This window comes from Echeneis naucrates, chromosome 5 (genome assembly GCF_900963305.1).
Source record: "Echeneis naucrates chromosome 5, fEcheNa1.1, whole genome shotgun sequence".
NCBI lineage: Eukaryota > Metazoa > Chordata > Actinopteri > Carangiformes > Echeneidae > Echeneis > Echeneis naucrates.
The window spans coordinates 20,749,077-20,893,255 of NC_042515.1; the positions used below are offsets into that span (position 1 = coordinate 20,749,077).

At 40.4% G+C, this 144,179-nt stretch overlaps 6 protein-coding genes across 11 annotated transcripts; all 6 read right to left on the bottom strand.

The window, feature by feature from the left end:
* Window positions 1-2,969: 2,969 nt before the first annotated feature.
* arl8bb (ADP-ribosylation factor-like 8Bb) lies at window positions 2,970-8,923 on the bottom strand. 2 transcript variants are annotated; one of them, XM_029502837.1, is made up of 7 exons: window positions 8,736-8,923; window positions 7,304-7,384; window positions 7,034-7,107; window positions 6,699-6,792; window positions 6,123-6,190; window positions 5,749-5,819; window positions 2,970-4,836 (listed from the first exon to the last, which is right to left on the bottom strand). In XM_029502837.1, the coding sequence occupies exons 1-7, from the start codon at window positions 8,856-8,858 to the stop codon at window positions 4,787-4,789; spliced, it is 561 nt and encodes a 186-aa protein (XP_029358697.1). In that variant the 5' UTR covers window positions 8,859-8,923; the 3' UTR covers window positions 2,970-4,786. The 2 variants fall into 2 exon arrangements, with proteins under 2 accessions (XP_029358697.1, XP_029358698.1); XM_029502838.1 differs by having other exon boundaries at window positions 7,974-8,878.
* A 2,868-nt stretch (window positions 8,924-11,791) lies between these two features.
* Window positions 11,792-15,066, bottom strand: LOC115043776 (N-acylethanolamine-hydrolyzing acid amidase). The gene is made up of 11 exons (XM_029502470.1): window positions 14,731-15,066; window positions 14,185-14,349; window positions 13,957-14,080; window positions 13,598-13,688; window positions 13,407-13,492; window positions 13,155-13,327; window positions 13,003-13,065; window positions 12,853-12,919; window positions 12,721-12,749; window positions 12,398-12,467; window positions 11,792-12,268 (listed from the first exon to the last, which is right to left on the bottom strand). The coding sequence occupies exons 1-11, from the start codon at window positions 14,904-14,906 to the stop codon at window positions 12,248-12,250; spliced, it is 1,065 nt and encodes a 354-aa protein (XP_029358330.1). The 5' UTR covers window positions 14,907-15,066; the 3' UTR covers window positions 11,792-12,247.
* A 4,652-nt stretch (window positions 15,067-19,718) lies between these two features.
* Window positions 19,719-22,596, bottom strand: bhlhe40 (basic helix-loop-helix family, member e40). The gene is made up of 5 exons (XM_029501988.1): window positions 22,258-22,596; window positions 22,060-22,117; window positions 21,849-21,956; window positions 21,326-21,449; window positions 19,719-21,192 (listed from the first exon to the last, which is right to left on the bottom strand). The coding sequence occupies exons 1-5, from the start codon at window positions 22,332-22,334 to the stop codon at window positions 20,333-20,335; spliced, it is 1,227 nt and encodes a 408-aa protein (XP_029357848.1). The 5' UTR covers window positions 22,335-22,596; the 3' UTR covers window positions 19,719-20,332.
* Window positions 22,597-24,141: 1,545 nt separating this feature from the next.
* itpr1b (inositol 1,4,5-trisphosphate receptor, type 1b) lies at window positions 24,142-100,221 on the bottom strand. Of its 5 annotated transcripts, none has more exons than XM_029501392.1 (60): window positions 100,058-100,221; window positions 98,936-99,048; window positions 95,586-95,656; window positions 87,477-87,592; window positions 87,272-87,358; window positions 86,377-86,535; window positions 84,770-84,868; window positions 84,553-84,636; window positions 84,173-84,319; window positions 83,898-84,002; window positions 83,669-83,713; window positions 83,525-83,554; window positions 82,975-83,129; window positions 79,771-79,870; window positions 79,527-79,687; window positions 79,255-79,396; window positions 79,013-79,171; window positions 78,758-78,930; window positions 78,316-78,435; window positions 78,046-78,237; window positions 77,646-77,897; window positions 77,405-77,546; window positions 77,167-77,320; window positions 76,619-76,812; window positions 76,393-76,531; window positions 76,245-76,299; window positions 75,993-76,158; window positions 75,729-75,896; window positions 74,767-74,838; window positions 74,524-74,661; window positions 74,269-74,394; window positions 73,935-74,135; window positions 73,520-73,771; window positions 72,386-72,511; window positions 72,085-72,213; window positions 71,908-71,925; window positions 70,961-71,081; window positions 70,669-70,853; window positions 68,770-68,918; window positions 68,133-68,244; window positions 59,266-59,395; window positions 57,685-57,869; window positions 51,605-51,788; window positions 51,022-51,284; window positions 49,610-49,810; window positions 48,254-48,364; window positions 47,679-47,774; window positions 47,475-47,609; window positions 46,708-46,815; window positions 46,152-46,344; window positions 43,659-43,781; window positions 37,546-37,721; window positions 36,902-37,066; window positions 36,495-36,684; window positions 36,010-36,102; window positions 34,968-35,116; window positions 33,447-33,612; window positions 32,284-32,444; window positions 26,880-27,041; window positions 24,142-25,412 (listed from the first exon to the last, which is right to left on the bottom strand). In XM_029501392.1, the coding sequence occupies exons 2-60, from the start codon at window positions 99,025-99,027 to the stop codon at window positions 25,326-25,328; spliced, it is 8,214 nt and encodes a 2,737-aa protein (XP_029357252.1). In that variant the 5' UTR covers window positions 99,028-99,048; window positions 100,058-100,221; the 3' UTR covers window positions 24,142-25,325. The 5 variants fall into 5 exon arrangements, with proteins under 5 accessions (XP_029357252.1, XP_029357249.1, XP_029357251.1 ...); XM_029501389.1 differs by having other exon boundaries at window positions 46,113-46,344; XM_029501391.1 differs by lacking the exon at window positions 83,525-83,554 and having other exon boundaries at window positions 46,113-46,344.
* Window positions 100,222-105,969: 5,748 nt separating this feature from the next.
* Window positions 105,970-111,207, bottom strand: setmar (SET domain and mariner transposase fusion gene). The gene is made up of 2 exons (XM_029502580.1): window positions 111,073-111,207; window positions 105,970-109,183 (listed from the first exon to the last, which is right to left on the bottom strand). Exons 1-2 carry the CDS (start codon window positions 111,160-111,162, stop codon window positions 108,386-108,388), a joined length of 888 nt encoding a protein of 295 aa, XP_029358440.1. The 5' UTR covers window positions 111,163-111,207; the 3' UTR covers window positions 105,970-108,385.
* Window positions 111,208-124,521: 13,314 nt separating this feature from the next.
* On the bottom strand, window positions 124,522-136,421 carry lrrn1 (leucine rich repeat neuronal 1). Its single transcript, XM_029501780.1, has 2 exons — window positions 136,097-136,421; window positions 124,522-127,653 (listed from the first exon to the last, which is right to left on the bottom strand). Exon 2 carries the CDS (start codon window positions 127,508-127,510, stop codon window positions 125,357-125,359), a length of 2,154 nt encoding a protein of 717 aa, XP_029357640.1. The 5' UTR covers window positions 127,511-127,653; window positions 136,097-136,421; the 3' UTR covers window positions 124,522-125,356.
* Window positions 136,422-144,179: the final 7,758 nt, after the last annotated feature.

Below are 144,179 nucleotides of genomic sequence, written 5' to 3' on the forward strand. Positions count from 1 at the left end.
ATATTTGCGTGCTAACATTCACATGCTCAAAATAGATTAGTCTGTTCGCATGCAACCTTTCTAAGGCTAGAGGACCAAAGTCGTGACTGTGCTTCAACTGAAAGAGAAATTAACGTATGAATCTAATTAATTACAATCAAGGAGTTCATCAAAATGTTTAATTAAAAAGACAACAACGCCCCCCTCAAGAAATGTGGATATCTTCCACTCTGCACCAAACAATGACTCCACAAGCATGACTAAAGCAAAGTTTTATATTGTAATTTCTTGTTTAAAAGAAAAGAAATACAAGCATGTTATGAAATAAACAACATAACATGATGGGAGGAAATGTAATTTAGAAAAAAAGGTACAAATCAAATTTGAGCTAAATATCCCATTAGCTAAAACACGCTAACCAGTGCATGAGCTCATATAAATGTCAGTGAATGGTCGAGGGAAAACCAGAGCAGGAATGTCTGCAGAGCCTCATTAAGCTGAACCCTTACAGGGTGTGCATGCATGCAACCATGTGTGTTTTATAGGCCGTAGAGCAGTAAGTGATGGTGATATGCGCCACGCAGATCTGTATGAATCATGTGACATTCCATACATAGTGATTAGTGCCAAATTATGGTCCACACCGGGAGCCAAAAGAAGTGTTTGCAGATACCTGTCGTTTGTTGTAACTCCAAACCTCTAATCCCAAAACTATGATTTAACAGCTTTGGAGCAACTTATTTACGTCTCATAAAACACAGGCTTTAACATCCTGGGACAAATTACCCCAGAGTTAGTACAACTAAAGACGGTGGTGCTCTGATGTCATCGCTCTCTCACGAAAAAAGGAGTTACTGGCAAACAGCAGTCCATAAACAAGTGACTGGGCTGGCGCAAAATCATGTCTTTAATGTGAATGACTACATGCGCCATTCAAAGAGGAGCTGTCACTCTCTTGTAGTTGTTTTGAACTGCACAGATTTATTGAAGATAGCAAAATGGCAATTCCTTAAATTTAATTAATGATTCAACCACATCAGGTCGTATATTTAATATCCTGCTGCTTAAATCTCATACTGATGTGGGCGCTGTAAAACAGACCTTCGCCTTTACAGCCACATGTTCACAGCTTGGGGATTCAGTGAGATGCTTTATGGGTGTGCTGCAAAACTGCATATTGTAGAGATTATGCTTTTCGTGTTTAAATGCTGGACTAAACATAATATCAGATCTATCCTGAATGAGGAAGCACAGTATTTATTGATACTTTCGATGCACATGCTAAGTAGACCCAGATCCAGGGTCCAGTTGAGACCATATGTTAGTGGATTGCACAGACATTGAACATTTTCACACTGTAACGAAAGGACTTCTGTGATTTACAGAGACAACAGCGTGACCTTTTCCACAGGCTGTGTGAAAGAAACAGTTTATTAGGCTGCATAAACCAGGTGCAACATTTTTGCTTGTTAGAGCGCTGCCAGACAATGGAATGAAACTTAAGTGCCGACTTCTAACACTGAATTCAGAGTGAAACTGTCCAGAGCTGCAAAGTAAAAAGTGAACCAATCTGTGTCAGGCACAATCTGAAGTGGTTTTTGAGCATGAGGCAGGGAGGCCTTTTACAGACAGGGAGCTGGACTGGTGTTTCACTGTGTTCACTCAGCATAGGCTCAAACATGGACACTGTGAATGGAGAAATATCCACAACAGCAATTCTGTGTGATTCTGTTTGTATCATTAAAGCAGCTCAGTTGAAAGCTGATTCTAGACATCCATCAAGATTTTAGATCTGTTTTCTTTTTTTTTCTTTTTTTTTTTTTAATCAGGGCAGTTGACAGCGTTAAAGATATCTGAGGGTGAATTGTGTCAGGAGAAATATTCCATAAATCAATTTACAGCAGCTGCTTTAGCTGATGTATGGTTATGTATGGGATGGATAGAAGAGTTTGGACCCCTAGGAAATGCGAACAGTGGTTATGTGACAGGTGGGTGCTGAACATGTTGTATAACATCATGAGCGTATTGGTAATGGAGTGTAACTACATTAATAGTATGTCGCACTTTCAGGTCCTCTCAGTGACCTCTCTGCATAAATCCTTAAGGCAGATTTGTATCCAACAGTTAATCGCTTTGCAGTTATTGCAGTTGTAAACCACACACACTCAAGAACCCACGTGCACATGCATATAGGGCCGGTGTGGACAGACAGGCTACGGTCTCGGCTGCACCATGGAGTTCATCAGTTAACACCTATATCTGTCAACACGCTCCAACTACCTCCCTGACATACAATAAATGCCAGCAGCTGTTCATTAAACGCTATGTTTAAGAAATTAGATTAATTAAGGTGTTCCTGCTTTAACAGTACAGGATACCTTCACAATGGCTCTACGGCTCCAGCTGTGAGAAGTCAGTTTGCTTTATTACCCCCTAGTTTGCAGCTCCCTCTCTGCTAATGATAAAACAAGGGCAGAGTGTTGCGTTTCCCTGGAATATTCTGCCAAGAAACACAAAGATGTGTTAACCATCTACTGTGGGATTTGCATGCAACATATTAAATACGGCAATCTTCGCTACCAGAGAGGTAAAGTCTGTGTGAAATTACAAGAAACAAGTGTATTATGGGTGTAGTTGGGTGCCAGCAATAGGCTTTGATTTTGGATGGAGGTGTTTTGAGATTTTGAGCAAGAACTGCAGTGCAAAAAAGGCTGAAAATTGCATTCGTTTTTTTTTGTTTTTTTTTTTTTTTTTTAAATCAGGCGCATTTGCAAATCTCTCAAAAACCCACATTTACCACCATACACATATATGTAAAATTATATACGCATAAAAAGGAAATGTTAAAAGAGATATTGCACGTATAAGCCGAGAGCCCTCAGTGTGCTTTCAAAGCGCCCTTTCAGTTTCCTTGGAAAGGCCTTTGGCTCCACCTAGTGGTGAGACAGTAAGCTGACAGTCTACCAAGGAATTTCGATGCAGCACTTGAGATCCTTAAAAATAAAAACAAATTTATTAGCAATCACAGGGAAAGAGTGCATTACATCTACAGGAGCATTTATTGTAATAAAAATGCTTACTTCTTATTTACAAAGTCTGCAATTGAATGTGATTAAGTTCAGCACATGCACATACAAATTGCAAATAGGCTATATTATTACACAGGTAACAAAGCTTTCCCCAAATTACCCACTCAGTCACCCAATTACAGCCCCTCACTGCTGCTGTGGTCCCAACAATCGACATTTAGGATTACAACGATCACCAAAAGACACAGTACAACATGTGAGATAACAAAGAGTCTGCGATGGATATGTGGAACATTTTAGTGAAATGCAGGAGCCAAGTAGTCCCACTTGTAGTATTGTAGCAGAAGGGATAACATACCCCCATCTAGTGGCACACACAGACAGACACAAAAAAACCTGATCAAAATGCACTGGCCAAGCAAGGGACAGATTAATATACAGTGGTTGAACCTGGGAGAGATCATTGTCTTGTCCGCTGAAAGGAAACGACGAGTCAATCAGTGTGCTGATTTTGGGAGAGTGGCGTTGTCCTTGGGCTACTAAGACTTTCACAAAGACATTCGGGTGCAGAAAAGGGTGCGACGAGGCCTGGATGGCATCACACATCCAATACTTTCAACTACTAGCTCTCCATCATCTCAGTCAGCTTGACGGCCTACACTTGCTGTCCAACCCGAAGAGCAAAATAGAGATTAGGAAACCAACACTTGAGCACACTTGTGTTCAGACATAAAAAAAAGTCTCAACCTGAGAACAGCAAGCAAAAGTCAGCCCACATCTTGAGCTACATAAAATAGCATTCAATGTATAGCAAACAAAATGTAACATTTTCTTGTTCACCTCGCACCCCTGTCATCCATGACTTCATTCCTCATTTTGTCATTGTTAGACCAGTGCTGTCTTTTCTCAGACATCATAATGTGTTTATATGATTAGAAAACATAAAATGAGATTGTCTAGAGGTGGTGTTAAGTGTAATCAAAGGATTTAAACTTTTTTTTTGGTTTGTTTTTTTTGTTTGTTTATTTTTTTATGAAGGGTGAGAAGTTGCATTGTGTAATAACTGTCTGATTGGAACACTCGCTGAGCCAAAGGCACTTAAAAATCTGCTGACGTATCTTAGGATTTTTCCTTCAGACACAACAACCATTCACAGTCTTACCTTCTATTGATCTTTATGTTGTGTGTAAACTTGAATTTAAGTCATTTAATAAAATGGATGCTTCCATATGCCAGCAAATTAAATGCAGGCTACATTGCTGATGGGGTTTATCAGGAATTGAAGGCATTAGCGCAAGCAACCATCATCATTTGGCAAAAAACTACAATCACACGATGTCACGTAAACACCAAATGCTGACAGGCAACAAAAGCGGATGCTTGATTGTGGGATTTGAAGAGCTCTATCCTAGTTAGGGAACAGTACACTGGAATATCATTAGACTCCTGTGTCAAAAACAAAAGAGAGCCCCCATGATGTACACTGACAGAAGAGAGCATGTCTGTAATGATAGGCAGTAAGGCATGATGGGTATGGACAATCCACCTTCTAGCGCAGTACTGAGACAAGTTTTCAAGACTCCAGATAGTTGGGGGTGGCGGTAGTGCTGTACAGGGGCTACACATCTATGGTAGTGTACCGGGTGATGCAGGTGGTGATGGTAGTGAGCAGAGAGAGAGCTGGATTACTTCACAGAGGCAGTGGAAGGGATGACTGTCGAGGACCCATGACCATTAGACGGCTGAGGCCAGAGCTGCGACTGGGGAGGGTATCACTTTCAGCTTCTCCGCGACTTTGAATGCTGAATGAGCCACTGCAGTGTTATATCTGCAGGGAGGAAAGAGACATTTAAATGATTCCAGCAAGCAAATAAGATTTGACATGGAGTCATTTAAATTTTCATAAGAGGGCCGGATGGATTTACCAGTGAAGTTTCAAGTCCAATGTGAGTAATGTGAATTTTCTTTGCATCATAAATGTTTTATGGTCAGTACTTTTTTTTTTATTTTATTGTTATCATGTTCTGCTGTCCCTTCTTGAGCCATTACCTTAATGAGTTTTACTTTTTGAAATATATTTTACTGCTTTTATTACTGCTATACCTCATTGTTTTACTGTCTAAATGTGTACGGGCTAATTAGTAGCCCTCTGATAAATACGCTGACTTGCACTCTGAGATATAAATATGGTTTGATTGATTGGTTTAAGTGCTGGAAATTAATGTGCAAGAAGCAACATGACAGTTAACAGCTCAGCTCATCTCAGCTCTTGAGCATCAAGAAGTACTCCAGGTTCTTTATAAAATAAAATGAAAGAAGTAACAGTTTCTAGAAACTAAAGGTTTGCATTAGTTGGACTATATAAAAAGAAAACTATCAGGACTGATTCTTTAAATTCAGTCCAACAGGCATTTTACAAAAGTGATCAAACTGAAAAAGATACTTACAGGGAGGCTACTGTCCTAAGTCACAACTGTCTATTGGCTTTTTTTTTTATTCTCCTGTGCAGAAAGGTGCACAAGTTGACAGTAATATGAATAAGACTGATAAATCCAACTCGTCTGACTTATCTGACTGAAAAGTCGACCACACTCAATCCACCAGAGTGAAAGGGAAAGGGTAGCCAAGGGAGATTCTTTTTTATGCTAATTTAATTCAGACTTATCTAGACAGCTTTTAATCAGTTTCCTGTCTTATCTGGTGGTAACCTTGCTCTATGGCCCAACCCCAAGATGTTTACCTATGTTGTCCTTCTCTTTGCAGGAGACAGAATAGCAGCAGATCTCTCGATCCTGAATGGCAGATAGGTTCCTGCAGAAGGGAAGATGAAATCACAACTTCAGATATTAAGAAATAAATTGCTTGACTGATGCCTGTTATATCACAAACATATGCACACCAGCCACAATGTTTTAACCATATTGTGTAAGTTGATATTCATCGGAAAAAATAAAAATATTCCAGTCTTTGGATTGTCTCCTGTTGGTGCAAGATGGACAAACAAACCAGTGACAGGAAAGAACATATTAGATTTAGCTTAGCTTTCAGTTACAACTCATATCCTTATGTTGCTGCTGGATTACCAAAAGAAGCTAAATATTTGGAGTTCCTCACATTTTTTCAATGAGCTGCTTCTCGTCGAGTGCGTTGGGAATGTCTCGTTTGTTTCCCAGTACTAGAACCTGGAAGACGAGGAAAAATAATCTAATCAATATGCATTACAGCAATGCATCAGTGTTATCACACAGGGTGAGCAGACGACCTAAAAAGTTCTTAATTATTGCTGTAATGTACCATGCAGTTTTGCTGTATACACTCATACTGTATATATTCATGCTATTAATAGCTTGTCAGCCCTCTAAAGCACTACCCAACACAAATTAAAGGACAAAATAAACTGCCTGCATATGCGGTGTCAAGTCACAGCAGCTGGAGCCCTATTGATTCAGCGCATCAAACCCTGTCAAGTCAATTATGTGTCAGCTTAAGATATTGAAAACTCATTAAAAAGTTTTAAAAAGGGGTTGAAATGACTGCTGTGCATAATGTCATCAAGGCTGAATCACTGCAAGCTATTAGCTGTGGTGATTACAGTGACTACAGTCACCAGAGCAACAGCGATCAACTCCATAAACCAAAGAGAGTCTGAAATATGTCCCTTTAGTTAAAAAATTGCAAGTTGCCTCTTACGGGAATTCCTTGTAGCTGTGGTTTGTCTAAAAGGTTGTGCAGTTCATTTCTGGAAGCTTCTATCTTGTCTCGATCTGCCGCATCCACCATGTAACTGCAAAGAACATTGTCAATATATGTTTGGTGGCATTTAATCACCCATTCACTTCAAAATGATGGTGTGCCCAGATATAGATCAGAGAACAGCACAATGAAACTGAGCAATGAGAAAAAAAATGAATGATACTACTGAAATGAAGCCAAACATTAACATGGTGAATAGGCATTTTATTGCACGTTTATGTATCATTGCAATCAGATTTCCAGGCACAAAGATCATGTGCTGTTGAACTTACACAATTGCATTGACTCCTCTACAGTAGCGCTCCCACATGCTTCTAAAGCGGGGCTGTCCACCTATGTCCCATATCTAATGGACAAAAATACAGTCATAAGCAAAAAAAAGTGCCTGTGTAACACTTTATTCTCTTTACAAACGCAATCACTGCACCATTACTGCTCTTCAGTGCAGAGTTCACAGCTTTACACAGGCACTGGGCTGTTGGTAAATTGATCTGAGTGATCAGAGAGAGCATCCTGCTGGACAACTTTGGTTGTTAACTTACCTTTATTGTCACATTTCCTTTAGTGACCTTCCGCATGTTGAAACCAACTGTGGGGATCATGTCTTCGCTGAACTGGCCGGACTGGATGAGACAAACGTAGAGACAAACAGTATCATGTTGGTGAACACTGCATGTTACAATGTGAGGCAATGCCGCAAAGGAGGTCACTAACACAAACCAATTGTGTCAGCTGGATTGTCAGGGTTTCAGATTGTATTTATGTATTTATGTTTACATAGTTCGCTCTGATTCAGAAGTCACATGAAGAGCCTGAAGAGTGACTAACTTCTGTGCACAGGGTCACAATATTTAAAGAAATGATTTGATTACAACAGCAATATTAGCCGCTTGTAGCATGTGGCTTACTTTGAACACTTGCCCTTTTACTACATGACTCATGATGAGATGATACCATCCATGCATCAGCATACTATATGTTAGCTGCAAGTCAAGGTTTTTGTGGCCAGCCCAGGCTGAGGCTCAAAGGGCTAAGGGCAGTCGACATTTCTCCATAGCACGTGTCACTCAACTGAAGATTTTAAAGTTTACTGCTCTTAGGGGGAAAGAGAAATCTTAATACAATACAGAACTTCAGCAGCCTTGGCGGTGTGGCTTATGCACAGCCTGGGCCCAGTCAAAGAGACAGCATGAAGGAAGATGTGTATTTTACCTGACATGACCACTGCATTTATTATTGTGATGAATCCATGAAGGGGCAGCTCTACAGTACTCACACGAGGAGTACAGTGTGTGGCCTATCACCTAGAAACAGAAATAAACAAAGCTCCAGTCCATGCACCAGCAGGCCAAGGCTGTGGCAGGATGAGCAAGATGGACTGCTCCAGCAATGATGTGGCACAAAATATCAGTGTGGACGTGCACCAGTCCACCTGCTGGCCTCAGCTGTATCAGCTTTGCATACAGGAAGATCGTCAAAGACAGGCTTTGTTTCATGTGTTAAAGTCTATAAGGCTGATCTGTACAGGCGGCTGTGATGGCCCCAGGCCTCTCGGGCTTCTTTTACACACAAATGCGATGACGTAGGCGAGGCAGGCTGTTTACAAAATGTAGCCGCGGCTCACGTTGTCAACGCGGCCCCGATGTTGACACAGCAGCAGCGGCCGCTCGGAGCAGTCCACATGACCGATTTCACAAGCGGGGCGTGCAGTCATGGGGAGAACTCCGTCATTCGTAGCCCACCGAGCAGATGCTAGCCGACAGCTGCCCCCTCCCCGCCCTGCAGAGGCGCTGCCGTGCGCTTTTACTTGCAAAAAAAAAAAACAACAACAACAACAAAAACAAAATAAAACAAAAAAGACACAACTGCCCCGTCCTCGAGTGTGCGGAGGAGCGGACTGTACGTCCGTAAACCGTCCACCACCACCTCTCCCAGGTAGTAGCCGGGGCCCGCACCGGGTCGCTCGCCACTTACTGCAATCACGTTGACGAACGTGGTTTTCCCGGAGTACTGAAGTCCCACCAAAGTCAGCTCCATCTCCTCCTTCCAGAACAGGGACCTGAACCAGTCCAGAAGCCTGTTGATGAGGGCCAGCATCTTGGATGACACAGCAGTCGCTGTCGCTGCGGCCGTCTGGATGTGAACTTGTTAGCAGTCTACACAGGAAGTAGCTAGTTGCTTTGTCATATCATGTGACCCGCCGACAAGTGTTGCTGGTTCTGAGGCGTGCACGGGTTCGTCGGGAGCGCGCACGGCGACTGCAGAACTTGACTGGCACGAACATTAGATGTTTGATGGGTTCAGACAGGAACTGTGAATCATTATATATGTATAACACTGTAATAGCATTCATAATAGTATTTTTAATATTTCCCCAAGTTGCAGAGCTTGCTTTTACATTTTCACAAACACTTTTCAAAGGAATACTATTGATAGCCTGATTAGCGATTTATAATTTAAACTGTATGGAAACAGTTTGTTGTTGTCACAGTTAAATGTTTGAATAAGAATACTCAAATGCAGCTATCTGAGTAAGTCCAACTTTATGCGTTGAAATCAACGTCATCTGCCATATGCTTCCAAAATGATGCTTCTCAGTGAACGTTTCTCTGCATTTAGATGTTTATTAAGGAAAGACTGGACCAACATGACTAAGTCATGACTTTGTTGTATATTGGAGTTGCAAATGTTCTCATCATGCTCTCAACTCCATCTTGCCCTTTTTTATATATCTGATTATGAGAGGTTAATTAACCAAATTTCCAAGTTAACAGGTAGTTTCAATTGGCATTCACGTGACATAAACAATGCATGCTGATTGTTATGAGTTCAAGTGAAATATTAAAACCATGGGAGTCATTTAGGGGACGAAATAGATACTATATATAATGGCGACCTGTCTAGGGTGTACCCCCCTCGCCCAATGTGAGCTGGGATTGGCTCCAGTTGATCCTAGCCAACATACCCAGCAATGGCAGGATTGGGGCCAACTGGGAAGCGGTAAAATCCATGGTTCAAGACAACAAACACACTGTTAACTTACCTGACTGTCTGTCAATGCATCGGGTAATAACAGAAATGTTTTGGGGTTTTTTTTGCACATATGTTGTTTTGTACTGTTGACCTGCTGACCTGAGTAAGGTTTCTTTTCTGGTTCCAAGGTTTCTTCCCCTCTGCTATGACCTCAAGGAGGTTTTTAGGCAAAGCCTGTGCCACATCTGTCATTGCACATGCTCCCCTGAGCATCACCTCCCAATGGCTGTCTGCATTCCCTGTCAGCTCATGGCACACTCACCAAGAAGAAATGCATGGAAGAACCCCTGAGTGATGGGATTATATGAGGTGGCATACAGGGAACATTTTGAAATGAGTGGATTCTTAATGTTAAGGAGGTAATTCGAGACGTGAGGCCAGCTGCCCAGGAGTTTGCTGAAGGTGATCAAACAGCCCAGTGGATCTCTTGGATTGAGGTCCAAGAGGATGTTGTGAATTGGCCTACTCCCACCAGACAGGATTTACAACATTTCAACCTTCAGTCTCAAAGATGGAGTATGACATGTTAGTACAGCCAATAGCTGCTGCCTTTGTATTTGTGGCATGCTTCCTCTTGTGAAAATTAGCTTAGGAAATGAAGCTTTGTCTAAATTGGCCAGGTCCACAGTGCTAAGCATGCCAGGTGTAGGTGGAACACATTCTGCCCCCCTGTGGCAGGACTAAATGAGCCAGTGCATTGCTATCAGAATCAGAGGGGGGGGGACACATACATTAGCTCATGTATCCAGGCATGTGCTAGCCTGTCTATCCCCATGAGCAGTCAGAAAGAAAGTTTGAATTGAACAGAATTGGAGGATAAGTTCCAGATGACTTGTCACCTGTATGACTGCACCTGTGTGACAAGGCATTATGTTGAATAAATGGATATTACATGTTACTGCAAAGGAGAAAAAATATTTGGATAATGGAATACCTGATTAGAAGCAAAACTCAAATGCAACAGAAGGTTAATTAAAGTGCAATTGGATAAGGTAGACACATTCAGAAGGAAAATAAATGGTAATCAGCACTGTCGTATTAGAAGATTCTTTAAATGATAATTACTAACAGTAGATGTTGCACTTCAATACCATGATGAGATGAAGTGGCTGACGGAGGTGAATGGAACACAATAAAATGACTGGGAATACACAAGTGAGGCAGATGACCAGGAATGTGGAAACGCGGCAAAAGGCGTCGGCCACCGGGCAGGAAAACCAATAAGGTCTGTCCCTGAAGTGTTTGGATTTGTCTCACTGTAGACTACCTAAGCGTATGTAGTCTTGTAGTCACACTACTACGTACGTGTGAGCATAAAAATTGTGTTTTCTGTTCATGTAATGCTTTTTATTTTGCATTTGTTTATTTATTCATGCATTTAGTGTATGGATGACATGGTGGCCTTAACAATGTGTTATATCTGGCTCATTGGTGATCTGCAGTACTGGTGAAGGAAGAGGTAATTATCGAAGACTGCAGTTGCCTTAACCTTACAACCATCAGTTATTATGCCTGCTGTTGTGTGACACAGTACAAAACCAGTTATTGTTAAGGCAGTTTTCAGGACCTTCGGATGGCTAATAAGTATAAGTTTTGCCCCTAGAGGCTCATTAAAGCTCTATTAGCTTGATGATGAGAAAAACACAACAAATCTATAATCTGGACCTCCTGCTGAATGCTGCTGATGTCCCTTACCCTTCTTTAATTCTACTCTAATCCTCTTAAAAACTACATTAAACGCACAACAAAAGTTGTTCCCGTTGTTGATTCATGAAAGATTTTCAGTGTTCTTAACTGCCACATTGTGTCAAGTTGAATTATACAAAGTATATAAAAATGTACCATGACACAAAAGCTTGTATAGTTTTACAGTTATAGTTTGCAGAGAAGACTAATGAAATTTTATATTAAAAAAAAAAAATTATATAAAAACAGTTTGAAAACAGTTGTGCATTCCCAACTTCCAGCTGGTGTAAAGAAAATAATGATAACACAAGCACAACATCAAAACATTTTTAATCAGCCCCTTATCAATGATAAAATATCTGGAACAGTCAGAACGCCTCCCCTCACCTCTGCCGTTGTGTGACAAACATGCTTCTGTCACACTGTCAAAGGTGAGCTTTGGTCACTCAGTCACTCATATTTAAAAACTGAAGAATGTTTAAATTATAGGGAGAAACTTCCTCCTCTGGGCCCTGAGAATATTCGAAGTCTCTGTCCAGGCGATCACGATCATTTCGCAACTGGAAAGGTTAATGTACAATTTGCATGTAAAAAAAAATCACATTTATCTTTGATCTTTGATCTGTAGCAGAAAAGCATTGTCATCCCAAAAATGTATTAGTGCATTTCCCCTTTGTTGTATAAATTGCTTGTGATTATGAATCTGTGTGTAACCACGTTGGTTAATTCAGAGGCAGAGCAGCAAAAATCAGTGCTTGTTGGTCAGTTCAGTTGGTCTCAGAACAGCCCTTCAAAGAGAACAGAAAACACAAGAGAGAGTTTGTCATATTGTGCGTTTTCTTCTTTTTCTACAACTCTTCAGAGAAACTGGGAGCACAAGCAAACAAAAACATATATTTAAGATTCTTAGTAATTACCTCTGGTCTGACAACTGTGCTGTACTTCTCAGGAGTCGCTGCAGTCATTGTGGTCGTGTAAACAGTAATTCTGTAAGAGTGTCAAGGAAGTGGCCATTGGATAGGATCAAATATGATGCAATGCTAAAACCTCCACTTGAAATAAGATAGACACGTTCAAAATGTGAAACTTGCTACGTGCTGAAATCAGGTTTCAAACAGAGGCCTATTGAGATTGCTAAGAAGTAAGCAAACGGAACTATGCACACCACTTCCCCATCTCAGCAACAAGAACAGTCATGTGATCCCACAAATAAATTAGAGCACAATGAACTGATTCTTACCTATTACACACTGGATACAGCGACAAAACCTGGAGGACAACACTCTGTTACAAATCCACACATCAGCTCTGACTTTACAAATGTGTACTATCGATTTCCCCTAGTATCAGGTGCACTCTGGTTCATACTTGCCTGATAAAGTGAATTCATGTTTATGTGATCTTGGCCAGTAGCATTTAGAGCTTTGTTAGCTGCTTCTCTGAGAAATGACCACATGACAACAATGTAATAACAATAACAGCAACTAAACTGCTGATGCGTTCATGGTGTGAGATGACCGACCTTCGATGATCCCTGGCTGGAGGAGGAAGCCAGTGGTCAAAGTTTGTCTCCACTCTGAACCAACTGAAACAGGAACAAAAAACTTGTTCGTCGTGCAGTCAATCTCAACGCATGCCTTAAAAGATGCCAGACAGATCCTTTATCTTGGCTACCTTCCATTCACAGGATCCAGTGGCCAGATATCAGCCGGGCCCCCTCGGTCTCTGGTGATGACGACCCCCTCCCGTGGTCGCACCCCTCCCACGATGTAATACACCCCAGTGATGATGGGGATTTTAGACAAACGCATCACTGCATCTTGAAAGTCCTGTGCTTCCTCCAGTGTCTGCGTAAGTTACACACATTGAGTTTCAATTCCTTATTCTGTGAATTCCCTCATATTTTCATTTCCATGACACACCCACCTCCCGCACCAGCCAGCTGACCGGTGATCGCCGATAGAGGACAGCTGATACCACATTCTTCCACCAGTTCCACCAGTGTTCAGTGCCTGATGACAGCAAACACAAATGTCAACAAAAGAAGAAACAATAATAAAAGGGCTGCCTCTCTGGACAAACATTGAGAGGACAGTAGCGAGGGAGTGTGGCCTCACCTCGCTGATCACCAGAGATGGTAAACTTGTTAGAACTCTGTCCCGTCCACAGTCCAACATAGCCAGCGAAAGAGGTTCCACGGTAGGCTACCTGAAGGGGAGTTTCAACAAGACCTCAAATAACCCTGCAGCAACTCCCACTCACTCTCTCTGAACTAAATAAACAAAGTTCAGAGAGCGTGTGATGAGTGATGCAGGTTTAAGGCTCCTCGTCATTGGCTTCACCTCTTTCTACGTCCACTTTAATAACAGCAGTATAGCAGTAGTAAGGCTGAAAAAGGTTATTCTTAGCCTTAATATCATTTGAGGAAGCGAAGCTGACTTTTATTCAAATAGTAAAACAGTGAAATTTCCTGTACCTGTCCTTTCTTGAGAAAAATTATGTTGATAGTCAGATTCCTCAGAACAGGATGTGGATAATCAAGATTTCTGCCATGGTACACGTTCCCGTTTTTGTCCTGAGCTATGATGCTAGTGCAAAATCTAGAAATGCATAGTTTGTTTGCATGCATTAGTCGACTTTTCACATTGATCCTGCACAGTTGGAAGAACTGTGTGCGTGTGAGGAGATATTTAATCATACATACGCAGACACTTCATAGGCAAAGTTCAGCATGATGATATCTGCAATGCCCCCCCCCAAACTGGAGGCCATGCCACGGATCTCCCCTGCATAGGGCTGAGGAACGTACTTCTCCAGGGAGGCCACAACTGGTGCAACTGCATGATGCACCCATTTTGGAATAGTGGAGCTGACAGCAAGCAAAAATAAAAGCAGTCACTGTCATTAAAGTTATACTAGAAGATAATCAGTGCAGCAAAGTCCTTTCGTTGATAAGTAATTCAGCCACTCACTTAAAGATGCATGTGTTCATTATTTAGGATAGGTTTATTTGCCTTCTCAATTTTTATATCTCTGATGAAATCATTCCAACTTATCTCTTTGCACCACTAAGAGTGTCTCAGAAAGTGAAACTTTCTGAGACACTCAGCAAGAGAGTCAGCAATAAGGCTGACTCTCAGAAAGAGTCAGCCTTATTGCACTGTGGTGATTTTGTAGAAATAGAGACTTTGTGTGATCACCGGGAAGGTCTGGTTCAGTACACACACAAAAGCTTCTGCGTAAAACTCACTCAATGACCTCCGCTGCGGCTTTCTTCAGGTAGTCTCTGTCGAAGACCCGCAGCAGCGGCGCCCAGCGCAGCTCCGGAGCCTCGTCCAGGCTGATGTTGAGCGTCGGCGGGGAGAGCTCGGCCCGGGCCAGGAGCAGCTGCAGCAGCCCGACAAGCAGCACCGCTGAGCCCGACATTGAGGCGGAACAGTGACCGTCACACCGACGGAGCCGCGATCCGTCAGGCGCCGCAGTCACACTTCCGCTGCGGGACTTTCGGAGTAAAAGCCCGCTTATCGCCAAGTCGCTGTTGTTGTTGCTGTTGTTGAGTTGAAGCAGCCATACAAATGGAGGTGGCAGCAGTAGTTGGTCAACAACTGGAAGCCACTCATACTTTCACTTTGCTTTACAACGTTAAAAGCATGCAGGGTGACATAGAAAGGCACTGGCTGGAATCAAATGACTTTACATTTTTTTAAAAAAAAAGTAACAATTTGTTGTCTGGATATGACACTTGAGCTATTGAGTCCCTACCATGATAAGGCTTTATGCAAACATGGAGCCTCATCACGAGTTGGCTTTTGAAAAGGCCGTGAAATTAGTAAACAGAAAAAGCTTTGTGTCATTTCCTCTTTCAGTTTTCCTCAGTGCACCCTGACCTCAGCCCTCCTCAGTCTGTCCTCTGTGCTGTGGCACCAACAAATGTCACAATGTCACTGACACAAGTAACACCAAAACAGCACCATTATAATATAATTTTAACAGCGGACCCGACAGTATGAGGATATGTTTCTTTAGTCATGTCGTTGGGTTGAACTGCTGTGGTTTCCTCTGAGACAACAGGTCGATTACTGTCAGTGCACAGAAATCTGGAGTATCACCAACTTGTTTAGGCTTATATGTCAGTCACCCAGGGGACTGTGCTGTCAGGAACAACAGCCTCTGGTCGGGCCTTTCCAAACTGCTTCCAAAGGGAGGGGCCACTCCTCACGTGGGCCCAATGAAAAGGCAACAGCTGCAGCAGCCTGGGAAACTGAGGTGCCCTCCTGGTGTCAGACCTAGTCACAACCCCCAACATAACACTCAGCCCCCCCACACACGCTATCCTCACGCCTCCTTTATGTATATTGTATGTATATTTTAAATGTCATGTTGTATTTTATGTATATTTTATTTTATTTTTTATTTTTCTTTTACTACTGTAAGTCTTCTTTTGTTTTATATCAATAAATATAAAACAAGTGTGCTTGTTCATAAGTGCATTTCACTGAGGGTGTACCTGTACATCCACATGTGACAAATACAGACTCTTGAATATTGAATCTTGAGCTGGTGAGTGTCTGATGGCCATTTGGGCCCAGTTTAGCTTAGCCACATGAAGCCACCATCTTGCAGACCTTTGCGGAGACACACATTAGGGTTTGGAAAACAAGGTTAGTCAAATGAGAAGTAATACTGGGAAACTAGACCTGATGGTTCTGAGAAGCGGCCATGGGGCCTGCAAGCAGTGGTTTTTGATATACAGTAAATCAAAGGGGGCCAAGCGGTAACCACTGACTAATTTTTGAACACCCATTTTGAAGTCTTGAGTCTGTAAATTTGCCGTAGCCAACCTGGTTTACCAGAGGAAAGTGTTTACCGATAAGAAGATGCCTCTGAGGAGTGATGGGCGAATCTGTCAATCAATCACACAGCCGCCATAACATGCTTTGGTGTATAATTTCCTCTAAAGGGGGCCATCATTTAAAAAATTGTTATGTTGCATTTGAAAATCCTTAATTGTGATTAAATGAAATGCACGTTAAATGCACCACTTTTCATACCGATGTCTACACCTCTGGGCACCCTATGGTGGGAGGCAAAGTCTAAACCAAACAGGCCACGGTAGGATCTGATGTGGCTGATTGTTTTTAGGTGTTGAGACGGCCTTCTGCATTCGATTCTTCTGGCAGATTTGTGTCCTCATCTTGTCCTGTGTCTGGCTGGATCAAAGGATTTGGTGTTTTTGGATTTTTTTCTTAAAGGTCACCTGTTTCTTTGGTGAACGCTCACTACATGTTTTGAAATCAGCCTCTCAGCATTGACGATTCTCCCCACTGCCTCATTCACAGTGCACACACTGTTCCCAGCACCAGATGCCGTGGACGCCACATCCACACACACATTAGTTCAACAACATACCCTGACCACAATGACTTTGGTTACCAACTGTTTTAATAGGAATTCTATTTGCCAACTTCTCAATAACAAAATCATTCTACTGATGTTATCACATTTCCATGGTGTGCTCTTACTTGGAAGCCAGTTTGTATCTCATGAGAATTTTTTATTTTGCTTCCTCTTTTACTCTGTTATCACTGTATGCAGAACCATTATTACCACCTGAAGCTGCAACACTCAGACCAGACCAGATCATGCCACAGCAGAAGCTACTTTCAGTTAACATTGTAAACCAAGAAAATAAAATAAATCAATAAATTGATCTAAATTACAGTTATGTTCAGTTTAAAGCAAGTTTCCCTCTCCACTGTTGCCAAGAGCTTACCGATTGTGGGTGTCTAACCACACAGGCTTTTTGCTGGTTTCACATTCTTGCCTCTTGAGAAGGTTTCCAGACTCTTTTTCAGTATGCAGCAGCTGTGAACAGCTCATCAGTAATCATTGTGCTCATGCAGGATTTTAACCTACAGAAAGTTTTTTTTAGTAAGTTGGGGGCTGTAGAAACTTGTAAACTAAAAGTAAAAGTGCAGTAGCTTGGGGTTTGGGGTTAAGATTAAGGTTGGGGTTTTTTGTGTGAGTGTTTTTTTTTTTTTTTTTGCACATCTCACCAATACAAACAAATACAATACAAAAATGACCCAAAAGACATTACAGGAACTACAGAGCCGGTTTACCGTTTGATAAGTTCACCACTATCAAGCTCTCTCATATTACACACATATTATAAATCTGTTAATTCAGATAGTCATGGTGTGTTTTGCTTGAAATATTTTAACTGTCTTCTACGCTCTTCAAGATATGAATTACATTCTTAGACTTACAACTGTGGCCTCAACGCCAACGAGTCTTCTGAGCTACCGTCATATTTTGACTTTTAATTTCAATTTCTTTAAAAAGAAACCAGGAAAATATACGCCCCCATCATTCAGAATCATTCGTTTACTGAAACTAAATTGGTTAAATAAACGTCAGTAAGAAGGCATCAGGAAACACTTTTTGATTTCCCCTGCATAGATCATATGCATTCAAGTTACTTTCCCCCCAGTTTTCTTTTTTCTTTTTCTTGTTTCTGAACCCTTGGTTACTGCCGTGTTTACAAAAAAGAAGATGAAACTCCACGGACATATTTGGGAATATTGGTAGAGCAGCTTGAAATTGTTACTGGCATCTTCACAGTTGGTCTCCCTCAAGCCAACATCGTCTTGGTAGTGGTAAACCTTCCCAGCACCAGCAGTGTGAAAATGGCTGCTAAGCATAATACAAGTCCACAAGATGGTGCCAGCGCTGCATTTTCGCCCTTCAGGACTGTCGGCAGACATGTGAAAACTATATCTCAAGGTAGCCTGCTGGAAGTGTGTCATTGATCTGCAGATCAAATTACAAAATCCAGATTGTGATTACAAGAAAATTTCCACATTTCACAGGGACACATGGTGGGTGGTAGACAGTGCATGACGCATGCCTTTTTATTCTCACAACAGTGTTACCACCTGAGGAAACAGCACCCAACATGCAAAAGGTTAGAGGACACGCATCATTATCCATATTATCAAACTTGAAAGTAAATCAAAGACTTACAGTCCTTGCCTCCACAACCTCAAGTACTGTTTCCATTCACATTGATGTTCTCAAGTTGTCAAAAAAATGTTCTCCTCCAACCCAGCACACTGTCATACAGTGCACCAAGTGCATGGGGGAGAAGCTGCTAAACTACAGTGAAGTGGCATTCAGTGAATCTGTAGTTAATGGCTACCTTTTTAAAGAAAGGAAACCACCGCTCTGATGTTTCTAAATTAAGAGAGCAGTTTTCATTTCTGAATCCAACATACATGACTGCATTTGACTAAATCGTTCCCATGGGCGAAAAGTTGCACCGATAAAAACAAATAGAAGTAAATGTGTAAATGTGAACTTATGCCAGAGTTCACCACACACAATTCCTTAGAAATAGATTCGATTTTGAAACGTTTACAGGATGCAGTCTAAGACACACTATTGATTTACAGAGGCTCTGCTGCTTTATGGGTTATGTAAGTGTTATGTAAGTATGTGCTGCGATGAAAGGCTGTCAGGCTGTCTGGCTACAACACGTTTAAGCCATCAGGAAGTGAAAAACAAATTCCATGGGGCGAAAGCTTTATTAATATTTTAATATATATCAATAATACTTTATATACAAAATATGTACAACAACCATGTGTTACATTTCAAAATAAAAATCCCAAGTACCTCTTTCTATACAAAACTATTATTTTTGTTTCAACTTTACATTCACTCTCTTTGCCAATGACACAACGTTTAAAGCAAATACATTTAAACACCTGCCATCGTTGTGTCTGTGTTAAAAAAGGCAACAGCATGAGCTAAGATCAGGCCTTAACTTGACTGGGAATTTGTGGGCAAGACGCAAATCTGGCTGAGCACGATACTGTACACATTCTACTGGCATACAGCAGAAGACTATGTCAACCTTCCTCTGGTAGCAATGTAAATACATGCAGCGGGTCATGTATCAAAAATAGAGATGTATGAGAAGTATAAACAAAAAAGTATTACAAGACATTACTTCACAGGATCTCCATCTAGGTGCACAAACAGTCATGACTCACAATTCGTAAAAAGCACGCATGGCCACATCACTCAACAGATGTCAGTGACACACCTGGTACGACGACAACGCCCTGAATTCTGTGAACATCACAAACATTTGTGTTCATTTAGCTTCAAAGCAAATAAAGGGTGAAAGAAATAACATCTTATGATGCGTCTGGTTGACATGAGGCAAACATCTTTTTTTTTTTTTTTTTTTTTTTTTTTTTTCTTTTTTCCTGGTAACATTCTAGCCTAAACCATAATTTGCTGAGTTACAGGAGCGACAAACACTGAAGGTAGATCCTCCATTCACAGATCTACAGCAGGTAATAACAATTCAAGCAGCATCTACATGGGGATTTTGTTCAATCTTTACATTCATTAAAGATGGGTGAGTGTGCAAAAAAAGTAGGTCCAAATACATTTTTGAAGGGGGAAGGGTGGGGGGGGGGACCTTTTCCTTACATTCTGGGTTTATCGCTGACATTCAACAATAAGTATGGAGGACAAGAACAGTGTGAATTAAAAAAAAAAAAAGACCCATCACCCTGAAACTGATCATCTTCTCAGCCATCCAACAGGTACTATATGAGCCTTTGCCCGCAAAAAGTCCCGTGTCAATGTGTGAGGCAGACGATGCACTGAGGAGACTATTTGGGCTTCTTTGCTGGGGTCAGTGTTCTGACGGCCAAACAGCCGCTGTGGTTTGTGGGGACACCCCAGCATTTGTTTGTTTTAAGTCTTTTCAGTGGGCCAACCATTTAAACCCGTTCAACATTCAGAGGGCAAGTTTCCAACAGAAACATGTCTGTTTAGTCTTTGGTTTCCAAGTTTAAGGGGGGGGCGTGCTTTAAAGCTTTGTGGAGAGCGGGGGAGTCCATGGCGATGTGGTGGGGAACTGGAGACCCAGCCCGAGGAGACATCACCAGGGATGAGTGGAGCGTCTCGGGGGGTAAGCTCACAGCGGAGCCACTCAGGCCGGGGTACATGACTGGCATACCCCCGGGGTACCAGCACTTCTCCAGCATGGGCAGATATGCTGCTGCTGTTGCAGCCTGTGGCGGTATGAGGTAGAAGGGGAGGCAGAACGGGGGCTGGTTGGGCGAGAAGCTCATGTAGCTGCCGGGACCTCCTGGGCCATGAGCGGCAAGAATTTCTTCTTCCGTGGAATCAGACCTTGCCCGTTTGGCTTGAGGCTCGTCTCCCTCTCGCTTGATGGCGCTGGAAGAGTGCTCGGAAACGGAACGCTTGTGCTCCCCCTCCTTTGCGTGGATTTCTGACCACTGGGCTTTGGCTTCGCGCTTGTCGTGCTCTCCCCCATAGCCGCTGTCGGTGTCGGTGTCGCTGCCACTTTGCTCCCCTGCCCCGTGGGGGTAAGTCCTTTGGATGACAGGAACACAGTTCTTAGCGGGGCCCTCGGAGGCCCTCTGGGGCTGTCCAGTGTGTTTCTGAGGTTTTTCTGTGGCGTGAGGGATGGACTCTTCTGGGTGCGGGCTGCTTCTCTGCTGCAGAACCTCAGCTGCTACTTTATGGATGTGGGTGATGACGTTGGAAGGAGTCAGGTCCCTGCTGCTCTCCTGGCTGCTCAGATAGTGGAGGACTTCTTTTGCACACAAGTGAAATCCACAGCGGAACATCTCCTCGCCGTTCTCCACACCGTCTCCATTGTCACCTGTTGGCAAAAACGCAAAAAAACCTATGAAAACCCATTTTCCCCTCCACGCTGACAGCACAGTGTGTCCATGCCTCGCCTAAAACATCTGCTTGGGTTTCATGTCTACACTCCATCAAGACATCACACTTACCAATTTGCAGGTCCTTCTGCAGAGAGATAATTTTCTGCTGCTGCTGCTCCAGGAGAGCACTCAAGGCTTTCACATGCTTCAGAGTGAGTTCCAGCACAACGGCTTTCTCCAAATGACCCAGCGTCTAAAACAGGAAGACCTTGGATAAGCATGTTGATCTTTCTTATGTAACACATTCTGCAGCTGAACAGAGGACAAGCCGAGCACACCCGGGAAGTCATGCAATCTACACACGCACGGGCACACGCACGCACCTACCCCCCCAACCCACACACACACATACATTTCTCAAGGATTAATTCAAATGTGAAAACATTTTTGGAATACAATTTGGACAAAACTGTCAGCAAAAAAATATTTATGGTATTTGTCTGTGTACTTTGTCCTACTGAAATCCAAAACTTTTGAATTTTTTGAGACTCTTGAAAGTTAATCTGAAGTCTGGAGCAAACAGCAAAACCATGTGGCGTCTCGGATTCCCTGGCTGTTCACAGACATGCCATATGCAGGAGATAATACTCACAGTGAGCTTAAGATGCTCTGGCAGCAAATCCTTCAGCTGGGCGATGCATTCGTTGATTCTGTCACGTCTTTTCTTCTCGATCAGTCGGTGTGGCAACTTGTAGGTCTCCTGAAGAGAAAGTGGCAGTTCCAGGCGGTTTACTTAATACGGAGAAGTGCATGAATATTATGCAGTTTTTTTTTGTTTTTGTTTTTTTTTTTTTTTTCTTTACCTTGCTCTCATCCCGCTTCATGCCCCGTCTGGCTTTGTACACATAAATGGGAAAATTTCTTTGGAGAAAAGAGAAAAGAGGTTTTATTTTTTCAAACTTTCGTTAAGGTTCATTAAGACGTGAGTAATTTGGAAGGCTGGACTAAAGAGAATGGCATGAAAAAAAAGAGAGAAAAACTAAACTAAATCTTGCTTTTACCCCGTCATGTCAGCTATATCCAGAGCTGCGTGTTTTGGTACGCAGGGAGGCGGTTGCGCGCTGGTAATCCTCTCCATGTCGTCTCGGTATCAAACCCGAAATAAATAGCTAAATAAAAGAAGCCTTCAAATTGTCCCGAAAGCTGCCAGAGAAGAAGCCGCTGGAAGGTGAATGAGGAGACAAAGTAAGTCCTGTTCCCGGTGCGTGTGTCGCCGCGGTGTGCAGCGTCTGGGGAGGCTCCTCGGCCGGATCGGTGTGTGAGCGCTGGCTGGCTTTTGACTACGTGTTAAATAAACTCTGTGACTGCGGGCACGTCTCCCTGCGAGAGACAGACTCCGTCACATGAGCCTCACGTGTCGGACGGCGCTTTCAACTCCTCACCCTCCCCTCCCTCTGCGAGCGCACCCACTCACTCACTCACTCACGAACGCGCGCACGCCCCGCAGCTCGAGTACAACCCGCATGTGTAGTACTGTGTAGTACTCCCCGTCCCGTGTTCCACCATGCTCCTGTCTGCAGAGCGGCCAGAGAGGGCAACAGTTCCCCTCCGAGGTTGTCCAAACACAACAACAACAACCGAAAACCTGAGCCCGTGTGAGTGTGTGTGTCTGCTCCTTATTGCAGCAATAACAGAACAGGGAATCTCACCGTTTGTGCCTTTTCTTTCAAAATGACGCACAGAGAGACATTTAAAGCTTTCTAATATATATTTATAAAGGGGCCCATGTACACGCTGTGTGTAGCTTATGTAATAATAATAATAATCTACGGGCTTCATGACGTAACCGACATCAGTGTGATATAACATAATGGATGTGGACTTCAGGTGACATACCTTCTTCTTCTTCCCCTCTCTGCGGCCTGCCGTGGGTCACGTGATCACCGTCTCTGTGTCATTTCACTCAGTACCAGCCCGCCGAGGCGGCACGTGCCCCGGCTGTGGGATGACACAGTCACCGTGGCGGGACACGCCACGCGCCGTCTCTCATCCCGGCCGCCGTACTGACACCGTTTAGCCTGCTTGTACCCAACGTGACGTCACGTCGAGCCGCGCTCGTGGCCGGGACTGGTCCCTCTCGGTGACGTCATGCGTAACCCCCCCCGCCCAACACACACACACACACACACTGGGCGACCGGCCGCTCAGTTCCTCCCGCCGACGTCCCGGAGCGGCGGCAGAGGAAAGCCACTGCTGCTCCCACTGGGTGTCCTATCGCTTTAGAACTCATCCTTCTTTATTTCATTCATGCTCTTTTTGACCATGACAAAAATATAAAGTTATGTTGATTATGTCAACATGTTGGTAAACCAAATGCATACATAAAAATACATCCTGCATCCTGTATAAATATATAATGTATACAAATTAGATATTTCCTCAAAATTTCAAACAAAACCAAATCTAATGGGATTATCATCATTTTTACTATGAATAGGTTTCTGTATGAAATGAACTGCAGACATGCAGTTGGTTTCAGAGATGAAAGTTTACTGTTGACAGAGATCATTTCTCTGGAAACCATCGAGATAAATGCAGGGCATGGCTTACGTTCATTTCTGAACTGGAAAACACCAGTTAAAATTATTAGTGTATTTTATAGTGTGGAATAAAAAGTATGCTGTTTATGGAATCATTTATCAGTGTAACGGAGTCACTTTCAGTTCACACAGTGGACATAAGTATTTCTACAGCCAAGTATAACAATGTTATTTACTATCTTTATATATAAAAGTACATATTTTTTAGTTTTCATATGACAGATTTTTATTGACCATTTGTGGCACTGTGATTAAATAAGTAATGGTTCATTTTGTATTGAGAATTTAATAATTATCATAAAAAAAAAAACAAAACACACACACACACACCAAAGGATGTAAATGATTATTACATCAATTTTAATAAATAATTCTACTTTAATATACAAATTGACAGTGCTTTGATTTTTAAATTCATTTTAACTTTGATTTTGAGTAACATTTTTTCTCCATCTCGTTTTTCTATACAAAAGCAAAGCAGCAAACCTTATGTACAGACAGTAGTCAAAAAAAAAATTCTAACAGCTCTTCATGAAAGCCAACTAATTCAACTTAGTGAAAATGAGCAGAAAAGTAAGTGCCTCGGCGCAGGCAGTAAACATTTAACAGACTAAAAATGGGGACAACAGGCACAAGTGGAACATGTTTGCTGCAAAAAAGTCATCCAACTCCTGAGCAAATCATAAAAGCAGGAATGGTATTGAAACTATACAGTTATATCTGGCAGGTCAAACTCTAACTGTCATTTAGAGCTAAATTAAATAAGAGTTTATCATAAAATAAGTTGAGATATGACACCACTGGATTGACACAGGTGAAAGAAAACTATCTGCATATATTGTTCTCACACAATATTCTATTTCTATCAAGTGTGGTAGACACCCAAGAAGTATGCACATTTTCAACAAATAAAAGGAAACAGTAAAATTGAGAAGGTCCACTTATTCAGTATTTTTTCTATAGTTCAGTAAGTAAAGACAACAGAGAACTCTATTTTATCCAAATAAACAAAATATTGGCCCACGCTTTTAAGTAAGACATAACTGATGGAATATTTGCATATTTTATATATTGCACAATGTACAAAAGGACACATGTAATACTGTTCATTATGCCAGAAATATAAATAAAATGTAAAAAAAAAATAATAATAACAATAATAAAAAAAAAAAAACAAACAAAAAAAACAATGAAAAACAAATGGGACTAATTCTTCCTGTCCAGTCAGCTCCCTTTTATTTCAAGTTCAACCAGTAAAGGCAAAGTGTTGAAAAATCCAATTTATTTTTACATAGAAAACATTTGGCACAAATTCCAACTGAACTGAACAGAATGAGATGGGTGAACGTTAGTGTTTGGAGTAACGTGTGCATGGGATAGAGCTACACATCGTCTTATGACTACCTATTTTACAGTGTTTCCCTACCGTTATAAGTTAGACGCAGACTCAGCACAGTCTGCGTGGTGTGCAGCCTCTGAGCAGCTGCACAGTCTGTCCAGAAGCTCCTTCAGAGACTTGTTGGTTGACTTTATGCGGGCTGCTGGGGGTTGACGTTCATATGCTGAGGGTGCCCCAACAGGCCAATCCTCTGCTTCTGCTTCCTCTGTTCTGTCATCTGAAGACCACAAACCAGAGATTTATTTCAAAAATCATCCCACCTGCAGCTTGTGCGTTCTTCAGTTGCATATCCAGACAACCTCTCCCCACTAGCATCTTCTTAGATTAATTCTTTCACTTTACAAAAACCGATACACGCTTCGCAGACGCTGAACTTAGACAAACCCCTCTGAAATCCTGCCATCCTTTAAAACACTTACATTCGTGGGTCTTCTGACGAAAGCACACAAAACACACTACTAATACTGAAAGTCAGTCAAAAGAAATTTCTGCATTCAACCACATCTTATGAGTCATAACATAAATGTTAACCTTTGTAGCAACAGGAACAAGAACGGGTTGTCTGCAAAGAATTAGCATTAATTAATGTAATGTAAGGATTTGTACTTTGACACTGAAACACAACATTAAAAGTGAGATGACAAAAGTGGTCTTGTGATGAGTGTTCCAGGAGATATAATGCCGTCTACACTGTAGGAATGCGTAAGAGAAAATATCACTAAAACACATTAGCTTAACAGTTTAAACTCAGGGGCAAAATGCTGCCATTTTATACACAGTAGTTTTCTAATTTAGCCAATTTGTCCAGGAATGATACAAAACAGAAACGACTTGTAGTGAGATGCTGCTGCTTGTGCTTTGCTCTGAATGAAATGCTGAAATTTCTGGGAAAAGGGGCCGATTCAAATGAATGAAATTACACTTTTTACTTCTTTTTGCCACCACACCACCATTGCAGTTTTTTTCCCCAGTCGTAACCAAATTAAATTAAAGTCAAAGGAGGCAAAGCAAACGTTGATTCTGGAGTGAAATGTGAAATGCGCTGTACCCTTTTTAAGTTTCAGGAACATAATAATCCCCCCTGTATGCTGTCTGGGTCAAAATGTCTCGGTGACATTCACTTCCTCACAGATAGTTCTCATTTCGATTTTTACAAATGTGTTTACTAGAAACAGACCAGTTGTGCAATTTTTTGTATAAAACCGCTGTTAGATGCAACATTTTCTTACACAACTTAGTTGTACTGAACTGTGAGTTTAATCACTGCAGATGTGTGCTTATAAAATTAGCCATTTACTGAATGACTGGCCAGCCAAAATTTGCAGTTGTGTGTCCACAGAAATACTGAGGAATTTTTCCAGGAAATAAAGAACTCAATATATGGTTAAAAAAGGAAAACTTCAATCGTTGCTCACTAATTCGGTAGAGCCTAAAGGTAGGTTGTTGCTCAATGATGAGAATAAAATCAGGCTGTCAGCGTGTAGAACTGTGTTGTGAACTATGACTCATCACCTTTTGCATTTAGTAATCTCTGCACCTAAATGGCAATGAGTGACAAACAAGCAAGCCTCGAGCAAGGTCTGCCGTCCGCATCTACACAAAAACCTCTCTCGCTCCTCGTGGTATCTCCATGATTAAGTCAAAGTCTGTGTCTCTGTCAGAGTTCCGCATCAGTTCAACCAACCTGCTCTTTCAGCTCAGTCAGCTGGCCTGAGAGGTTGGAAACCAGTTTCATCGTGGACTCCAGTTTCTCCTGCAGATTTCTGATCTCATTCTGCTCCCCGTCTGCATCGCTGCTGACCAAGGACATGGCCCGCATCCGTGGAAACCAGTCCAAGTTGTGCTCCTAGTAAAAAGAGGTCAAAGTGGTTAGAGATCAGAGATCAAGTCATATTAAAATACAATCAAATTGATTGATATATATCTAACAACTGCTAAATCTGTTTTAGTTTACAAAAGACAAAGGATTTTTCCTTTGTCTAAAATTCCTCAAACTAGTCTCATTTTTATCTTGCTTCACATATTGAAACAGGAATGACACCAATTTTGCACAACTGCCAAGCCCCATTTGATCTGTGTTTTTCATCACAGGAATTGCTTTGTCTCTCTGCCTGTTTGCAGTGATTTGAAGCTGACTTTAAAAGCAGAATTAAACTAATCATGAGGGACTTTCCATATTAGAATCACATGGGGTGTGAGGGCATTCTTGAAATCACTTGCAACAGCCAGTTCACTTATTGGTTATATGTTTCCCTCGCGTCTCACCTTATTCTGCATGCGACAAACTTGGCAAACTTGCTAAAGTCTGTGAACTAAGGTGGAGGAGCGTTTTATCATTTGATCCAATGCACATCGCTGCATATGTAAAAGTAAGAGAAACACACAGCTCGAGAGCCACAAACTGTGACTCACAGGAGCAGCAGGACGTAGGAAACAGACTGAGGACTGTATGTCTGAAATATTAGCTGTGGGAGTTATTTCTCCTTGGAAGACATTACTTCAGGCATTTAAGAGACCTTTGACACGTGGCACATTGATGTCAGCAGCAAACCAAATAACAACTGAAAATGTAACTTTGATCAAATCTGTCATGATATGATTTAATGTCTCTAAAGCAATATACTGGTAATGCGCAAATATTTCAGTCATGAGACATTTGACATTCTTTGATCTGTTGTTGTTGTTGTTGTTTTTCCTTTTTTAATCAATCTTTTTGTGAAACAGTTCCAGCTGAGGTTTGATAAGTTCAAGTGTGGGAACACATTTTTCATGAGCGGTTGAAGGAGCTAAATTGCAATATCAGCTATTACAATAATTGCACTGTGACTATTTTTTATTAACTTTGAGATATGTGGGAGGTGATTATTAATTTCTATGTATTTTTCATTCAGATTCATTAAGATTCTCTAATAAAATATTTTTTGTAATTCTCTATATGAATGACACTTTTTCAGCAGTACGTGAGAGAAGAAAGAAAAATAAATAAATAAAAAAGGATTTACAGATCCTCTCTGATGAAAATCAAGTTTCTAGCCCTGTTAACTTTTTATGTCCATATAACATTTCCTATAAAATACATGACAAATAACATTTTGCAGTAAGATAATAAGCAGTTCACACCATGACTGTATATTTCCTTGCTGAAACTGAAGTGAACCAAAGCCTCTTAAAGATAGACAGGGTTTCATATAATCTAAGGAACCAGCCTCATTGAGTTTCAGGGGTAAACCAGAAGGCAAAATAAACCTGAACCTCTGAAAGTATAGAGAAGGTAAGTTTGCATCAATACAAGTACTAACACAGAAAGGCCCCCATGACTGGGAACCAAACTAGTGATCATCTTCTTGTGAGGCAACAGCACTAACCACTATGCCGTTGTGCTGCCCTAGTTAACTCGTGTTATCTAAAATACATTATTCATTCTTTAATTTGTTCATCTCCAACCGATTATCCGCTTCTGGGTCATGGGGGGTGCAGGAGCCAATCCCAGCACACACTGGGTGAGGGCGGGGTACATTCTGGACAGGTCACCAGTCCATCACAGGACCTAAAATACATTATGTTTAGATCATTTAAAACATGCATGTAGAGGGATATTACATTTTGTAATTATGCCTCTCTATCATCATTTTGATGAATACAAATACAAAAAGTTGTGCCATGAAATATTGCACTGCAAAATTTGGCCCAGACTTTTGCAAAAGCTTCCAGCAACGAGTTTGACTTAAAGTTTACTTTGCTTTCACCTTCTCTCCGGTTCATCCCAAACCAGCTCCCTGCGTTTCATTCTGGAGAGGGTGCTGCCACTGTTTAATTCTTTTCTTCTGCTTTTTTGGATTATCTTATCGTAGGGGGCAGCACAGAGGCATAGTGGTTAGCGCTGTTGACCCACAAAAAGAAGGTCATGGGTTTGGTTCCCATCCTGGGGCCTTTCTGTGTGCATGTTCTTCCCTTTGCTTGCATGAGTTTCCTCTGCGTACTGCAGTTTCCTCCTGGCCAAAGACATCATGCTTGGGTTAACTGGTGGCACTAAGTTGTCTGTAGGTTTGAGTGTGAGTGTGAGTGGTTGTTGGTCTCTGTGTGTTGACCCTGTGATGGACTGGTGACCTGTCCAGGATAACCCCGCCCTCACCCAGAGTGAGCCTGCGACCCAGAAATGGATAAGCGGTAAAAGCTGAAAAATCTTATCATAGGACCAACACTTGAACTGAACCAGAACTGTCCTAATTCTTCATCAGATTGTGTAGCAACACCATATCCCAACACTGCCTTTGTAACATCATTTAGGAACATACAGAAATTGCTTGAATAAACAGTTGGCTATATTCATTGAAGATAAGGTTTTTGTTTGTTTTTTTAAATCTTGAGCAGTTTACCGCTTATTGTAGTGCCATTTGAGGACTTGTGCTGCTGAAATTAAAAAAAAAAATTTGAAAACCAAGTTCCTCTGTAACTTGACTGGTATGTTCAATTCTTAACAAGCTAAACACAGATCTTATGCCACAGCCATGTGAATTCAGTGAGCACAACTGTCATGAGCATAGATGCATCATGAATGAAAAGGGAGGATGCTGCATAGCTGCTGAGGTCACTATATTAAAACAGAGCAGTGCCGACAAACTGGGCTGGAAAAGTCCCGAGGTTTCAGTGGTTGATTTGAAGACATATGGGCGAGTGAGGTGGCTGTTCAAACCACAAACCAGTCCTGGGTCAGACAGCAGCCTGAGGGGAATCACACAACACTAAGCTAATGAGCAGCACTCACTCATTCTGAAAGGAATAGAAGACTGTTGTGAGCAAGTTCCACTTCCTGAATGCAAAGAGACAGAAGCTATGTTTACCTACTTTACCTGTCCCTCCCCCAACACACATACATGCCATCTGAGCACAGCTTGAACCTCATTTAATGCACTTACCTTAATAGTCTTTGTATTCTCTGCAATATATGTTATGTGAAGTTTCTATACTTTTAATTTTCAAAACAAATCAGTTTTGTCATGACACTGTCTGTCTGTCAGCGCTGTTTCCCACAATCATACATAGTTTGTGAGAAGAAAAAAATTAACCGCATGTGACAGAGGTCATTTCCACATTTTTGCATTCTGCTTGTGGCCAACAACACACGTGTTTGTTTGACGACTTTATCAGCAGCAGCCCTGCTCTCTTTCCATCTGCTGTATTTACAAATGAAAGCACTTCCAGTAAACTGAGAAGCGCAGTCATGACTTAAGACTCTACATCACACTGGTTCAATGGAAATGACGGAAGTATATTTTTCATTATTAAAACCGCACGGGGCATGACAGAGAAACAGGATGCTGTGTGGTTAAAACAGCAACAGAAAACGTCACATTCATGAAACAAGCCACAGCCCCCCCTCAGTGTGCAAGCATGCAAATGAACCCCACCAAAAATATCGAACAATATCCGCCTGTGTCTGCTTGGATGTCTAAATTTTTTTGCTGAGATGTTTCAAATCAGGCGATGGAGCTGGGACATTTTAGAGTGTTGGACATAGTAGGAATCAGGGCAATGAGTGAGAGCATCATCCCTTTGTACCTTTGACGTGACACTTCACTCAGAGCCCTCCACCATTGACGTCAGTCCCAGTCATTGTCAGAGTAGTCTGACTTCTACACCCCCCTCTATCCTGTTGTTTCTTTCACGTTATTGCAGCATAAAGAAAAAAAGAAAGCCAGTATAAACAGCCTTTATAGTGACCTCAGCAGTTCTATGATAATTATAGACTGGATTCTGTCATGCATTTTGTGTTTTTGAAAATTAAGAAATAAATTAGTGTTCTATGTCACCTCTCTTTTAACATTTTAGCCATCATCTCGCTATATTATGATGAGCAGATGAAAAAAGAAAAAGAAAATGGAATTAAGAAAACATGGTGTTGAGAAAATATATTCCTTTCATTTATCATGATTCCAGCTTTGAACTTAAAGATAATCTCCATGAATGATGTAACAAATGAGAAGATTTCTGTGAACACTGCACCCTTTGTGGACAACTCAGACAAGCATCAAACACATGCATGTCAAGCCGAGGGCTAAGGTTGAGGATGACTGGGTCAGCTGATGGGTCACAGGTCTTTTGCACCCAGTGTGCCTTCTTTGCTCAGTCGGCCCATACAAAAGCTGGTCAGAATGCATCATTGAAAAACCTAATTTTGGCTCAGTAGGTTGCAAGGTTAATTGGACAGACAATAGCAGTTAATCCCGAATCAGGTGGTTCCTCACAAGACTGAGAGCAGCAGATCAGGGCAAAAGGCAGTGGAATGGGCTTGAATGGCATCTAATGAGAAACTCTGTCAGAAACTGACAGCAGCACAAGTGCGTCAGGGAAGCAACCACTTCACAAGAAGGGGCTTTCCTCTGGCAGTTTAAAAAAAAACAAAAAAAAAAAAACTCTTTCTAATTGCTCACAGGCTATGAGCGTGATTCAACCATCAAAACAATAATGTTTCTTTCTGGTATCTTTATTTTTAATTAGAAGTTTCCATGTCTGTTTTAATCAATTGCGACATACTGGGAAGAGCCAAAGTAGAAGTATGTGTGTCTGATGCTCTCATTAATATGAGACCCTGATGAGATATTACCATTTTTAATGATAATATAAACTTGCATTTTTGTGATAATGAGTATGAGCCCAGGTATAATTGAGCGCTAATTATGAGGTGATATGCAGGGTGAGATCAGAGTGTGTGTGTGTACGCGTTTTTGCATTCAGGTGTGTGTAATGATTAAAGCAAGTCATGGCTGCCTCAGAGGATTAACACATTTTATGCCAGTGGCAGACTCTGTTTGAATGTTAATTCCTCACTTTCAAAGCTGACTGATGTGATAATACTTTGGAAGGATTCAAGGTCACAGAGATATGGATTACATCATGCAGTCCTGGGACAGATGAGGTCAAAGCGAGAAGAAGAAAAAGAAAAAGATACTGTTTTTATTTGTTGCCAGGAGTGTAACCTCTTTGATGACTACAACTGTACTTGTGTACTTGTGACTTGTACTCTCAGATCATCTTTACTTGTGTGCAGGACAATTAAAAAAAAGCAAAATCCATGAAAACATTCTTACCCTTATCATTTCAGCCACGTAGCTTTCTGGGCCGGTGTACTCTGTCGAATCCTTGACCTTGACCAGAACGATGAAGAACAGGTAGTGCCACATGTTGTGCTCAACTTTTATGTGTTCTTCAAAGGTAACGGTCTTATTGTCAAACTTGTCTCTTTCCAAACCTTAGGAAGAGAAAACACACACAAACGCACATAGAAACACACAAGCAAACAAAAATAGTGCTCTAATTTCTTTGGAAGAATGAAGAAATACACTTTGTGTTGCAACGTGACATAATAGCTTGTGACCTAAATGAGGGTGACTAACTGAAAAAGCAACAGGAAATAGGGTCACAGGAGAATGGGCAGACAACCTTTTTTTTTTAGAGGTGAGACTTGCTGAAAATGTTAAACTCTTGTTCGTAGCAGCGCATTGTTAACAAGAAAAACAACTCCTAACATGGCTTCCCAACACATGGTAGTAGAAGTGAGCACGACTAACCACAGGTCTCATACAATGCCAACAAATGATGGATTAGGCCAGTGTTTGAGTGAGTGTACAATTTAACATGGTCAAGACCCATATGGCAACAGGAAGAAACACTCCACCTCCGCATCAGCACCTGCCGTGACTAACTATTCATTCTGGGAAGAGGAGGCGTTTCTTTGTTTATACTACCCAGAAAAACAGCCCCCATTTTGCAGAGCCCTGATGTGAAGCTGCATCGCAATACTCGCATGCTCATACAAGAACAGGCATGGGGGTAGACCACTTGCTTAATTTCTCTTGATTTCATCATCATATGCAACCCTCTGCATTCATGCCTGCTGATTGTACTGCACCACTGATGTACAGTTGTGCGTCAAGTCAAGTATCGCTTGCAGAACTGATTCAGTTGGAACTGTGAGACATTTCTGATGCAGTGACTTCGAGGAAGGGAGTACGACAACTATATAGAGATGATGGTAAAAAGACAGGAAAAAATGTGTGAGAGGTCATGACTCACATACCCATTATGTTCAGAAAAAAATAGAGGCAGTCTTTAATTGACAAGAACACAGAACGTCTTTTACGGAGGGGGAAAAAAACAAAACAAAAACAAAAACGTTAGACGATAATTAGATGGACTATAAATCTTGGACTTGAACTCACACCACTGAAAAAGTATCTATTTAATCTCTCACCACAAATAAAACACGTTGTTTTCAGGATTTCCTCTTTCTTCTGCTTCTCACTCCTCAGGTCAGCAAACGTGTCGATGATGACACCAAAGATGAGGTTGAGAACGATAATGATAACCATGAAGAAGAAGAGCAGATCGTAGATCACTCGGGCTGCGAAAAGGGGCTCCTGTTGAACAAAAGGTGGCATGTCAGTGAGACTTCAAATTTCCTCTCTGAATAACTTTATTCAGTTATTCACAGAGGCGATTCACAAGTTTGCTTTCACTGAGGCTAATGAACGCCACACATTGAATTCATTTCCTCATTTGCAAAATAGATGATTGCCTGAGTCAGTTAGTATTAAGTCCCTGATAATGTTAGCATTTATTTTTTTCTTATCAGTATTTATGCATTTGGCAGATGTTTTATCCAAAGTAAGCAACATCATTAATATTAATTAGGTACGTTAAATAGATTTAAATTTTTGATTTTTTTTCTGAGAGGTTTAAGACCATCATTGATGTATACATATGGTATATTGATCTGTGGATGTAAGATAAGATAAAAGTTAAAATGAATATTTCTGAAGGAAATTCTTGTGACAGAGTATAGTACTTACAGTAACGACATATAAAAAATATTGTTTCTCCAAAAAGGTCCAAAAACAAAAACTAAGTAAATAAATTTAAACATAGTAAATAAATATGTATTAATAATGTTAATGGCACATGAATGGAATGTTTAAGGTAAAATACAGAAACACAGAGTAAACTATTAACTATTAAACTAAACTATTAAAAACTATTCCAAATCCTGTATTGGGTCTGTATTGTGTCAGGTTGCTAAAATATGTCAGAGTTCAGGTTTTGTCAAAAATATCAGATGATCTAATTTACCAAGTGGTCATAAAAATCGGCTATCCTAATCACAGCGGTGAAATTGAACTGATTCATATTGCCCTGTTTGCATACAGTGTTATCATGTGCTAAACACATCGACGTGACTAAAAACAAAACAGAGAATGCATATGGACGCTAAGCTCCCTGAGTTTTGCATATAGTTAATGAGTCATGCCCTGGTTCTATGGCTCCAGCTGCAAATCTAACACATGTTGCGGTAGCTAGACTTCATCCTGGTTAAGTAAATACCATTAATGCTTTTTCTGGCATGTTAAGTCCTCTATGCAACCTCATTGACCTGCCAGCACATTGTATCTTTGTGTGGCTGACTCCCAAACTATTTTATTCTGATTGGGTTAAATATGCTGTCATTGTTTGAAAGTTAAAGAAAATTTGGTGATCCTCTCATGAGCTCATTAAACAAAGATACCTTTTTTAGATCTTGCATTACTTTTGTCCATTCACTTTAATTCCTCTACAGATTGAACAAGATTAACGGAGCAAATGTTTTAGTGCACAATTCAAGTTGTTATTTTCAGTATTAGAGTTAGGCAAGATGTCTTAAAGTTTACCATCATTTCGTTTCTGGATATGTAGTAATAGTGGGCTTTTACCCATGTCATTCTACTTCAATTCTCTGTACCTCTTTGGAAGGTTTCCTCAGGACATCGCCAACACCTCCCCCACTTCTGAGGCCATGACTCAATACTGTGACAATGCACATTAGCAAGGAGTCACACGTCCTCTCCTTGTCCTCAATCACCACTGCTGAGGGCTGGATGGCAAGGGAAGCTATGGAGACATGGAAATACTGTCACTTCCTTTGTAGGCTGAATGCATAGCTTTGCCTGAACAATCAGCTGCATTGCTCGCCCATCTGCTGCGCTTTTCAATTCAACTCTAAAGAGAAGAGGCCACTGAGACAGCTACACTAAAAATAGGAAACTGTAGATCTAATAGACTTTCCACACTATGTGCATCCTATTAAAGTTCCATTTTGATTGACTGAATCGAAGAAGATGACAAGACTGGAAAATTTCTCAAAGCATCCACCCACTCATAAGTCACCAGACTACCATAATTAGCCAGCCTAGTGGCAATGAATAGGAAAGCCCAGACAAGGTCAGGCTCCAGCCAGATTGAGGATTCGACATGGTTGGCTGGTCAATTTTAAGGTGGTACATGCATGTGTTTATACCTAACCCTAACCCCCCACCTGCTAATGCTGAATGTACCCATTGACCTGCTTGTACATAATGGTAATTAAACTTTGACCTTTTAATTCTAGGCCCCTACATCAGGTCTTGGGCTTGTCCACCTGAGACACATAAGGAGTCTGAACCTCCAGTGTTTCACCCAACCCACCCAACCCTTGAAATCACTGAAGCAGCCCAGCCAGGTTTAATCCCATGACCAGCCAACTGCCCAGATTTACAGCTCAGTGAAATGAATCTCCTCTCGCTGAGTCATATGTCTGTAAAGGCATAAAGATCTTTACATACTCACACTCATAAGCAGGCACATACACAGACAGACACAAAGACTTGGGAATCTCTTAAGAGAAAGACATGCTTCAACATGCAGCTTCAAACTTGAAAGAACCCTTCGACCCTGTTGGCCAACCTCCATGCTAGTCTCACTCAGACACACACACATACAGTTAGCTTTCACTCCTGTCAGCCTACCATCCATCACAGCCTCTGCTGAACAGTTTTCTCTGTTTTCTTTCTGACACACTCCACTAGAGAAGAGCTCTCCCACCATACTGGCTCCATGCTCTGTTCAAAAGGCAAAACACAAAGCATTATGTAACTGAACAATCTGCACGCTTCACCTTTGTGAGAGAAACATCTATTTATTTTCACAGTGCATATTAATAGGAACATTAACATTAACGTGCACAGATTGTTGGTGAGGTTAAAAGGATTGAGGACACAATCATCAAAACCAATGTGTGCATTTTAAATTGGGCACATTCCTTAGCTTCACTTTGCCCTCCTGTATTTTTACAGACATTCAATCGTATGTGTCTGTGTTGCAGAAAGATATAATGGATGTTTCAGGCTCTATTTGGGTCAACACAGAGCAAGTAATTTATGCTCCCCCTCTGTAAGGGATTGAGGAAAAAAAAAACGAAACAAAAAACAAACAAACCTGTATTTCAACATACCTAATGTTTTATTGGGTATTCTGTCCACAGCCAAAATGAAATCGTCTTTGAAGAAGATATAACCCACAATGGAGAAGAGGTAGACGAGGATAAGAGCCAGCACAGCTGTCAGCACAATGGAGCGGCCATTACGGGTTACACTCTTGATTACGTTGAGCAAGGTTTCTTCTCGATAAACCAGATCAAAGAGCTGGAAAGAGGAAGGGATGTGAGAGTGGTGTGTGTATAACAAGCATAAATGAGAGAGAAGTGTGAGTACATGGCCACAGCTTTAATTTGAATTCATTCCTTTAATTCAATCTTACTAACTCAACAAATCTTAAGATTTATCAAGGTAGTAGAAAAAATGTGCACCTTTGTAAGCAATCAATCATGTTTACATGGCTTGTGTGTATGGTCTCACGTACTAGCAAGCTGTAAAAGAAGACGTGGACAAAAACTCCCATGGTGCAGATAATCAGGTAGAGTAGGTGGTACAAGAACTCTACGTCCATGATCATGGCTTTGTAGCCACGTGTGAAGGTTCCTCGGTTCCCAACAAAGCTCATCAGGAAGATTACCTTATTACATAACTGAGGAACAGTGGACACAGGAAGAATAGACAAAGTGAGAGAATGAGGCTTCCTCAGCAGCATTACACGTAATAGTAGTACTTTTGCCTTTATGTAAGATCCACATTATTCACAATACTAAAAATAAAGAGGATGTGGTTGACAACCTGTGCAATGTGGAATCTCCCAGGCTTATGCATCAATACGTCAAAGCTATCAGTGATAAGTAATGCTACCTAAATGTTAAAACGGTGTGTCCGTGGTTACGGGGACAAGGGGCCAGGGAGGACACAGCATAATAGAGCCACTTATGGGGCAAGCTGGAGTACACCTGGATACACCTGTCACTAAATACCTATCAGAGTCACTTCAGGACAGGACAAAAACAGACCACTGCATACCCACCAGCCCTGTATTATGAAGTCTAATGTTTTAGCTTGTATATGGCTACACGTTAAACATTGACTAGGGAATATTCCATATCTGAAAGAGACACTTACATTAAAACCCCCCAGCAGGAGCAATGTGGGCTCCAGGCCCACAGAGAAGATCAAGCGTAGGATGGTGGAGGCGATAAGTGCCCGTATACCGTGAGGCTGAGGCAAGACGATGACTATAGCTAGAGACACCAGCATGGCCATCCACAGTAGGGCAGATAGATGGGGCTCCAGGGTACCTGAGGATGAAGGTCACATTAGAGAAGGGCTCTGTAAAAGCATCAGTGCTGTGCTTCTCTTTTTACTGTGCCAACATAAGGTTAATTCAACTACTCCTCTAGAAGAGTAAATAAAAACAAAAAACAGAAAAGTTTGTTTTTGATTGCAAATTATAATAAGTGATGCTGATGCTAATTTATCCTGCTTGCATAATGTGAGCATGCACAGTTTTATTGCAGCTAAAGTATGCTGAGCATGCACGTTCTTATCAGTGATGCTTCCTCTCACATTTCACCACTTACAAATGTGCTTTGGAAATTTGCATGACAACATTGGTTTTACTTCTCCTGCACCTCTATCTTTAATTTGACCTTTGCCCAGGTGAAGGCACTGAATGTGACTCATCTATCAGTTGTAAATGATTTATTGATCTTTTAACTTCTGGACCCAATAATTCTGGAGCTATATCATTTGTATGGCTTCACCTCCACCAGCTGAGGGCCAAGCACTCACCAACTTGTGGCAGAAAGGCCAATTCACTTCATCAACATTATCTAATTTGACTGCTAACAAGTGCAGATGTATTTATTTCTGGCTTTCCTCAGGAGACAGCATGCTGTGCCCTCCTTCTTCTTACCCCTTTGTGTGCAGATCACATGACAAGTGCTTATTACATAATTCCCATTTGGCTAAATATACACTTGGCTCCAACTGAATTCATCAGGGATGGTCCTGGGTACTGAGGTGTAACAGGATGCTCAGATTTGGCAAGCAACCCAGACACAGCAGCTTGGACGTCACACACCTACAGTCTCAGACCATTCAACTCTTTCACATCTCTGCTTACACTGCAGGTAGGAGATAGAGAGACTCGCATTTATACTAAACCACTAACATTCAAGTAACTGCAGTAAATGCACACAGTCTAATGTTTGCTGCTGGTTTTACTTTTCATATGGACATATCTTTTATTGTTGGCAGGAAGGTGACTGACGGTACTGCTCTGCTTCTAATTGCATGGTGGCATCCAAGCAGTTCCAGTCACACAAATGGTGTATTAACTTTGGTGATTTGGCTACTATAGGACAATGGTCACCTGACATGGCGTCTTACAAACACCCATCTGATATAACTTACAGAAAGGGCAATAACTGGAGCTATTTCAAACCGCAATTCCTCTTCAAAGGAAGAGGAAAGGACATCTGACCAACGTCTGCATGCAATATTGTTTAGTTCACATTGTCTACACACTGCAAATTAGGCATAGCTTTAAAGATATAAACCTTTCAAACTTACAATAAATGCTTATCACAGCCAAATAAAGTCTGGTTTATTCAAAGCTTTCAAGCAGCTGGCCTGAATATTGCCAGATGTCTGGGCTTCTGGTGTAAATCCAGGAAACACTGCGACATAAAACATTCACTGTTGTGCAACTTTCCAATGGTGAAGATGTTTTCACTTGATAACAAACTTCAGTTTGAAGCCAAAAATCATTTAACCCCTCTTGCACTTATTCTCCCTCACAGGACCTTTGACATATAGAAAAAAACCACATGGAGTTTGTTGAGCTAATCTAACAACCTCTTTTTTTGTCTCTTCTTCACCCCTGTGAGGAAGTTCAAACAAAAGGGACCTCGCCGTTTGACCCTAGACAGAACAATTGAAAGTTTATGCGAATCACAATGTGTGTCTTCTCTCTGCTACTCTCCTTTGGAACAATGAAGGCCTTAATAGCTGCATCTTTTCACATCCCCACAAATACTGCCCTCGAGGGAGACTGAGGGAGAAAAAAAGAAAAGGAATAAAAGATTGCAAAACAGACACAAAACCGAAACAGCCCAACAACAAAAAACATCCCACACCACGGTCTGTCACTTGAAAAATTTTTTTTGTTTCTGAAAATCCTCCCATCCAGCATGAAACACAATGACAACTCCCTTTGAATGCGTATCAGATCAGAGGTCATAAAACCTAAGTAATTTGGCATCTTGTGATCCAGAGCTAGACTTTTCCCAGCCTAAATCGGTAAATGTAGGGCACATGACACAGCCTAACTAACCAGGGGTTAATATGGTGTGGGAAACAAGGTCATACTTATAGATCCGCCAGAAAGATTTGCTTGCTATTTTCTTTCCAAATGACAAAATGGTATACATATGTATACACATTCTGTTTCATATTTTTTTTTTTTTTTAATTTACACACGTTTCAGGGGGGAGCTGCGTCATCAGCACCATGAATCTGTTGCTTTAGTCTGCTCTACATTCTTCCCCACATCACAGAAGAATCTACAATTAACTATCACAAAATGTGAATAATTTCATTTCCAACCACCCCTGCCCCTCACTGCTTCTGCCGCTGCCTATGTGGACGTGCAGCATAAACAAAAACCCCTAGATTTGGGAACCACTGATTTGTAGACTAATCTTAACCAATCCCAACTGAGATTAGGCTAGGGCAGGGTACACTATAGACAGGCAAGCAGTACATTGTAGGGCGAACACCCATGCATAACCATTCACTCTGACATTTAAGCCTGTGGGCAATTTAAGATTCACTAATTGACCTAAATGTTCACATCTTTGGACTGTGAGAGAAAGCCGTAGTACCTGGACTCAAGCAGTTACAGAGAGACCACAGAGCAGAAAGCAATTTAAAGTTTGACCTTAGGTCTCATTATAGCACCACTGATGATGTGAAAGCCTACATAGGCTCCAAAATTTGAGGTTACAATTTGTTTGTCCAAAAGAATGTCTTCATCACCTACACTATAATGTTGAGACATATTGTAGGAAAACTGTGCTGAAGCAGCTGCCTGGAGCTCAGGAGTCACGTCATGAGGCTGTTTCCTCTCACATCCAGACAATAGGAACATAGCTGCAGTTGACATTTTCCTCCTCAGCTGGGGGGTGCAACTCATGGCTGTCATGTTTCATATGTAGTGTGAAAGGCCTGGTTGTTATGTAACTAAAAATTAAAGGTCTTCGTCTCTCCATTTTACCATTTTTAGACCTTATTCAACCTTTAGGACAAGTTTAGGTTGAAACACAGCATTAAAGTCTCAATTTAAATGTCACTGTAAAGACAGAAAGAAATGTAACTAGCTTTAAAATAAAGTAAAAAAAAAGAAAATAAATAAATAAAACTTCTGTCTTGAGCTGTGAGCCAATAAGTTCAGTTCTTCATGATTGAGACAATAAATGAAAGCACACTATGGAATGGAGGGTATGGAGAGTTTAACCTCCATGAACACCCCTATTCAGAGATGTTTTTGTTTTTTTCAAATGCATCATTTAATCTATTCATCTACTTCAGTAATGACCACAAGTACTGATCTCATCACCTAAACAAGTGAGAGGCTAGACTCCAGGAGTTGCAAGTATGCAATGTGAATGTGCTGGATGTTCCTGTCACTGGCTCGCAGGGCAGAGAGGGAAAAGGTTCCTCTGTTTATGACTTAGAGAATTAACATGACGAGATGGCTCAGGTGCTGTTTTACGGTTAGTCATATGAAAATTAAAATAGTTTCTATTTGGAACTGTTGATGAAAGTCATAAAATTTCAGGCTTCATCACCTCAATTGATGGACTTTGACCTATATGAGGAACATGTATATTTGTATTTTTGGCATTACCCTATCATTAAGTCATACTGCATGGTGCTATATATGACCTGAATGCTGGTGACCAAAAAAAACAAAATACAAAACAAAACAAACAAAAAAAAAAAACAACTGAAGCCAAGCAATAGATGAAAGCATCAGTGTAATAAATGGAGCAGAATTTCAGATTTGTGTGTTTGCCAACATTGGCTGAATCTGGTTCTTTATTCTAACATTCCCATATTGACGTGTCAAAAACTTTGAGGATGAGGTGTCCGAGTAAAACATCTGTTAGAAATTCTGTGCTGATACATGAGTGGCGGTCATGTTTAAATGTTTGTGGGTGGTACAAAAGACGAGCGGGTCAGTGTCAACACGTGGAAAAAATACAAATTAAGAGAAGATGAAATAGAGTATGCAATGTGGTGGATTACATGAGAGTACAGTGAAAAAATAAGTCTGACATTTGACCTTTTGCTGCAGCTGTATCTGTTTCTTATGAAGTAGACTCCAATTTAAATAGTATGTCACGCTCCACAGTCAGTGATACGGTTTTATGTTTCCTGTTTTAGAGTCTGGCCTTAGGGGAGCTGCAGTGTTTATGCAAGTCTGTATGCAGGAAGACACACATGGACACAGGCCAGACAATTACAAGAAGTGACACATATTGAGGAAGACAACTCAAACTAACTGGTGTTGGAATGACACCTGAAATCCGACAGCATGTTAAATCATGTGGTGTCAAGCTCAGAAGAGGTACAGTATCTAATCAAGATCAAATCCATTCCTGTCTTTTGGTGACATGACCGCATCACAGATCTAGATCTTCAGCTAGGATTACACTCATCACCTTTCCACTTGTGGTGAAACTCACTTTGGTTAGTGAAGTGTAAGGCTACACCCAAACCACAGGCATAGGCACATAGTGTTCTGTAAAGTGTGCTTAAACTGCACCTTACTGAGTCTGATCAGATCAGCCACCAAAAGCTTTATATACATGTATAATTAATGAGGTGTACAAGCTCAAAGACACTTCAGGAAGTGATCAGGAAACCATGTAGCTAGTATAAAAGCAAACATTCTCCTAAATACAGACAGAAAAGCGTAGTTAATTGAATACCCTCAGTTTAACATTATACTGGTATGTGTTTGTCTAAACTGGTTGTGCTATTGAAGTGACATGTTTCCAAAATAACTAATTGTATGTTATATAAGAAGTGAAATCAGTTACTGCTTATATTTACAAGCATATATATATATATATATGTGTGTGTGTCTGTTCATTTGCGTAAATTAAACAAGCATTGTTTTCTAAATTGTTTTGGATTCAATTCTTGTTTACACCATTTTAAAGTGTCTAAAGTTGTCAGAGGAACAGTCTGCCAGTTTGTTTCCATGCATCACTGCCAAACTAATGTGATAGATAGATGGATTCTTTATTGCACATTCCTGCACAATGAAATATCTGTTAATCAGCATTCCTTTCCATGATCAACAGAGACAGAAACTTACCTACAATGCAACTTGGTTGCTCAGAGTTTGGTCACATATTTGCTTATGTTGTACTTGTCGACAAAAAGAACGGAGGCTACAGAGGTCTGGTAAACTTTCAACTGCACAGTCCAGACCAGATGACATTACTTGACACAAATTATCTGCTGTGATGCAGACCACATTACTGTTTTCACAGTACTCCAAGACCTACTCCAAGTCATCTATAAATCTATCGACAAAATCTACAAAAGCGCATTTATCTTCATTGCTTCATTTCTTAACGTGGACATAGTAGAAAATCTGTGTGCTTCCATTAACCAGTTATACAGCATAACACAGAAAACCAAGTAATGGAAGCATAACTTAAAAAGAAAATGATTTTATAAACTCGCATGAGATGATTTTTGAGACCATTTGACAAAATAATATTTTGCAAAAACTGTCCATTTAGAGGTCCCAGACATACAGACATGCATACATTTTGAGTAAGAAACATTTGACTGCCAGACTGATTTGATAGGGAATTCCCATAGGCCCTGAAGATATGCACCTGAAGGGCTTAAGCGTGAGTGTTACTTAAGCCTTTGTGTAAAATAAACAGCTAAAAAAAATTTATGACCCTTTCTAATGATTATCGTTGGCACACAGGTGCCTGGTGATGAACAGAATGTACTGTATTCCTCCTGTCCCATGACATTCCCAAAATGTTATTGTTTTAGCAAGTCACTCCCATTTCTTATAGTGTTATAGTCAGAGTGGAAACCACAAAGATGTGCACAAACACGCTCCTGCACTCCAGCCTGTTCTGCAGGTGCTAATACTCTGGAGGACATAGTAGAAAAGAAGACCAAAAGTGACTGACCTCCTCGGACACCCTCCAGAGGGTAGAAGAATGCCACAAGCAGGTTCATGAGCACAGCCAGATTGAAAGAGATGCTGCTCCAGAAGGACATGTTCCTGGAGCACCAGTACAGGATGGGCTGGGCTGGAGGACAGGTTGTAAAGGCTAATGAATACAGGTCACTGTGTCACACTACAATATGCACAACTCTGTGTAAACTTAATATACAAAAACAATATAACAACACCATGCACTTCAGTTCATGAGAAAACAGTTACTGATTTGCATCTCAAACTGAAGATGAGGAAAAAATGTTTTTTGCCCCACAAATTCAATCAACGTCTATATAATATTGTGTTTTTCCATTGTTTTGTACTGCAGAGAGCACCCAAATTTACTGCAACACAAAAACAATGAATGGTGATTTTTTTTTTACATCAATAGTGATGCAAAATAATGACAAAGTTCTTTACATTCCCTCTTTTCATGTTGTCTGAACTTTGACAGCATTTCATTATGAGGGCTAAGAAAAGTGCATACTTGCAAGTAATAAACTAGGATTAAGATCTGGTTAAAACAAGTAACATAAATGTTCACTTTTATACCCTCATCTTTTGTTGAGGCTTGAAAGACAATATGGCAACATATGTAGTTTTGTAGTAATGAACCAGACTAATAATGAAAATGGCAAAGCCAGGGGTGGGGTTATTATGGTAGTAAAAAAAAAAAAAAAAAAAGTACATTTGGAGTGAAATATGAAAAGAGTTTGTGTGCTTTTAAGTCCCTATTTACACAATAATCAAGGATAAAATCAAGGAAAATGGATTTTTGTTCACAAAACCAACTTTAAGGGAGATTTCACACACATTAAATGATTTTCTACTTACAGGACAAGAACACATGGATTTAAATGCAGAAATGCATGACCAACACAATTTTGAGCTCTGCAGTTCATCAGAGAAAGAAAAAGAGCTTTGTGTAGGACCACAAAATTCATGACAAGGGGTTTGCACCAGTGGAACAATATGGTCTCTGGCTGTGCTTATTCTTTTAGAGAGTGGTCACATCTCTGCAGTCAAGGGAAGTCGACAAGGACTCTCAAAATTGTGTTCTGGTCTGCAAGACTGCATCATTTAGGATTATGATTCGATTAATGTTTAAAGAAAAGAAGAGATTAATTTTGGATACTTCATACATCAATGATTCTGGGTCACCTGCAGCTTTCTTCTGAGTTGGGTTTCTGTTGCTGAGCTCAAATCTGTTGACTCAGAAGCTAACCTGTGTCTGCTACCCTGCATTTATTCTCCAGTAAAGATGTTCCATGGAAGAAGTTAAAAATGGTGAGGAAGCATGACCTCAGACTGAGTGGCAAATAAATTAGGTCCACTTGTCCCATTAAGACAAGGCAGACCTGGAGCATTGTGTTTACTCAGTTGGCTAAGAGACCCAGTAAGGCTCTTTATCACGTCACGTCTGTCTAACCAATTTGCAGCTTTCTGTCCCAATTTTTGCTTTTGATAAACCAGAAATACACAAAAAGAAAAACTCAGACTCAAGCCATGGCCTTCTACACTTGTGATAGTTTTCTCCCCCTGAATATACAGCCTTGTAGAGCATGTATTGTTAGTCCATCTTAGCCTGTGATCACTTACATAACAATATTGTAATTCAAATATGGTGTTTAGTTTCTTATCAAAGTTTACATGCTCTCTCCACATCCATCCCTCCAGGGTTCAGAGATAAGAGACCAGAATGAAAACTTGCACAGATGGAACTGCTTTAGTTATCAGAGTGAGCCGGTGGGCTTTGTTAATAAATGTGTTGAGCCTCTTTACAATGGACAGAACATAAGATGATTAAAAATAAATAAATAAATAAAAACTAACTAAATATGACAACGTTTCTTGAATTACATGTTTTACCTGGTACGATGATGTCTCACCGAAAATATAACATGCTATTAAAATGTTATTCTGCTTTCCTGGCATTCATTTGTCATTGAATGAGTTTTGTGGTTGGCAAAACTGAGAGTTACACACAGACCTTTAACATCTGTGTTGAAATTTGTAATACGTGTAGTTCCATGAGCGTGTGGCTGTTGCTCATCAATAACAGATGGCCATCCAAGGTGCTTTCCATGTAACAACCATGTAAGTCACCACAGAAATACCATCAAAGGGGAGTTTCAATATTATGAGACCTCCCCTGTTTTATTTATTGTGCTGCATGTTGTGGCTGTTGATCACAATGCAGATGTTTAGGTTTGGGGTATTTTCAGACTAATGTAGGAATTTTGTCTCCATTTCTTGCTCACATTCAAAGCTAACACTAATGGTGTGCATGTGGGGAGGGGACTTGAGTATCTCTATCCTGTGTTTGGTTGAGGAGTTATTTAAAGGGACCTGTAGAGATGTGCAGGGAAAGCGTGTAAACCAGGCATTAAAAGGTAAAGAGCTAAGGAAAAAGGGGACGCACAGGGAACGGTGTTTGTGTTACCAGTAGCCTCTTGAGTACCTCGCAGCTTCTTCTGCCAGTTCATCTCATTGAAGAGATCCTCAGAGCGCAGAAAGAAGTCATTGATCTTACTGCCTTGCTCGTCCCGCTCTGTGGTGTAGTAGACACGCAGCTTGGACTCTTGGGTGAGGAACTCACAGATGTTTGGCACAGGAAAGACTATCTGCTCCATGGTACGATCAAGTCGGACAATCTAGACACAACCACAGCAGCAGCCCCTGAATCACACACTCCCTGTCACTGTTAAGAGCTAAAATACCTTCACCTTGTTTTGTAACTTTAAATGTTCTGGTTAAATGTCATTATAAACTGTACCTTTCAATGCAAACACTTTGTTGAAGAATGAGACTCAAAACCAAACCAAGGAAAACAGCATCACATGCCTCAATCAATTTTAATGCCAAGATATTGTGCAATTGTCTCAATCGTAACACGTACCTCCTAAAATACATGTCATGTTTACAATAAAGAAAATCAACATTACATTAAATTAATAGGAAAATGAAACAAACAAAGCAGCAGCAGATCCTTGTCCAGATTTGAGCTAACAACTGACCTCGATCTGAGCTGTGTGTTTGGCGTAGAACTCCAGAGCCTCGTCCCCCTCTCCATACGTCCCTCCTGGCTTCAACATTGCCTGTAGCTCTTTGTTGTGACGGGCTAACTGAAAGGACAACAAATACACACGGCCATGATTTCCTTTCTCTTCTCTCTAATCTAGCATGTCTTGTATCTCCATTAAATTTTAAATCACAAGATGGAATTTCTCTCAACTTTGATTTGAGAACAAAAGTATTGTGTTAACTGTGCTTTCATATGTAGTGCCCCATTTTCAGAGGCCCAATGAAAGAAAATATTTCAAAATTTTGATGTATGCTTTAGTTCAGCGTGTGTAATTTCCTTCTCAATGCTTTTCTCTGTGCATTGTGGTGATATGCACATACCAAAGTGTCATTCTCCATATATTTGAAAACTGAGGCAACACCAATGGTCAACACCACCATTTACCAGCTGGACACATTAAATGCTATCATCTCTTTGAATGTAATGTTTCAACCTTCAGGCAGCAGACCTCGATTGATGCATAACTATAGTTGTTTCTGTTAACCTAAACAGAGAAGACACTCTGCTATTAAGCTGTGCATAGCCCGAGGGCTGAAAAACAGCAGATGAGCTAGTCATGGCGGGTACCACATGTCTGACTGCAGGAAATGATACAGACATGCTATAATAGTAAAGCCATTCAACACCCACAGCTCAGGTACTGTATAATATATGCATGTGCTACTTGGTTTCAGTCATGAGTGTCAGCTGATGGCTCACTTGATGGGCCAGGATGTAAATATTATGGCCAACGTTGCGTGGTGATGCTGAGTGTTCCTCCTCTCCATCCTCACCCTCCTGTGGCTCTTCCACCTCTACCTCACCCTGCATGTAGGCCTTTTTTATCACTTCCACCTGCAAGAACACAGACGGTCAGATAACATTCATTTCATACTAATTTGATGACTGCAATGGCATACGCACCAACTCTTTAGGCCTCATGTTGTACAGTATCCTCTCTGCGTTCTCACTGTCATGGCGGCTCTCCATGATTGCAAGAAGAAGCTTGGAGGCATTATTCTACAGACAGATGAGAAGGCATAACGAGATAACAGCAGAGCAGGAGCCAACTCAGGTCTATTTCTCTACCCAATTTCACACTAGAGGTATGCACTAAGGACCTTTAGAGAGCAAACCTGACTGTGAAAACTATGACGTTTTACTTTTCTATTTTTAGTCACTGATGTCTCAGTATTTCCCTCAGTCTGTAATTTCCTCCAATTATTTAATCTTTTAAAAATGCATCTTATGTAACACTAGGGTGTGACAATGTTCATAATCGTTTGGCATCTGCTCGTCAGAGTTGTTGTCAGTGATGTAATTGGTGCAATAATTTACCAACCTAATTACTATCTTTAAGTAACAACGAATGGCTTATTAATATAAATGAGGAAAGTGATTGAGAAAAAAGCAAAGAAAAATAAAACAACAATGCTAATAGGCAAGACAGCCAAACCTCTTATGCAATATGATATCCGTTTAAGGAAATAAACACTCACTTTGAGTTCCAGCACCAGATCCATCCTTTTCTTGCCAAGGGGATTGATATCATTGAGGATGAGAGCAATGATTATGTCAATGCCGTTGCACTCATGAGTGGCAATGCAGTTCTGAAGAACCAATGAAATTACAAATAAATTAAATTAGGAAATGAAAAAGGAGTATCCAGAGTTTTTTGTTCTTTGGCACACCATTTTTTGCAAGCACATCTGTAAGTAGGATTAACAATCAACTAATCCCTAAATTAAATGCTTCATTAGTCACTATTTTAAATACAATTTGCACTGATGAAAAGAAGTGGTGACAGTAGTGGTCTTATTTAAGTCATATTGCAGATGCTTTCACCACTTAGCAAGCGCTCTAAGCTAGATGCATTTGAATCTTACAAAGACTGGATATTCATTTCGAAATAATAAAGAGGAAGAGAAGAGAAAAATAAACAGTGATCAAACATTTGAGTGCTCAATCCTCTGGATTGGCCTTAAAAAGAAGTCCTTTTTTTTTTTTTTTTTTTTTTTTTTTTAAAGAAACTGGGCCAACGAAAAAGTGTACTTGGTATGCTAAACCACTGGCCAGATGTGAATACTATTTGGTACATAATTCACTATTTAATTCTAAGTGGCCTTTCCTTATTCGACAAGTCAAATTCTCTTTAGTTTACCCAGGTGGCATAGTCATGTGCTTAAGAGATGAATCACATTTCAGGATTATAGGTCTGGTTGAGCAAGTATTAGTTTGTACTTGTGAATTTGTTTATTTTGCAAACGTGTCACACCCCAAAACGACACAATAGCCTGTGGCAGCCAAGTACTCACTGCTACCATTTAAAGTTATGACACAAAAACGAAACTTAACCAAAAAGTAGTTCCAGCTCTAATCCCTCTGAGTAAACATGTACAAAGAGCTTTGTTTCATTGTCCATTCCTGTTTCTAGCATGGTTTGAAGGGACGTCAACAGAAACTTCATTTAGCTGGTTGCTTATTTAATCAGGGCAGTTTCACACTTGCTTGAGAGCAGCAGGTCCTGTCACCATCATGTGCGAGGACCAAATGATACCAACCCATGCCATTCACAAACACAAAGTCCCTCCCCAGGCCTGGTCTGTGTTGAAGAAAGACTGGCAGGCAGTCACCAGCTTCAGCTCTGTGTCATGAAAAGTGAAACACTCAACAGTAATCCCAGAACCAGTAAAACAAACACCACCCGTCTGATTGCTGAAATGAAAAGGCCACTCTGGTGTAAACTGACGCAAATCAGATAGTCTTAGAGGAAACCCACACAGACCAATTCAAGGCTGAGCATATGTTTGAGGGCACACCTTCCGCAATCATGTTGTGTGTGCACGTGTTATCACCTGGTTCTCATGACAGGGGCCTTGGCAGTACTCAGTCAGGCTTTCCACAGTCTGGTTGATGAGTCCCACGTTCTTCTCATTTATATAAAGGCCCAGCAGCCCCAGGCCTCCTGTTGTACTGCCACAAATACAGTCCAGGAACTGCAGAGTCTCACACACCAGATTATAGTTGTTCTTATTGTTCTGGTTGCGCAGAAAGTTCTGGACACGGATGGAGATGGAGACAATACATACTCACTGAGCATATCTTTCTGAGTACTGATGTTGACATCATGCCCTTGGTCAGTTTCCAAGGCATGATGACAAAAGTAGAACAACTAATATGAAATTAGTTTAGTTGTTCTACTTTTGTCGTCTCCTTATAAGTCAAGCTTAAACAACAGACAGGCAATTACTACAGTAATGTCTTTGGATGTACCACAAACATCTACAGTATATTGCCAAAAGTATTCACTCACCTGCCTTGACTTGCATATGAACTTAAGTGACATGTTAATAAATAGGGTTTAATATGACGTTGGTCCACTCTTTACAGCTATAATAATGGGAAGGCTTTCCACAAGGTTTAGTGTGTTTATGGGAATTTTTGACCATTCTTCTAGCAGCGCATTTGTGAGGTCACACACTGATGTTGGACAAGAACGCCTGGCTCTCAGTCTCTATTCTAATTCATCCCAAAGGTGTTCTGTTGGGGTCGAGGTCAGGACTCTTTGCAGGCCAGTGAAGTTCATCCACACCAAACACTCCCATCCATGCCTTTATGGACTTTGCTTTAGTGCACAGTCATGTTGGAACAGAAAGGGGCCATCCCCAAACTGTTCCCACAAAGTTGGGAGCGTGGAATTGTCCAAAATCTCTTGGTTACCACACCATACCATATTGTAAGATTTGGGACAATGCCATGCTATTAAACCCTATGAATTAACAATGGGAAGTCACTTAAGTTCAAATGCAAGTCAAGGCAGGTGAGTGAATATTTTTCGCAATATTGTGTATGTTAGTTGATTATATGTGATACATTGAGAACAGCAAATCAATATCTGGCACCCATGCTGGGTCAGGATGGGTGAAACAGAGTGATTCAGTATCGAACCAGGTGCCACAGTTTGCATGTGTAAACAGTATTGGTTCAAGAAGGAAGTCTCCTGTCTGGGGTGATGGGGGCTCACCGTCACTGAACACCAACAGCTCATCATAGTGAAACCAGACCAAGGCACCCCAGATATGGAAACAGCTGTATCAGGAAGTTCTGCAAATGGTGCCTATTTTCAACATGGTTTCGTTTCTGTATAAGCTGAGTGTGGTGATTGAAAATCAGAACACAGGTCAGAAAGTGTTAGCATGTCATGGGGATGGGGGTGGGAGGGGTCTAAGCAAAACCAGAGATAGAAAGAGACAGCAAACTGGCTGACCTGAAGATCTCTGTTATGGTTCTCGCAGAGGAGCTGCATGAGGCGCAGGATGGGCTGCATGATGGTTATGATGACGCTCATCTCCCCCTCGTCCTGGCCTTTATCAGTAGTTGGGACGGGGGCGCCCTCAGCAGCAGCCTGATGCTCTTCAGCCTCAGCCTCGCGGCGGTAAGTGGTGAAGGCCTTCTTAGTAACAGCAGAGGCCTCCACTAGCTGCTCCTTCACCTCCTCCGTCACTACCGCCACCACTGGCACGTCTTTGACTAACCATAGGTACAAGAGAGCGAGTCAAACACAGGCCATTTGAGATAAGACATTGTGCTATTTGTTCATTTGAATTGGGAAAAAACAAAACAAAACAAAATAAACTAACAAAAAAAAAACAAAAAACGTTTCTTTTAATCATATCCATAAAGATTTTTTTAAATATAAAAAAATTACTTATTTATTAGAAAGAAATAAAATATGAGGAAATAACTGAAATAAAAAGATGGAGTGTTTGAGTTTCATAACAACAGACATTTAGCACAGAGAAGTCAACAGAGGTCAATTTCTCTAGTTAAATGGTGTCATGAATGGTTACCTTTCTTGCGTGCCGGTGTGTCTTTGTCTGGTGGTTCCTCATCCTTCTTCTTGCTTCCCAGGTCACTTGTATTGACTGTTACAGTGGCTTTGATCTCCTGCTGGGCCAGCTTCATGCGCTCGTAAAATACCTTGAAGAACTTTTCTGACTTGTTGTCCCCTGTCAAACGCTGGAAGAATGACCTCTGAAGGAAATAAGGAAAGGAAGGAGGACAAGGCCCACATTCACTTTGAACTTCTTGTTGAGTTGCCACACTGCTTTCCACTCTTAATTTTTATGAGCAATTGCTTTGACAAAACACTGATGGCAACAATGTTTATTCTGGAATTTTAGCATTTTAATATTTCGCCTTTGCCTTACGCAAAGGCAAAATATTTGATAATCACATGCAGACAGAAAGCTGCAGCCTCACAACCAGTCCCACACCCTACATTTACTGTAAAAGTATGTACAAACTCAAAGGCATGCCAACACACCACGTTTACACCTTCAGGTAAAAACACATACTCTCATTGAATTGGAAGTTGTGTTGCAATACAAAAAAGAAAAACATTTGTGTGATTGCAAGACCACACAGATTTATTATTTTCAGGCATTTTCAACAGTAAAAGGTTATTTGGCATGAGGGAGAAGTATAGTCAAGCTAAGTAAGGACATTTTCTGCCTATAGTAACTTCACAAAGGATCCTGTGTGTGTGTGGCTGTTGTTTTTCTTCAGCAGGCTCATATGTTCTGTCCCATTTTCCCCTCAATAATCCCTCCTTACATAAGACCTGTAATCAGCTGAGTGGTTACAGTGAGGGCACACAGCGCCTTGGCTCTAACACTGTTACATCAGCCCATGGAGGGCGAGCAGTGGAAAGAGGGAAAGGGAGAGGGAGAGGGAGAGAGGAAAACCCTGCCCTACTTTTCAGTGCCAGAGCGGCACGGAGTGAGTGTGTGCTGTGAGAGGCGGGAGGGAGTGGGGGGTTCAATGCAAGCAGGAGTTATCACATACATAGATTCTGGGGCAGTTTTTAAAGCCTGTTACATAAAACTCTTTCAGGGTTTAGTTCAACTTAGTGAAGTTTCTGAAGAGTAGGGAAAGACATGTTGACACTGAAACATGCAAATGCATTGCACAGCACGGACGTGACTTTAGCTGCATAGAAAACCTTTGAAACATTTGAAATCAACTTTGAAATCTCTGAGTCTGGGTCACCTGACTCAAGTCCCGAGGGGCACAGAACACTTAATGCATTTAGAAACCAACTTGTTTTCCTTGCTCTCTTTTATGCAACAGTGTGGTCTTGCTTGTTTTTCGAGCTGTTAACATCATGTTTCTGACAAGAGAGGGTCATTCATTGATAGTGATCTGATTACCGAGTCAGACTTATGCAAGGAGACACAGAGAACAGCTCCAGGACAACAGTGTTATGAGATTACCATATCAAATGCACCTCATGACTGTGGCCATAAAAACTAGCTATTAAAAAAACAACAACAAAAAAAAGATGTGGTTTTACTTAGTCAGCGAATAAGTATAAGTCCAGCCAAACTTTCTAAGATGTACTTGTTTTATTATTGCTTTTATATCCGTTTCAAATATGACTCCACTTCCCATGAGAACTGGCAAGAGATTATGTTATGTGAATAGCCTGTTTTTTTTGGGGGGGGGTTTTTTGGAACCATTTTTAGCCCCTCCTCTCTCCACTGACTGCTGAGTCATTCTGAAAAGAAAATGGTCAGTCAGCCAATCAGCCACAGAACTTCCCGTGCCCCGAGACAGCTTAGCCCGCTTCATGTCCTACACCAGAGGCATTAAGCTTCCTGGGAGTTGTGTTGACACTCCTACCAGTCAGGTTCAGCTCAGCAGGGTTTAGGTTGACTCACAATTCACTCTCTTATTTGTATGCAGTTATACAGATGCAACATGGCGGCACAGCAAGCCCTCCTTTCTGATTACTCTACGCTTCCACTTTCCTCTCTCTTCCCCGTCAGCTGCCACCCTGGCTCCTGGCATCAACACAGGCCAGTTATGTAAGGCCTGTTTACACCAGCAGCTCACTCTTTCTTTTTATCCATCTCCCGCCTTTCCAGGCTGACACCTTCGTGAGTGACAAAGCCATCTCTGTGCTTATTGGTGGCGTGCTCTACCACCGCCTAGCTGGTAACTAAGGAGCTCTGCCTCACTCTTTGAGGTTTAGACAAGATAGGAAGCTGAAATGAACGTGAAATACATTGCTTCTTCCCAGGAATGCATCCAAGCAAAGTCGACTTCAGCAACAACAAAAGCTGCAGCAAGAAGGATCAAGCTAATTAAACTTCAATAAACTATAAACTGGGATTAAAAGGGAGAATCCCCAGCCCACTCTGTAGTTAGAGGAGAACTGGTATGTGGATGACGTTGATGCCTGGAAACTCATTTTGCAGAATCTTTTTAAAGCTTTCCAAGAGTTAGCTGTAAACTGAACCAAGCATTGGTGGATGGGGGGGGGTAAATCATGTTCGGAAGGGTCTGTTAGTGACAGCGTGTCACAAAAAGCCGATTGGGTAAGAGCAGTGGCACCTGTTTGCTCCTGTGACAGCTAAAGATCTGAGGTCATGGTGGCCGCCTTGAGTAGACAGATGGTGAGCTGGGAGGAGCAGGGTTTGCACACTTCTTCTCTTACATAACATACACTTTCTCCCTCTCAAGATGTGTTTGGAATAAGCTTTCCAGCCTCTAAGTATATCCTGGAGCATGCTTGTGTGTGTATGTGTGCAGTGCTGGGGCATACACTTTGTAAGAGTATTGTTTTATGCCAGGATACCTTGACCGTGTGCGCTACGTGTCTGGCCTAAGTAACACACTTGAAGGTTCACAGTATCACTGAACAACAACATGGAGGATGTGCATGTACGTGCCAACCATGTTATGTGGCCCATAATGTTCTGCACAGGCTGTGGTTATTCATGGAAAGTTATGTAGGCTAGTAATTAATGATTAACATGTGTGCAGCCTTCTATAAGTGGAGTGTCATTAATTCCAGATTTTTCGTCTTTCAAGCTAAAATGAAAACATCCTTTAGAAACCATGAAGGGTCTGCTGTTGTTACCTAATGTATTTTGAGTGGGCACACACAACTCTCAACTTACTTGCTGAGAACCATGTGGCCACTAAAGCCGCATGACAGATGCACCCTTTTAAAGAGGATGTTGATGTGTCAAGTAAACCACTACTGAGCTAATCGCATGGTATGGGAGGATGTGTAGAAAAGCAATTATAAATAAATACTAAATTCACATCAAAGGAAAAAGAACAAAATCTTGCTCACCCACCAGTGATTCCAGATTGACCTTAAAGTGTTCAAAGTTATGGAATCACAGCCTGATTATAGTTTATGACTCAATGATTGATGCTCAGTGAGATTTCCAGGTAGTACTAACAGATCTAGTACTTACAAAGAATGTCTTTCAACAACATGCTTGTGCCTGTAAAAGATGCAGCCAGATGTCCGCAACAAACGCAAAAAAATACATAAAATTAATAAGAATAATACTAAACACATACATGTATATTAACAATAGAGGCCTGAAATATTAGTGAATGAACATGTAATATTCTTCCCCTGATGTTCTAGCATGTGGAGTCATGACAAAGTCTCTTTATCACTTTGGCTACAAAGGCAAACATTTCTGATGGAGGGAAGCAGAGGGGGGCTGTTCATTGTGCTACTCTTCCACATGATGTGGGGTGAAAGCAAGGAAAAGGCTGTGGCCCAGATAGTGTTGGAAGAAGCATTCACATCCATTTTGTAAGTCAAACTACTAACACCACCCTGTGAAAATCCATCCATCAATCAATCTTTAACCGCTTATCCGAAGTTCAGTCACAGGAGTAAGAGCTTTAGCAAGGAGCCCCGGACTTCCTTTTCCCTGGCAACCTCGGAGGAACCAACTCTGACTGGGGGATACCGACGCGCTCCCAGGCCAGTGAGGAGAGAAAATCTCTCAACCTGCTCCTGTGTCAGCCCCAAGGTCTCCACCATTTAAAAACCAGGTGAGAATTACAAACAAAATGTCCTCATGGTGCAGTAAAATGTTCGCTGTATGTGTTGTATGCTACATATTGCATTTTCTTACATATACTGCTGGGTAGATTAATCTGCATAAATGTATATTAATGCAATCTATAAATATCCCCATGGTTACGACATCGATGTATGGCATAGCAGTAATCTCTTGCTAGTATTTAAGGAATTTAGTAAAAAAAAAAAAAAGTTTTGGGACAATGCATTTTTCAGTGAACCAGTTGAAGTAGAAATTGTTTACTTATAATAGTGTAGCCATTTTTTTGTATTGCCCCCCACTGGCATATCAAGCCTAGCTGTGGGCGCGGCATGACTTAATTCTGGAGCAAACCAGCAGTTTCCCATCTCCCCCTGAAATTTTGTTGGTGGGCTACGACCCCAGATTACCTCAAAAACAAACAAAAACTGCTTGGAGAAATCTGTGGGCATGTATTTGTCCTGCTTTTCATTTACACAACAAGAACCACTCTGTCCTAAAAAGGGGGCAGGCAACCCATCGTTATATAAGACAGGGAAATGTGATGCATCTGCTGATATGTTGAAAATTCCCACTGGACCATACATAAGCCGTCAACAAAGCCTGCTGACATTCTCAAACAAGAAACTTTGTCTTTGAAGGCATTAATTGCTCTAATTATCAATTGAACTTTGCGGTTGTTTTGTACCACCAAAGATAATCTTCCTTGTTACAGCAATTTGGACATATGCTGAGGACTCACAAATAACTTCAGTACAAGTTTCCGAGAACTTTGTAATAACTGCGACTAATGGCTCTGATTTGCACCCTAAGCTCTTCATTTCATTATAACCCTTTGCTAACATTTAGAATGGCCTTGGGTGAACCGAACAAACAAAAAAGATCCATTCCCAGTGCAAAGTGCAAGCCACAGGCCACAACACTTGGTCATAACACCCCAATCTTGAAAATCAGTACTTCATTATGATAACCAAGCCAATTAATCATGTGAATGACTCTGCCTGAGGGAAACTGTGGGGAACAGCATTTCCTCAGGTGACACCAGAAAGCTTCTGATGCCTATTGATCTCCCCAGAGGCTTTCAAGGGAGGGGTTGACCCTTTTATTGCCCTCTTTCCACCAGAAGAGCCTGACCCAGTTAAAAATCGAGTTGGAATGTTTGGAGCCCTTGGGCTCAGGGTGTCATTCACACAAGAAGGCGGTTGCTTATGTAACAGGAGTCAAGTAAGCGCCTTTGTGCACACTCTGGGAAGTCAGGCCTCATCAGGTAACAACACTATGCAAATACGAGCCGATTATGCAACAAGCCTCTTTATGCAAGACAACACACAAGAGAATGCACACACAAACCTCAAAACCAAAATCCACTCGTTCACAGCCTCTAAGCAGCAGACACTCTCACGCTTGGTCACAGAAACATGCAATTGTATATACACATACACACACACACACAAGCACAGCACCCTGCAAAGCTGATAATGCAGTTGCAAACACAGAAGCCCTCTCTACTCTCAACCTGCTTGCTGTGAGGTACGCAAAGAGTTAGTGTTGCCGTAGCAACCTCTGGCTGGCTGCAGGGAGACAATGACGTGTTTGGCTGCACGGGTTGGATGTCTCCCAGCAGACCACTGTTTCTTTTCCTTTCGGACTTCCTTTTGTTGTCTCTTAATCCATGGCCAAAACTCATTGTCACTTTTTTGTTTCACTCAGTCAACTCAAAATGTCAATAAGTACAAACATGCCAGGCCAAAGTCTGCATCAGACGTTGAAGTCTCGCTTTCACAGTGTACTCTGGATGCTACACTTAAAATTGAGTAGCTTTCTTTTTCCCATTTGAAGTAGTTCTCTCCAGGGCAATAACTAAAATTCTTGACACCACAGTGTTGAACTTGTTGAGATTCTGCTCATGCCTTTCACAGATGAATACATTTAGTAGTTTAATTTAATTGCATGAAAGACATGAATGCACTGGACCTCATTAACACTTCTCACTCCGATTTCCACTGCCCTGTTCGCATTGTGTACTCTTGAACTCAGTGGCCCTTACTTACCTGAATGACTGTGTTTCCACCCTCCAGCAGTGCAATTGCTAAAAGTATGCTTTCTTGGAAGATTCTGTCGCTGGTAGCGTTCATGATGAGATCAATGACCAGATCGGAAGCCCCTTCTTTATCTAGGTGGCACTGGACCTCAGCCAAACTCAGCTCCCCACGACCTCCAACCCCAGAGCTGACAACTGTCAAAGATTTAAGATTAATTAAGTAGTAAGTCAGATTGATAGACATGATGCAACACAGGTGAAGTTGTCCAAAACTGTTTAATAATGTTTAATACAAGAGTTATATTTTGTCACTGCCTTTTTGTAATGTGACAAAAAAAAAAAAAAAAGAGTGTAGCTATCTTAAGTTATAGCCAGCTAACATTTTCCAATATTCAAATACATCTGGTTTTGCGGTCATTGATATAATAAAGAATGCAAGTTTAACTTGACCTCATAGGTAGCGAAAACAGCTATAGATAAACAGTTAGAAAAAAGGATGGGTATGCCATTGTGGATACTGTGTTAGCTGAGAATGGCTGAGAATGGCTGGAAAAACTAAATGACGACAGTACTACAGGAAATTTTGAACACATCAAATAATTGGTATTCTTTCCATCCATTCCACAAATGGACACAAGGAAACAATACAACATTAGATGCATCCTTAATCCATGGAGACTCTTTAACTGCCACTGCTGCTGCTGCTGGCTACCACAGCCAGCCAGTGGCGGTGAGATAACAGCACCCATCAGAGCCATCTCTGGCTGGGCGAGCCCCTGAATCAACAACACATCCCATTCTAGACTGCGCTTGGCTCTCTGGTCGCCTGGCAACAACACGGCCCACGTTATGCCAAGCGGAAAGCCGGTATGTTTGTAGCAGAGCTGAGGTCCAAGGGCTTAAAGGGAATATAAGGCCGTGGCTGTGAATAAGATCTTTATTTCTCTGCTCTGAAGCATGGGAGACGAGGGACGAGTCATTTCAGTGATCAAAGACACAGAGCAACTCGACGGAATGAATAAATGACAGTTACGAATTGTTCAATTTGTGAATGTCCATCTCACTCAAGCACAGGTTGAGTCATACGGATAAAGATCTTTTCAGGTTGTCATTCCAACTGTTTCCTATTTGACTTTCAGTGAAGGCTCAAAAAACATACAGCAGTGGACTGTAGCTGTGAACAGTAAGGATGTCTACCCATGTGAACCAAATATCATGTTTACTGATAAGTCGTGGAAACTGTCAGTGACTTGTGTCACTATGACTGTCATCTGTGTACTGAAAACAATTGTTTCCTCAGTGGAACTTCCACATAATCTATAAACACCTGACGATGATTTAAAATTTTTAACTTCATGTTTGCCCACTACCAGATTAGATAACTGTTAAAACTATTACAGATGGTAATTGTGAATTTTCTTCATTGGGTGATTGTGGGAGAAGTTTGTTTGTTTGTTTTGTGTTCTCAATTCAAGACACTGAATCACTTGAACCACAACTTTGTGCAGCTGACAGCTATATACTAATGTTGGCAATGTTTAGTAAAGTTTAACATTTCATTACACAACTGTAATTTTACATGCACACACACCTGTTGGTGATTTCCCCTGGGCTCCAGAAGTGAGTGGGCCATTGCTGAAGGTTGTCAGGCTATCTCTCCTCTGGCCAGGTTTGATATTGCCATAGTATCGATTAACCAGGATCTGGCGGAGAGCTTCTCCCTGTCATTGAAAACAGATGTTAGGAAGCAAAATGACACCATGTCACAGAAACGGAACTGGAACCCAGAGTTAGTGTTACTGCACTAACATAGTTATACAACAATACTGCAAGAGTACACTAAAAGTTCGAAGTGTAAAATCGGAAAGTTGCAAGAAAGTAACAAAATAAGGCTGCAAAAGGCATTTCTGAAATCTTGATCACATTTTCAAAATATGTTACATGAGAGCGTTCTTCACTTTGTTTTCACGCTATTTTGAGTTCAAGGGGATTTACTGAGAGTAAATAGGTTTTGTATGAATACAAATAAACAATAAATACACAAAAAGCACCATAGCCGTGGACAGACTTCTTTGATCATTGTCCTCTTGATTTCAGTTAGTGACGTTTAGAGGCCACACTGTGCCTTTTCTCATCACAACATATGCTGGCATACAGTGGTGGCCCATATTGGTTTTGGTGTAAATCAGTGCAGCACAGTGAACTTAATGCTCCCTTTCAGCCAAATGATGTCACAGGCTGCCAAAGACAAGCTGAATGCCCAACTGATAGGGGAAGGAGGGAGTGAGTGCCATGCCGGGGAAGCAGTCTGACAGTGAGGGCCTCACAGTTGGTCAGTTAGGTCAGTAGACTAACAATTTGATGGAGGCCGGCAGCAGACCACAGCAAACTTAACTCAATACGTACCCTCCTGTGGTCCTCCAGTTGCTTCTGTGGCTGGTTGGGATCAAGCTCCTGATAGGTGAGGTGAGTTAGCAGAAAGCATTAAAGTAGGAAAAAAAGGCCAGAAAGGGAATTTGGAAAAGAAATTAGAAACAAAACAGGGTTAATACATTGCAAATTAGTTACTTAAGTAGCATGCAATAAACTGGGTGTTAATTAGCTCATGCAGTTAAGAGGGAAGTGGTTGTGTGAGGAGAGATGTGAGGTTGAGTCAAAGTCATGCAAGGCTTTGTGCACGGGAGGACATTCCCTTTAAACACCACAAACCTATACTGAGTTAATTATTCAAAACATTTAGATAGCCAAACATCAGATTTTTATAACAGCACTACTTTTTCCTTAAGATTATAAAAAGTCAGATGCTCAGAATGGGACATTTCAAACACTCTCTTTGGCAAATTGTGACTTCCCCATTACTTTGCAGTCATAGGGCAAAATGTCAATATTATTTACATAAGAAAATGACAAGCTGTTGGTGGGGGAGAAACACAATCCATCAGAATGAGTGGGGAAAAAAAAAACCAAAAAAAAAAAAAAAAAAAGAGCGAAAAAAAAAAAAAAAAAAAAAAAAACTGTCCACGTTGCATAATGGAGCTGTGAGCTACTGACACACACTGTAAGCATGGTAAGCACTGGCATGGAAAAACACATCCACCATGACATCAACCCCCCCTCCTCCCTCCAAAGCCACCCACCATACCCCAACATACTGTTAGGAAAATGGGACACTTTGCTTAAACATGAAGAAGCGTAAGGAAAGATGAATACAGGGCAGTATGGAGGGAGGCAGAGAGGGAACAACACGAAGGGAGGGTCAGAGACTTGAAAAAGTAAACACATGGGAATGGGTTGTAACTGTTATCTATTTATATAAATAGATGTCAATAGCCAAGCCACAAGTGTAATGGGATGGACGTGGTATATAAAAATGATCTCTGATCAGCAGTGACCCATATTAGTGGGCAGCTGGCTAATATGGGTCTGAAACACACCTCGACAGGGACTTCTGGCTCAGGCGGAGGTGCCAGCTGATTGGAAATAAAAGGCTGATGTTAGTCAAAGTTAGAAGATGAAGAATTAGTTGTGAAGCAGCAGCAGCATGTAGGTAAGTTCTTTTTTATAACATGTGTCTCATGTTCATGTGCTTTCACAGATCTAGCCTGATGGTGCAGTATGGAGGATGTGTAGCAGTAACCTATCAAAGCAAGAAAGCAGAAGCTGTGTGAACCAGAAAAAGAAAAAAGCTGTTCCACCACACTATAGACCAAACTCTACAATGCTACACTCTGTTTAGTATCATGTGGTTCCCTTTTAACCTCTTGCTGCAAAGTGTTTCTGCCTGTTTGTCTACATGACACTGCATTTATACCAAGAATGGTCCAAGCCAATAAAAGCAAAGATATTCATACTCATTAGATATTCATACACATTTGATCACTACCATCCAGCAGAATTTTGACCTGCTGCAACTAGACAGAGAAGTATGGTCGATTCTGAAGTGTGTTAGCAAGAAATCTGAGTCATGCAGTTGTAAAAGTAAAGAATAAGCAATCAACACTGATAAATGCAGATCAATAAATGTGTCATTTTGCTCAGTTTCCTTAGGAAAGCACAACTAAATCCTGAACAGTGAATATTGGCTTGTATTGCCTTTGTATAACAGAGTGGAATAAATAGAAAAATAATTGCATGCTTGCTCTATTTGTGGTTTGCTGCATGCATCACCTGTGAGCACAGCAGAATTACAGAATACAATAAAATAAAACTGCAATTAAGTGCTGAAACATTAATGAAAGGACAGTTTCTTGGCCCAATAGCACTACATCCCTAAATATCCATAATATATCATTTAGAGCTCAATAAAAGTATGGTATAATCTGATGATTAGAGGCTTCAAATTCCAGATGTTAACAAAGCTTAAAAAAAAAAAAAATTGCATACACAAACGCAACATTTCACTGAGCGATGGACAGCAGTTTTGATAAATTAAAACACAAACATGCAGCCCCCTGCAACATGGGCACACATCTCCAGCTGTGACCCAGACGTTTGGTTTGCGTTGATAAATTGGAAATTCCCTGTATGAAGCCTCCTGTTACGTCAACACATTGATTTCCACTGTAAAATAGTGATCATCACATGTCTTTCAAACCACTTTAACAACTAAGTTCAAAAACCAATACTGTTTTTTTTTGGGGGACATTAATCATCACACTGTGTGTAATCTGGCCTAATTTGGAATGTTAACTGCTCTCATGATTCTCATGTTCAAAAAAAATTGATGCATCAGTAGGACTTCTTGACCTCGTAATTGCCATGCCCTCTAGTTACGCTTCACAGTATATAAAAGCTTCCAGTTCCAGAAAAAAAAAAAAAAAAGAGATTAAGAGTCAGGGTATTTGTAGACACAGAATCAGCTGAGGTTATATGAGCTCACTGATGGGCAAAATCTGTACACTCCTCCGTAGATGCTGCTCTGCCAGCACTCGAACCGTTCCTCATTTTAGAAAAAGACAACTACCAGCCTTAATCCAGATCCCCAAACAGCCAGACATAGTGAGCACTGCTTTACCTCAGCACCTAGAAGTCGTAAAGGAAATTGACTATTCATAATGAAAGAAAATGAGTCTTCAGGGTGAAGGGAAACAGGCAAAAGGGCAGATTTTGTGTAGGACTGCTAAGAGTATGAAACTGGCCCTATGCCTCTTTAGAGGCAACCCACAAACAATTGACAGGTGTTAACTTTAGCAGAATTGCCCCAGAGCCTCAAGCGCTAACCTTCCCATACCCCTCTCTGGTCGCCTTGAGTCCCCTGGATCGAGGTACACCATTGGTACTGTCTCTTGAAAGACATCTCTGCGGCACTTTTATTATCAATTACTGCTGAAGGTCACACATCAGTGAAGGTTTAAAGTTCCAGGAAAACGGGGGATGGGGTCGGGTGGGGTGGGGGTACAGAAAACTGTTGGCCCTTATGTAACTGCTGCCTGAGCTGGCAGGAGCCCAAGAATCGTGCAGCATTAAATGGAGGAAACTGGGACAGTGCTGTGAGCAAATGAGGAACGTCAGCAGCTCCTCCTGTTGATGGAGTAGAAAAACAGCAGCCCTGACTTCTCCCATAGCAGCAGGCAGGAGGACTAATGAGGGCAAGCAGAGTCTGTCGGAGGTAACAGACAGACAGAGGCAGTGATGGGAGTGGCAGCTGGATTAGCTGCACGCTAGTAGAGAAAAAGTGAAAGGAACAGAAGAGCAGTAAATGTGTAAAAAGGACGTGGTTGGAAATGAGCATTAGAGGAAAAAAAATACTAAGTGAACAAACAGCAATTTGTCAGGCTAATAAGGACAATTAATACCTGGCAGCACATAAAAAGCTTTAAAGTCACACCCTCACATAGATAGACAGACCACCACAATCTCTATGCATGGGCACAGCCCCTTATATAACACTTCATGTATGGGGTTGCGTCCTTAACAAACCGTATTACATCACCAGAAAAAGACAGGGACTTCCATCTCCATCCAACCCCTTTAACCTCTCGCAGCTTCACAAACAGAGACCTTTGCATGCATGCAATGAGAACACACACATGCAGTGGATGCTATGATCAAGCCTGACAATGAGAGTGGCAGGCTGGTCATGTCTTGTTTTTTCCCTCTACAGTTCTTAGTCACGTTTCTATTTCTGGAAGAGTGAGATAACCTCTCCTAATGGGTGAACAGTCACTCTGCTTTATCCTGCTCTCTCATCACTCTGTCTGGATATGCAGAATCCAGCCCACGGACTTGGCAAGCGGCAACTGGGAGTATGATGGGTTCTGTCGAACAGTAGTGAAACTGACAGCTGCGCTCGTTCCTAGAGACCTTTGGGTGAAGTCGGGAGGGGAGGTGGGGTTGTTGTGGTAGTGCAAAAAGAAGCAACAGACCGGGGTGGGGGGGTGGGGTTGCATAACAGCTATCATGGCAGTTTATCTTTGCTGCTGCTTAGGGGAAGCTGAGGTTTTGGCTGTCCTGTTCTCCATCTGAATGATATGCACAAACATGTTGCCACCCTTCAGTCGGGGCACTAGACACTGCTGTAGACACAAGTGTTCACGTGAATGTGTGAGTGACACACAGCAAATGCTTGCTGTTAAGGGAGTACGTGCACATTCTTGAGATGCTGAATTTGGGAGGAGTTGATGAAAACAAAGCACTGCTCTCTGAGAAAAACAGCTTGGCTTTTGTGGAAGCTGGGGATTTCCATTGCTACAGTACCAGGCGGCATGCAAAAGGAGGGAGGGAAGAAGGGAACATGAGAAAGATAGACATAACAGAGAAACTCAGAGCATGTTGCTTCCTGGCAACTCTGGAAAGACCCTTTCCAACAATTTCTCCATTTCCCAAGGTCATTATTCACTTCCCTTTCACTCAACAACACCTTGATTAACACTTGGCAACCGCCTACCTGTTTTTCACTCTACAACTCCAGCTCTGACAATGTCAACTTTCAGTTTTGACAGATTTACTGATTTCCAGAGAAGCCTCCACGTATAGGCTGAAATATTAACACAAGCTGAGCCAAGTCAGTGAAACAATTCCAATTCAAGCTAGCTTTTTTCTAAATTAATATTTAAAAGCTGTTTGGTTAATCTTTAACTTATATTTACGTCTTACGAAAAAAAAAACAAGGAAAACATGTTTAAAGAAAGAAAAATTGTTGAGGCTCTATATTAAATTTATAATTAAATAGCTTATGCTTAAAAAGCCGCTTAAAGGACCAAAGCAATAGAAAATACTCAAAATAGTAAGAAGATAAAAAGAAGATAGGTTATGATTTTTTTTTACTATGCTGAGTTGCTCATGTAAGTTCAGGTCAGGGGCTTGGGCAAAAAAAACTACATTAGCCCTTGTAATAAACCCTGAGAGAAAAAAAAATAATAATAAATATAAATTTGTGATTGATAAAGTTTTAAATTTGTGCCTTTAACAGACAGACAAGTGTGAGTCAACCAAGTTATCATCTCCTAGAAATGGTCAAAAGACCCAGTGGGTATTTCAATAAGATCGATGTAGGTGGACTGATCTCAGGTCTGACTAACAGAGAACTGCACTACCCCAGATGAGAGGACATGGAGGCCTGGCCCTGTGGTGATTACAGTACTACAGGGCTAAGACAATGTTTGATGGGGGTTGGTAGGATTTTAAGTCCTTCACAGAAAACTAAATATAAACAAACTTTGACTAGACTAAACTAGAGAGTAGGTTCCTCTCTAGTCACACCCATACAGTGATTTCTATGAGGTTCACTCACTATTCAAAACAGAAACAAGAGACCACTTGAATTTGCGCCTTTAAGGCCACAGGTCATGAACACACATTTTCACTGTGCACTCTATCCAGCACCAAGTGTTACCAGCTATCTGTTAGATGGAATATCCCAAGCTATATATACACCCTCACACCTGCTCTCATAATGGTGGCAAATGGCCCACGGGAGGAATATGCTTTCTCGCTGCTATCCATCGTAAAGGGGCTAAGGGAGCAGCTCTATGACGTAGTGTAATGTAACACAATAACCCTAATAAATACCACAATACTGTGTTTCTATTAATTAACATGATTTCAAGCAATCTACTTTTGGACAACAACTAAATAATATTACTTTTTAAAAGGACAGCAAGGTGTCAAAATGAAGAGTTTTGAAGAGTTCATGATGATTAATTCACAGAAAAAAAAGCAATGTTAAACAGAAAATGAACATTTTTACAACCATTGGATCAGGTTTTGACAACAGTGTGTTATGTGTTATATTTTGTCCCAAATACTAGAAACAATTTATAACTGAAAATAATTAAACTCAGTAAGAATTTTACAAACTACAACTTAAAAATTAGAACAATCTCCGCCAAAATTGGATTTGGTATTACAGTCTATAACCATTTCTGTCTTTTTAGTCATTCAGATGACGATGATGGTGAAAAATTTGACTAATAGGATACAAATCTCCTGTATGAAACAGGAGTGCAAAAGATAATTCAACATGTTATACATTCGACACGGTTAAAATGGAAAAGAAAAAAAAGTGATAGGGAGCGAAAGGAGGGAAACTCTAAATGGAAATTCCAGTCCCACATAATTTGTGACGAGCAATCTTAGCTGCAGCTCCTACTGATGGAACATCTGCTGCGAACACGCAATCACAAAGGAGTAAATTACAGTCATGTTGTCTGCCTTCATACACAGTATCTGCTTTTCTCTGCAAAATTACCTTCTGAAATCAAATATCTTCTTTAAAGTAAGTTCATGACCATGTGCAAGCGCCTCAGATAAGCATTTAGCATGACATGCTTGCTCTATGCTACATATTAACATGGAACTCAAGAACAACTCTCAACAGGCACACGACAGGGAGGGGAGGACTGAGCTGAGCTGCCAACAGGCGTCACAAGGTGAGGATGTGATGTTACAGAGTCTACTCGTGGCACAAGCACATCTATGCTGTTAGTTGGAGACAAATCAAATGAACAACACAGTAGTAAGTAAAATGATCAACCTCAGCCACATCCATTTCATCATCAAAGGCAATCAGCTGCAAGAGAAGAAGTATAGAGGGCAGAAGGTTAGTAGAGCTTGATTAGTGAGGTAAAGCTTGGTCACAAGTGTGCAAATGTAAAGCGTGGTACATACATGCACAGACACACAAAAAGTGAAACATTGAAAGAACAGCATGATGAAGCTCAAAACCAGAACAAATTAGTAATAGTAAAGACACCTTCCCACATTCGTGTTTCATTCTTTCATGACATTGAAAATACAGCTGATATCAAGCTTGTCTGACACTGATAAACAGAAAAATTACTTCATTAACAAAACGAAGCTCATTGTAGCTTTTTTCCACATTGATACATCTATATTCAGACTTACAAGCAAACTCCATTTGAGATCTTGTATTATTTTCACCTGGGATTTTTTTCTCCACTTAAAGCTGCAACAACAAATGCTGGTGTATTGGTTTCCCGCCTTAACACAGAGGGCTTACTTGCAGAAGGGTTGTTAAAGCCCCTTTCTCCTGTCCTTCCTCTTATTAGAACATGTAAATGCAAATATGGCAATCCTAAAATAACTAGCCATACCCTGATTGTACCCACAAATCTGAATTAATCAAAAACGTATTACATCAATTGCTGATCAATGCTGTTACACAATAAAACATAAAATAGCCTTGGGGGTGGGGGAGTGGATTACTTTTAGAGGCATCATAAAGTTGGAAAATGGGATAATATAGAAAAAAAACCTTTACAATATATTAAGCTACCCATTGCGTTCAGTTTGCTATCAAAAGAAAACTACAGCCATAAGACAGACAACTTGCATTCTAAAAAACAGTTGAGCTGCCTAAACCTCACAATATCTCACAACAGCTCTTGCTCTAATAACACGTTGCAGCTTCCCTCACACATTATGATGTATAGCATTGATCCTGACTTTATATTAATAGATGAGTAGAATAGAATAGTTAGTTTTTTTATTTGCATAAATTAATGTTGTTAATACTGGTAATGTTATCAGTCATTATTTTGATCAGTGTGACTTACTGTTTGAAAATAAGTGATTGATTTATTTATTTTATTTTTTTTGAGACAGCTATGAGGAAATCTATTTTTTGATTTTAATTATGTGCCAGAGTTTGCCAGACAGGAAACTAGACACAAGAGAGAAATCACAAGACTGACCTGCCTGACAAATAAAAAAGACAGAGTAGTAGTCACACAGTACACAGGGATAATTTTTGTTCATTGTGGCTCCAGCTGCCACAAAAAAAAATAAATAAATACAAATTAAAAAATTAAAATCACCTCAGCATCATAAATCATATATTAATTTCATCTTTTGTCTTGAGGTAAGTTTTTGGATGACGTGGGAAAGAAACACTGCATCCTGAGATATGAGAAAAATGTTTTATTACATGTGTGGGTGAATCTTGGGCATGGACTACACACAGATGATGAGAAACAGGAAACACACAAAGGTACACACCTTCTCCCCATAGCCCCGGTCTTTTGTCATCATTTCCCTCAGCGTCTGCAGCACTTTGATGCACAAACGTTCCTCATTCTCCTCCAGTAGCTGCTTGGTGTGTTTGATCAGTCTGCTCAGGGGAAGTAAGACAAAAGTGAATGCATATACGTGGATATGGGAATTGCAACTTTCCAACCACCTCACACCACTACTGAGCATACCTATGGCAGTCACAAAATAGTCATTTTGGCTGATTTCCTGCACTGAATGATCTTAATTTAGTCTCAGACAACAGATTTGGAGGAGAAGGGCCGAGCAGCAGGCATGTGAATGAGGTTATTTGGTTGGGAATTTGGAAAACAACTCCTACACATGCTGGCAGTGCTCTGAGAACTGTAGAGCGCAACTGTGAAACACCAAATTTTATACACACTTGTTTAGGTGTGTGTGTGCGTGTACCTTGTATATCATCTGGAACAAAGAACTCCCTGAACTCTATGGAAGAAGTTTAAAATCTCATACTAGATGATTGTTGTGCTAAATGCACACTTGCAGCTTTTCATTCTATCAACACCCCAGCTGTCCCACAAACGTTATCTATGTAAAATGTCTGTTGACCAAGCTCTGGTGTTGGGTGCTTGAGGTTCAGACTCACTTGGATATAAATCCTCCGCTCTCACATTTCTTGCGAGCGTCTGTGTTCTCGGGGAAGAGCAGCTCTGGACGATGCAGGACGTCCACTAGCACAGAGAGCTCTGCTTGGACCAGCGGCCTTAGGCGGTCCTCAAGCGCTGACACTATGTCCTACACAGCATGGTGGCACAAAAACACTGGTTAGAAATGTGGTCTTACTACAAATTGACTGATGAAGATTCTTGGAAGAGATCACTGAATTCCTTCTAATCATCAGAGAAAGCAAGGTGCTTGGAGGTGATAAATCTCCACATTCAGAGCATTTGGTACTCCTCAACTGTTCCTTCAGAGATGCTTCTTTGACCTCTGACTGGTGCCTTTTCTGTTAAGTCTGGTGGCAATTAGTGAGAAAAGATGCAAACAAGTCAAGTCACATCAAAAAGACTTCAGGCAGATACTACTGCGTGGGCTAGCTGGGAGCAGTAGAAAAAAAGTGGGGGTGTGTGAAATGTGCCATGAATGGCAGCAAAGCAGAGGTTGGGATTTTTTTTTTCCCCTCAATAAAAGCAAGGAAAAACCGGAAAAGGAAACCTTTTGGGAATCAAAGCAATGTTTCTTTGGAAAGCGGTTGGTGACGAAGTTTGGTTTGAAGCATAGGTCAGAAATAAGTCAGAACTTCCACTTATATACTGACTCATGAGTTAGAAGAAAATAGGGTGTAACTGCTTGGCCTAGCAATCAAAATGTTTCTTTTCCAGGATGCACGTAAGAAGTACTTCCATGGTATTTTGTTTGCAACACACGTACCACAAACATTACATCACTCTTGGCATCAGGGACAGTTGATAATGCTCATAGGGAGTCTTGACTGATCCAAGCAACACACCACTTTTTTTTTTTTTTTTTTACCTCCAGTATGATGCTCAAAAGTCAAATTGAGCTTAATTATTCATCACTAAATATTGCTGCCACAGTATTTGGGTCACAACTGTAATAATGAGTCTTGAGAGTTTAGGTTTTTGGTTTACACATTATCATGTAGCAGCTTTTCGTACCTGTACTGTAGCTTTTCAAAGTGTTACAGCTTATTGTTCTCTCTTTCCTGCCACCAAATGTCAAAGGCAGAAGAAGGAAATGTACTACTTCTTTACCTCTGTGATTCAGAGGTGATATATTTGGGTCAAAAACACCAGATGACATAAATTAGTCTATGTGAATATAAAACTGTAAAATATAACAAAAGCTATTTTATGAAAGATTGCTGGCCATGTTGTTGGGTCCATATAAGAGAGTTATATATAAAAATATCTGCAAAAATTTTAGCTTATGCAGAGGGACACTATATTAGTAATCTATCCAATCAATACAGACATATACAACAATATGTTATATTATATCTGCGTGCCCCAGGGGTGATATATGTAAGAAGAATAGAAGTGGTAAGACCTATTATGTACCTAAGATCATCTTCACCCAGAGACGATTGTGACCTACCATTCTTTGTTATGCGTCAATATGATGTACCAGTTCCTGCTAGTTTTTTGGTCTAGTATATACTTCCATTCCAGGTGCTCTTTGGCACATGACCACCTTGTTACAAATGGAAGAACCTGTCTTGTATCCAACTGTTTTTATACCCACAGCTGATGGGAAGATACCATTCAAGGAACTAGGAACATTTGAAGCAGTGCATTGTATTCACAATGTTTTTTTTTTTAATTTGTGTTCCACTTTTGCTGCTTTGCAAATTTTTGTTGCTTTTCCTTCAAATTGCTTTGTAGTATTTGGGTGAAGTTTAGATTTTTGCCTTTGCATCTTTTTTGCATAAAGATAGTTTAGTTTAAATATTAAATCAATTGAAATTATAAAAAATGCAATTGTGAAAAGATTTTATAAAAATATAGTACATGCTAAAACTAACCTGCAGCCTCTCGATGATGTTTCTGTAGTCTTTGCAGGTCGTGAGGCCGGAGTCTCGTCTGGAAGTGTTCTTAGCTGACAGTCTCCAATTGAGGATGCTTTTTTGCACAACATTATTTGACTTGACAAACAAGTTGTTCACTTGACTGTCCAGGTCTACTGGGATAGCAATCGCTCTGCTTTTAGCTAGGTGGAGGTAAGAATGCAGATGTTATATGTTTTCAACCTGTGCCACAACACTCTTTGCCATGCAATGCCAGAGGTTGGTGGTATATATTGGCACAGTATCTTACCCACGTCTGAGAGTACTTTAATGCAAGCCTCCACTGAGGCCTTCTGAACAGGGTTCAGCCAGTTACAGTGGTATACCCTGAAAACTCCTTGCAGCAGTTGTACGAACACTGGCTGACGTGTCTGTAAGACAATGGGGGAAATGAAAAGGGGGGGAAAAAAAAGAAAAGAAATTAACAAACAATGAAGAACTAGGTTTCCTCACTAGGTTGAAGTCAGTACCCCATTCGCACTTAACATCACTGTAAGGATACTATAGCGCCTATGGTGGAAAGGTCTACAGCTCCAGCTTCACTGCACCAGATGTTTATAATCATGTGTATTCCCAAGATAACAATACAAACCAGTGTTTCTCAAACAGCACAACTGGATTCTACCACCATGGTGAAAGAGCAACCTATCGGCTGACCACAGCCCTAAAGTACAATAAATACCTCAGTAATCTTTCCAAGAATGGCAGCCTGTTGCGAGAAAAAGAGGGTTGTGTTGTCATCATGTAATGATAAGGCAGCAGGCAGAAGGAATGCAAAATGGTTACATCGATAAAAAAAAATAAAAAAAAATAAAAAAAAAAAATCACCAACTTCTACTGGAGCCAAATTGAAACAAAACAACACCTGAAACACCTTTAAAACTATACCACAAAGTTGCAATCTATGGAGGGTGGGGGTCATGATTTATTGGGAAAGTTGTGGGCAACAGGATTTCATTAAACCAAGGACTAAGAAAAAAGTGACCACATTGCAACAGTACATCACCAGCCCCATGTCCCAGCAAGACCTTGTGCAACACTCCCACAGATCTGGGAACAACAGAGTCTGTGTGCTGACTAAGCTATGAAAATGTGGAAACCCACACATTGTAGATATTCTTAACATTAAGAGTCTGGTGAGAACTAACACACCCAAAGGCTGGGAAACAAATACAGGGGAGAGTCACCTTTACTTACATACATATGGCGAGCCATCTATGTGAAGGGAAGCATGTTGTATTTTGTAGTATATGTATAAATATGACAATACTTCTTCCACTTCAAACACATAAACTCAAGCCCATAAGCAGTTTATAGTCAACGATATAGACTGTAATATACATTGCAAACGTCATAATCCACAGTCTAGATTACCTGCAGGCTTGTGCTCTGGTCAGAGAAAGGCGAGCTGAAGAAACATGTGACAATGCTCATGACTGTCTCTGTTACATAACGCTCAAGCATGGTATCTGCATGCTTCCTGTCGCTGGTGTTGTTGCACACCTAAGCAGGGACACAGAATATATCAGCATGACGCACAACCGCTGGATCACACTTCCTGCATGTGGGAAACAGGTAACATATGCTTGCCCCATGCTGTGTTGGCATAAACACCCAAAACTCTGACATTATGTATTTTCATTCTATTGATCATGTATGAGAAATTGTGGCTTACTCTACATATGTCCACCAAGAAGTTCTCAAAGAGTTTCCACATATGGTTGGATGTGTAGATCTCCTTCATCTCAACCTCTGTGTCAACATAGCAGTGGTTCAGGAAGTTGATATAAGCAATTTTAACCTGTCAGAACCCAACACACAAACAGGATATGTCACATTTACTGAATCAATAGATTGATGATCCATGGATAGAAAATATTTTATGGATATTTTGTGAATATTAACACCCTTAATTCAACCTGACATCAACCTGACTTCAATTCTCAAGTTGAAGAGCAGCACATGTAACACCTGCCAAAGCACACAGCATACATGCAGCAGTGTCAGCTACAAAGTGTTTTACCTAGTATACCTGCCTATATGTAGTAAAGACCCCTTTTTGTATTCATACGGTGCAGGAAATGCAGTTTCAGTCCATGCTGACTCAACATGATGTAATTCAGGCTGCTGGCTTTTGCTGTGCCTGCAGTCTGTGCAGTCTGCTGCAGTAAACTGACACTGATTTCACAATGGATCAGATCATCGTTCTGTGGTAATGGGCTTGAGTTCTTCTACAGTCCAACATAATCAAAAATTATTATTTTTCTGGTCTATCAAACAACCACATTCCATTACATTTGGAGAATATGATTTGAAGGCTGGGTAATATCTCTTCATTATTTATTTGTTGTAACAACTATTTACCTTAAAATTGTAGCTCCTACAATCTGGAAAATGCATCTTGCCATATTGCAACTTTGATAAAATTTTGATTAATTAACAAGCCCCGGAAGCAAGCCATGCTGCCCCAAAAAGGTTATTTTGACTGACTAAATGTTTCACATAAATAATTATCTCATGGATTCATCAGTAATGTTAAGCATCATTTGACTAGGTTTCCTTGCACAGACCTAGAAATATAATCTATATATCCAATGACCTTTTGCTCGTAGAGATAGCACAGATTATTAGACCTGATCATAAAATGTTTGCGAAATACTCATGGATATTTTATGATTATTAACACCCTTAATTCGTATTGAAAGCCAACACTTTCACATAATATCAACTCAATCTAAATCTGCATCACTGACTAAATACTGAACATACAGACTGCATTTTTGCAGCAAATTACAATGCACATTCACACCTCAGGGATACAGTCTTCATGGGTGACGACTCGCACAATATCATCCAGGGGCAACAGGGAGTTACACTTGATCTCAGTATACACGTTCTTGCCCTCAGTGCAGACTGCCAGCAGTTCCACTAAGTGGATGTGATACATCAGGGGACTGTTCTCATCCATGCGGTCCCGCTCCGAGCGCATCATCTGGACTAGTGTTTGAAAGGAGGCACGATCGTTGTAGAAGACCAGAACATCCTCCCCCGAGTTCACCAGCTGAGTGGGGACATCACAATACACATTACATCTAGTTAGTATTAGTCTTAATCACCATAACTCTGCTAATGAGTCACTAACATTGCTCTATCTTTGTGCATTAACTAAAAGAACATGGTATTACTGGCAATGTTTTCTTGTTTTTTTTTATCCCAGAACATACCTCGGCCATGACAATGTCCTGACATTTCTTAATGAACTTATTCTCAGCCTTCACTATGGTCTGCAGGAACTTCAGGTACTGAACATGGCGACCATGGGTCTCAGTGCAGTGGACAAAGTGTTGGACCACACGCTCATTTATCTCACTGCAGAGCTGAAAATTATTCATGAAGATGTGTTGCATGGTGACTGCCTCTAAGATCTGAGAGAGGTGGAACAAGAGAGGACAAAAAGGATAGAGATAAATAAACAAGTGTGACTGTCAGATTATTTTGGACACAGCACTGTATCAACTGTAGAAAGCGAACAGTTGAGAGTAGCCCTGTTCTGCTCACCCCTGGGTTAAGAAACAAGTTGATGTGCTTGTGGAGCAGCGCTTGGTTCTGCTGATTTCCTGCACAGAAATTCTGCAGAAACTCGTGAGCCAGTTTCATGATCTCCTGCATTCTGATATCCTCACCCTGATACAGACAGCACAGACAGACATCTTTTTTTAATTTCAATCACATGAGTGGCAAACTGCATATGTGCACAAGTGCAAGTCATAATTATTGTGCATATGATGTAGTATTAGGGTTCTAGTGTTGCACCTTCTCATAGGGGATCTGCAGGAGCTCAAGCACCACACTGTGAGCTCCCATGTTCCTCAGCAGCCTCTGCTGCTGTTTCTTAGTCTTCTTCCCTGAACTTCCCTCCTGGACACACAGTTTACTGAGGCGCAGCAGAATCTGAAGCCAAACAGCAGACGGATTGTTATTACATATAACAGGTCACATGTATTACAAAAAAAGAAAAAAGAAAAAAAGACAACAAGCTCATACATATGATCATACCTCTTTTACAACCCTGTAATTGTAACTGCTGGTGCTTTCTGTCTTCTTCTTGTCAGAACATAATGAATCACCCTGAAAAACAAGAAGCAACAAGGAGAAGCAGTTAAATAGCAGCAGAATTTCCTCTCTGACACATTGAGGGGTGACAATATTTAAGTCGATATTTAAAGTGTGTTGTAGATTATTGGGAAGTTGGGAAAACTCACACAGACACTGTGATACAGTCCTTAGAGCAGGTTTGATAAGTACCTACATTGAGATCTATCAGTGATATAAGGTAATATGGTCAATTATTTTCAAGTGCTTTGTAAATGAGCAAACTGTCGCAGCGCTGATCTCATTACAGAGAAGGGAAAAGCTATCCTTTCCATACAGAATGCAACCATAAGTACTGTAGGTATTCCCAGTTATAAATAAAAGAAACTAATGATATAATATATAATACATCTACATATATTAAATCTGCATTGTTCAGGACTGAAAGAAACAAATATGCATAAATTCTTTTTTCTGGCCTTTTCATAATTTGTTGTGTTTTTAAGTTATTGTTCACCAGCGGTCCACAGGCCACAAGTGACCCACCAGATTATTTTTATAATCTGTTTTTATTTTTGACTATTGTAATTGACAGATGGACTGGCTCAAATTTACTTTCAATGTCCAAACAGAGAAGCCACCCCCATCGAAAGATGCCTCTCACACATCTATTAAATTGAGAGTTAATGTTTGACAAGAAAGTTCAAGAATAAAGCCATAGTTGCTCTGTAGTCAGTGCACAGCTCTTGGTGATAAAATAGGTATTTGTCATGGCAACAACAACCCAATGAAACACTTCCTCTATAGTGATTTTGCCAACAATACCAAGGTGTGAGAAAGTTTCTTTTTGCATCACTGCTTTATTTTGAGCTATTGTGAGATTTATTTCTGAAAACATAGTTTTAAACCCCTGTTGAACATAGTACCTTCTTTTTGTTGTCAGATTCTGAAGGTCCATCTCCATCCATCCCATCCTCTCCCTGCCTCTTGTACACCCACAATTCAGACTTCTCCACAATGGACCTCAGCTGATCGAGATCTGACTTGATTTGCTTGTAGTTGTCCACGTCCTGACTTGTGACCAGCAATTGGACCTGACATGAAGTAAGGGGAGGATTTTTTATACCGCATCAAACATAAATGTATGCATGGTCAGATTTGAAAGGGTTTTAAAGAGTGGAAGGGCGTACTTGTTTGAAGGCCATGAGCACCTCCTGCCTTTGGCTGAAGTGTCTAAAGAGCAGGTGAAGCGCTCCAGACACCAGAGGAGGGTAGTCATGCATGGTCAGGTGCAGCAAGACCCTTAGAAAGGTTCGACCACCATGGTCATCCAGATCTAGAGGAGTGTTTTCCTCACTGTAAAGGCAGTGGGACAAAATGGCATAGACTTATTTATGTCATCCTCCTTCAAAAAGGGTTGTGACTAACAAGTGCTGGATTACCTTCCTCCAAAGATCCCCTCTGCCTGCTCTTCGATGTTCTCAAAGTCAAGATTTCCTAGAGGTAGCCACAACAGTTTTTAGAATAAATGTGCAACATTAGTATTCACTTTGGAAAAAATCTTACAAATAAAATCACGTAGTTTCGTACCTGGCATCTGACCTGGGATATTGTTGGTTCCATTTTGACTGGCTGTGTTGTCTCCTTGCGGGTTGTTCTCATCAAACTCACGTTTGAAAATACAGAGCAGGCAAGAAATCCTGTAGTCCAGTCGCACATTTAAAATAAACTGAAGAAAAAGGGAAACAATGATGCAACTCAGACAAAAAGGTTCAGTGTCTGGGTGCAAAGAAGAGCAAGTGTTCCTTTCCACTACCTGTAGAATCTCAATGATCTTGAGCTTCGTGTCCATGACCATGATGTCTTCTCTCTCTGGTTCGATCTGGGTTTTCACCACATCTCCCTCTGGCTGATGAGTTGGCGTGGTGGGCAACAAGCCGCCCCCTCGCAGCACTACCTGGGTCATCAGCTCCCCCACTCCATGAATCGACTTCATCACATTGCTGCCACCTACCGCATGTGAACCAGGGAGTGAGGCAAGGAAAAAATTGTGTGCATCGCAGCTTTGGAACATCTTGGGTTGCATTTTGGTTAACAGCTTAGTGTGAACACACTGCCTGAGTGAAAGAGATAGACTATTCTTCATATGAGGCAAGTTTCACTATAGTTTCAATGTCATGGCTGAATTTGAATCCATCTACGTATTATATCATTCAAGCATTTCAGCTGTTCATTGGATTTTTTGTAGAACTTTCCGTCGAAAAATGAACCTGAAATTCATTTATAATAAAAAGAGAAATCCAACATTTGAATAGCATGTTGATGGCAGTTATCCAGAAACTTCACACCTAGATGTGTGTTTACCTTTGTTTTCCTCTCCCTTCTCAATCTTGTTGATGGGGTATATGGTGCTGACATGTACACAGTCTAAAATATTCAATAAGATCTTTGTCAGTCGAAGGAGATCACTGAAGTTGTAGAATCCAAAGTATATGAGGTTCCTTGCCAGGTTCACTACCTACAGAGAAGAGAACTCAGTATCATGATTTAATTATAAAAAGTGACTACTCATGTATTTGTATAATCCACAAAGAGGCAGTACCTCAAAGGTAAGCTTGTTTTTCTCCTTGTCAGAGAAAGGAATGTTCTGTGACACCACCTCTCTCAGGTAGTTCTCCACAAAATCCATTGTGAGGCAGAATCGCTCTTTGATCTCATCTCTGGTGGTTCCATCATTGTCATAGCTTGAAAATGAGATAATTCAGAAATTAAATCTGACAAATGTGCTAACATCTCCACAATAGAAACAACATTCAGTTCAATTCTTCTTGAGATAAACTCACTCATCAATAGCGATCTTGGATGGAATCTCAGACCAAAGACGAGCATATTTCACAGGCGTCACCTGCTCCTGAGGATCACGGTCCACGTGCATGTGCAGCATCAGGCGGCAGAAAGAGGCCCGCAAGTCAAAGGGCAGGTCCTCATCAGACATAGACCGAAGGATCAAATCCACATCCAGCTGACCAGAGATCTTGTTGATGGCCAGGTACTGACGGTCCAGACACATCCGAGCAAAAAGGTTCAGTTGGCACCTGAGAGGAAATACCACAGTTGGGTTATTATCATATTCACTTTATTTAATTTTGCGGGCTTCTTACTGTACTGACATACCCTACATAACATCTAATAAGATTTCACAACCGTATACATGTATTCATATGTGTATAATTCAAGCATCACCTGTAGTAGCTGACCACCTCCTGGTCTTCCTTCTGGCCCTCCTTCGCATCCTGGGCCAACTCCCTGATGCTCTTACTCCTGATTTCCTTACAGTTGTCTTTCCAGAACAGCCACACCTCCTCTTCATCTTCTGCCTCCACTGGGTTCTCTCCATTTGTTGTTATCTCGATCTCAAACCTTGACAACACTAACCTGGAGAAGAGCTTGAAAGTTACAAAAGAACAGCTTAAGCTTAGCAGCAAGAACTGTGGTACTAAATGAGGAGCTCACTTGGTTTCAATGAGGATGTCAGCATTGGTTGGGTCCAGCACTGCATTGCAAATTAGTTCCTGTGTCACAGGGATGGACTTCTGCATGGATACGCAGAGGTCAGACAGGTAGTCAAGAAACCTGCAGATGACAATGAAATATATATTTATACTCACACAATAATGAGAAATATGCATTGCCAGTCTGAAAGTCATGAAGTAAAGCAAGTAAGTGCAGTAAAATAGAGTGGAAAAGTAGAAATTCTCTTCTTTCACACTATAACACCTGAGAGGAATTAAACAGAGCAGGGCACTTACTATTACTGGCTGTGCCACGGCCATTCACAAGTGGTTCTGCTCATTTACCATTGATTTAAATTCCTTAAGTGAACAAATCCTGCCCAAACTGACCACAACTTATTTTATGATACCAGCAGGGGCCAGTCCTGTGCTGAAAGGCTCACCTCGGCTCCCGGTTCTTCCTCACTAGAGTGACAAACGTGTCTATCTCAGCAGCAGTGATGTGTTTCTCCAGCAGTTTCCGGTTGTTGTGCAGCAGAGCAGTTATTGTATCTTCTGCTAACACATCATATCCAATCTGCTTCTGCATGAAGCGGAACTGTTTGGCTATATATTCCTGTGAAGATGCAAAAAGAGGGAATTACTACTAAAAAAGAAAAAGTACATGCTTGTGAGTGATGCTGTTTGTGTTCACCCACCTGGTTCTTCCTGTAGTCCTGCTGGGAATGACGCAAGACTCTGTAGCAGAGCCGGCAAATGTGTCTGAAAGGAGCATGGCGCTGGTCACCAAGTTCTTCCAAACGAAGCATGGGACCATCGCCACTATCTGTGAAAGGGGCTTGAAGGAGTTTGAAAATCTGCAATAGAAATGGAGAATTTTTAATACCCAAAATTTAACCAACCTGCAAAAAAGCTTCAGACTCTGGGGTTTAAGGCCTACCTGTTTAAGGATATTTTGCTCTCTCATGAGTTTCTGTCTTTCTCTGTTGGGTTTGTTAACCATGATCTCCAGAACATCCTGTCCACTGTTGGGGATATCCACCACAAAGAAAACTAGATCTTCAAGAAGCTTGGTCACAAACCTGCAAGTGTTGCAAACATGTAAGTAAAATGTTAGACAACATCCTTGAAACACTCAAGAGCTGTCTCTAAAGGAATACGGCAACATTATATATGCAACAAATAATAATGAAGAAATTTTCCTCCACATACCTCCTCTCATTTTGTGTTATGGTACCCTTTTCCAGCTTTCCAGCAATAGATGCTAACACTTTACTTGCATCATTAGCAAAGTCTAAATCGCGTACTTCTGCTGGTGGCACTGGCACAATGGCAAAAGCTTCCTTGTCTTCTTTCACTGCTGATGTTCCAATCTGAAAAACATGAATAAATAGGTTTCATTGTTTAGAGAGTCTTGGCCATGCTTCACATTTCTATCTGTGCCTCAGCAACTCACCCGTAACATAACAGGTTTCTCCTCCTCTTTGTCAATGGGGTTGTTGGTGCTGTGGACCCACGTGTTGGTGCACAAATGTCTTAGTCTGACATAGGAGCTCCTACAAGTGACAGTGCAAAGTGTCTTGAGATAACAGAACAATAAGATGATGCTAAGGGGCACAGTATAAGAGTAAAAGCATTTTAAAAAGGCAACTCAATGGCGACATGTCCGATCCAGGCATCTCTTTGACATTCTGATGAACTATCTTCATTTCCTCAGAAAAAATATCAACTTTGGCATGCAATATACCTCAAAGTCTGTTGGGACAGTTGTTAAGACATCCACACAGCAGATTTATGTGTCCAAGGAATTTTTCTATCTTCAAATTGTCAACTTTTATGAGAAGAAATATAGAACAAAAGAGCATAAGTCCTAATAGTATTTTTTCGTGACAATGATCTTGACATACTTTGTCCTAACCTGAGTGCATTTGTTGCATGTCCAAGCCCTTGTCCAGTCCTTGACCCTTTTGTGTTTTTGTCAGCTAACTGAAAAAAAACTTCTGACTTGCTAAAACTTCTGACTAGGTTCAAGATCTTATCAGACTTATTGTTAATCAGCTTCATAGTGTTCAATAGATTTGCTGTATTTTCAACCCTGGTACTGTAACTATCACATGATGAGTATGTAATTTCCATAGATGGCAAAGGCAAATTGTTATGATATAGCCAATCACCACCAACATTTTCCTAAAGCCTTGTAAATGTCCATAAATCAGCACTTCCCTGAAACACCACTTTCAACGATGCAAGACTGTGTGCACAATAAAGATAGGATTTATTGCTAACTGCAGTAACTGCAGTGCATGGGTATAAAACTTGACAGATCAGTGTATCTGTTTCTCTCCTTGCTTGGTGTGTAAACAAACTGCGAGGGCAGAGATGAGGGAGCTTACAATGGTTGGCCTCAGCTGGGTGCATGGCACGATACCAAATTAGCCAGCAGTGGCCTGTACAGCATCATCTCCCCCATTTAAACGTTTACACGTAGTAGAGTCTGAGCCAACTATGCACCTTCATTCTCAAAGTGTCTAGCCAGCTTTACGTGTGTGTGTGTGTGTGTGTGTGTGTGTGTGTGTGTGTGTGTGTGTGTGAGCAGGTGTGTGTATTGTACAGCTCATCAGGCTTTCGGCACAGACAGTAGCCATGTTCATAGCAGGCATTACATAACCGGCTACTAAAACTAACAGGCTTACCGTTGTGTACTGGTTCCGCGGCATTAATTAGTCCCCTGGCTAAAGTCTAAGTGATGTGGTTATTTCAGGTAGGCGTGGGATGGTCTAGCAGCAGTAGCCTGCAGCACACAGGCACACACCTGATGATGTGAGACAATAGGGGCTTTGACACAAGGTCAAGAGGTTCTGCTCTTATCTGATATGTGTTCACAGAGACAAATATTGTACAATCATTGTAATTTTACAGCTATACTGTCCCTTCATCATAACGCCATCAACAGGAAAAAAAAGTAGGAAAACAAGGGCCTAGTATTGAATAAACCTGAAAGTATTCAGCAGTGACAAGAACTCACTTTTATCTATAAGTAATTGTAGCATAAGATAAAGTATGTAGTAGGACAGCACAGGAAATTTCTTCATCAAAGCATTTAAGCACAGTCGATATGCAAATATAAAAACGCAAAAGAGATTAAAGCTTGAGGATTTTTTTCAATCAATGTCTCTTTACTAAAACTGTCTGATGCCCTGCAGGGACTTTCCTTGGCTCGTGTTGTTACTGTCTACTGGTGACCAGCCGCATGAATTCACACAAACACACAAAATGTTTTAACATCCCCCGTCTCCTAATAAGCAAAAAGAACTTTTGTCCATCGTTGCAAAACTGAACAGACTCACTTCAGAAAATCCCTACCTACTGATTCTCCAAAATCCCCTTCAACTCTACACATGAGTCAAAAGCTTACTGCTGCCACTGTTTGATTTGTGACTGTCTTGACATCACTGTGGTTGGTCTCATTACATCATGTGGTGTTGAGTTATTTGTCATTCCACCACTCCCCCCATATTTTCCAACATATCTTGTATTATTTTTCCACTAAACAGCAACATGTTTTCTGTTGAGGATCATTGGCACCATCTTTGCCTCTGGCATATTATCATCGCTTTCTTTCTGTCTCTTTGGCACTTTTAACACACTATATCAATTTTCAGCAGGAGGAATAAAGATTATTAAATCTGTGAATTGGACACAGTTAGACCCTTTCGACATAATGTCTACGTGCAAACTCTTCATTTGTGCCTCTCTCCAAAGGGAATAGAAACCTTTAAGGAGCGATAAACTTTGAACTCTCCTGACAGTCACCGTTGCCAACTTAACGTAAAGGCAAAGCTGTAGGACCTGTAACCCATCTCTTTAAAGGAATTAAACTATTCTCAAGCAGTCAGTTATGTATGTATTTCCTTCACTGTCCCTAATATTGTAGAGCATTGTAACTGTTCCTCCAGCTAATATTAATTGTGTGATTTTTACAATATTGTCAAATGTTGAGATTTTAGTTGGATGGTGTGTCGCTTGCCTGGGAAAGCCTGGGCACCTGGGAAGAATGCAGGATGATGCATTGGGCAATGTTTTGCTGGGAAGCCTTTTGTGTGGATGTTACTTTAACACGTAGTAACAGCCCAATCATTGTCCAGACTCTATCAACCTCTCCACAGAAACAGTGTTCCCCAATGGCTCTTTTAGCAAGATAATCCTCTGTGCCACACTGTAAAACTGTTTAGGAAGAGTTTGCAGAACAACTGGTTGAAGTTGTTGATTTGGTTCCAAATACACCAGATCTGAATCTGAGGAGACTAGGCCTCAATGTGTAAGGGGGCAATATGGGGCGCTACACAATGGTAGGTCATAGTTGATGATGATGTTATCACTAATCTGTGTATATCACACCTGTTAACAAGCTTGAAATTCTGCTGAGGAAACCACCAGCGAAATTTGGTATTTTCTCTCAATATAAAATCAGGCATCATCTCAATGTGCTGTGTTCAAGTTTAGATTTTCATTTTAGTTTTTATTGCAGCAAATCAGCACCTGAAGCTATTTACAGGGAGCACTTTTTTTTATAGCTTATTTGTCATGTTTTGTTGCACTATACGTAAAGTGGCATGAATTTGGACGTTCCATATAGATAGTTCTATTACATATAAAATACCTGGGCACCATGGAGTCCCCGCCTCTCAGTGTGGTAGGATCCAGCTCAAAGATGGAGGAGATATCCATCCCGTCGGGAACTGGCACCAGAGTGTACATGATTTTCTCCTGCGGTGCCCGCAGGCGACCACGCAGGGCTTCATTGTCTGCATCCAGCTGGAGCAGGAAGACGAACAGAATTCTGACTCATGTTGTAGATATTAGCTTCAGTTATCAATAGAGATGATGAGTCTCTTTTATACATAGTTCAAAAGAACATGCTAATGCAACAGCTCGGATTGGCTCACTTCTGGTTTGTATAATACTGCCACCTAATGGTGATTTACAGTGAGACATGTATCAGCAGAGAAGATTGCACAGAGGTACCCTGTGGAAATCCACTGCTACTAAAATGAAGGTACATCACATGCACCCAGATGAAAGTTAGTTGAGAAATAAGAAACTGAGGGCACCAAAAGAGAAACAAACCAGCAAGACATGATTTACCAATAAGATAATGAAAGACACTTGCACTATTTTAATATTGAAAAATTAAGATGATATGACAGTACCTGGAAATTAAAGGGTGTAAAGTCCACCACCTACAGTAGAACAGAATGCAAAGAACCACCACAGAATAGAACAGATAGACATATCAAATAAAAATAAATATCAATCACATGTAGCCGTTAAACACTCAGACGGAAGGAACTCACAGAGGACCGCCGTTCGGCATTCTCCTCCTCAAACTCTGGGTTCACCTGGGAAAAGACACTCATGCATTTCATGCATTTTATATTCCAGTCCCTGCTCTGTGCTACATCTCATGGATATAATCCATTACAGATAAAATATTTTGTTGATTTAAACTAGTTATGTTATGCTGATATATGACAGATAAACAAGAGGAATTTTATTGATGCCAGACAGGAAGTTGACACACACCTCACCCATCTCAGCAGCCAAGTAACACCCGGTGGCCAAGTGTTTGAACCTGAACAGGCTGTTCCAGTAGCCTGCACCTCCCCTACACGGATCATGGTGGACCACCTAGTAGTGGCAGAAGACATAAAAACAGAAGCCATTCAGTACTGTTAATTCTAAAAAAATAAATAAATAAATATTGGGAGCACTTGGGTACTAATTATACATTGTAAAAGTATAACAAACGATAAACAGAAACATAATTAGGGTTTGTCTGAAGAACGTGTTGTGCTAACCTCTACTTCCCACAGTGCCTTGCTGCTGGTGGCAGAAGTGGCAGACTGCCGGCCAGTCGTTCTTAGAAAAACATGCTGACTCTTTCTGTGATCGTCACACGTGAGAAACTTCTCCTGCTCTGCATGGAATAACCGCACCACATCACCCTACAATTACACACACAAACACACACACAAAAAAAAAAAAAACAACAAAAAAACAAACAAACACACACACACACACACACACACACACACAGAGGGCTTTCAAACTACATTTTTATTTATTTTTTTTATAGCTTTAATGTGTTTTATTTACATATTTGTACCTAGTTTATTAAAGGCACATGTTAACATGGTTATCATATATGGATGATCTCTAAAGATATGAGGGTACCTACCCCTTTGAGAATTGTTTCCTTATTGTCACTCCATTTCATGAACAGAACAACTTTCCAACTTGTGTTGCAATTTACAGAATTAACCTGTTAAGCCATGGAAATAGAAAAATTGAAAAGTTAAGCTAAGCTTTCATGCTGACATACTATCTTCAACTTAAATAAAACTAATATGGAACCATTTCAGTGTCTTATTTATTGTACAGCGCTACATGTATACCTCATTGCATCCTGGGTTATCAATAAGCTGGTGACTGCTGGCGTGCAGTGGCTGTCCCGCATTCACAGGGTTAAGGACCACTTTATCACCAATCACCACCTGCAGGAGGAATAAATAGAAACATTTACATTCACTCATTTGGCAGACGCTTTTATCCAAAGTAACTTACAAGTGAGTGACAACACCAAAGCTTCAGCAAAGTAGTGTACTTCACCAAGAGTAAATACTAGAGCTATGCAGGGTGTGAGGAAGTGTGAGGAGGTCAAGTAATTAATTGAATATAATGTTTCATGTTTAATAATTTAACTGCTTAACTATGGGGCTAGGGAATATCCCATCACACATGAAGACTATCTTCAACCTGGACAGGCTGACAGTTTATCATATGGTCACCATATAGAGACAAACAACCTTTCCTTACCTTTGAATCAGCATCTTTTTGTTGTGTGTGTAACCACTGTCACACTTTTATTGACATCCAGTGAAGAGTAGAAGGAAGTTTTAAAACAAGATCAAATATTGATCCTCTAAGGGGGCACTGTGTGGGATTGAGCACTCAATTTAAACTACAAACCAAAAGTATGTCACTTCCCAAGATATCAGCCATCATTCTTCAATACGATATGGAGGAAGGAATGATATTTCCTTCCTTCACTTGATGAACATAACATCTAGCTGTGAGAGGGGTGCATTTGCCCACGGTAGGCTTTAGATGAACACTAGGGGGTGTAGTAGACCATAATATGTAGTGAAAGCTCAGGCTCAGCCTGAACCATTGAGGTGGCTGCTGACAGGTCTCATCACTCAACCAACAACAAAGAAACGTGCAGACCTAGGTAGCAATAATACATTTAAAAAACTATTTTCTCCCTTCTCCTTTCTCCCTTTACTTGTGTCTGTTCACACCACTGATTGTTCATGAAGATGTATTTTCAACAAGACATTCACAATGCACACACACTGTTGTCAATATTTCTTTGAGATGGGAGAGTCTGACCAAATGATCATGAGTTTTGTTTATAGCACCATATGTTACTAATTAAATTACAGCTAAAACTATTGATAAGAGGTTTTTTTTTTTTTTTTTTTTTTTTTTTTTTTTGCCAGAATAGCAGTTCAAAAGTCTTATCAGACTATCCTTCACTAAAAGATATATGGTTTTCACCCTCAAGACTTAGGTGGCAAATACTATCTATGCTGAGAGTCAATCATGTTTGGAGAAGCTGTTTAAGTTACTATTACCTGTTGAACAGGTAATACAAAATATCGACAAGCATCTAAAAAATTTCACCCGTCTGCTTTGCTCATACTGTATGTGCACTGTGTCTTGTGAAGGTTTGCATACCAAGTCACTCACATGCAACTGAAAGACAGATTCTAATCAGTTCAGGAAAAGGGAGCATTAAAAGATAAAAGGACAGTCAAAGTAAAGCCTAAGATGGTGCTCAGATTGGGATATTTGGCTTCTGTTTTTAATCCATATTACCTTATAAGACCAAACTTCAAGCTAGTCCATAGTCCACCCCACTAAAAACTTAAAAATACATCTTTCATTTCTCCCGCAGAGCCCAATTAATTTGAGTCCAACAACACCCTACTCTACCCACGCTGTCTCCCAGGGATCGCAGTTTGTAGAAAGGCTGGATGTAGAACCAGGATCCTTCATTTCCAGCTGAGTCCAGAGTAACTCTCATGGCATTCTTCTCCAGTAGCGCAGGTAGGCGCTTGTTCACCGTCAGGTATTTATTGCTTTTGAGGTGCAGCAACTGTTGGTAAAACAGTGAAATAACTTACAAGGCACACATGATGGAGACAGGAGAAAGAATGACAAACAAAGTTTGAAGGCACATCACATGCAAAGTAGGACCCAGGAGTACACTTAAGTAAAAATATATATTGGTGGGGGGACTGTTTGGTATCTTTATGTCTAAATTATTTAACTACTTGAAATCTTCTATTGAAAAAATGCTTCTCATGACCTCTGCTGTTCACCCATTTAATTCAGCATTCCTCAACTTGTTTGCCAACTTTTCTGCAATCACAAACTCAATAAATTTCTGGGGGCTTCTTTTTTTTTTATCTGAGTTGATGTACAACATTTTGAGTTGTAAAATGTTCAAAATGTGTTTTGAACCAGTGGAATTTTTTATAACATAGTAAACTTTATTAGAGTGTATTAATCATTTTACAAATTTAGATAGCAGTAAGTATGGTTTCCGACTGTAAATTACTGGTCTCTTTATTGTTGACCTTGCAACAAGGATCTTCATCACAGTTTGTGCTAGCACTGGTGCACGTCATATAGCAGGAATCTATGACCAGATGATCTCATACCTGTGTGCAAACCATTCCAAAGCAACAACCAACGACCTTACAGCTGGCACACTCCTAGCGCACCTTTGTGCTGTATCAGTTAAAACTAACTGAGCACACATTGTCCAACATGGTGTTAAATACTGCAACAGATCTTTTTCACCACAGCACATTATCACCTTAACGCACCTGAATGACATTTCCATACTGGATGACAGTTCCCAGCAGCTTGCGGTTTTCAGACTCATTCTGCTTCTTTTCCAGGTCAGCAGCATGCTAACACAGAACAAGGCACATTGATGCTCGAAAAGCACTTACACACTGTAGTAGGTATTCCCACAGTATGGCTATGGGATATTTCTGGAGTTGGAATGATGTTGGTGTTAAGTCTTACATGGAGTTTGTTAAGCAGGACTGTGTCAGTGGTGCTGTTGCCTCCTGGTTTTGCTGCCTTCCAGAACTGTTTCTGTGCAGAGTATCTGTTCATGGGACACAGCCTGAAAAGGCAGTCTGGGAAAGGAGACAAGAAGAAAAGTGAAAATATAAATAGCATCATTAACAATACTTGTTCCCATAGCTACCCCTTCATCAAACACTAAATCTAATAAGCTATCTTTAAAGTTTTTCTATTGCTAACAGCATACTTTATTCTTTTCTTGACCAAGAGAGAAAGCTATTGGGGGAAAAGAAAAAAAAAGCTCTTTTGCATCAATATTAATAATTTTTCTTCTACTGAACTTTGCATCCTAACTAGCTAGCTGTGGACTGTCTTCTAAGTTTATCATACTGAGCTACTGTAAGATACATGTTGACCTGAAGAATTGGTGCTACACAGAAGGTGTGTTACTGCCTTTTATGCTGTAAACACTGACTAGTAAACTTTTGATGCCAATGTTAGCTATGCAGCAATAATAAAATTTGCACAGAGCAGGTGCAGCACAGGTTTTGAAAATCTGAAAACTTGTAAAACCATTGAAAAGTTAGAAACTGCCATTAAATTTATCTCAACTTTCACATGATGAAAATGTTAAGTTGTATTTTTTGTGACTAAGGCAGAAAATATAACTCTAATGAAAACTTGATAGGCTTACTACAATAACTCACTAAATAACGTCAGACAATGACGGTTCTCTTGAAGTTCAGTGGGTACAGTGTGTACGGAAGGTATTCAGACCCCCTTAAATTTTTCACTCTTTGTTATGTTGCAGCCATTTACCTTAATCATTTTTTTTTCATCAATGTACACACAGCACCCCATATTAACAAAAACAATTCAATGTTCAGCGTTCAATGATCAGTATTGAGTAGAAGCACCCTTTTGAGTTAATGCAGCCATGAGTCTTCTTCGAAATGATGCAACAAGTTTTCCACACCTGGATTTGGGGATCCCCTGTCATTCCTCCTTGCAGATCCTCTCCATTTCTGTCAGGAACGTTTCATGTCTCTCCAGAGATGCTCAATTAGGTTTAAGCCAGGGTTCTGGCTGGGGCATTCAAGAACCGTCAGAGTTGTTCCGAAGCCCCTCTGTTATTTTAGCTGTGTGCTCAGGGTCATTGTCTTATTGGAAGTTGAGCCTTCGGCCCAGTCTGAGGTCCTGGGCACTCTGGGGAAGGTTTGAGTCCAGGATATCTCTGTACTTGGGCATATTAATCTTTCCTTCAGTTGCAACTAGTCGTCCTGTCCCTGCACCAGAAACACCCCCCACAGCATGATGCTGCCTCCTCTATGCTTCATTTTTGGGATTGCATTGGGCAGGTGATGAGCAGTGCCTGGTTTTCTCCACACATACCGCTTAGAATTAAGGCCAAAAAGTTCAATCTTGGTCTCATCAGACCAGAGAATCGTTTTTCTCATAGTCCGGGAGTCTTTCATGTGCTTTTTGGCAAATTCTATACGGGCTTTCATATGTCTTGCACTGAGGAGAGGCTCCTGTCAGGCCACTCTGCCATAAAGCCCCAATTGAATGGTTTTAGCAACAGAATGTAGTGTAACAAAGAGTGAAAAAATTACAGGGGTCTGAATATTTTCAGTACTCACAGTAAATGATCCATGTTGTCCAATATCATATCAATATCAGAAAAGGCACTTGTAATTTTTTTTTAAGCAATGGTTTATTTAGAGAGGAAGCTGAGAGAGAAAATTATTAATTTTCCTGTATCCATTGTCCTTTTAGCAAGCAAAACATTACCTCAGGATTATCAAAATTTAACATAATTAAAAAAATAATAATAATAAAAAAAAACTTGCAACAAGAAATTCTGTGGGCTAGCTTCGAGTCAAAATATTGTTTCTTTTCAAAATATGACATCGCACATGTCTGGTTTAGCAGCAGCAGCGTCAGAGAGCATAAAGCTGTGAATGTCTAACATGCAGAGGAGGCAAAGCCCCTCCCCAAAAGCCTCCAATGGCCAAGATGCTAACTTGGACGGAAGAAATGGTTTGCCTCAGAACCAGAATGCTGCTTCTGTCCAACCTTTCAGTCACACAGACCATTTCCTAAACATATAACACAAAAATATTTCTGTTCCTACTAACTAGTCAGTTTTTGCATTTTACTGGTTGTGAAAGCTCTACTGCAGTTCCCTAATCATCATTCAATGTTATCAGTGTTTCCTCTACATTAATTTAGCTGTGGCGGCCTGCAATTAAATGGCTTTCAAATGTATTTATTTTATTTATTTATTTTTTTTCGTTGCAAATGCACCACCGCCACATCTCTCCACCTTCACAGCATAGCCTGTCTGATGATGAGCATAAGATAGGGGAGAGAAGGTTGGGGGATGCTATTGGAGTTAATTACTTGCGAGAGTGTGGCCTTGAAAGTGACATCACGTCAGGCACCAGGTCAGAGTGAGAGAAGTGTAGTCGTGAGGAATAAGGCAGCGAATTACCAGAGAAAAGGTAGACTTATTAGCCAACTCAGTGACGCTAACTTGGGTAAACTAATTGATAGCATTAAGCTAATATCCACATGTCATTATGTATTAACTGCTGATTGCATTTTCTGATGAACTTGTTCAAATATCTCTCTAAGAAGAGAAAGACAACTGGAAAAGATGACAGACGTCATGTATCTGACTTTTTTTTTTTTTTACATTCAGCCTTTATCTGACATTGTATATGGCTGAGATATATAGGTTGTAGTGGTTGTAAGGGAAAAAGCCATTTTCAACTGGCCAGCCAATAAATAGGTTGTGAAAGTTAAATCTCCAGTCAAGTGCCATAAAGCCCCAATGGGTAGAGGACTGCAGTGATGGTTGACTTTCTAGAAGAGCCTACCACCACTGCTGAAAAAAATCCCAGAGGAAACACTGGTTATTCATTGATTCCTTCATCTTCAACCACTTATCCTTTTCCGGGATGTCTGGGGTGCTGGAGCCAATCCCAGCTCACATTGGACAAGGGCAGGGTAAAACCTGGACATGTCACCAGTCCACTGCAGGGCCAACACACAGACACAGACAGACAAAGATCTACACAAAAAGGCCCCAAGCCTGCGAACCAAATCCACAACCTGCTTGTTGTGGGGCAACAGCACTAACCACTATGCCGCCATGCTGCCCCCATTCAATGTTATTATACATGACAAAACAGAGCAAAATTGCATTTGCACAATAATTGTTACAATAATAGAAGATTATTATTGATTAAGTGTGGCATCTCAACACCACTGACAAAAACTTTGTGTTAACAAATGCATCTCTAAGGCCTTGCTGATATACACTGCTGATACTTTGAGACATGCTAACTATCAGTCCAAACCTCCTGCCAAACACACCTCATTTCACAGATATAACACAGATTGCCAGAAATATACACCTATGTCCTCTATGAGCAGCTCCACACCTTTCATTTCAGCACCAATAAATTACTGCTGTATGGGAAACAAAGGCTTCATAAAACCACTGTACTGGAGTAAATAAAAAATGTAAATGAATTCATATTCATTGGCTTCATAAACATAGATCAGATCTATATTGGAAGTGGAACAGGATACCTGATGGGCCAGGGTAAAAATAGCCACTCTGATGTCTTGTGTCAAAAATGCAACCAACACAAGAGTATCGAGGGATTGGATATAAGGGGCAAAGGGTGAAAAAAGGAGGACAGGAAGACAGGAGCCCCAAGCGCAATGAAGAAAATGGGGCACTGGGAGAACATCTGCCTGACAACAACCAGCAATTGAGAAAATATAGATGAGGGGAGACATTAAAGAGTGTATTTGGGGCATAGGTTTACAGCACTGACTGGGGGATAAAAGATGTGATGAAAGTGTAGTTTAACAAAGGAATTTTTAAATGGCACAAAGGATAAATGCTAATTTTAACAAAAATTCCAGTTTAAAAAAAAAAAATCAGCATGATCTAGCTGATGAAATATCTAAATGGCACTCTGGAACCTGCTGTGATGACAAGTTATTTGGGTGTAAGTGACAAAAGACTTTTGTGCATAGTCTACAATATTTTGACTTACTTTTAATTTGTATAATTAAACTTCACTTATGGTGCACATACTGTCCATCTACTTTCTGTGTATGGAAATTTAATCCAACCTAACACATCTACCATCTACCATGCAGTTGGAGCTCACCTGCTGCCTCCATATACCTGATAAATAAAAATGATAAATGTATGACTGTTTTACCTAACCCTTACCCAACTTGAGCCTGTTCTGCAGGTAAATAATCTTCATATATGGCCAATCTCCATAATCATATATTTTGTTACAAACCAGCACAATTATCGCATTACAAAATATTATCATCAACATGTTATCATCAGTGTACTGTTTTATTTTCAGTTTATTTGTTGTTGTTTTTTTTAAAGTCATATTACTATATATTTTGTTTCAGGTAAACAAACTGTAACCATGAAACAGTAGTTGTCTGTACACTAGTAAACAAAGCAGTGACATGATGGTCAGACTGCAGCAAGGCAAATAATATATGATGAAATGTATTGCATATGGCAGCATAATCAAATATCAAACTCAGCACAATCCTCATGTTTGACCCTTTCAAGCTTGTTTCAGGGCAGATGCATTTTTTTGTACATATAAGAGCATTCACTTCTTGATTTGCTTTAGGTCTTATATGTATAACTGGCTGCTGTGGACTTCTACTTTATCCCCAACTAAAAAGTCATTTCAGAGAAAAGTGTCTGGCTACTGAATGAATTGACATGTACTGACTAGCTCCTAGCGATCTCACTATAACAAAAAACTTCCTCATTGAAACAAAACACCTGCCTCCGCGGTGGTTTGCTTTTTACACCTGATTTACTTCCCATTCCATTCTCTTAAGCTTCACTATGTTAAACTTCTACTCAGTCCGTCATGCTCTGTTAAGGTGAGATGAGAAGGAACAATTTTATTGCAATGAAGTCTGGACAGACATGAGTAAAAATCCTGTTCCTACAAGCATCCCGGACAAATGTTTATCAGCAGGTGATAACCAAGAAAAACTTACATAACCTTACATAAAAAGTGTGTAAGTAAAAGTATTAGTATTCTATAAAGTATAAAGCATTCTATTGTGTGGACAGCAAGGTTGCTACCAGTGGGAAAGGCATTTCCCTATGCCAATATAGCATTAGCCTCTTATCTTTTAAATTATGTTAAGCCATTTGCTTAACATAATGGATCAAAACTTAAGTATTAATTCTGTGGCATGCAATCGATTTCTTTCTATTTCATTTGTGAATTAAATGTGTGTCCAAATGTTCTCTAGTACCACAACAGCACAACAGGTGCCATAAAAATATTCAGCCAATAGCAAGCCAGGAAGCACACCATCAACAGTTTTGAGTGGATTTACTTCATATGAAGGAAAACTGTCCTCAAATTGTAAAATAAAATTGTTGTTTAAATAATCACCTAAGTTTGCATCCCTTTTTCACAAAGCCCATGTAATAAACACAATAGGATATATCACATAGCACCAACACAAGCAACAATGTGGAAGCTCGGCCTACAAGTGAGCTCTAAACCCAGAGGTGGCTCACTGCCAAGATTCTGTACACGTTACATCATTTTGCTTATCAGGTTTATCATGTTGTGCTAGAGTACAGCACAATGCAGGCTTTTTAAAATCACTTAAATGGGCTATTTATACTCAACAGGGATGTTAGAATTGAATCCCGGTTCACTTTGCCTTTGTCCAACACTGGTCTCAACAAAAGAGGAGAGTCTGCAACTTGTGCTTGACAATAAAACCTTTATATATTTATAATGTAAACAAAAAATACAATGAAAAAAATTGCCTGCACCACCAATTGATGTGTCATCAACTTCTATGTTGTGTGTAATTTCTTAAAATAAAAGAATAGTGCAACACGTAGTATTACACGTTTAACAATTTGCTCAACAATTTCACTTTTGCTCTAGCAGTAGTGAATTATTTCCACAGCAATGCATTAAGAACACAAGAGGTGCTATAGCTTCATACCCATGGTGAAGTTAGTTTAGTCAGTGTCACTCTGCTGTTAATATAGTTCTGTGGTGCCAAACCACGGCTTTGAATATAATTTGTATAGCTCAGTTAAAAACCGTCAAGTGAAGCTGTTTCTTTGTATCATCAAATAGAGGGTGAAAGGTTTGTTTAAAAACATAAAGTACATTTATCTATATGTTGTTGTCAGGACAGTGGCACAAAGCTGCTCAACACAAAGCCGGGGAAGCAAGTACTGTAGCAAAGCAGCATATAACACAATAAACCAGCAACTGGGACTTTGTAGCATCACTTGTGTCACAAAACGTGTGATATAGTCGTCATTCGAATAGACAATTGCCAGAATCAGTGTTAAAAAAATAATAATAATAAACTAAATACTAATTTAGATTAAATCTGTACTGGTGAATAATTTACTGCAATTAGCCAGTCAAATAACCTTCAATTTAAAATGGCTGATAATGCCAAAAATTCTGTGTGATATAACTTGACAAGGCTTCAAGTTGGATACTGCACAATCAATACAATAACTGCCTCACTGCAAATCATTCCAGATATATAGAGAATGAGCAGAGAATAAGAGGCACCTGTGAGACATAATGTGATGCAGCACAACAGCCCTGCTAACAACAAAACCTTGAATAAATGATAGCGCTTTTTACTGCATTGACTCAACTATGTGTTTTTTGTCTTTTGTTCTTTTAAGGCTGTGCTGGGGTTGTATGGGACCTTACATTACTATGTTGTTCAGCCAAGAACAACACAGTGGCACAGATCCTGGATTCAGATACATCAGTGATAGATATAGAGACAGAGATGCAGTCGCAGGCCTTGACAGAAACCCTTCACTCTTGAGATCTAGGAGCACACAGTAAATACTACATGAGGTAGATAGAAGACAATGTCTTCACAACAGGATGGTTTGTGTCTTGCACAACTAGAGGCGATACAGATACAACCTAAAAGGTCTGGGTCATAAAACTAAAGATTTCCTTTATTGACAAGAGACTTCATCTATAGCATAACTGCTATATCTGCTAAAAGCAGTTACTATGTAACACTTACTATAATGCTTAGGATATAAATATAGCTTTCACATTACAAAAGACTATAAAACCTTGCAGTGAAAAATGTATTTTTCTTCTTTTTATTTCTTCCTTAAACTGAATAACCACTAGATTTGTATTGGCTAAATGCCTTAATACCGCAAAGTTGAATGGTAAAATAATGAGTGAGTGTGTGTATGTGAGGTTTATCCACTTTCTGTTTATCATTACTCAAGGATGACACAAGAAAGCATCAATGATATCAGTGAGAGGTAAATGTTAGATAGATTCTCAGAAATAAAAAACAGTCAAGTGAATTAAATCAGTTTGGAAAGGACATCGCAAATGGCACTGCTAATGGCCATTGCATCATTTCACTCTTAATTCATTTACTAAAGGCCACACTTAGAAACCTGCCAGCAAACCTGGCAGCCAGTGTGAAAATACACTTAGCAACACTCGTTGACCTGTTGTTAGGTGATTGTAGTTTCTGCTGGGAAAAGCTCATGACATATCAAAAGATGACAGACGTGACAGTCACAAAAACTCCACAAATATACAGGTCCATCCTTTTTTAAACATATGGCTTAGACTCTTTCAAGAAGTGAGCATATATAGCATGAATGCAACAACACCCAAAAGCAGTGCAGCTAACCAGGTGATCATCACTATAGTCCAATCTTTTTCAAAGAGGCACTACAAACCACACAATACAATCAGAACTGTCTCAACATGGTTTCAGCAAAAAAAAAAAATAAATTACTTTATTTCAATCCAATGACCTGCAGAGACTTCAAATTGCCCTTGTCACTTGTTCAACAAAACCTACCTCTCAAAAATCTTGAGAAAATCACCAGCAATTAATAAGCGCAAAACAAAGTGACCCACAGTGTTGAGCCAAAAACAGTAAACAAAACAACACAAGCACAAGACATATAATATAATATAGTCATGGTAAGATGTACCTTTACCATAAAACATTAAAATTTCATAAAGCAAGAAGCCTTACCTCTGAATTTCTTCGGTGGGTTGTTGAGGTCACCTGTGTCTGGTTGTACCACACAACGGTCATCCACAAGTCTGGAAACATAGCCATTATTACAATGAGACAGATAACGATAACACATGCAACTTATACTTTAATCCTCAATACCTTTAAAGGTTTCTTTTTCAATATATAAACCATCGTTCTTCCGTTATGTGTACCGGTTATCCATCAGTGTCCATGGGGGCTGGAGCTAATCCCAGTTGGCATTATATTAGAGCAGGCTACACCCTACACACGTCACCACTCTATTGCAGGGTGATTGGGCAATATAAAGTCAACAATTAATCGAAACCTATATGTCTTTGACTTGTATCAGGAAGCTGGAATACCTTGAGGGACACCACGCAGGCACAGGGATAACATGAAAATTGCACACAGAAAGGCCCCATGCTGGTCAAACAAACCCAGAGCCTTTTCGCTATGAATACTTATTCATTATAGATGAGCTGCATCCATTTAAAGTAAACATGATGTAGGAGACAGGAACAATTTTGTGCTTGGCATGAGTTCAAAGTGATGGTCTCACATCATGCAGCCTAAACTGTGTGTGTGTGTGTGTGTGTGTGTGTATATATATATATATATATATATATATATATATATATATATATATATATATATATATATATATATCTACAACCCACTTTATGAGTACAATGAAGCACTCTAAAAGGGCAATGCTATTGTAGCTTTCTGCACCTCAAAATTAACAGGGCAGTCATATCAGTGTTATCCTGTAATCCTCAGTGAAATGTTTCACTGATCACTGAATATTATGATGAATGTTATCTGATCAACAGCAACTCTCAACCAAGGATAAAAATAATGGCCAGAAAGATTTCTGAACCCAGACACTAGACATAGATGGTGTTATAACTTTGCAATGATACAAGAGGGAAACTACAGCCTATTTTGATGGATGCAATTTTTATTATTCTGGGTCATACTATTATTCCAACTTGTCTTGCAGTCGTTCCAAATAATAAAATTCATGGAATGTTGGTGAAACATTTCAAATTGGTAGCAATATAATACACATGAATTTGAAAGGAAACCCCAGTAATACTATGATGTAGTAGATCAGCACAAGTACAATGCTTCAGTAGGATGCTCAAGCCAGTCCAGTCAGTTGCATCTTTTTATAGCTCATGCAGTATACACTGCACTGCATGATGAGGGGAAACAGGCCCATAGGGTTAGATATTCATCCACAGGAATAATGAGCCATAGGTTTGATCACACTGATGCAGTGATGGGCCAAGTTCCAAAAGCAGCAGGAGTATTGAGGGTCATTGTGATCCAAGGTCGACTAAATCCCTTGGGAGGTGGCTTTGCATCAGTATCCTGGTGTCCTAGCATCAACATCTTGGCTGTCATCGTCCCTGAGCAAGCAGTGGAACAGGTGGTTACAGGCACCTGGCAAGGGTTGCATTTAGTATGCTGACAGCAAAAGCGACACCTAATACAATAACGCTATTTATAGTTTCACCCTTCTAGCTATTCTCGTGTGTTTGCATGTACAAGATGGTAAATTTGACAAATGAGCTCTGTCACACTGCCAGTCTTCAAAGCTGGACACATACATGTTGCCACAGTGGGTGACATGGAAAACTGAATTATGAACGCCTGGTTTCAGAGATGTGGCGATGAGGAGGAGTGCTCAGCATAGGCTCTGGTGACTGGCAAATAGAAGTGTGACGCAGACAGAGGAAAATGACAGTATTACAAAGGAGAGGACAACATAGAAGCTACGTTGGAGAAGAAAAACACACACCCCATGGTAGAAAATAGAGAGATGATCGAGACTAGAGACAGGTTCATGAAGAAGGATAAAGTCTGTCGGAACAAAGGTCTAACGTCAGATATTTTGGATATGGATATTCACATCAATCATCACCCTCACTTCTTTTCCTTTTGCCCTTTTGCTATTTACGGAACTGTCAACTGTATATCAAGAATTGAGCACATAATGAGATGCATTTTTAACTCATTGCCTACAATTAGGGAGGAGAGAAGATGTCAAGTGTTTAAATAAATGCTGTTCAGCATGTAGCAGGAAGAGACGGGATAAACTGAAGCAAAAACTGCAGCATTTCAAGGAAATAAAAGGACAGGAATAACTTCTACCAGTTCTCAAGTATGACTTTCATTTCCATTTATAACAAGTGGCACACACTGTTATTCAAAGTGACTCACAACGGAGCTCCACATTCATGAGAGAAAACCATCAGATAAAATGGCATTTGACTGCAATCAGGCACCACAGTGACTGACAGAATGACCGATCATAAAACACTGACCCTAACCATCAAAGAGGCACATGCCTCCAGATCCCTGAGTCATTATCTCTGAGAGTGGACATACAAGTCTCAACTGGTTCTCCTGTACTGGGTCTATTTAAAGCTGAAAACTGTATGTGATATTCATGTAAAATGCTTTAAATGCACTATTTGTTTTCTTCCCATGAGTGCCCATTGCATGGTTTACAAGTGTGCTCCCAGGCAAATTGTTTGCCAACATTCACAGCTGTTTACTTACCAGTTTTGTCAAAAGGCAACTTTTGTTGCATTTAAAGACAATGAGTTGCAATAGACTCTCTAAACAACACTACTTTTTTATGACAGCTTGAACGTTACAAGGACACTGTATTAGAAAGTGACAAGAAAGGCTATCTAGGCTAAGACTAGCTTTTCATTACGCTAACCTTAGTTGAAGAAGTAATACTAATGTAAGCACTAACCTTCCAGTTTTATTGAGAAAGTCATTGTTGCATTTACAAGACAAGAATATATATCTGCTGCGATAGCTAGTTAGAATGCTAACTTCAGAAGAGGAAGAGCAGGAATAAAAACAAGAGTTAATGTAATTGCTATCCACACCTGGAGACAGCTGCTAGTGAGGAAAAAAATTAGGCTCATAACATTTTGTTTAGGCTGGGATGTGAACAGCTATTTAGGCTAATGATGACTTTGTAGCAACAGTAAGACATGCAATAGCTCCTTTTAAGTGACAGATCTCTGACTTGCAGATCAAATTTTTGTTTTCAATTGGCCTTAATTACATTTTCTAAACACATCTGATCTGCTTTGTTTCACTCAAATCAGATGACTTTTTAAATCACAATGAAATGGACAAAAACAAACGAGTAATCCCAGGAGATAGTAGCCTCACCTCCTGGGATTAAGGCAGAACAGGAAAGTAGAGAATGTGAGTGCACTGAAAAGGTAATGTAAACCTTCATAGGGGAAAAAAAAGAGAGAGAGAAAAAAAAAATTATAAAAAAAAAAAAAAAAAAAAAAAAACAGACTTACCCTAAAGTGCTGATAAATCCACTGGTAGAGCCCTCTGCGTACAGGGAACAAATGTCCCCAATATGGAGGAAACTAGACATCTTGTCCGACATTTTGCTCAGGATTGATCACACCTGCAGAAGGTTGACAACATCGAGGGTTAAAGGATGATGAAGTAGCAGGGCCTAACCAAAAACTTATGGATCATCTGAAATAATCACAGACAATTAACCAACAACATTTTAAAACATTCTTCAGTCAATTTAATTGCCAAACCTAAACAATATTTCAATTGGCTGTCAATAGTTGTTAAGAACAATCATACAAGGGAACCATTACTGCTATGCTAATGACTCCACTATTGCTGGACTTTACCATTTTATTATTTTAAGACCATCCTCGTGAATGAAGTGTAAACTACTTTGAGAAAACTCTTAAGATTGGATCAGAGAAAAGTAGAAAATAAAGTTCATATAAGTAGTGTGCTATTGATAGCTGTGTGAAGCCAATAGTGAATTTAGGTCACCATCCTTTAGTCTGTTTCCAGGTAAAGCGCATATCAGCCTGTGTGGCTGAACCCAACGCCATCCAAAGAGGTCAGCTGCTCTATGTGGTCAGTGCCTTTTCCGTTGGTTATTATAGAGGTTATTCTCATTCAAGCTCTGTTGCTTCTTATCATTTTAATGGAGAAACCGGATAGCCCCACAAAGAAGCATTGCACCATCAAAAAGGCATCAGAAGAGAAATCCTCGAAATCAGCAAAGCACGAAGTACAAGTTTATTTCCATCACTGACATTGACTGGGAGCGATGGGTTTAATCACCGGGCCAGCTGTCCCACAAGAACTCCATACAGCTGAGAAACAAACACCACTGAGTTTGTATTTAGAGTCATTCTGCAGAACACACATCTTAAATTTCACGGTTTTGTGGCGCATTCGAACTATAATTCGCGGGCAACGTCAAGCTGCTTCGTTTTCTGCCTCTGTGTTAGTGTTTTTGTTATTTTTCATTATGAGTGTATTTTTTGTTATCGCACGAGCCACAGCACAACAGCAACAAATGAGCGCGTGGGCCACTTCCTTGACAGGGATGCTCGCGGCTCAGTGACAAAACGAACAACACGGACAGACTCGGACTTTACCTGGCAGAAGGGGAGACGGCGTCGCTGACGGACGGGCAGAGTGAGAGGAAGAAACGTGTGAGGAAGTGGGTCAGCACAGGATAATTTCCACAGCGCTATCCTCGGTTAAGTCCATGGCAGTGAAACTCCAGGTAAGGGCGGGCTGAGCGGCGTTATCTCTGACAGCTGAATGTGCCCTCGGCAACAATCCGCTTCTTACCTCCTCCACATGTCACTGAGGGAACGCCCCTTTCGTTGTTATTTATATTGCGGCAGAGCGCGCTGGGTAATGTAGTTCTGAGAGGCATTTAAATTGCATTGGTATCATAATGAGAAGGGACACTTCAAAGAGGCAGCAGTGTTGTTACGACAAGTTGGCGAATTGCTAGTATCTTTATCAGTATTATTACGATTATTGTTGTTTTGATTGTTTGGGAATACATAACATTTTCAACTTTTAACATTATTTTCCCGCTGTCCTTCACAAACAATCGCACTCAAAAAGCATGCCCATTGATGTTTGCTGAAAGTGGCTGACTTATAAAGTAATGAAAATTACATTTAAAATGTTTTTCTATGTCAAAACATAGATCAGCAGCTGACACCTCATTGATTAAATGGGATACACAACTGTTGCCATTACAATAGAACAGAATAGAAACACACAGCGTAAAAGGTCATGAGCAGCATGTTTATATGCCTGTATCCAAATTGTTCACCCAGTCACATGTTGTGGAGTGTAATGAACATGTGGCAGGTGGGTTTTTTTCAATGACTGTATTATTTGATATATATAATGTCAAAAACAGAAGCACAGACACTGCTACACAAAGAGGGGGTCATGCTGTGCATGTCAGTGTGAAAGGACAGGAGATGCAGCCTCCTGTCAGAAACACTGACTCAGCTATTTGGCATAAGATTCCTGGGTTTTTAATGAGGATAGCATCTTGCAGTTTTGGTTCATGGAGCAATGGGTTTCCAAATTTCTCATGTAAAGTTTTGAAAGCTTAATCTCATAACTTTGAGTGATCTGGTTTATTTGGAGTTGACCCATTAAAATCACAGTTCTCAGCTATGGGAATTAGAAAAGGTGGTACTATTTTGAGGCATTGAATAATGTAAAACTTACCAATAACTACCAATATGAGATCATCCTCACAGTGCTCCTGGTAATACATCTGAAACAGGAAAGAGGTGTACTTGCAAATTGTATATTAAGGCGTCCATGGCTCCACCTGAAATGTGTCAAAGCTTCATTATTCACACTTAATTGCAATATGAATGAGAGATGGAGAGACCCTGGAGGGGAAAGAGCACTCTAATCCCTAAAATGGCCCAGTGGCATCAGCCAGACCTACCGATGAGCCGAAGCTGTTGATTTGGTTTCTTAGCTACAGGATGCATAGGGAAAATAAAAGTAGAATAAGTGGGCATACACGAATGTTGAGCTTGTCCTCTGTCTTAAAAGTGATTATTTTTATTTCCTGAATTCACAATCTACTATCATGGGGCCCAGGGAAGGTCTTTAAGATGTAAATAACTGTGGGGACCAGAAACCTCTACACAGGGATTAATGCTTTGTTTCTGATGATGACATGAAAACCAGCTCAGGAGTGGCGGACATGAAAATCTGTGTGTGACGCATGTAACAGCACTTTCTGTACTGCCTCACACTCACCTCTGTCATTGGCATTGAAATTATTCATCATCAATCAATTATATCATGATGATCAAAAGCACATTCAAAACCACTGGAAAACTGGACTGTGCTACTTCTTTTGTTGAATCGTTATCAATATGAAGGAGGAATGGATGTGCTTTGTCTCAGATCATCATAGTCTGATATATGTCTTTGCATCTAAATACCATGATGTCATATACAGAACATGGTAATGTCTGAGACACTGACCTTCTTATCTGTAAAAAGGATATCAAAGCTTTGGTGAAATTTGACATTAAGTGACGTTGAATACTGATCACTGAGGAGTCAGTTGTCATGGATACAGTGTACTGACGACTGGTTGCCATTCTACCACAGAGCAAAAAAAATGGGTTATATATAAATGTACCTATATTTTTATATATAACTGGAGACAGCTGTGGCAGTGTTTATGATCAGTATATAGTCAAAAATGGTTATGGAAAGGTAATTCCTTTATTCTATGGGTAGTTTCTTTGGCCAGTGTTTTATTATAGTATCTTGCATGTAGCTGAATTGCTTGTCAGCTGCCAGTTTTCCTCCCTGCAGTACATGAAAAAATCATGAATATACATAGACATAAGATGGTATCAGTGTGGAGACAGTTCACTTTTTTGTGTACTGTCAGGGTCAGGAACACAAAACCAATCTGGTGGGAGGGAGAGGTGATTCATTGCGATTATGGTATGACTTGTTGCAGATTTAGAGACATTTTCCAACAGAATCAACAAATAACTAACATATTAATGAATACAGCATCTGTATGCTTGGACTGCACCAGAGACAGAGGGAAGAAAAAATGCAATGACCATTTGTGTGGGTGCACCGATTGTGAGATTCAACATCGTGCATGTTAGAGAGTGAGTTTTCTCATGTGCAGATTTAGGCCTTCCCTTCACAGCAATGAGTGGGCACAATGCCTGGTAGTTTCTAGTCTGAGGTCCTGTTAGTCCTCTGTGTGGGCCATGCCTGCAAACCAATCACCACATTCATCAGACATCTTAGAGTAGACTTAAATATATTAACAATAAAGAGTCTCTTGTGTTTCTTTTTGGAAGGAATATTCCATCTTGATTTCATATTCAACATTAAATTCCAAAGTCGAGAGCTAGTCTAGTCCCGTTGAGCCGAGATGGAGTTCTCTGTAACTCTGTGGCTCTATAAACAATGGGTTGGCCTCTTAATGGTGTTCTGGATCTGGGACAGTGAACTGCTAAAGACATGGTACCGCTGGGAGGAAGAACCACAGATAATGGCTTATTAGTGATTTCAAGCTAAATGTAGATTAGTGATACAACTTTGTTTGACTTCAATATTCTCACATCCACAGTCTGTTATTCTAAACTTATTTCAATAGACAATTCAAACTCTACGACTACAGTAGCTTTGACAACTGAAACAATGACTCAGGCTTTCTCAATATGAGATAAAAACAACTGGATATCAGGACTAATGTATGTGGTGTAAACAAATGCAGAGTAAAAACACACTTTGACATTCATTAATCAGCACAAGATCGTCTAGCATGGTGTGAAAAGAAGGTAATACAAACACCAATCCATTAATCTTTCCCTCAGTCAGCTTCTTTCACTCTGTGACGTATGTGGACTGTGAAAAGCATTAAGGCCCCTGTGGAGTCGAGCCAGTTGAACAGTCAAAGCTTAAGAGGTTTAGCATTCTCCAAATAATTCAAATCACACACACACACACACACACAGGCAACTCAGACATGGCTCCCTTACAAAAGATAACAGGTATTGGTATGGCAGCCCTGTATAAGGAGATCTACCTCACTAAAAATAAAAGACAATTATGCTGGTATAATGACCTGCATATCCCCAATGGAAATAGTCCGATTAGACAGGCTGCAGAGATATTCTAATTAGGCGTTGGGATTTTGTGTCACCAGTATAGGAAAAATAAGCTGTATATTATGTGCTGCATCTCTGATTCAGTGTGACATTTTCTGTTGGTCTCCCCATTGCTGATGATTATAAGTAATAAAGCTAATATTTGGTTTCTTGGGTTTTAGAGACAAGATATTATTTCTGTTTATCCAAGGGACATTTATCTGCCGGGTGTTGGATTATGAGTTGAGTTGAGTTTGCTATTAACACTTGCTCCACTGATAATATCCAAGAAAGCTACAGTCTTTAGTCAACTGTTTAACCTGCAGGACATGCTCTGTAAGATGCTTTAACTGCAGGTAATCCTAATCCTTAGGACGAATAAAATAGGAGGACTCTTAGCCTCACTTTCACTACATGTCATGACCTTAATAGTCTACAAAATCAAGCTATGTACATCAAAGTTAATCAACTTGATTCATAGCACATGTTCACCAAAGTGATTATAAATTGTATTACATTGTACAATGGTGAGAAAATAATCAGCAGCCTGCTTAAGGCACAAATAAAAGGCATGAAAAACAGCTATTAATAGCAACAAAAATTGAAATTTAATTTAAATACCACCTGCTTTATTTTTCAATAATGCAACAATGTGCATATTTCCAGAGTAGGCACAAAGCCTGTTGGATCCTGCAAAAGTGAGACAGGACTGGTAATGGGTTTGTCACAGTTTATCATGCACAGAAACACTTACGATCGACTACTTGTCAGCCAGCTGTTGAACAAGGTTTAAAAAATCTAACGTGTTATAGCTCACGTCAGACTGAGACGTATGATTAGTTTCAGTCTGACTGAGCAGTTAATGTCTTTTATTAGTGCAATCCTGATGTCAAGTACATAATCAAGTGTTTAAATGCAATGGGACTAGAATGTGCCATTATGGAAAACTGTGATAGCAATGGGAGATGATGATTGATGTGATTAAATCAATCATGGGGACATCTTATCTAACACACCATTACACGACTCTTTGCAACATAATGCCTTGTGTTCATTTTCAGCCGATTTCCCTGTAGTTTACACTGTTAGAAATATTGCTTCCAAATTCACCTGTAACACCTTCTCACATGCTGGAGACTACTCTCAAAACTGCTTAGTTGAGAATCTGTATATTGTAAATGTAGTGTATTCGTGTGCATATGTAAGTCTTTGGCAAGAGCATTAATGGAGGCGGGTAATTCCTGGGCCTCAAAACTTCCTGCTGAGCCCGCTGCAGGGGTCTTGGGCCAAATTTAACTTAACATCTGTGATGGGAGGAGCCAGTGTGAAAAACCCTTTTGCCAACCTCTTTAACAGTGAAGTGATGCTGCACTAAACAACCTACTCCATTGTACACACTGCAGGAAGAGAACAGAGGAGTAAAAAAAAGACATTTCACATGTTGGGTGATGAGTCATATTCTAAAAAGCTGTGATTTCTCTTTAGGGGAATACTCTTTTTGGCAGCATTTTTTTATTTTGACAGACTTTGGTGGGGAAGCAGTTTGTCTATTTTCTGGTGACTGGGCAATTTCATGATTTGACATCAAAGGTGTTTAATCTGTTGATATGAAATCAACAACTAAAAACAACAAATTTATGTCTTGGGTAAGTCTAATAAATTCTGTCTAATAAAATTCTCATTATTTTATGTAGCACAGACACTCACTGGTGTAACCTTCCCTTTATCTAAATAGACTGACTTGGACTATTGTCTTCTGTTATTATCCAACATCACAGTAAAGTGTTACAAGAAAGGTTTGAAATGGGACTTTGAAGTGCTTTTGTGAGATGAGACCTGGCAGATTGCTGCTGCTTCTTTCTTTATTTCTTTATTTTTTTTTTTATTTGTCTGCAGGATTCAAGGCAAAGACAGGTCCCCCAGAAAGGTGTTCCAATTTTGACCAAATGGACTACCGAATGTAATTTCTCCACTGGTCACTCAGCCTGAAATAGGGTCTTGCGCCTTCATCAATGTGATGCATGGCTCACATAAGCATAAAGTGTGGTGTTGTATCCACTCAAGCTTTACTTAGCAAGACACTTAGACAAAAGTCTTATCTGCCTAAATCAATGTTTGACAGCAACAAACCATGGTGAGGAAATGCCCTATTTACATGCATAAAAACTGTGGGTTAAGGTGGACAATAGGGCATTTGCTAGGTTTTTCCTCTCTTATCCAGAAAGCAAATTTAATAAATAGACTTTAAACTATAACAATAGCCCTAAAACATGTAGAAATTACACCACCTTTCCTTTTGGCAAGAATTCAATACTTTTATTGCATCACATATTTTTTCTGTGAACATTATGTTTAATGAAAAAAAAAAAAACTCCATCTCTCATCTCATCTGTCCCCACTGTGTAAATAAAAGAAATAAATAAGAGTAACAGCATTGTGAGAGTGAGAATAACAGCCTTAAAGTCAAAGAAATGCTTAAATCATTTTCCCTAAATTAATAACAGTTTGACCAAGCTCATAATGTTTCTTCCTGTGGTCTTGTTTAAAGTGGTGTTAAGCAACAAAACTTAGAGGCGCCAAATGTAAATTTTGCTGTTGCTTCATACAGCTAATAATAGCAGTAACATTGTATACTTAACAGTACACAAAGACTTGATATGACTGTTGCTCAGTGTTGGAAAGTGATGAGTCTGGCAAACCAGGCTCAGTTAGCAATCCAACTATCCAAACTTACAAAACACTCCTTTAAAAATAAAAGAATAAAATACACATTTTGGACAGGTCTCCAAATAAATGAATAATTTTTTGCAAGCTTTTTGGCAGGAAACATCACATAACTTCAAACATTTCGATTCATATGCCATTTGAAGCCACCACGTAAGCGCATGTGCACTGCATGACAACAATGCTCTGTAATATTGTAAGAGCATTTCTTCAGAGAAATATTTTTCAGGATGGAGGACATTATCTGTTGTCCCGCTTAAAAAAACAATCACTACATAACAGTACCCCGTCAGTCAGGATTTCAGAACAGCCTTCATGCACCTCCTAGTCAACCACTGCTGTCCAATTCACATCCCCTGTTGCCATAGGGATTCCAGGGACATCTGACTCAGAACTGACATGACTAATGTGTTTGTTGTAGGTTTGTAGAAAGGTCTTTATCACAAGGTCAAGACAAAGACATTGACATCAAGTTCAATGTAGATTATTTCAGATTTAGTGGCTGGCAGTCGAGAAACCCTGACATCCTTCAGCTTGAGAAACACCTGGGTATTTTTTATCTCTCTAACATCTAATGTTAAACCACAAAAGTGCCCCACAATATAGGTATAGGTATACAATATTTTGAAAATACATTGTATCTTGGCAACTATTGCAATACCTCCATATTTTCTACCTTAGGTCCATGTGTCACTGATGTCTTGTCATTTTGACATAGCCAGACAAGTAGAGACTACATAAAATCACTGTGCTTCACCAGGAAGTAAATGCTTGTGCTTTTCACATTTTGGTTATTCTGTGAATTTTAAACATGAGATATTTAGTGCCCCATACCTGTCCTTTAAGTTTGTGTTATATTTCCTGAGCGCATATCACACCAGGTGTAGAACAGAGCCCAAAGTGAACAGAAAGGATGCCAGGTAACCCTCACAGAGGAGAAAATACGGGTCAATATGACACAAACTGTGTCATACAAAAACCAATCAACTTGACAGCCGTCCCCAATTGGCAAAGGGCTTCCATCTCCCCATCACCACCAGTGAGTCTCTCTCTTTCATCTCCAATGTGGCTGGAGCATTGATCCCAATTCTGGATGAAAAATGGTCTCCATCCTAATTAACCCAGATGTGGATATTAATAAGATGAAAGCAGGTCTAGACTAGAAACGGGGCAGATTGAAAGGAGAAGGTCCTGATTTCAGAATGGTCACGCTAAAGTGGGACACCTTCGCCCCTCCTCTGACGGGGGAATAAAGCCTGTTTCTATATTAAAATACCCCTTGGCCCTTTTTAATTGGTCCCACCACTCTTGAGGTTTGAGTGCTATGAGATGCTGAGAATATATCTATTGGGAGGGTACATCGTATGAACGCAGGAAAGAGATGTGAAGTTAATGGAGACAATGGCTAGTACTTTGTATTTTGTTTTTTTTTAAATGCTAATAGTTTCTCATATACAAAGTTTGGCTTCTTTGAGAGAGTAAGATCAATTCTGGAGCCTTTGTAGCTATTAAAAAAGCCTATCAAACATGATTCCTTCCTTTGCTAGTGCAAAGGACTCTCCTGCTCCACCAAGATTCATGTCTTGTGTGAGATATGGGACTCATGTGGACCAGAGCAAGATGACAGCTGCAGAAGTGTAAATCCAGTGGGATGCATCTGATACAGAACTAAACTCCTCTGAAAGATGAAATGGACTCTAACTGTGAAAGAGCTCAGAGTAATGCCAATAAGTGTACTCTCACTGAAAAACAGTGTTATTTCCATTGCATCATCTTACACTGAGTGGCAGAAAGCATTGAGACTGTGGCAGATCAGGAGACACCAGGGAACTAAACAGGAAACAATAATGAGAACAGACATGACTCATCCAGCTGATTGCTTTTAATGGAGCCATCCACATGTTGCATTGTCTTCTTCTAATGAGTGGATGAATTGGCTAAGAGTGCAGGGAAGCTGAAAATAAATCAAGACACTACCAAGTAGAAAAAATGTCAAAAGAAATTTTAGAGGAAAAGCACCATTGTTCTCCAACATTCAGTCATGAATTTACCCTTTTGCGATGCGATATGGCTATTTCAGCTGAGAATCGATAAATCCAGTGGAAGAAACTGTGTGCACTTGTTGGCCCCACAGTGACATGCTTTCCTCTGAAATCCATGTGTCCAACTGGCGTGTATGGCAGTGGCACTTTGTTCGGACAGCAACTCCATAGGAGGCTGGTTACTGTATCCTCCTGAATAGTCAAAAGTAAGCTCCTCTTGTGCATTGATGTCCTGTCCAGCAAACAGTGCCAGCCTAGGAACTATTGAGTGCACACGGACAGGAAGCATGAACAGGTTGGGCAGGCACGAATGATTGAGAAAGCGTCCTACATTTCCCACCACAGCTGGGTCCACAAAGGTCTCTGTAATAGAACCTGTACCTCCATGCTCCCTAACAGCAATAATGTAATTGCTTTCTTCAGATGTCTGGCTGAGCTGGCGGCGTCTGGCTTCCTCAAAACTGATCACCTCTCCTGCATACTCACATACAAATGTCCCACGTGGGATTGAATCTAGTGCCCGTACTCCCCAGCCCCTGTTCCTGGTGCAGAAGACCTCTAGCCTGAGTCTTAGACCTCTCTGGACAACACGGTTAGAGCAGGTGTCGCTGCAGGTGCAAAGAGCATTACACTCAAACACAGGTGAGTAGTAACCCGAGTCTGTTTGGCGGAGGTCCAGTAGCGTGCCTGCACTGTCATACGCCCACCTATGAGTCTGCAGGCAGGAGCAGCTCTCTGTACTGCAAGAGTGTGAAAGGCAGGAGCATCCAGGGAGAGTCAGTTCACTGGGGTCAACAGTGCATCCCGGTCCGCCAACGTTATCTGGAGAATACTGGAAAAATTAAGAGTAGTCAGAATATGATTAAATTGCAAAAGAGGTGCAAAGTGTTTTTAAAAAGACATGCCCAAACCACCTGTTGTTCTTTATCAAACAAACAAACAAAAAAAACAATTCAAATTCTGATTCATAAAAAAATTGATAAGCAGAGATGACAAACATTCTGTGTTGCTTCCAGTCTCCTCAATTGTGAGATTTTGTTGCTTGGCATGTATTGTGTGCCACATGATTGTATTTTATCTGATTTTTGAGTTTAATTTAGTTTGAGAGATAGATTTTTTGACTAAGAAAAAGTTTGGCCAGACTATTAGCACAGAAAGTTATTGGCATACTAATCAGTAGTATAAAATAACAGTTGCAGTTATAATTCCAATGTATCTATGTTTTAAGAAAGGTAATAGGATTTCCAACTTCAAACTTTGTATTGACCTACTTACACAAAAACTATTGCTTAATGATTTACATGCCCTTCATGAGAAATTTGTAAGATTTGTCTGAAGCAGTCAAGAAGGTACTCTAGAGCATCATGAGTCAGGAGGGTAAAGTAGGACAACTCCTAAGGCTCCAATAAGGCAGTTATTTTTTGATTCCCTATAGTGCAGTCAGGTACTGTGGCTGTCACCTGCAACGATCTTCTGCCATCTGCTGGTAAAAACACATTGCCGCTTGTTATGTGAGTTTTGATGTAAGGCAGACACAGCCAAGATGTTTTCTGGATAAAGCTAAAGCAGAATTGAGATTAAACTTTCAAAATTGCACTGGACAGAATATGTCTATCCTTTTGGTGCTCATATTTCAATAAAGTGCACTCTTGGAGTGGTGTATATAACTGTAACTATAACTGTTCAAACACAGCATCTTGCACGGAGCCAGTGCTAGGTTTCAAACATTAAAGCTTATTAATATTTAATAATTACACCTGAACATGTGTGTTGCTTTGCATTGTTTTGTTGTTAGAGTGCATCCCATGGGAGTTTCACATATCAGCACTGTCACAATATCGCGATAACTCTTGTGTTTCTCAACTTCAATGGAATATTAATTAGACGTCAAAACAGTCAAAATATCAGCCAATGTAATCTTACAGCACATTTATAGTATCGTGGGTTTTAGGTGAGAGGTCTAACTAACTTCTTCACAAAAGTGAAAAAGAAGTGATTATTGAAATCAATCTGTGTATCAGCATCACAATTTTTATATTTTCAGTTAAAGATACTGGTACTTGCCTTTAACACCATACTACACTCTTAGCTGTAAGTTTATTAGTTAAAATGAATGCAAATCAAATAGAATTTATATTTCTATTGCGACAAATCATAACAAGGACATCGATGTACTTTATATATAAAGCACGTCCAGACCAAACTCTTTCTGGAGTTGGAAAAGAGCCCCGCAAATCCCACTGCAACACAATAATGCAATCCAATCACGGTTTGATATTAATTTCTTATATCATCCAGAAGCATCCCGAATGGAGCGGAGTATGCGCAGTAGTGTTCCTCCGATCATTACGTCATCAGTATGTGACAATAAAAGCTCAGGTGTAAATAATCCAACTGTATATAGTTAAATGAAAGTTAAATATAATTGAGCTAATGCTAATGCTATCTCCATCCCTGAGACATCAGAACAGATCAGAGCCATTTGCAGGAATAATCACTAAAACCCATTCCCTGCTATGACTGTTCAAATATTTGGTGGGAAAAAGGTTCATTGGAGAGAAAAAAAAAATAATAATAATGATAATCCAAACGCATATTTTTAAAGAACGTAGATAATATAGGAATGCATTGTAAGACATGAATAGCTTCACTTTGAACGCTTGGCCATGTGAGGACCGTAAACCGGTTCAGCCGCTCGCTGCGATGTTGAGTTCACGTTACCTTAAACTCGGGAAATCTCTGCACCGTTGAATTGTTCTCGATCAACACGGGAACATCTTCCAGACCATCGCTCAGATCGAGTACATTCATGTCTGAGAGTTTTCCTGGAGCGGCATGAGATGAGCCAGGATGTAAACAAAAACTGTACCGGAAGTAGTGTGCGAGCAGCGACGATCGCCCCCCGGTGGTGCGTTTGTGTCATGACACTGCTGTGATCAGTGCTCAGTGCTGACCTGACCATCTGGACTGAGGACAAAGTGAGCAGCTGCCCATTAGGGCGGCACGGCACGGCACAGCATGGGATCCCTTCTTCATATAAACGCTTTAGAGGCTTAAAACTGGAACGTCATCACTTGTCAGAAACAGGAAAAGGAGCGTCCCAGTATCATCTCATTTGACTCTATCAATTTCGGAGCTATATTCCATTTGTACAGTGTTTTTATTTTTTTTGCTATTTTCTACAAATAACAAATCTCTCGTTGTTATCATCTGTGAACGGTAGAAAATAGTACAGTTTGTTCAGAGTTTTGTAGGAATGTTATGCTGCCTGCAGATGGCAAACCAGGATAGGGGGAAATACTGCTATTCCTATTTTGCATCCACAACCGATCCTTAGCACGGTGACAAAGGCAAATGGCACACACACACAAAAGAGAGAGATTTGAGGGAGAATCTCTGTGAATGGGAAATGGGATCATGCTCACATTACCCACATGGCTGATTCACTTTGAAAACATGGCCATGGGAATATCCTGCATATTTATGGCAGCCAAGACAAACAGGTTACAGTTCAAGGCCCATTCTCAATCACAGTAAGTTCAGTTACACAATTCATCTCACCCAGCTTCTGTGTGATTCAGCTCTCATGTTCATTAGATTGTTGATTTATGTATGGGATCTCAATCAGAGAATACAGTCTGTTGAATTGTATTCTTGTGTCTTTTCATGGTTGGCAGAGTGAAGTTTTTCAGTGGTACCACATTGTTTTAGTGTGTAATTGATATGCAGTGGTGCATTTTCTGGTAGCTATTTAAGGCAGATGGGGGGCGGTAACATTGTCAAATGGCATTTTGATGCTGCACAGAAGTGATCATGGATTTTGCTTTAAAAATCAACTGTCATCTTTCTTTCTTCTTGGAGAAAATTAGTGCTGTCAGCTGGTAGTCCTGCATCTACATTTCAGATTGCATCACAAGATGAATTGTTGACAGTGAATCGGTACTAGCATCTGACAATAAACTGAGTGACAGTCGACGGATATGACAGCAACAGAGGTTAATGCTGGAAAGAATCTAGGAATTGTGACTCATCTGCTTCGTTTGAATCCACAGTCAGTGTCTCTCAGATCAAGTACCTTTCAAAATCCATGGCAGGTCTCACTGCACTGTTTGTTTTGTTATCAAGAATTTGAAAGTGAAATTAAAGTGTTTGAACAAAAAATCTTTTTGGTTTTTTTGAAGAAGCAGAAACTGTCTTTTATAATACTCCAAATAAAAAAAAAATCTGCTCAGTAGCCTACCATCTACTCCACACACGCACGCGCGCACACACACAGTAAAGCAAAGTTTTATCATGTTGTTATACTTTCTTTTGTCAATATAAATATCTAGATAGACATCATAGTCCATATAGTCTGATATGCACTTCTATATATGTATATACAGTACAGGCCAAAGGTTTGGACACACTTTCCTATTCATTTGAATGAGAAGGTGTGTCCAAACTTTTGGCTTGTACTGTATATAATATGGGTGTCTAAAACAACATTGAAGATTCAAAGGTCAAAGTCAGATCTGTCTGGGAATTGAATAATTCACCAACCATTTGCCTTCTTGTTGCTGTTAAAAGGCCTTCCTTTTGAGTAGACCTACATAACATGCGACATTGTGGTACTCATTGTGTTGGCTGACAATAGGGTGAAACAGCTTTCCCTGCTCGAGATGAAGCAGGTGTTTGGGGGTCTTTAATGGGCACTGTCGTCGGGGATCCTTTGGCTTTAATGAGAACTCACACACATACCAACACAGAGGAGCTGAACTTCGTAGCAGGAGTACAATTGGTTTGAGGGTTAATGAAGCAAAGGCATGATAGAGCACATTCTCTGGGAGATTATCAACAACAGTCCAGTATTCCCACTGTTACTGTGCTGATTGACTTGGCCTCAAATTGGCTCTGATGTTTCTTCCCACTGGTGAGGAAAGCTGCACCGAGGCCTACTGGATTCACTCTTGTCTGGTCTGACAGTGGAGTACAAAGGAAATTTCAAAGCTTTCCCTCATCTGCCTTTGTCAGCTTGAGTAGGCATGATTATGATGAGTTGACCCCTGAGCTTTCAAAGGGGCTTTTTCCCCAGCTACTCCACAGAGTTCATCAAAGGCATGTAAAAAAAAAAAAAAAAAGAACTGGGTAAGAAGCGTGCACAGATTAGTTGCAGAGATGACTGCAAAAAAGATGTAATCTGTGAAAATCAAGGTTAAAGTGAGAAAATAAATAAAATAAAACTGCATCCAAACTTTTGGGTGAAAACATCTCTCGCAGCAGGGTGACTTCAGCCCACACTGTGCACCCTGCGGCAGTTATCCCAAGAGACTCCTGGGTGCCTGTTTCTGCTGCCAGACAACCATGCTGACGGAGCGATGCACTCACATGACAAGACTTCGCAAAGCAATTAAGTGAAGAGTCAAGCGGGTTCGTCAGCCCCCCTGAGGCAACAACATATTTAGCTCTTGAGTTTGGAGAATGAAAGAGGTTCGATGGAAATGTACAGCAACAGTAATTTAGTCAAGACTGTACACAGCTAAACAAAATCAGTATTGCTTAGAAGAAAGATTTTTCTTCTGTAGCCCATGAAAAAATGGTGTAATCAAAGCTGATAGCAACGAGATTCCAATCTAATTTATTTTCTAGCTGCAAAAAGGACATCTACAGTGTAATAGCCTCCGAAGAGCAGCTTAAGGTCCCCAGAGCAGCAGACTGCTCAGCTCTAATGACCTTGGTATTGCTTGAATAACTGGCAAGCATATGGTCCAGCTAGCCTGAGGGTCTTGTTGCTTGAAGGCTAAAATAGCAGCTAATTCGTAAAAACTAATTAGCTCATTGGCATTCATTAGCTCAACAAGCTAAGTGAAAACACTAGGCGTGGTGAGTGTTGATAGTGATACCTGCTCATTTCTGCTAGCAAAGATTAAAAACCGCTGCTTGTGCATGGCAACCATGTCCTGAAAAATCAAACTAAAGTAGGTAAAAAAACTAGCCCCACTTGCTGAAAACAGGAAAATCAGTTAAGGACACTAAAACAGATTTTTGTAAAAAGCTGTAAATAACTTTACTGTTGTGAAGTTGTGCATTATGTTGTGGGAGAAATAAACCGTTAGGCACCAGGCTCAAGTGGCCTTTCAAGGTACTGCAGATTTGGCACTTCTATGTTGGTTCAATTTTAAGGAGACCAGATTTCTGAAGTGAAAATTGGGGACATTTTCAGCGTGGTGGTCAAATGTCATTTTTATGAAATAAACAGGGGAAATTACATGTTCATGTATTTTAACAATGCGTATTGACTGGAAGTCCCAACCCGAGTCAGAGTTCCAACCTCTCACAGTCAATCCTGGCTCAAAAAACAAACAAACCCAAAAGCCAAAAGACAGGTAACAACCAAAACACATTGTGGTCCGTAACCCAGAAATCAAGAGTAAATAATTCTGCCGAAAATGGAACGTCTGGTCACCCTATCCAATTTTTCTGGCTCAGAAGCTGCCACTCAGTTTCCCCTTAAACTGCTTTTATATCCTGACCTTACAAACAGTAGCGGTCAGTTGGTAAATATGACTCAAAACAAAAAACTATTCTTTCTGTTACTTGTCTTATGTTGTAATATATATAATATATAATATATATATATATATATATTTAAGAAAGAATTAAACACCTTTTCCTCACATTTTCAGCCAGTGCTTTCGCCTCAGTTTGTGTCACTCACGGTAATTTTTTTACGTTTCTGTCCACTTGCCTTTTTTTTATATAGCCTTCATAAGTTACATATTATTATAGCTTAGCATTCACTCCAGTTGATAAAATTCATAACATCAATTGGCTGAGGAGCAGCTTTCATTTTACAATAATTCCAACTTGTGCAACACTGTCTCTCAATCAAGACATATCGATTGTTTAGATGCTGTTTTTATTACTGCACAATGAAACAATACAATAGCAGCAGGAAAGAAGCAAAATGTAGTAGTAATCTGCAGTTAAATGCTGTCAACTTTCCAAAGACAATGAAAGGAAAAGGGATTTATTGGCATTTTTTAAAGTGAGGTCTTTATTGTCTCCAGATTTGCGTTTGTATGTTTTTCTTTCATTCTCTGTTGGTTTTTGAATGGTTTTGAGAGAAACTATTTGTCATTCAACTGTACTTATATTTACGCCACAAATAAACTTCAAATCCCACCAGTATTCTTCACAACCAGATAAGCCAAAAATAGCACGGGAGCTCATCTGGGTAAGTGTGGAATGTACAGTATATCAAGGCTGAGTCCTTGCTGTCTACCCTCAGCTCTGTCTCCTTCCCTGTCTCTCTCCGCTGACAATAATGCAAAAATACAAGAACAAAATTCATTTAAAGTGCTAGGTCACAGTAATAAAGGCATTTAATGTAATGAGGGCACCATAAAAAAAATGAATATACATATCTCCACCATTAACAATGTTGAGATGACAGCTCTGATGGTGAGAAAAGCACAAATCATTAGTGTGAGATATCAATTTTCATACCCCATTATCTTTTGGGATAAATCTGTGGACTAAGTATTAAATATATTTGGGTATCCACCTGTTTCCGACGTTAACAGCCACAGAAGCCTTTGCTAATCTCTCACATTATGTACGCTCCCGTTCAGTGTAATAATTCATGTGTGACATAACATATTGCACTGTTTAATTTTCTTCCCACATTAAAAACCTGCAGCTGAAAACAGCAGTGCATAACCTCAAGGCAGTCAATACACAGCTTCCACAAATCAAATCAGCCAGGCGTATTCCCTGTAAAGATGTTGCATCTCTCAAGAGGCACCATTCTTCCAATCCAATCGATACCCTTTGTCTGTCTCCACTTAGCCGGCTATGGGTCAGTGTCTATGTTTTTAATGGGGTGTAATAACCAATGGGCTCTTTCTCAGCAGGGTCCTTGTGCTGTGGACAATCTATCTGTACTTAGCTTTGTCTGAGAGACATGTTCACTGTACCATGTCAAACTCAAGAAGCTGGCACCTGTGCTAAATGTGTGTTAAACAGCATGCTAATTTAAATCTGGCAGGTCAATCTAGACCTGGTGTTGGAGGACAACAACCTACAATAACTCAAGTTTCAAAAACCAAAAGGATTCCCCCGACCCCTTCATCACTCAGGTACAAATGTTCCACGTATTGTTTTTATGTGTATTTCCATCCAATGCAATGGCTGTGGTAGTGAGAGAAAACAATGAGTTCTCATATTTAAATGATTTATAATAATGCAACCTCAATGGCTCGATGTTTCTCTGAGATGTCTTGATGTCGAACCTTCAACATGCACACAGACATGGAATTTGTTGTCATCATGACGGAAAATGAAACAAGGCAGCAAAGGCACAAAATGTAACCTGGTTAATTTGAACAAATGTGTTCTATTATGGTTGATGCCAGAAAATTTCAAGGGAGTCTTATGTGGCTCGAAGAAAACATTTGTGTTTCTGAACGTTTATATTCTCATCTACATGTAAGACTATCTACAAGCAGAGTCTAAATGCTAGTGGTTTGAAAATGTACTTTAGCCCATTAAAAGACTAATATCAGCATGCTGACGGACACGAAATGACACTGCTAAACATCCCATCCTTAGAAAGCAGTGCTTACCATTTTCACTGCACATGCTATCATGGTGTATCATTAGCTTTAAAGAAGTTTGGCCCTTAGTCTCACATAGTTGATAAATGATTATTGATAGGTTCTGACCAGTAACTAAGGGTGACCAATTGTTTGTCCACCTACTGAGATCTGACAGGCAACATCACCGGTGTCTTTAGTCAAAAGGACTTTCTCAATGTAGTATGTTGTTTTCTTTTATTTTCCCACTACAATGAAAATTTCATTTGTTTGCCCCTTTTTATTTTCATTTTTTTCTGCAAAGCACTTGTCTGTGAAGAAAGGCGCTATATAGGTACATTTTACTATGTATCTTCTCCTTACTGAATGGTCTGACTGCCTCGTTTGCATTTCTTTAATCCACAGTAACAGTTGTCTCGGGCAGTACTACCAAACATGAAGTAAGGGACAGTTGTTGAACGATTCAAATGTTCATTAAAATGTCAAAGATTGTTGCTGCTGTTTAACTAGGTAGATGAGTAGAAACAAACTGGGATGGAAGAAAAGGAAGAGAATGCCACCTGAATTTACGCCCATCTGCAGACTTTACACCTAAAACCTACATCTGGAGGGTTACAGCACTTAAACCAAGATACACGCTAAAGTATGGTGCTAGATGACCTCATGACCAGTCAGAGAATCACCAAAATGATTTCCAATAATCCTGTGGGGCGAATAATTCATACACAAAAATTTATTGGCAACCCACTCAATTGCTGAAAACCTAATGAAAGAAAAATGCATGAATGTCTGTAAACTGTTTTAAGCAAAACAGTCGGATGTTCATATTTGATATATTTTTGTGAGTGGATCACCATGAAGATTAAATGTCTGTGCTGTGGAGTAATGATAGTCATTTCAGTACAGCTAAAAATTGCTGAGATGCGTGAAACAAAGATAGACTTAACCATCCTTCAATCTTTTGTGTAACTCATTCCTGACTAATACAGTTACTCTAAACTCAGATATGTTGTTTTGTTTCCAGCTCTTTAGAACTTTGGAGATACTTTGCATTCTTTCGTAAATGTTACAAATCTTCACAATAAAATAACACATTTGTTTTACCACTACACATTCATTGTCTCTCTTGTAAAATAGAAGCAAGGACTCATTTGGATTTTGTAAATCAACAGATGGGTGACCTTTTCTGACTTGCTTGTAATGTCACCATAATGTCACACACAGACACACACACTCTTGAGCAATCAATGCGACATCTTGTGCTGTTTTGATGACCTAGCAATCAATAGAGTAATGGAGTGAGGCCCCTTTTTATTGTATTGTCCCATTATTGTTTCACCACCATGACAAAGTGGAGTGGAATGTTTGCCCATTGCAGCAGCAGTGTGTACTCTTATTAAAACACGTCTTTTGTTTATGCTGTACCCCTGTATTGTGTTTCTGAATTTAGACTATTGCTCTCGTGGATTTTGACTTTCATTACTGCAGAGCACTTTGTACTTCTGTTTGAATAAAGGCACAACCAACCGTAACAGTAGGAGTTATGTCTAAAAGAGCGGAAATGAGCTCTGTGTTGGCGCTGAGACTGAGCACACATTCACACTCACATTCGGCTGCAGGCAAAAAGCAAAGCTCTTTAATTGGGCCCTGAGAGAAAACACCAGAACAATCCGGCCAACAATTCATCATGAGTTTAACAGCTGATTAACATCACTGAAATGCATAATGTTTCCTCATGTCTGTTGTGATTTTTTACTCAGCTCGCCTCCATTATTCAGATGGCACAGAGGCAATAATATCATTATAGAAAAATCAACAAGAAAAAACAAACAGGAGAAACTCACCTCATGATTCAAACTTAATGACTGTCAATAAGGAGATGTCACAAAATTCTTCAATGAGTGCTGTCATGTTTTCCTGATACTGGTGAAACTTGCCACATTGCTGCTAAACTGCAGAGGCTGCATTTGTCGAAGAATTATTTTAATTCTCATTTCCACTGTTTTGTGACCTTTCATGGAACAGGCCATTTGCATTTTGATGGAAGAAACTAATATATGCTGATGAGGAGCACTATGCCCACATCTTTTGGATGATGTTTGGAGTTTACTTTGCTGGGGAAGTTGTTGCATGCCTTCAAATTTAGCCGCAAAAATACAGCTTTCAGAAATAGCAAGCATCACTAGATGCCAGCTCAGTGGTATGCACTAATGCTGAAAGCTTCTGTCAAAATAATTCATGATGACAAAAAATCTACAGTCATGACCCAAGCTCTGTAAATGCAGGGTGGTACCACCAACAAGTTAGTATGCTGATGTGTAGTCACACCACTGGTGTGGCTCACAGTTAAAACAAGTGGTGCCATGCTATAAACATTTCCTTGTACAAATTGCATTTTTTCCCCCTGAAATAATTTAATTCATGTAAGAGATTTAACTACATCTTCATCCTCTGCACAGCATTATTCATCAAACACTTGGTGGTCAACAAGCTCTTAACCGGTAGGTAAATTTATCTTTGTATGTGTGAGGGTGTGGTAATAATAAGCTCGCAGGTGCTTTCTCTGCAGATGGTCTCAGGAGGAGGTGCACAGCAGTCACACCCACGCTCACATCCAGAGCAATGAAAACAACCATGGCCGCGCCAGCATGAGCGCTACAACCAACGTGGAGCCATGATAAGTTTGGCTATGTGTGCCTTCTCATTTGCTTAGATAAAGAATCTATGCGAGTCGACCTTCTGTTGAACCCCTCTGATTATCATCTCTTCTCTCAGAGTGGAGCTCATCATGCTGTAAAAAGTATAGAGGAGCTCGGGACTCTGAGCCATCAAGAGCAGAGACTGTTCTGTGGATCACAAATGGCAGCGAAATGATTCCCACAGCTCTTATTTTAGTTTCACATACTTACTGTAGCTGACTATGGCTGCACTCAGCTTTGGAGGAGGCTCTTATAATTTTTTTAAATAAAAGTACGGTTTCATCTTCAGCATGAATTGTATTAGTGTGCAGGACTTTACTGTGCTGAAGACATACACAACAATGATGAATGTGTGGCTCTCAGCAAGAAATCCCTGTTACATAAAAAGAGTAAATTAACAACTGCGTCCATAGTCACATGAAATATATCCAAAGCCAGAAAAACGAAAAGGGTACTAAAGCATCACTTTAATCCTTCCTGTCCCCACCAAAGGGGTCATGCCTGAAAAGAAGCACCTGCCAACCCTGAAGAGGGAACACTTGCTGGTTCTGCTGCTCTGCCGAATGGGATATTGATTCAGGGGAAACTACTGATGCACGGTGATTGTGTAATCATGGCAAAAGGAAGTTAACACTTCATTTCCTTTTGCCATATCACAAGAATGGCAATTTCTGTGCCACTTACAGAAGCTGGTAATACCTCAATAATTTTAGACATCAGAAATGTGTAGAAAGTGCTCCATCATACCAAAGAGGCTTTGCTTAGGCTACATGAGAAGGTGCATATTGGCTCAGACATCACAGGTGGCAGGCATGTTGAAAAATATTTATTATTGAGAAAATGTTTATGAACCTAGACAAATTTATTTCCATGTAAAAGGGTTTGTACAGATCTCTCACCTTCTGATCTGCTGGCAGACTTAAATACAGCTCCGGCAGGCAGCAGTTATCATCTGCTTTCCCCTGCCTGCTGTAACTGTGATATTTATTGCTATTTGACAAATGCCTGTCGTTTTTTATGGATTGGCTGCTGTCAGGGAACTCAGGAAAGCATCCGACACACACCAGCTGGCTGTAAACTGCAGCTTTTAACATGTAATTGTGTTGGCTAATTTACTTCACATGGCCTAAATCACAAACTACAGCCCCATTTATCGACTGATTTTAGTCACTGAAGTTCAATTCACTTCATGAAATGCAGGTCATATATTAGAGGCAACAGATTACGTGCTTTGTGAGAAGACCAGAGCCAATCATCTCCATAGCACCTTTAATAAATCAATCCATGTCACAAAAGCTTTCTGTATTCCTTTATTACATGAATCAAACAAGAACACAGAGCATTGACTTGACTAAATGGTTCCCCTTGACAGTGATCCAGCCATAGCTTAGCTATCATAATGGGCCTGAGAAGAACTTTTGAGCTGTGGCTCTCTCAGTCTGGTGAAGCTTTGTCCACGGTGCTCTTGGTATTTACAGCATGAACGAGAGGCTTTTCATTTTTAGCGAAAGTGTAAAGAAAGCTTGGCTAACTTGCCTTCTAACACATCAACTGTGGAGCTAAAAAAACCTTTCTCCAGTACTGTTGAAGCAGAAACCCTCTATGGGAACTGGGAACTCCAAGTTTCAATACTTTGCTTTGAGAAATATTATGAAGTCATCAGGTTCACATTCAAAAGTATTTTATTGGGATTTTAAACCAATGTATCGATCTTAATTACCTTAATATTTAGAATTCTATCTGATGAAATATGAAATTCTAAAAACCACTTATAATGAGATCTGTCCAAATTCAAAAAAATATTGTTTGAAAAATGCAATCAAATCTTGATAGCATTGTATATTTGGTATCCCTGGCAGCGACAGTCATTTGCAGAAATATAAGAGCTTGGCTGTTTATAGATTCTTCAGGGTAATAGTGGAATTCGACGACTCCTCCATCAGCTTTTGGAGCAGGCACGCAGGCCTTAGCCTTTAAGTCTTCAGCTTCTGCCTCACATTTGCCTTCTTCCATCTCCCAGGACTAAGATTCAATTGCTATTAATATCTCCAGCAGGTATGTCGGAAAAGAGCTCAGAATGCAGACAAGAAAGCCACTTCTGTGACTCAACGGGAGCTTTCCCAACACCGGCTTAGAAACTTACTGGACTGAAACCTGACGCTGGTCTTTGTCAGCATTTATGGAAAAGCTGAACCTCTGCTGCTGTATTTTTAAGACTGTCTCATTTCTGTTTACTGATATAATAAGAAGAAAATAATAATTACGCTTCATTTAATCTGCAAAAAGGAATATGACAGTAAATGTATACAATGACATTTTGTGTGTCGTACAGTATTCTCTGTGATTCACCTTCAGTGCAAAGGAGGAGCTTTTCTCCCTCTACACCTTTGAAAGCATACAAGATGTTTTAGTGGTTTCCCACCTGCAGGGTGTTGACCTTGTCAGTGGTATTTCAGGCTCCAGGGACTTCTCTCACTTGGCTGCCAGCACCTGCAGGTGGATAGAGGGAGGGGTTGTCATGGAAACAGGCAACTGGGATGGGACACAGTGCAGGCTCCAGCACACGCTTTGAAAAGCTTTCATTGATAGCTGTCCCAATGAGCTGATTTCCAGTCTATTACTAGGCTACACACTGAGTCGGCATAAAAGATCGTTCGTTCTGTGCAGATGAAAGAACGTAGAAGATTTGAAAGTAGCAGTTTCAATATGCAAGTTTAACAAATGTCAGTCTACGGCTGGTTTGCCCTCCTCTGTCCATCATTGTCAGCACAGGACACAGGTCTCCCTAAAGGGTCAGTGACATTCACTGACATTTTCCTTGCAGCATCTCCTGACATCTCTATACGTGAAGAAAAGCAGCAGTCTGAGAGAGAGAGTTTAATCCATTTTCACCATCAGTATTTCTGGATGCACCCAGAGCTAAATCACTTCCTGATGGTAGAATAATGGAACATTATCTGGGATACAGTATGTATGGATATGCATGTGTACTAGCATTTCTTTAGCATTTATAAGCATTTTAGGAGGATAACCAAACTGGTTTATCATATTATGATGCAGCTTTTACAAATGGATTAGAATGTAACAGGGCTATGATGTGTTATAGTAGTAGTTGATATATTCTACATTTATTGATCACGTATGGAACCTTTTATATATAAAAGACAAAAAAACATTTAGTTTGAAGCTTCGTTCTTAATGTTTGTACCTATGAAAAAACACTCTTCACCCGAGCTCCATTTACTGGTGTTCATCTACATCTCACGGCTGTCTTTGCTGTCTTCGGGAGTAACAACGTTGTTATGAGTAAATAACATGGAACAAATAAATTGCGTATGTGTCTTGTATTAAAAACAATATTAAATATGTAATGTGCTTCATATTCATTCAAAATATAACTACAAATGTGTTGTTTGATATTGCCAATCATTCATTTCCTGTTGCCGTATGCTCTAACTGTACAGTGTTGTTACAGTTGACAAACGCAGAAATAAAATGATATTGAAAATATGCTCATATGTGCTCATAAATACATTGCAGTGTGTTAGAAATTGTTCCGTGCGCCTAGTGTATACTGATTATACATATCTATTTGTTTAATAATTGTATGAATTGAATACAGAATATATCATTTGTGTTTCCCATATTAAAATAAGCCATTGAAGAGGCATTTCTTCTCCACATATAAAGTCCAAATGCATTCATATTACGATCATTTCAATTTGATTTATATTCCCTCAAAATCTGTAAACTCACTGATAATATTAAAAGATTTTGTTACTTAAACAAGTTTTCAGCGCTTGATGAACTGCCCATTGCTTCCTGTGCGCTGAAGAAAAATATGTCTGCATTCCTGCAATAATGGAGGAGAAGAGGGGTGTAGAGAACATGCAGGAAAATGCACGTTGTCAGGGGAGACTAAACGGGGATCGTTTGATTGCACCACAAAGCTCAAAGCTGTCAGTCAACATCAGAAACAAACAGAGCTTCTGGGCTCCCGCTGGAGATCCACTTCTGTAGACAGTGAGCCACTGAGATTGGGATCTGCATTGTGGTGCAGTGATGGACCTTGCTAAGACATTGACGGTAACTCAATATATTAGCACCTCACTGGCTTTTGCACGAAAGCAGATCTCTTTTTAACCACCCGAGATTAGGAAAAGCTTCATATAATCTTATATCATGATCCAACAAATCACAATGAATAAATAATTTGAAGATGTGCTATAAATTCTGTACCACATAATGCACATCAATGTGAAACATTTAGATGATAATAGCAGCTTTGCTTGGTGCTGATTAATGCTGCAGACTGTATTGCTGTGTTTGTCATTTATCCATAATCACCACCTCCTTCAATCTCGTCTCACTAGCGTTACAATCCCCATGTTTCTTCCTCTGGCAAGCTTTGGTGCTGTAGATGTATGCTTGGTATAAAACAAGTCATTGAACAAAAATGCAGGCAATATATCCACTGTCTTGGTTTTGAATGGCTAATTTCTTCTGTTTTTGGAGTTACTGTATTTACTCCAAGGCATATTGTGCGGTAATTATATTCTACTGGGACGAGAATTTAAATTATTCCCTGATAATTGCTTTGCAGAGGCAAAACATTCTGCAGTCTGCATTCCCTATTCTCCCTCTCTCAACACTTATGTCCTAACCTAACACCTACAGCTACACTCATCGCACTAGAATTAATAAAACTGTAATGTAAAAGATTAATGTGAGTTGATTGTCCCTGCAACAACAATTTTGGCTTTCCGAACCTTTTACCATCAATCTGTAAACGCCTGTTTCACCAAATTACTTTTATGAAATATGTGGAATGACATAATTAACTGTATGTATGTTTAATAAAAATGACACTTGGTGTTAAAATCATGGTTTAAAAAATATGAGGAAAGAAGATTTTATTTAAGTTGCTCCTCAATAAACAACATGTTTGTGTGTGGAAACCACAACAAAACCAGTGATTGTAGACATATTCTAGCAAAATAAGAAAAGAAATATTTAAGAAATTTAAAAAGCCTTACAACTATTTACCTAGTTTATAACATTCATATTTCTATTGCTGGTTTACAGTAGTTGCTCTGCAAACGTAAAGTCTAAATCAAACTTACTGTTATTCAATGTACAAAAAGTAAATTAAATCATAGCTGATACAACATTACAGAAGAATTGCTAACATTATTCAATAGACAGTATATCAAGTCTAAACGTACTTTGTCAGCTTATATTTAAGTTGATAGACAAATTAGTATATATATTTCAGTGCACAACAGTCAACAGTGAAACTGTTTTACAAGAGAAAGAAAGATTGCAGTCTCTAACAGTTCTGCCAGAGAAAACATGTCAAAAACAGGTCGGATTTCAGCTTTTCCTTTGCTCACGCACACTGAATCCGTGACAATGCTCATGCTGTGTTCATCAAAACAAGTACTAAAAATAAAGCACGGTGACTACTAAGTCCAGGAAGCTAAACAAAGCTGCCATATTGTGTGTCAAAATTAGCAAGAGGTAAAAAGGCAAAATGCTAAACTAAAGATCTGAAAATGTTGGTTTGTTGTTCGCTTCAAAGAGCAAGTTTAAGCAAACCGACGAAAACAAAAAGGAAACTGGAAAGAAAAGAAATTACTCAGTCCACTTTTACACAAAGAAGCAAACATGTATATTTGTGCTCCTGAAAGAAACATGTCTCTGTATCTCCCACTGGATAGTTAGTAGCTTTCACCACATGTAATAGCTGCGAGTGGTGTCCACCTGGCTAGGTTTGGTCTCAGAGGAGCCCTCTTTTTCCTTCTCACTGTCCGCCTCCCACAAATTGATAAGAGGAGGGTACAACTCATTTAGCGGTATAGAGGAGGTTTTCTGCATGTACTTTTTCAGAGAATGGTGATAGTTTTTCCTTTTCCACCTCTTAGCAATGTACACACCCAGGGAAGCCAGACTGATGATTGCAAACATTGTTCCCATGACTGCTGCAAGGGCAGTGTTGGTCCCTTGGTCAGATATTTCCACGGCAAAGGTTGCCTGCTTTGTTGTCACATTCACACACGACTTCTGCGTTTGTTGATGGACGTTGGAGACGGTGAGGCACACTTCGTACTCCGTTGCTGGTTGTAAATGAGTAAGGTTGTACTCGTGGACGTCCACAGGTACCCTGGCAGTGTAAGTAATATGTGGGTTGTCTATTTTCATGGTGGCAGATGACCACTTGAGGTTAGAGGTCATTATGTTTGAGTTTATTTTCCAGGACACCAAGATAGAGTGAGATTCGGTCTGTTTGACAGAGATCTTCATCAGCTGGGTGCTATCCAATAGAGTGCCGTTTACTCGTATAGCTATCACTTTTGTGTCAGCTCCTTCTGAGTTTTGAGCCACGCAGGTGTATCTGCCTGAGTCTTCTACCTGGATCCGAGAAATTCTCAGCGTCCCTTCACTACTGAGGCTGTACTTGTCTGACAGAGTGTCCATCATTACCTTGTTCCCCATGGGCGTCACCCAGTAGATTTCAGGCTCAGGCTTCGACATGGCTCTGCAGTCCAAACTCACGGTCATGCCAATGTCCAAATTGAGGTGGCTGGGGAAGGTGTCATGAGAAATCATTGGCAAGCACTGAATTGCCCCATTCTTCTGCAGCACCTCCCGCACATGCATTCCCCTGAACTCTGCTGGCATAGCACACAACATGAACACGGGCTCCATGAAACGGATGGTGGTCTTGTTGGAGCTCATCCACTGGATGACACAGTCACAGCGAAGAGGGTTGCTGTGGATGCTGATCTCACGTAGGTTTGGAAGGTTGTCCACTGTGGACTCGTAGAGGGCGTTCAGGGCATTGTTATTTAGCATAAGACTCTCCAAGGCGGGGAGATCACGAAAGGCCTGACGATTGATGTAGGAGAACTTGGGATTGTTTGTAGCCTCCAGTTTGGTGAGCTCTGGAAGGTTGTCCAAAGCGTAGCGATCAATAGTAACCAACTCTCCCATGTTGTTTACACCCAGCTCCTTCAGCCTCAGCATGTTCTTGAAATCTCCTTCCTGAATTTTGTGCACTGGGTTTTTATTCAAATCCAAAAACTTGAGGTTAGGTAGCTTCTGAAGAGCTCTCTGAGGAACTCGAACAAGCTTATTGTCATAGAAAGAGAGGCTCTCCAGATTATCAAGTCCCACAAAGGCATTTCCGGGGATATCCGTCAAATCCATTCCAGCCAAAACAAGGCTTCTCAAGTTGCCCAGGGGCTTGAAATTGAAGTCCATTATTCCAACAACAGGGTTTTCCCCGATCATGAGGATCTCTAGATTGGGCGTGGACTCAAACCACTGGCTGTTGATGGCATTAAGCTTGTTGGAGTTGAGGTGAAGCCTGAGCAGATTGTGGAGTCCAGAGAAGGCATTGGCAGAGATGGTGTTGATCTGATTGTGGTTGATATAGAGCTCCTGCAGGTTGCTGAGGTCCTGAAGACAGTAATCTGGCATTTCTGTGATCTGGTTCTCCTCCAGATGGAGCGTGGTGAGCTGGGACATATTGGTAAGACCAACATCCCGAATGCTACTGAAGTTGTTCTGAGACAAATCCAGCTCAGTCAGATTGAAGAGCTGCTCCAGCTCCTCACTGGTCCTGGCAATGTAGTTGCTCTGTAGGAGGAGAACCTGAGTATCGCTGGAAAGGTTTCCCGGGATACGGGTCAAGCGAAGGTCATTGCAGTCCACAGTGATAGCTTCTCTGTAGGTGGACTGGGGAGTGAACCATGGCCGGATCTCGCACACACATAGCTGGGGACACTCATTGCTTTGGACGAAGGATAGTCCTACAGATACCAGGATCAGGCCAGCAAGCACCTGGCCTAGTAGAAGGCAGTCTAACCTCCGTCTAGCCATGCTGGGGAGGGTCAGAAGACTTTGGGAAAGGATGTCTTAAAATCATCAACTAGACTTTTCACAGATTAGGTCTTTTAAGCCAGAGAAATCATCATCACTTGATGGTTGAATTTTACAATGAGATCCTGGAGCGGCAGGGTGATCTGGAAAAGACAAACAAAACATGTGTCATTATACAGAAATCATAGTCCACCATTTTGGGAGAGATGATGAATCCTGATGACTGTGGAAATTCGATGAAAGTTGACATCACCACGTCAAATTAAAAAAATCCCTGAAAAATTTCTTGGATTTCCATCAGCCCAAACTGCATTATATATTCAGTGTTACTTAGCAAATGCTAAATGTTAAGCTGTAATGATGATCACTCATTTATTGGTATACATTGTACTTCGGCTCGTATATTAGATCAGCATGTTGCAGCATTGTCAATTTAAGCATAATTTACATGCTGACAGTAGCATAATTGTTCAAAGCACCGCTGAATGGTTACAGTATGGCGTGGCTGTAGACACTCAGTCTTGTCGCATGTAACAATAACTGAAACATCACAGAATCTATAATGTTTCTTGTAAATGTAGGAAATACTTAAGACAACAGATTGACTGAGAAAAACAACTGCTCCTCCATTATCCTTATGAGACGGAGGGTTATGTGCAGCATCAACAGTTTTGAGAAAATGCAAGTTCAGCTCATTACAATGCCTCCACCAAACACTGCTCAGAACAACTTGGAAACAGATCAAATTCCATTGAGGGCTTTCATCTCTCCAACAGGCCCATAAGGACTCCATCATTAGTTTCTCCGAACATCATTAAACACTATGAGATATTAGTATGTGCTGTGCCTCAAAGAAAGCAAAAAAGATGCACGTCTTAATTTTTAATGCAACATCTTCTGCATTCTGAATTTAGGGCAAACATAAAAAAAAAAAAAAGTTTTCAGCAGGCCCAGGAGTTTGAGGATGACTGGATAGAGATGGAAGGCTGTCAAAACTTTGAAAGAAGCATTCTTTTACTTCAAGAAGACTCCAAATAAGGATTTCAGGAGAGGGTAGTAAGAGGACGTGAGGCTTGGTTGAGGGAATGAGAGCTCCTGCGAGGTGCAAAGAGCATCTGCCAGACCATATGGCAGTAACACCTACTCCAATCACTTGGAGGATAAGGCATGTATTCTGGCAAACAATATGCTTCTCATACTAAATGCCAGTGCTGTATCTTTAATCCCCTACTGTGCATCATGAAATGGGTGTTAGCGCTATATCATTTTTATCCATGCATGGCAGTGTGGGTCATTTAGTTTTTATGGTCAGCCAGCCATTTCAATCCAAAATGAAATATTTTAGCATGTGCCACCCCACCACTACTTATTCTCCGAAGAGCTAGCAAACAAGATGTGAATTTAACATGCCTTTGTATTTAGATTTTGTAACATCCAGACGGAGACGGGGCATCCAATCTCCAGGTCACCTCTCACTGTGCTAAGTACCTTCATAATTATTCTACAGACATGTAAGTTGTATCACACAAAGCAAATGCACACATTGCACACAACTCCTACCTCTTTAACCACAGCTGCCACCATAGACAGGGATACACATAACTGGTACGCAGGTATGAGTGACGTAGGCAAGCCATGCATAGCATCACTTCTGAAACTGTTTCAGTCACTCATGACAAGCTGTCTACAGTACACGTCTAGCATATGACGGATCATTGCTTTAGTTTCCTCTACTGTACAAAACATGTGGCCTCTCTCCACAATCATATACTTTATACAGACTTACTGTGTCTACACAACAGCTTTATACCTCACCTTTTCTTATTAACAGGATTAGGGGGCCAGCACTTCTTTAACAAGCCCATGCACTTGTGGTATCTTACAGCAGCACTTAAGAGATCTCATTATCCCGTTAGATCTATTTACCAAAGGAGGCATCCTATCGAGTGCAGCGCCATACGGCAGCACCACAGCACCACAGCCTTCTCCACCACACAGCTTTATGGTCAACACCAGCTTAAGAAGACAGCACTTAAGAGGCTTTCAAACAAGAGAGCTGACTAATTCATCTGAATGCAAACTGCCTGGCAACAGCACCGGGGAGACAGATACACTTCTCTGCTCCTCCTATACTGGAGATTCCCTATGGGACAGGGCGGGGCATGGGTGAAACAGGGATAGTACAGTATCTTGTCTTAAAGCTAAAGCACTATATGTTGGGACGATTGCTGTGCCAGTCAGGATTAGAGGATGGAGATGCTGAGGTGGAGATTAGCTGGGAATAGTGTACTAGATTCAAACCAAGATGAGAGAAACAGGTCACTTAGCACTTTAATTAAAAGCAACATATATCGTGCAGCAGAGGCCTAAATGAGTTTTAATGTGATGGTAATCTCATTACAAAAATAATTAGTTAAGCATCTGTTTGTAATGCTGTCAATGACTAAATGCTGGGTCTTATTACGTTATTTGGAATAAAGTAATTACCCATACTGGAAAGAGATGTAGAATAGTCTGTTTCTGGCATGACACACAGATTAAAGGTTGCTGTAACTGGAGCACATTGGCTTCATATTACCACAAAATATATTTAAAAGCACAAGATCCCAAGGCAGATTTAGGAATATATATCTCCCCATCTTCCTCTATTTACTACAAACGGGGTTAATCTTTGAATCATCCCATTCAGTAAATGCTGACAGCTTTGTCTGCGTTCCCCTTTATGCAATGTAACATTAAGAAGTATTTGATCCTATTTAATGCTGGACATACAAAATCTGACACTATTGTCAAAGCAAAAAGTGGGTTAGGTGATTTTTTTTTTTTTTTTTTTCCAGAAATGATGTGCTGCTGTAACAACGGGCACTTAAAAGACCAAAATAAAAACTGCTGTCAACATCCCCTTGGTGGATTTTTTAACAACAACTAAGGCTGTCTGGAACATCCTGACACAGGTCTATTGTGATCCGAGAGCCACAGGAAAGCTTGAAAACACACAGCAGGTGGGAGAACACTCTAAAGGCAGGAAGCAGAGAACCCCAGAGGTTTTAATCACAGCCACCTCTGAACCTTCAAATAAACAGCTTCACACATGGCATCTCCGCTAGATTTTACCCTGCTGGATGGTGCTGGATCACCATGTTTACCTTAGATGGAGAACAGCAGACACACGCCTGGAACAGGTGTTGATAACCAAACTAACATGGATCCTAAAATCCACAAAAAGAAACTCACAACTTTAAACCCAATTTATTCAGTCACTGAAAGATTTTGTCTGGTTTATACATGCATACAAATTTACAGCGCCACAAAAATAACTAAAAAAAAAAACCCCAAAACAAAATAAAAAGCATACAAACTGATCTTTTAGAACTTGCCAGTGCCCTTTATCGATTCATTTCCTGTTGTTTAATGAAACGATTGACGCTTCTCTCGCAGTGAAGCAGCACTTTCTCATGGTGTCAAAGGAAATTAATGGAATGAGCATTTTAATTTTCACGGGTGGGACGTAACAGATAACTGTGAAGAACAGCTGCATGTCCTCAAGGCCAATAGACTACTTAGACGATTTATTTATGTGACGCTCGGGTGATTTCCATTATATCTCCTCAACGATGTCATATTATTAAGATGAAATCTGGACATATAGTGATTAAATAATTAACCTCTGTTAGTGATCTGGGCACCTGTTTCATCTAGGTCTTTTTACTAATAATAATAGTTATCCAACTAATATGATCAGTTGACCTGATCATATTAGTAATAAAATTACTAATATGATCAGGTCAACTGATGAGAGCATCAAGGTTTTGGGTTGAAAACACATAAACAAGCTGATGTGACACCAAATGTGGCTGTCAATCACAACCTTCCGCAAGGGAAAGAGGCTTTGACAACAGCGGTGGGCGCTATTGATCCCTGTTTACAAGCAGACAACATCTAAATGGGGGAAAAATGGTGATGATTTCATTTGAACACTATACAGAAGTCAAATTATTCAATATTTTATGAGAAAAAGAAAAGTTTCAAGAGAGAAAAACAGACATCACTTGGATTTCTGTTCTCTTAGGCCTGACTTCTTCCACAATAACTGTGGCTGGTGACAAGACAACTTGATGGATAAGGTAGTAAAAAAAGAAGAAAAAATATATATAAATATATATCTATCTATATTTTTTTCCCTTGGGATTCAAGACTACTTTAGCTGAAATAGTAATACTGCAGAGCCTCGAGAGAGTAACTCCGCACCTCCACCACTTCGCTGTTTTGGGCTTTCAGTGTTTTTTGTTTTTAATACCAACAACTACAGTGGATCCTAATTCAATACCATGGTCGTCTGGGGGGGCATGAGCCCACACAATGAGCTGCCATTTCAACTCCGAACATGTTTGGCAGCCATGAAATTTTTAATTTTCATCTCATGCCATGAAAATAGACCCCTGTCATTTCCATTTGAGAGACTGACACTGAAACACTGAAACTTATTAATTGGCCTCCTGATGTACATGAATTCACACAAGTCATGCAGCCCAAAGACGTGACAGTAAATCTCCAAGGGGGTACAGTATGAGTAGTTTTCATAAGATATTGTGCCAATACATTCAGATCTGTAAAATGTAAAATCCTTTTCATCTAAGGATCTAAAATTCACTTTCCTAATTCTTCCAGCAATTTGAACGTGTGTTTCTGTGTTTGCGATGTGAAAATCCTCATGTACAGTATCACCAATAACTAGATAAAATCTACAGATTCATTGTTCTTCTTAGGCTGAGCTCTCCATCCCATAATATTGTCTGAGAAATGACTGCAGTAAAAATTGAGAGCGACATAAGAGAATGTGGATGTGATTTAAACTGGATAACGTGAGCATAAAGGCTCACCCAGGAGGCGTACATTTGACCCCCACTTTCCCCTTCAGCTTTAGTTTATTCACATGCACTTAAAAAAAAACATATAAGAAGAAACAAGAGAAAACTAAAACTACAGGTGGAGCAGGTGAGATAAAAAAAAGGCTAGGGAGACTATAAACACATCTTGTCACAATTGGAAGGAAACCAAGGTGACAAAAACACTCCTGAAATAGATGACAGAACTTGAGTGACATGGAAAAGTATGTTATCCTGAAAGAAAGTGCACTGTGACAACTAATTAAATTTATATATTCTAAATTCCATTTTGTTGTCACAGTGCACTTTCTTTCAGGATACATGAGGTACTAACGAACTAACATGAGGTGATAACTCAACACTTGCTTCTTGTGTCCATCCAACACTAGAATACATGAAAAAAGGATATATATCACTGCCTCCAGGGAAACACCAATATCCAACCCAACTGCAGCACACACCTCCTTCAGTGATAATAAGCATGTAAACTATTTTTCTCCTGAGCAGACGAGGGAATCAGGTCTTTCTTCGCTCTTCCCAATGTGTTGTCACGAGCCCTTCGCGTGCGCTTTCTTCAGCCCGAAGGCTGCTCATCACCTCCCTCCTCAAAGGATTTAATATAACACACTCAACATCCTTGTGGGAGTCGTAAATAAGCAGAAGTTTGTTTTTTTTGTTTTTTTAACAATACATGTTTCCTCTCTGCTGTGCTCTGGATGAGCACAGCAGAGGAAAGAAACTGCCACACTTGTCTAATGAAACTCTATGGATAATTTGGTAAATATGCAAAGCAGCACACAATGCGAGTCATGCTTGTTGGATTGGACGTGTGTGCTCCCTGGTTTTGTGAGGAGCCTCTTGTCAGGTCTTCATCAGCAGTAGCAGCAGCCGCGGTATTGATTGTACAGCAGCTTGATTGCTCTCCAACTGGTTCACCTTCAACCAGGATGGGGAAACACTCAATGAACACTTGGAGATCTTAAGCTCTTCCACAGGGCGCCTAATTAGATTTGTTTTAAACTGAGGCCCTGAATTATACAACAATAACAACACTGTCTAATCTCATTGTAAACAAAAGGCTCACACTATTGTTAAAGCCAAAGAAAGTTTGAGCCTCTGTAATTTTCCGACTGTCAAACTGAATATTTATTACCATGCGCACAACAAGACCTTTGACAAACTCAATTTGTGAGTGAGGAAAACTGTTGCCTGGGTGATATTTCGTAAAAATAGTCATAGTTAGTGGTCCATCCAGCTGGAAGTTTTATTTTCACTTGTCTTGGTAGACACGAGCCAAAAATAATCTCACACATGGATATACCTATAATTGACATATTCAATTTTAATTAGACCAATAATGATAAAAAAAAACGTGTATAGGTTTAAGATAAAAAAAGGCTTAATTTTATTTTACATAAAGCATTTAATTTAGTAAGTTTAAGCATCAATAGGAGTCTGCTCAGCCTGTGAACACAGCTTTATCATGACAACTGATGAAGAAGAAAAAAAACTGGTATTAGCTATCTAGTTGGATTATGGGAAATGCAGGATGGACTGGGATAAAGGGTTTGGTTTAGTCCTGCTCTACATGTAAATTGCCATGATGTAACTCTAGTATGATTTGGTGCTAAATCTGATTTGATTTGGATATCTCTGACAATTCAGTGCCACCCTGAAGCTAAAATACTGATCATTACTTTGATTTGTGCACCAACATGTTCATTTGGTTGAGTCTCTTCAACAAACCATCTGTGGGAGGAGCTGAGATCTGAGCAGTTACGTACAGCACACTCTCTACCATGGCAACGGTATTTTACCACAACATCTACATGTGGCCTCCATCCCACATTTTATTTTAGACTCATTTTACAATCAAATAGATGTCAGATAGGGAGGTGATCCAGCTGGGTATGGCCTCTCATTCAGAGTGTGGCTGATTAGACCATGGAAGGATGCCCACCAGGGACAAGTGCTGTCCACACACACACACACACACACACACACACACACACACACACACACACACCACTGTTGCCCAGAACAAAACGACAGCACAGGTGTGTCACCCTGAGCTAGGCAGTGCACTACGAAGTCACGTCTGCCTCGGAGAAACATCCATCTCTGACGCATCAACACATGGACGCTTCCACGCCATGAGCTACCTCAGGGCAGGGGGAGTTGTTTTGCTACTGAGTCTGTGGTCTGCAGCACCTGTAGTCCATGAAGGACAAAGGGTTAATGACGCCTCACTCCTTCTTATAGAAATAAAGGCTTGAGCTCCCCCTCCCTCCCCTCTTCGCCCTGCCTTATACCCCCGGGATGTAACTGTTGTTGGGATGGAGGTGGGGGTAGGGTGAAGCCTTTAACCCCCTCCCACAAACCCTGTTGTCTCCAAACAACCCCGCCTACAGACAGAGACACCTGCAGCACACTCCCTTTAGTCACACTTTAAGCCTTATGTATGTGTCTGTCTATATACTTTGTCCAGGATGCTACTTTGGGCGGGTGTGTGTGTGTGTGTGTGGGTGGGGGGGGGGGGGGGGGGTTGCCTTCTGCTGGCTCGATCACAAACAGCATAAAGGCAGCAATCAAGACAAAGATCCCAACAATAAACATAAAATGCCCAGTTGAGACAAAACAAACGGGAAGTCTATATACTAGACACACACACGATTATATTAAGCTGCATTGTGTGTATGTGTGTGTGTAACTGCTTTGCTTGGCTTTTGTGTCCATGTCATTATCCTGTAAAGTTGCTGAAACAACACTCACTTTTATTTGACTCAGAGGGGGAAAGGAGGAAATTTGACTCCCAGCACTTTGTTTTATAAAGAGGCCATATATATTTATACATATAGAAGGCAGTTAAAAATAACAGCCACCCACTGTAAAAAACAAACAAACAAACAAACAAACAAACAAAAAACAAGAGGGAACCCTTTCATCATACAGTGTTATGTCCCTTCCCCTAAAGTTGAGCGATGCAAGTCAGCAGTCTCCACCACGAAAGCGCAACAGCTGCAGCGACCGAAGCAGCGTTTGTGAATCACAATAGACCCCCTGCCAATGCAACCCCATTCTCAGCAGCATCTCCTACAGACGGCCTTGTCTTTATCCCCGAGGAAGACTTTTTTTTTTTTTTTTTGCTTCGAAAGGAGGGATCGAGACATCTGCCAACATACTTTAACATTAATATGCAAATCACATTCAGCCTACACAAGCCTGCGCACGCCGCACGCCAGATCCTGCTGCCTTCTGCAACTACCGCAACGAGATCAAAGTTAGTTTTCCGCGGAGCAGCCCATCATTTGACGCATTGTAGACGGTTGATATATTACTTATGGTCAACTGGCCTTTTAGGGTTTCAAATCAAAACTGTAAGTCTGGAGGGAGCTGGAGCCAGACTGCAGTTCCTTACAAAAAAAAAAAAAAGACAGTAAATAAATAAATAAAATCATATAAATGTGATAATGCCCTTGAGTGTGGCTGCATCCTAAACATCTCAACTCATTGCGTCGCCCTCGCAGGGGAATATATGATGAATGGAAACATATTAAGAAAGTAGGCCTGTGTGTGAATCTACACAAAAACAACACTAATCTGCTGCCGTGGGGTCAATGGGGGGGTCCCTAAAAACACATTTCCCTGTCAGAACAGCTCAAGGAGAAAGTACCGGACTACAGCTGTGGACAGCTCTCACCTTGTTGGCATTCCAGTCCGACGATCCGGAGCGCACGGATCCTTCATCCAAACACACGCGTCGACACACGGCGGCGGAGGAGAGAAGCGTCGGCTCATCGGATAAAAACCTAACGGCACATATTCCTGTTTCAGCTGGCTGCAGGGTGTTTACAGCGATCAGTCCCAGGGCGCCTTGGAGAGAGCCATGGCGCGGTCTGCGACCCCGAACACCGACCGGTCTGTGTCCCCCCCCCTCCGGTCCAACGAAATTCCTCCGCTGCTCCGCCGCCTGCCGCCTGCTGCCTGCTGCCTGTCGCCGCCGCTGCTGCGGCTCCTTCTTCGGATGGAGCAGAAAAATGATCCAAACACCTGGCGCCGTCCAGAGCCAGTCAGCTGATTCCCCGGCAGGCTATTGGCTGAGAGAGCCTGTCTGTCACCGACGGCCAAGCAGAGCAGAGCACCATCTGCTCCAGGCCTGTGGTGAGAACAAAGGCGAGGAGAGGGCGACGGGGCCCGGTGAGAGGGGGGAGATGGTGGGTGAAGAAAAAAAAAAACAAAACAAACAAACAAAAAAACAAAAAAACTACTTTGTTTTTTGTTCTTTTATTCCATACATGTCACAGTAGGTTTACGGGAGATGTGGTGGAAAAAAGCGATAGCTTCAATCATTTCAACAGTTTGAAGGTTCCCGTCCAAGCATTCTTTAGTTTAATTATAGTGGGCCTATTATCTGTTAACATTGTTCAACAGCAAAGCTCTTATTCATAGAATGACATGGCCTTTCATTTCTGATTAATGAATTCAGTTTCTTTTAACAATCAAAAGTGAGAGAATTTAATGTACCTTGCTTCATTTACACCAGCAATTTACAATTGCCCCCCATTCACTTCAAGTCAAATCTGTTCCTTTAGTCCTTTGTATGGGCTAAACACAGTATCTACTTTCTACACAGCCCTCCATCCCTCATAAATCCTATTATCTTTCTACCTCCTTTTTTGAAGAACAAGCTGAAATAAACTTTTAATATCGGGGTTATTTTCACATTTGAGATCAGTGGAATGACTCCCTGATGGGAAACTATGCTCAAGGACCAAAGGGCTGGAGCAGTAATGAGCGGTAATAATAATAATAATAATAATAATAATAATAATAATAATAATAATAATGACATTAGTGGAGGACATACTGTTGCAGCACTACAGTCTATCAAGTGAATGGTAGATTTAATCACACATGACTTCATATCCATTAAGTGGCAGCAATATCTCTCCACACAAAGTGGAGAACTTTAAGAAAAGCCCGTTTAAACATACAAATAATATTCATTATTTCAGTTTGCATCAGCTACAACTGAGAAGGCTTTCTGGACTCCACCGCTGTTTTTTTTTGTTTGTTTGCTTTATTTTTCAATTATTTTATTTATTTATTTTTTGTTTTTTAGCACCCTCTGAAATAGATAAATATAACTGAGGCTCATTTTTCCAGCAGCCCAGCAGGGCTGAAAAACCATGTCTTGGTTAGAGGAATAGATCATCTCAGTCCGCAATCAATCAAACACACCACTCAGTGCGTCCATGGAAACCTCTATAGACGGACAGATCTTATCCAGGGTCTACAACAGGTACATCACTGAACATTGTTGTTTTCCCTTATACTTTAATATATATATTATATATTGAGAGGATTCTATTAATTCTAAAACCATGATAGTGATACTGAAAAGCCGATGAAAATATGCAGAACATCTACATATGGTATATTTTGCAGGAAGAAAAACAGAGTTTCAATGCTTACTTATTATTGCACCATATTTTGAAAATATTTTCAGTCAATATATTCACAAAATTAAGTCTGTGCATTTCAATAGATCTCAGTGGAATGGATCATTTGATACTTTGGTAGCGGTTCACTTATTTTTATATATGTGTCTGTATTTTACTCACTATTGGATAATGTAGATATATTCTGTGGCCCTAACCCTAACCCTGTTGATAATAAGTAAAGAAGTGACAAAATAATCTCCACATTGGGAAGCCCCATTAAAAGCAACAGGTAGCATACTTAATTAATACAAAAATCAGAATTCATTTTACTTATAACACAATGAGACAACAGCACTTGCCACCATCTGAGTAAGTAATATCATGTAGTGACCTTTAGATATAAATTCAGCTGAATACCAGATCACATTAAATCGGCACTCAAGTGGAAAAGCATGCTGGCTCCATTAGTATTTGTGCGCCCATGTAGGATGACATCAGTAAAGCATTACAGCGATTTAAGGAACCCATTTGCTCACAGTTGCGGTGAGACAAAGAGATTATGAACCCACTGTAGCAGCACGTGCGGCAGCTGGATGCGTTGCAGCTGCTCCTGCTCAGGCATGTCGCCCATGTCCTCGAAGTAGATGGCAACTGCAAGACTGAGGTGTGAAGAGGCCCTGAATCAATACCTATCAAACCTCTACTTTTTTGATGCTGTGCTAACTTGTTGAAATTTGTTATAATGGTAATCCAATGGTCATAATCATCTGGTAACTCCTGAGTGCGTGGAAAGTGTATACACCGTTCTGGAGAATCTATTTGCTCCATGAGTATCCTTCACTTTGAAACACAACATTTTAATGCGTTACTTCACATGAAAGAGGTCCTCTTGAAATCTTAGGCATCTTGGCATCTGCAAACACTTATTTCAGGGATTAATTTGACACATGCTGTAGATCTGGGGTATTTGAAAACAACTAGGAACTCTTTTCAGCCATGTGTGCATGTGTTCATCATTGTTGTGCTCCGTGCTTACATGACACTTTTGAAACAAATACTCTGTGCCAAGCGTGTATTCACAATCTAACTATGTGGTGAGGGGAGCTACACAGGCAGTTTGTTGGGTAGATTTTCAAACAGTCAAAGCTGTCTAGCAGGAGGAATGACTTACAGGATGAATGAGAACGTGTACCTTCAAAGCCACCCATGGTGAGGTGAAGGAAAACGTGGGTGGGTAAGAGGCAGGTGGGGAGAGAAGCTCTTATCTGTACACCTCCTCTCTGGTTCTCATCCAGAGAGTGAAAAAGACAGATGGCCTGCTCTCTCAGAGCAAGCAGGGAGCAGAAACAGGATGTGTGTAACTGGACCTACATACAATAATTCATTCAGTAAAAGCAGATACTACTCCCAGTGACATAAAAGCTCAGCCACTCTTTCTCAGTCACAAAAGTTGTTAATAAACCACTAAAAACCACCCATGATTTCTTTCTTTTTGACACCCATGGGCGATTGGTGTTCGCATGGAAATGTGGATCATTTTGACGTATCTAAGCACAAAATTAAGCCTGGTCAAATATTCCAAATCTATTTAAAGTGAAAGTGGCCCCAGGATGGCCCCAGGTGGCCCCAGGCCCCAGCCTGCGTTGGCTGGGTTTGTCTTCAACTACATGATTTTCAGCAGCTATTTCAGCTCAGTGCCGGGACTCACTTGTGGTTGCTCTGGGATTGTAATTCAGAACTGTATATTAAATAAGAGAAAGCAGGAATGCATCATAGTTTCCTTTCCCCCCTTCATCATGGTAAATGATGACAAATGATAATCCAATTGTCTTTGTTTGTCTCTCAGCAGCCTTGTCCTTGATAGAAAAGACAATTTAGAAGTTCTTGAGATAGGCTTAGTAATGTTACATATTTTTATATTTTTCAAATGTTTCATTTAAAGTGCTGAATCCCTAAGAAGATATGTTTGTCATTTAAATACCAATAAACACTTAAATATAGTTTTACATCTTCCCTCTCAGGCTTCACTCTAGAGCAGCAGCAACAAAGGTGGCAAGGTGTAGGTCAGATTCTTAGCCTCTCTTCGGATTGGCTGAGGGCAGCGAGCGCTTGATTGTCAATACTTTCACAGATATATAAAACCTACATATGGGATATGTAAGAATATGAATTGTGGGTATAATGTATTTGTAATGTGCTCCTGTGGCAGAAACACATTGAGTGCTTTTCCTCAGTGATTTTCTTCCACTTCCCTACAGCGCCAACAGTGCCCAATACAAACTCACATTAGCAGTCTTGAAATGTCAACTAAGAACCAACTCCAAACACAAAACAGCAACTCTGGTCTTCTGTTTGCGCTCATCTAATTTATTTCACTGAATTCATTCATGTTTTCGAACATTAGGCTTGCTGGTCTATAACCCATGGATGAACTCTGTCATCTTTCTGATCTAGCAGCAAACAGAATGAAATTTTTTTCATTTGAAAAGTGTCTGTTTTCTCTTGTCTGGCTAGTTTGACTTAGTTTTTTAATAAACCTCCTTCCTCCCTGCCCTCCTTTCCACCACTGCAGGTGGCAATGCACTCTTGCTTCAGCCTTTCTGTATTCAGGAAATCCATTGTGCTGCCTTTGATTGCCCCTGTTAACTTGTGCAGTAAACACTGTGGTTTATCAGCCCTTGTCATCTTCTCACAGGATGAGTATGTGTATGCTAAACTTCAGATGACATAACCTGCTTCAAAACAGCACCAACATGAGACACACTCTGTGCTCTGTGTGTCTTATTTTCCATAAAAACTTCAGTCTCTCATGAGCCAGATTGAACTAAAAGTTTCTTGCTCCTATAGCAGACTGTAATGAAATGATAGTTTTATTTTATGGCAAGTAAGAGAGATCAATGAAACTCGACTGTGTCGTTGAAATATGCAGCCGCGAATGTTCTACTTTCGACAAATATGGATCTCTAACTAGAGATACAGTGTAATGTGATTACAATATATTGGTTATGGGTGACATAAACAGCTCAAATCCAAAAGATTAACAGCAGGATGAATTCACACACGAGCAAAGTGTGTGGACAAGAAACACAGAAGCAGTAGGATGGGAAAAGTGTCCAGTGGGAGCACATGACAAGGCGCACGTTAAAGGGTAGTTTCAGGATAGACCACCGGGGCTGGACTGCATTTCATCACCATCTCTGCTTGTCCTTCCTGTAGCGCTGCAGAGACAGCACATAACATCTTTTTTGCAAAAACTTGAGGTTTTGAGGCCTCTGGTTTCAATCATTTTTTTATGAACATGCTGCCCAATAAATACATTCAAAAGTAGAATCTGTGGGCTGTCTGTGCTTTCTGCCATTTTATCTGCATTCTCAACCTGCAATGACTTGACTAGGAAAAACAGGATGCATCGGAGGAGCCTTTGAAATGGGACAGCCTGGTCATGGTACTGTGATATGCTCTAATATCCATTTTTCTATGCTGTATAATGTGCATCTGTGAATTTATGGAGTCGAGCTTTGGAAGGAAAATGGAGGGGAGATTTGCTTTGGTGTTGACTTCACATATCAACAGTCTTTCTCTAGAAACTCTTCGGCCACCTTTAATATTATGCAGCCTACGCTACAGACAGAGGTAGCTATAAATAGAGAGAAGCCAACAAATGGTTCTCTTCTCCAGGTAGAGTGCAGTGAAGGGAAGATGGTTTGTGTCAGAGGTGGATGTGGGTGTGAAAATGATTGAGGGCCAGACCCGGGCAAAGCTGAGCCAGATGTGACGTGGCATTTGGCTGGCGAGTCTCGGTGAGGTCAGGCTGTCAGGCCAACTGACAGTCAGCCTAGTAGGAGCCAAGTGATGATGCTGGGAGGGGGCAGGAGCAGACAGAGATGCTGGCTGGCTGGCAGGAGCCTCGATAGAACACGCTCCCAGCTCTCATTTAGTGTGACCCATTGTGAGGCAGGATTGGGAAAAGAAAAACCACCCAAATTTGTACCCAATTGAAAAACTAAAAACGGAGTAAAACACTTCTCAATGTTTGCATTTTGCCCTGTTGGCTTTGAATGCTTTCGCTAACCTTGTTCCTGAGGCTGAATTCTTTTATGAAACATCTGTCTCAAGATCATGATCTCTTTATCTGCTGCCCAGCTCTGCTTCCCTCTCCCTCTTTTTCTGTTCTGTTTATCTCCAGCTCACGTTGCTGTTTCCTCTGGCAAGGCAAACTGTCCTCCCAGGGCTGATTCAAGTGTCTGCTTTTCTGCTTAGCATGGATTTCTCCGTCATAATACACCAATGCAGAGGTTAGAATGCACCACACTGAGTGATTGATTTCATTTTCAGAGGACAGATGAGTGGGTGAGAAGCCACTGAAGGATGCAGGAACAATTTGCAATTTGTCCATTAATCTGTTACCTCGGGCCGAGTTGGTGCAAAATTGCAGACACACTACTGTGGAGTTTTTCTCTACAAAGCTCAACTCAGTGTATATTTGTCAAGACTGTGTGACATTAGACAGATAATACCTTAGACGGTGTATAATTTTATGGACCACAGTGGTTAAAGGTGCTCTTAAATCAGCACCTCGTAAATACAACATAAAATAAGTCACACTCTCAACTAACGTTAAATGGCAGTTAAACAGAAGATGAGTAATGTGTTTCTCTCACAGCTACTTACAGATAAATAATAAGGTAACCAGGTGAACACAATACAAATGCCAATGAATGGTTAAAGCAGCTGTAGCTGCTCTAGCTAGTTTTTTGGTCAATGTTGGCATAAGGTAAAGATGACAGCATAATTTGTTATTCAATGCATATTCTATAATTCAATTTAACTTCAATTTAAGCTCTGAAAGTCAGAGTGAATGGGAGTTGTAACACCCGTGAGAGCAGAAAGTGAGCTTGGTTTGAAAAACCTCCACCTGTTAGCAGTCATACACTAGACATGAGAGTTTTCTTTAAGCTTTAAATTCTTGTAAAATAATTGATAATTTATAAAGCTTGTCTTAATTGAAGACAGTTAAAGCAGGTATCTTCTCAATTTTGCTTCTCAGAGACATTGGAGGACATTTGGTGATCTTTGCTTAATCTGTTTATGTTGCAGTCAATAATCAACACTCAGGATGTTAATGAAGGGGCGCGTTCTGGAAATGAGCTACCACACAATCCTCTTCTCTCCCAGCATACATGTAGCCAGGCAATATGACTTACATGGTATACAATGCAGCCTGTTCACTAATGTAGCACCTCAGCATTTTCCAGCAAGGGCTGTGACATCAGAGCTTGAGGGTGAAAAGGTTAAAGGGGGGTATCCAAGCTCAGAGTTGGTTCTGATGGGTGCTAAACTAACTGTGGTTGCCGGGCAGATTTTATAGCTTCATAGTGGTAGGACAGTCAGATCACTTTCTCACTTGTCCTGTTTCTTATTTTTCCACCTTCCTCCCTCACTGCTTTGCAACCCTCTCCCCATGTAACAGATTTCTGAGGTGTTTCATTACTCACTCACTTCCCTCACTATTTCTAGTCATGCATTTCACAGCAATAAGGCATGCATATCGACCCTTGCCACCCGGCCAGTAAATACTAACTCAGACTTCCAGTGTACGTGGGAAAAACACAGCAAGCATATACCTAAAGGCTGGAGAGTAGCTCAGTGTGTCTGCTTAAAGGTTGAGAATTTCAGAATATGAATAAGCAAACACACACTAAGAGGGTTTCTCTGTACTCTGTCAACCTGCTGTGACAGTGGCAGAGGAACAATCTAACATCTGCAGAAGTCCCCCCATCATATTCCACCATCTTAAGTGCCCACAGCTTTTGTACCAATAGGGAAGTGAATTTACACCACAACATGTAGAGGAATACTGTCTTTAAATATTAATAACATCTGCCTAGTAACCAAACATGAGCTCTCCTTGGGATGTACTTCAGCTACTGCCCACAGAGCAGGGAAGACATGTCAAGGCTGAGAGAGGTCAGCTGTTCACTCAAATGGATGGATTTAAGGAGGGAAGATGTGGAAAAGCTGCCATCAATGAAATTCATATATTCCCACATGGAGTCCCAAAGACAGATCAAAAGGAAACTGATAACCTGCACTTGCCTCTTCTTCTTTAGCCCCCATTCCTGAGGTGGGCATATCCTCTTGTGATTACTGAGCACCTGGGGCATAAAGTTGGGAGGAGTTTAATTTAAGATGGGAGTTTCCCACAAGAAACTTTTCCCAGCTGTGGGGGGAACTAAGAAAGGAAAGTGTTTGTCTTTGTGCAAAGTTCACTGTTAAATTGACATTGTTGTTAATTTTGAGAGTGAAATCAACTTGGCATTTGCGTAGGCAAGAGGACTT

Coding starts and splice junctions, on each gene's coding strand:
- arl8bb (XM_029502837.1), bottom strand. CDS start 8,858: ATGCTGGCCCTCATCAACAGGCTTCTGGACTGGTTCAGGTCCCTGTTC. Junction 7,385..8,735: donor CGTTCGTCAACGTGATTGCA/GTAAGTGGCGAG, acceptor TGTCTCATCCAG/TCCGGCCAGTTCAGCGAAGA. Junction 7,108..7,303: donor AAGGAAATGTGACAATAAAG/GTAAGTTAACAA, acceptor TTTGTCCATTAG/ATATGGGACATAGGTGGACA.
- LOC115043776 (XM_029502470.1), bottom strand. CDS start 14,906: ATGTCGGGCTCAGCGGTGCTGCTTGTCGGGCTGCTGCAGCTGCTCCTG. Junction 13,493..13,597: donor CATCTCTGGTGATCAGCGAG/GTGAGGCCACAC, acceptor TGCTGTCATCAG/GCACTGAACACTGGTGGAAC. Junction 12,269..12,397: donor GCACAGTTGTCAGACCAGAG/GTAATTACTAAG, acceptor TTCTCTTTGAAG/GGCTGTTCTGAGACCAACTG.
- bhlhe40 (XM_029501988.1), bottom strand. CDS start 22,334: ATGGAGAGGATTACCAGCGCGCAACCGCCTCCCTGCGTACCAAAACAC. Junction 22,118..22,257: donor GATATAGCTGACATGACGGG/GTAAAAGCAAGA, acceptor TTTTCTCCAAAG/AAATTTTCCCATTTATGTGT. Junction 21,450..21,848: donor CAGAGCATCTTAAGCTCACT/GTGAGTATTATC, acceptor TTCCTGTTTTAG/ACGCTGGGTCATTTGGAGAA.
- itpr1b (XM_029501389.1), bottom strand. CDS start 99,027: ATGTCGGACAAGATGTCTAGTTTCCTCCATATTGGGGACATTTGTTCC. Junction 79,688..79,770: donor AGAAACCTGTTATGTTACGG/GTGAGTTGCTGA, acceptor CATGTTTTTCAG/ATTGGAACATCAGCAGTGAA. Junction 46,816..47,474: donor TTTACATCCTGGCCCATCAA/GTGAGCCATCAG, acceptor TTGTCCTTTCAG/TTAGCCCGTCACAACAAAGA.
- setmar (XM_029502580.1), bottom strand. CDS start 111,162: ATGAATGTACTCGATCTGAGCGATGGTCTGGAAGATGTTCCCGTGTTG. Junction 109,184..111,072: donor AGAGATTTCCCGAGTTTAAG/GTAACGTGAACT, acceptor TAATTTTTCCAG/TATTCTCCAGATAACGTTGG.
- lrrn1 (XM_029501780.1), bottom strand. CDS start 127,510: ATGGCTAGACGGAGGTTAGACTGCCTTCTACTAGGCCAGGTGCTTGCT.